Source organism: Oryzias latipes, chromosome 17 (assembly GCF_053564925.1).
Source record: "Oryzias latipes strain Hd-rR chromosome 17, Olatipes_Hd-rR_3.1".
NCBI classification, from domain to species: Eukaryota; Metazoa; Chordata; class Actinopteri; order Beloniformes; family Adrianichthyidae; genus Oryzias; species Oryzias latipes.
The window spans coordinates 21,916,040-22,055,234 of record NC_136253.1 but is presented as its reverse complement, the minus strand read 5'-3'; the positions used below and the strand labels follow the sequence as shown (position 1 = coordinate 22,055,234).

Sequence of the window (139,195 nt, the reverse complement as noted above, 5' to 3'; positions counted from 1 at the left end):
CAAACATTTGTAAAGTTATCAATAAACATTAAGCTCACCTGTTCAATTGAATTTAGTAGGTCTGATCTGCTGCTGCGCGGTGTTCACTTGCTCACTTCCACTTTAATCTCGTAAATTTGCGAGTTATTTTCTCATAAATTTACAAGATTTTTCTCAAGACTAAAAATCTCGTAATTTTACTTTTTATTTTTTTTAGTGGCCCTAGAACTCAGTCATACTCTCGCTAGCTTTCAGCCCCTCACAATCCCAACCAAAAAAATGGCAAGCAACATCAACGCTATCCAGCTGTTTTGAGGCAGATGGCAGCTCATGAGAGGAAAACCGGGACATACATGTACCTATTTTTCCGCCGGTGCATGCATTCGAATGGAGTAGAGTATGAAGCTTGTGGCCTGCTGGTTGTAATATAACAACTACAAGCTTTTTGAAACAAAAAAATTTTTTATGAAGCATTTTTTTTATCTGCTCGATGATTTCAATTCAGAAATACTCAGAAACACAATATAAATTCTAGTTTTCTTTGTATATGTCCTACATCCTGAAAAAATACTTCAAGAGCATGTTAAAACATTAAAAACATGGTTTTCATTGGAGCGAGTCTTTCATAAAATTCATCTGGAAAGATATGAGTTTTGATCCCAGAACCTGACTGACACAACAATGCATTCATGCATGTTGTTCTTTAAAAATCTGCTAAATTTTGGACATTGCTTTTTGGTTCCTGTAAAGGCTAATGGTTGCGCATCTTCTCGTAGTCCTAAGTCAGTGCCTGCCGGCCACTGCCGGTTTTATTTTCACGCCTCCAGCAAGCTTATACCCAGCATACACGGAGAGCAAAACCTTCACAGCAAGGCCTCCAGGACCACCGCTTCCCATAACAGCAGGAGAGCTTCCCTGCCAAATGAGCCTGAGCCTGCAGAGATGCAACTGCACACTTTGTGGCTTGATGAGGCGAAAAAATTGAGGATAGTGAACTTTCCCCTTTTTCCCTCTACTTACACTGTCAGAAAAAAGGGTACGGTTGGGGTACGTTTGTGAACACTTAGGGTACAAATGGTGAATTTGTACCCTAAGTGAGTCATAATTACACCTTAGGGTACTCATATGTACCATTTAAGGATAAAAAAGGTACAAATATGTTTCCAACCATCAGAGGGCCCATATTTGGACCCTTTATTCCACAAACAAAGGTACAATCACTTGTGTGACAAAAGTAATAATTCAAAGTGTATGAAACGTCACCCAAAATCATTTAATACGTTGTTGGTTATTTGGAAAAGATGCACAAAATAACCAAATATATTTAAGAGACCACACATCTTTTATGACTAGTTCTGAACAGTACACAAGCACATTAAATTTTATTGATTGTGCAGAGCATCAAGATAATAACTTTTAAACATGTATTAGTGTGAGCCTGGTTTGTTTTTACATATATAAGAGCTGTTTTAAGTTTTGCCTTTAATTTAGAGCAAAAGCACAATGTAGAAAAAATGATTTGATGTTTTTAACCTTATATGGTGTACTTTAACTTGGCCTAAGTTCAATTTAAATTTCTAGTATTTGAGCTGTTAATTTAAGTTATTTTTTTTCTAATCATACATTCTCATAAAAAAGTAAATTTCTCTGTTACTACGTTACATTATGTGTACATATTAGTACCTTTTAGTTTTTGTACCTACACAGGAAAAATGAGAGAGTACTTTTTTCGGAGTTACCATCAGTAATTATTATTTAAGTAGGTGTAAAAACGTAGAGGAAATATGTTGGAGTAATCCAGCGAGACCACGCCCACTCTACTTTCTTAAGTTTCGTTTCTTCCGCCATTTTGTTATCCCGCAGCGGCCGGAGGAAGATAGAGGCTGTGACTGAGGTAAGTCTGCTAATTGCTCAAAAATAAGTTAAAAACTTGTTTTAAGCGGGTTCGTTTATTTTATCTGTAAGGAATAACTTTTGTGTAGTGGAATGCTGCTATTCCACCGTGTGTGTGCCTGTGAGGAGATTGAAAACTACGAGCAGGAGTTTGCTAACGGTTAGCCTCAGCCGTTTGAAGTTCAGCTAAATGCAGCCATTAAATAAATTAAGCTGTTGTTTTGTATTGGTGTTGTACCGCGTTCCGTTAAATACATTGAAATATATACATTTTTTCACTAGATAATTCTGTCGCCGTTTTACCGATGTACGCTGGCGTTTATGCACCGGTTGTTGTTGCCCCCCCCCCCCCCCTTTTTTTTCTTTTTCTTTCCCTTTCTGTCTTTCTTAGTAAGGAAGCCAGCTTTTTTAACGACCAGCTCCATAATTCCTACTGATATTTATCAGTTCCGTCGAATTCAATGCGTTAATCATTTGAATCTGTAATGTGTAGGAGTCCAATAACGTTTTTTTTTTTACACCGCAGTATGGCGGTCCTTCCTATTTATATGTCAGCCTGCCTTAGCTGCTGTGCGCGGGCAGCCACCATTTCCCGAATGCAAGACAGTGACAGACTGTTTAGGTTGTCATGATCGCTCATTGTTGGTCAAGCGAAGTTTACACTGTGTATTGTTGATTTTGATCATTCTCCTGAAGAGATAATTTTTTTTAAATGGAGGTCCGTGATTCCAGATACTCGTCACGATTTCCCATACCAAAAATCTATAAACCAGGAAAAAATAATTTTTTTTAAATGAAATTCCAAGAAATTAATCTGTAGGCCCTTAGAAGCCATTGCATTGTCGTCAGTGTTTTTTTTTTTAGCAGTTCTGCAAATTCTGCAACATTGCTGTGGCAGCTAGTGTAAACTTTATATTTCCCATTACTATTTTAAAATGTATTAATTTATTTGGAACAGGGCTTAGATCTGAATAAATGCTGTGTTGGTACCTTTTGGTGTTGTAATGTTTTTTGTAATATATTTTTTTTTTCCCACCAGGAAAGATGCAAGCTGTGCGTGAACATGTCTAACGCCAAAAGAAAAATGTTTGGAAGTTCAGCTGACCTACAAATCCTTTTGGGAATGTGGTGAGTGGAAACATCACAATTTCCAGCATTTTTCTTTACAGGAATCAGTCAACTTTGTGGATAAACTGTCAGCTGTGATGCAAACAGATTTTTTTAATTGCTTTTTAATTTAAAGATAATTTCTGTGCTGTATTCTAAACATAATTTTGCTTTGTTCACAGCTGCCAAAAAGTTCAACATCCCAACCTTGGACTTGAAAGTGTTTGATGACTCAAAGACAGAAGTTGAGGAGGTTTTTGATCTCCTGTTGAAAAACCCAAACCTTGGTGTGTTGGAAATTTGTCTGGCCGAAGATACAAATCCAGAAGGTGAAGTTTTTCATTTAAATTGTAATTTATCTATTTTGTTTTGAATAGTTTTGGGTAAATTCCCCTTTGATGCCTGAATTTATTTCCAAGGGAAATAATCTGTGTTTTTGCTTTCAAGTACATGCTAAATTAAGAACATTTTTGAGCTGAAGAGTTTTGATTGTATATTTGCATCAATAGGAGTCTGAGGGTTAATGATTTATTTGACAGGATAGTGTGGGGAACAAAACACGGGCAAATAAGTATGAGTTTTATACCCTATTGCTGACTTAGACAAGATAATAAATCTGCTAAACTGTTAAGTCGGTCAGTATTTAAAAATCTTTGTTTTTACTTTTTTTGTTTTTGCTATCATACTAATTTAAATATTACATTAACTGAAAGTTTTAATACTTTGACAGATCAGCCGAGTTGTCTTGCAAAGAGCTGCAATACCAGTTCAAGTGGAGATACTAAAGTGGACTCAGATGACACAATAATATTACAACACAGTCCTACAACAAGACAAAGAGTTGAAGACACCTCTCTTGCCAAAGTAAGTAAATAATCTTTTCACAAAGTCATTTCAAGCATTCAAAGTCAGGCTGTCTTTCCAATTCAGTTTGGTTGTCAAATAGTGCAGTAAGGCAGATCATCCAAACTAGTTTAAAGTTTTCTAGGGAAACAGCAGATTGCACCGAGTAAGTCACAACACATTGAATACATTCTGGAATACTGTCCTCATCATACAAACATATAATTCTTCTGGATTCTTCCCCCATTTTTAACATGTCGCAGTATTTTTCTCATGATGGGCACGTTTAAAAGAACACGTTTAAAACTGCACATCTGAGTATTCACTCAAATTGGGATGAATCAGGAACAGACAAAATAAATGCAGTTTGAGGAAGGTCTCTATTGTGACGCACCACATGAAATGAAGTGGGTCCGAGTCCCTCTGCTCTGCTCTATTCTGATGCGTCCACTTGCAGACAAACAGATCCAGTAACATCTTCATCATACTTGTCTGAGCTTGATCTAAACTATGGCCGGAAAGCTTCAATATTGCTCACCATTTTGGTTTCACCACTAATGTTAGTTTTAGGTTGGAAGGACTGTACGCTAGAGGGAGAAGGCGTAAACAAAGGAATGATCGGACATCAGCGGAGGGTAACTACTGTGTCAATAGCCCCGCCTACAACTCAGAAGTTAATTTCTGATCAACTCCAAACCACTCTGCACAAACTGTCTTTAAACATCATCTCAAAGTGCTTTAACCCCAGTAATCAGTGCTTGCAGTTGAATTTTTTTTTAATATGGACTTTTAAATTTGGTCCAATAGGTGGTTGCTGTCATTGGTGAGGATGCATCATCCGTTGAAGGTCGTGTGAATGTCCTGCATATCCAGTACACCAAGGTGCGAGAGGATATACTAAAGAAGTACCCTTTCTTGAAGACAACCTCAGGGGTCAGTGACATTTTAAATCAGTTCTCAGTTTAAAATACATTTTGAATGTCAATATAAGCTGAGACATCTGCTAAAATGACCATTAACAGCTTTAACTCAATTGTAAAAACATTGTAATTTTCTAAACCCATATATAAATATATAGTCATTCAAGCCAAGTAATATTTATACAATGACATCACTAAAGGGAAATGGCAATGAAAGAGGCAACAAAGAATATTAGAATGTTTTATGTCTTTTGTTTGTTTTAAAGTGAATGATTAATTTTCTAATTTTTTTCAATTTTCAGTTGTTTGATGATGTTGACCGAATGCATCCATCACCTGTAAGTCTAAGCCAGCGCTTCAAGGACGGCGTTTACCAGTATTGTGCCAAAGATGCTTGAGCTTGTTCAAAGAAAAGCTCCATTAGCCAAAGTCTCCAAAGAAGGAAGAGAAGAGATGCTTGCAGAGGATCTACTAGGTATTGACATAAACGTAATCCTTGGTAATCTTTAGTGTGTTTTATAGTTCTCCTTTTTAGAATTCGTATCAATATTATCTTATCACATTTATGCATTTTATTATTTAAATTATGCATTTAAACTTGGTTCTAAGTTTACTTTTTTATTATCTATTTTTAGAAAATGTAGAATGCTGTAGAAAGATGTACTTAAAATGAGGTCTAGTGCTTCTTTTGTTATGTCACAAGTTTTATTTCATGGTTTAAAAATGGTAACTGAAGTGCTATGTTCTGTTTACAATTGATCAAATGTTAAGGTTATAGTTACAATGAATGCAATGTGAACTGAAGGAAAAATATAGATTTTTCATTATTGTAAAATTGCTAATAATTGTAAATGTATGCATCCTGTTGTGACACTGTGGATCTTAAAACATTCATACTGTGAAATGTCAGAATTGTAATTGTTTTGAATGTTTAATAAATGTGATAAACATTATACTGGTCTTTTAATGTGCTGTATCTGGTACAAATTTGCCATCAAAGGGTACAAACGGCTTGTCACTGGGGCAGTACCCTTAAAAGAACAAATTTGTACCTTTTTTAAAGGTACATTATGGTACCATAGCACTATAAGGTACAATTTTGTCCACAGAGGTACATATTTGCCTTTGAAAGGTACATACTGAAAGGGTACAGATACGCACCTATATGAAAGGGTACAACATTTGTACCCTTGAGGGTACTGCCCCAGTGACAAGCCATTGTACCTCTAAAGGTACAAATTTTGCACATTTTTTCTGACAGTGTACTGATGCACAGTGCAGCAATAAGTCTGACATAAACCTGAGATTTTAAGCAACAGTGTGCAGATATCATTGGAAGTGAAAATGATGTTGCATTCTAGGTATAATACAGTGGGCTTTGTGAATTGCAAAACAGACTAATGAAGGTCTACAATTCGCCACAGCTCTCGTTTTCGTCAATAACATTTTCCTATTAAACACTTATGATCACTTCAAGACCAAAAATCCCTTTTTTCCAGCTTTTCTGCTTCTCTGTATCTGTTTATGAGTCAAAGAAAACATCTAATCGCTCAAATTGTTTTGATTTGTAATCTTAAATATAAGGACTGAGCAGACGTGACAACCACGGCTTAATGACGACACTAAACTTGAAAAGCTGTTGCTTAAAAGATTACTGCATGAAGCAGTAAGCTTCTGACAAAGAGTTACATGCCTTTACATCCCACCTTAAAGCCATTCTTGCGAGACACTGAAGTGTTTAAAGTAAGAGTGACATAATTTACTACTAACATTACTACTGTTTACCGTACTAGTGCTTGTCCACCACCTGCAGTTAAGAGATGCTTGGTGCAAATTGTCAAAGCAGTGAAGATTTCGAGAATCTTGCTCCAGGCTTTTTCTTTCACCGCTCTATTCTGATGTATGAAAGATTTGGGCCAAATCTGAATTGCTTCCCTATCCCTACCATTTACTCCCTATTGCTCCAATTGTAGGGTTAGTTGAAGCTGTATTGGTGTCCAACAAAGTGTTTTTTAAGGAGGAGCTGTTGCGACTTAGGGATGGCAATATTTCCATAAGTAGCGTTGTGGCGTGGAGGAGAAACACATTTCTTCTAATGGGTGTGCTCTTAAATACATATGTTTACATTGCTATTATTGAATTTTTGTTTTTGCGTGACTTTTTAAAGATATAAAACCACTGTTGTTATGCGCTGGCAGCAAACGCAATGAGCGGTAGTGACGTCTGAATTGGAAGACACAACTTTTTCCATCTCTCTCCGCTGGGAGAGATAAATGTAGGGATAGGGAGAAGCTGTAGAGGTAGCGAAGCAATTCGGATTCAGACTTGGTGTCATAAAATTCCAGACCAGCACAGACCACAATAATTAATTTCGCCTCCGTGATCAATTTTTAAATGGCAGGCACCTCATGAATTACAAGGGACACCATCCATACGTCACTACCAAATCCGAGTCCCTGATGGGTCAGAGGTTGACCTTTAACCCTTGTGCTATCTTAGATGACCCCACCCTTATATTGACGTGTTCTCCCTACCATGACAAAGGTCGATAAAAGTGGAAAGATTTCATGTAATCCATGGACACCAGTGAAGATCACAAATCACTGAAGAAAAAATGTTCAGAGAACTGTCTAGTGGGTCTAGATGACCCAACTCCCAATGGTAAAGGGCCTAGGATAGCACAAGGGTTACATTTCAATGCGCGTTCAGTGTACGTGCGTTTTGAACGTAGAGCCAGAAAACAGTCTTGAAAAACGTGCATAGCGACACTTAAATGCGAGAGTTTTGAATATGGACCCCTTCAAAATGCACATTTACCCATTTACATAGACCTTACATTGAAAGTGGTCACTTGAATGCGAGTTGCCGAGGCTAGTGTGAACGTAGCTTTAGACGCTCTGTCACAAAAATTCTTCGATTTAGTTTCTCCACTGTAAATGCAAATGTTGAATCCCGTAATGGGTGTTCTTTCATTCAGCTCAAACTTTCTCCGCTGCACGTCGCTGAAGCCTTTTCATCTCTCCTTTAGCACCGCTCCGTCACTCTGCTAATCACACATACAGTTATGATGAAGCCATGTGTCCTCTAGGCCCCATACATTGGCAAACCCCAAAGCCATTAATGCTGATGAGCTTCTGAGGGAATTCTTAGTCCTGTTTTTCTTGGGCCTCGGCAGGGCTGGTCACAGTGTTTGATAGTTTTTGCAACAGCTCTTGAAAGGAACTTTCAAGTTTCTGCTTGAGCACTTTCAAAGACTGACCTTTTCATAGTTTAGTCATGATGGATGTTCAAATCCCATGACTTTATTTCCCTTCAGGGATTATTAATCTTTGAATTAGAAGTGAACTAAATCAGCGTGCCTTTAAAAGAGAATATTAAGTAGAACCTTATTTTAAAAAATGTCATCAAAACTTTAGCCATGTTTGATATCAAACAAGATATTTAATGTTTTGTTTTTCCAATTGAATATCTAAGTCCATTGGCAAAAAAATGGTGTAAAAAAACGTTAAGCATGTTCATTGATGACAGTCAAGTCTAAAGTTTGTGATTGTGTTTGTTACATTTAAACCAAGACAAAAGCCTGTAAAAGTGTTCTTTTGACAAAACTGTAAATCTCCTTTCTTTCTCTTTCGGCTTTTCCCATCAGGGGTCGCCACAGCGAATCATCCTTTTCCACCTCACTCTATCATGAACATCTTCTACCCTAACGTTAGCCAACTTCATGTCCTCTGTTAAGACATCCATGTATCTCCTCTTTGGCCGTCCTCTTGCCCTCCTGCCAGGCAGCTCCATCTCCAACATCTTTCTACCAATATATCCACTATCCCTCCTCTGAACATGTCCAAACCATCTCAGTCTGGCTTCTCTGACTTTGTCGCTAACACAGGCAACATGAGCCGTCCCTCTGATGTACTCGTTCCTTATCCTGTCTAACCTGGTCACTCCTAAGGAGAACCTCAACATCTTCATCTCCGCTACCTCCATCTCAGCCTCTTGTCTCTGTCTCACTGCTACCGTCTCTAACCCATAGAGCAGAGCTGGTCTCACCACTGTCTTGTACACCTTTCCTTTGAGTCTTGCTGACACTCTTCTGTCACACAACACTCCTGACACTTTTCTCCACCCGCTCCAACCTGCCTACACTCGCCTCTTCACCTCTTTTCCACACTCCCCATCACACTGAACTGTTGACCCCAAGTACTTAAACTCCTGCACCTTCTTCACCTCAGCCCCCTGTAACCTAACGCTTCTACCTTGATCCCTCTCGTTCAGACACATGTATTCTGTCTTACTACGACTGACCTTCATGCCTCTTCTTTCCAGAGCAAACCTCCACCTCTCTAGCTGTTCCTCCACCTGCTCTCTACTCTCACTGCAAATTACAATGTCATCAGCAAACATCATTGTCCAGGGAGATTCCTGTCTTATCTCGTCTGTCAGCCTGTCCATCAGCATAGCAAACAAAAAAGGACTCAAAGCTGATCCTTGGTGTAGTCCCACCTCCACCTTGAACTCCTCTGTCTGACCTACAGCACATCTCACCACCGTCATACTTCTACTACTACTACTACTACATGTCCTGAACTACTCTGACATACTTCTCTGCCACTCCAGACGACCTCATACAGTACCACAGCTCCTCCCTCGGCACCCTGTCATAAGCCTTCTCTAAATCTACGAACACACAATGCAGCTCCTTCTGACCTTCTCTGTACTTTTCTGTACTTTTTCTGTACTTTTCCATCAACAACAAAACTGTAAATCTGCTTCATATTATTCACATTAATAATGATTTTGATGCAGTTCAGGATTAGTGGGAAAAACAGGCAACAAATGAGCCAAACTGTTACCTTTTCTTGCTTTGTTGTCACAGGTTCTTTTTTTTTTTTGTATTTTATTGTTTAGTGTTTTTATCTTATTTTGTTATATCTTACTTACTTGTAAGGCACTTTGGTTCCTTTGGCTTTTATAAAAGCTTGATCGATCAATCACTGGCTGATTGATTAGACCAGCCAGTGGAAGTAAACCAGGGAGACCAAGGGGTGTACAGACCACGTCACACAACCGCTACAGAGTGGCAGAGCTATACAGTATTTTATACCTGGGGGTGGGAGGGGGGCGAAGTCTACGGAAGGGCAGCAAATGAGAACAGCAGAGCGGAAGGCCTTTACAAATAAAGCAAAAACACATATTTCAAACTCTTTTATTGTTGTTATCAATAAGAAAACAGCAGTTCTTTCAGCTGAGGTGCTATTTCTACTGCTTTAAGAAGCTTGTATTAATTATCGGCAAAAAGTATTTTCTACTGTATGAAAAAAAGAAAACACCTGTTTCCATCTCCAGCACAAAGAGATTTTTTATTCATGCAACACAGTTATTTCCAGTTTATTCGATCTATTGACTGATGGAACTAATAAACCACTACCATGAACTAAAAAAACGTGAACACAAAGTGTAATTTCACTGCAGAAAGTGTGCATTGCTTCAGTCTAATTGTGAAATTTTAATTGTAAATGAAAAGAAACCATAGTGCTTTTGAAAAAATTTAAAACAATTTCACTGAAATACGTCACTTTGAAAAGATAACTAATCAAAGTTGTCTACTAAATATTGTGTGACCTTTGAACCTGAGAATAATTTTTCAACTATATGTAACCCCAAAAATTAAACCTCTTTAAAGGAAGCATTTTGTTTTGTGAAGAGGATGTTTCACATTATTGAAATATCAATGCATAAAATCTCCACATAAAGAAACAGTAAACAAAAACCAACAACGCTGGTTAGACGTTTAAAACAACATTAAAACGGGAACACCTTTAAATAAATGAAGACTTCCTCAGAATTTCAAAGAGAATTTTGCAGCATTACCTCAAAATGCATTGTTAATGTGCAAAATGTCTGCCAGTAAACCAAGTGTTCTGAATACATGTGGGTGTAAAATCTTTCATTTCCAGCAGCGCAGGCTCAATGTCAAACAGCCAAGCAGAGAGACCGTGTCTTCGCTCCTGTCCTTGGAAAAACCCGGTGTAACTAAGCGAGAAGACGCACCTGCAGGAAAATCAGAAGGTTAATAAAATAAGCGGGAAAGGAGCTGTGGTACATCTGCACAATCACCTGGGACAAGCGTGCTCACGAACAACAAACAAAACGAGGGCCAAGTGAGTTATAATCACAATAACGATGATAGTCATCAGCCATCCGTGCAGAGAGAAAATAAAGTTCGAACAAATTATATGCTGCTTAATTTTTTCCCCTCACTCAGCACATGTTGGGAATTGAGTTGGCTGTAGCCGAGCAGCTAACAATGATGAATTGTCCATACCTGCAATCATATTAACAATAATTACAGCGTTATTGTATTTCATACAGCAATAGAAGTGGACTCCGTGAGTGGAATACAAAGCTGAGCGAGGACTCTCTGTCTTGTCTGCATGTTAAGTCATTTCCCATCATGTTCAGCTTCTCTTTCATCAGGGTTGGGTTTTGTTTCCCCACAGCTCCGGCTGACAGACTGTCACTCTCACAGGTGGAGGGAAGCCTTTCTCCCATCCGCAGTGAATTGATCTCCGTTTCTTTGACATCCAGACTTTCGGAAGTCAATGAAGACTTTGATCTTTCTCGGAGCGACCAGAGATTTTTCTGGTTTTCCGTTTTGCACCTCAAATTTCTATCCCCTCAGTCTTGTGTTCTTTCTGTCCCCGTCTATCCTTCTTTCTGTCTCATCAAGCCATCTGCCTCCTGTTTTCTCAAAGTCTGTCACTTTATCTTTTCTTCATTGCTTGTCTCTCTTATCTCCTGATTTAATCTTCTTTCCGGCTCTCCATGCAGCTGTCGCTTACTGTAACATATCCCATTGTGCGTTCAGATTAACCCACAGCAACCACCCAAATCTGTATTTACATATATGTGTATATGGAAATGATATACAAGAGGCCTAATAGATTTTGCTTGATCATAAATTAACATAAAGCGTCAACATATATTTGTTTAGACCCAAGCTTGGGCATTAAAAATTATGACCCAAGTCAAACAGTGAACATGTTTGTTTGAATGTCAAACAAAGGAATTATGGGTGCTAATCTGGACTCTTTGTCTTCTAGGTCATGATAATCCAGAGATCTTAAATCGAAGACAACTGGAGTTATCTGATGGATTTTTGAAGGCGTTTCTTTGTCTTAAGCAAAGGGATTTGTCTCTTTTAACCCATTGGAATTTCGGGCTTATTACAACCTATTTACACTTACAAGCTGATAAAGGTCACATGTTGTTGGTCGACATGTGGGTGGTTTATGGGTTGTGTATACAACTGTTTCGAGAATCTCTGATGTCATCCATGGGATTCTAAAGGACAAAAGTGATGCTGAAACGGTAAGGGGCCCCTTGACAGGAGTTTGCTCAGTGTAAAGACCCACACCCATGAAAATCCTGTGTTTTTAACATGTGCTTGTGGCCTTTTTCTCCGGATGGAGGAAATATATAAAAAAAAATTAAACTTGAGAATTTCTTTATTCAAATCGTTGTGAATCTGAAGCAGATGAAAAAATATTGTTTGAAAAAGTCTGTAGCAGAGCTGTAGTTAACACAGTTGCAGACAAATAGATCCATTTACATGTTTGTTTTCCTCGTCTGAGACGAGGACGAAAAGACCTGGACGTCCACGGAAGACAACAGTGGTGGACGATTGCAGAATCATTTCCATGGTGAAGAGGAACCAGTTCACAACACCCAATCAAGTGAACAACACTCTCCAAGAGGTACAGTGGCGTACAAAATTGTTGGTACCCCTCAGTTAAAGAAAGAAAGTCCACAATGCTCACTGAAATGACTTGAAACGTTCAAAAGTAACAATGAATTAAAATGTATTGAAAATTAAATAATCAAAATCAGCCATTACTTTCGAGTTGTTGATTAACAGAATTATTTAAAAAAACAAACTAATGAAATAGGGCTGGACAGAAATGATGGTACCTCCATAAAATACTGAGAACTAATTGCCCAGGCGGTCATTATGAACTCAGGTATGTCCTTTAATTGACATCACAGCTGTTTTCAAACCCATAATCTGTCAGTCAGCCTATGTAACCCTTGTGTTATCTTAGATGACCCCACCCTTACATTGACGCGTTCTCCCTACCATAACAAAGGTGGATAAAGGTGGAAAGATTTCATGTAATCCATGGACACCAGTGAAGATCACAAATCATTAAAGAAAAAAGGTTCAAGGTACTGTCTAGTGGGTCTAGATGACCCAACTCCCAATGGTAAAGTGCCTAAGATAGCATAAGGGTTAAAGGGAGACAAATAGTCACGTTGCTGTTTGGTGAAAAGTTGTGTACCACACTGAACATGGACAACAGAAAGCGAAAGAGAAAATTGTCCCAGGACATTAGAAACAAAATTATAGACAAACACCGTAAAGGTAAAGGCTATAAAAGCAAAGAAGTGGAATATTCTTGAATGGCCAAGTCAGTCACCTGATCTTAACCCAATTGAGCAGCATTTCACTTGTTGAAGACACACAAACAAACAGCAACTGAAAGCCGCTGCAGTAAAGGCCTGGCAGAGCATTCAGAAGGAGAAAACCCAGCATCTGGTGATGTCCATGAGTTCAAGACTTCAGGCTGTCATTGCCAACAAAGGGTTTTCAACCAAATATTAGTAACGACCATTTTGTTTTCAGTTATTTCATTTGTCCAATTACTTACGAGCCCATGAAATGAAGATATTGTGTTTAAAAAATGCTTTAGTTTTTCACATTTTTATGCAATCTTTTTGTTCAACCCATGGAATAAAAGCTGAAAGTCTGCACTTCAATGGCATCTGAGTTGTTTCTTTTAAAAGTCACTGTGGTAGTGTACAGAAACTAAATTAGAAAGAATGTGTCTCTGTCCAAATATTTATGGTCCTGAGTGTAGCTCTCATAGCACGATTTGTGTTGCACTGATAAGGTTAGCGTGGGTGCGTGATGGGCTGTAAGTTAGCGGTAGAGTGTGTAAACAAAGGGATGATGGGTAGTCACGGTAGTCTTACACCAAGCCAACATTCAAATTTTCAACTTTGAGAGTTTAAACAAGAAAGAATGTGTGTCTGTCAGAGTGAGGTGTATAAAGTGTGTAATGAGTGGTTTGACCGCCTCAAAACATCTGTAATCCTTTTTTGCAGATTTCCCTTGTCGCAGGTTATTTTAGAATGTTACCTCTGCAATATAGAGGGAACCACTGTACTTTGTTTCTCAAACAGCAATACAGTAGACCACAACTGTTCAGTTCTCCCCTTGTCTGAACACGGATGCCACTACTTTAAACACTCCAGTAACATTGGTAATATCCAGTTTTTTGTTGGCACTCTATCTCCCAAAAAAAAAGAAGAAAAAAGACAATTGGTATGTGTTTATGTTACTAAGATGGAAAATTAAAATAGAAAACAATCACTTTTTTTTACGCAGGGATAATACAAACGTTATAGTAAGATTTATGGTAAAATTCCTAGAACAAAATGTGGGTTATAGTAATTTTTACACTGCAGATAACGAACAGTCATTTTGTGAAGGAAAAAAAAGATGTGGCACTTTTTATGTCATATTTTAGAGCCCTGGTACATTCCCAAATGAACTTTAATGCTCCAGAGTTCAATCCAACCCACCTACGCTTATCAATATCAGATCTAGGATCCAAGCAATCGTAGACTTTGTCAAACATGCTTAACACTGGAGCACCATCACCGGCTGATTTTCACCCGAGCATAACTATTTACATTAATTTCAATACGTCGGGTGTCAAAGGGTCTGTGCCTTCACCAGGGAAGTCTCACCTGTCCCAGGAATGGGGGAACCAAAGACCATTACTAGTATCGTTTTCTTATTTTTTAGGAATTTTTTGTTCTCAAATTCCAAATTTTATACTAACTTATGAGCATGTTTTTTGTAACCTTCTATGTTTTTCTTTTTTATTTTGTCACACATACCAAAGTTAAATATAAAAGAAAACCACTCTAATTTTTTATGACAAGAACTTTTTTTTTGGGTTTGTTATATCGGGTATAAATTACCAGGCAAAAGTGATGGTTTAACTTTTTATAGTGAAAGTGTTCTAGTACCGTTTTCTTTGAGTAATTATGTCAAAAATTGGAATGCAGAAAATTTTAGGAAAAAGTCTCTGTTTATAAATGTACATGAATGAAAGTCAATGAATGCATTGGACACCCAACTGTGGGTGTGTGTTTGCTGCAGCGAGGGGGGTTAACATATGCGAGTTCAACAGCATGCTTGGACCGCCTGGACTCCTCTGGACTGTCTGCCGGCACCTGAGTCTCGACTGAGCAACTCTGATGTACCCTTTCAACACTCCCACGCAAACACACTGCGTCACGCACACACTCATATATTCATAAGTCCCTCCTCACACACAGACACACATACACATCCTCCCTCTTTCTTTTTATCTCCCTTGCTTTTGCTCCATCCACCAGATGGCTGACCCATCTGCTCTCCCTCTCTCATTCCCTCACTCTGCACCTCCACCACCCTCTCCTGCTCCCTCATAGCTCTGTTCTTCACGTGGTGAAGATCCAAGTTCTGTGCGCACGCGGGACCCTTGGTTCCCTCCGACTCACAGTGCTCACACGGATGACTTGTTCCTCTCCTGCAATGATTGCGTGCATTTGTGTGCATCTGTTTCGCGGCAGGCTTGCATATGTGTCCATGTGTGTGCTCACATTTCAAAGCTACATTTGCTAGTTCTTCTTGATAGTCATGTACTTGTGTATTTGCAGTTGTGTGTGCGTTTGCATATGCATCTGCCTAGGTAATCAAATTACATTTGTGTGTGAACGGAGCATATCTGCCATCTGTTACAGTATATCTGCAGGTATAGAAGGTGTTCGTCTGATTGTAGACTTAAATGTTGTTTGCTTCTGTTCATGCTGTGCAGGGAATAAAAGTTTCCCCATAGTCTTGTTTGCAAATGCAGCTAAGATACTAGTTAAGTTTGTATAAGAGAGATAATTACCTGGACAGTACTAAAAATGTCTTAATTGTTCTTAAATTTAGTTTATATCCATTTCTGAAAGCAACAATATTTATACATTTTTACATTAAAGTCAACATTGTAGCTTTAACATATTAACTGAAAAACATTTTAAGCCTTTTTTTTGGATAAGTTGATTTAATGAAAGTTGTGACTTTTTTTTCTTCGTGATTCTACAGACAGTTTGATGCCATACTTGGATATTAAACCTTGTATAGAAGTAAAATTACAGGTCAACATTTTTTCTGAGTCTGGCTTTGTAGCAGTTTTTTCTCGGATTTACTCAACTGAAAACATTTCAACTCATTTAAGCACATTTTTATGCAAGGAAGATAAAGAACATGTTAAATTGAAGTTTTCTTTGCTAAAAAGGTAAAATTCTTTAGAAAGTTTGATGGACTGTTTTCACCATGAATTCATATTAAAATGCTCAAAATTTTGGCTTTGAAGATCAGAAAAATGTTTATTTTTTGGTAATAAAAGATGTTTAAACCAGGCAGCAGTGGATGCCTAGTATACTTTACTGCAGCTGTGTGCAGGTTATCTGCTGTGATCTAGTGTTTTATGGTAACATAAGGAAAACAAGCATGTTGACCCTTTGTACAGGACAAGTCTGGTATCTTGAGTTGCTCTGAGTGGGAATTTCCTCCGCCATGCCTCACTTTGATGACAAAGAGGCTGTATAACTTGTGATACAACCCTGGGACAATGTTCTAGAACTTGCAAACAGGACCTGATCCTGATAGAACAGATAGAGGTCCAGACTAAGGAGCCAGATCTCGACCAAATGACCTACATAAAAAAAAAACACCTCTAAAAGCCTGCTGAAATAAAAAGGTCTTTAGGTGCGTTTTGAAAGCCTCCACTGAGTTAATGGAGTGAAAGGACAGAGGTAGAGTGTTTCCAAGGTCTATTCTGATCAAGAAAACCATGCCAAATGCATCATAGTTAGTTGTAACATGGCTGATGAACAAGTTAGCTAAAGTAATTCATGAGCAGCCTCGCTTAGCAAAAATTTGAAGGACCACAGGCTGGCAAGACCACATAACAAGGTCTTTAATTTACATCTGCCCATGTTGTGGACTACCATTCTCTCTACTTGGACATGGAGATCGACTACTTTTTTAATTCTTGGTAAGAAGAAGCAATGTTATCAAGCCAAAAAGGGAAAAATCAACCGAGAACTCATAATCTAGTGGGAGGTTTACCGCCTCTGCAAATACTGTACAACTGAAAAAATGAAAAGAAAGACATTCTATTGAAAACTAAACCTGCCTGTGGCTGAAAAATGGAAAAAAAAAGTGAAAACATTGTCAAGGAATAATCAGAAATGTTACCCAAAAAAAATCTTTTGGATATTTTTAAATATGAGTCATGCTTCACTGGTTGTGTTTGCCTGTAAACATTTGAAACATGGCGATGTGTTTGGCAAGCCCGTCTGTTGGTATGATGAGACGGAATTTGAGCCTTTTGATCACATAAACGCTGCTTTTGTTTAGCAAAGAAGGAGAAAACTCTTTATCGCTAAAAACACAATTACCAAAAGGAACAGAAACACCAGAGGCTACATCTTTGATTTCTGTAGAAGACTCTCAAACGTTGTGTCCTTGCTCAGAACCTCTGCAGGTTTTACAGGAATACTTTCTCATCAAAGGCTAAAGATCCCTTGAGAGATATGAAATAACTTGGAGGATAACACAGCAGGTTGTTGTCAATTGACAGTTAGAAAGGTGGAAATAATGACTGTGAAGTAAATTTTTGACCTTGGCTTGTTCGTATATTTCTAATATTTTAAGACCTTATTGTAGCTCTATTCTTGAAGAAAAAATGCATTTATAAGATGTTTTATATGGGGGAAAAAAGTATTGTTGCCGTGGAAGTTTCATGTTTTGACTTTCAAGAAGAGCTTTCATTTAGATTTTTTTTCAAAGACAAGAAAGGAGTTTGTCAATAAAAATGTTCTGCTGTGGTTCAAGTCTTAAGTTAGGTTCACACCGTGTTCGGCAACATAAATTCAATGAGCCACTTCGAATGTAGAAAAGTGTGTTTTGGGCTTCCACATTCAAAACTCTAACGTTCACATGTAGATACTCAAGTTTTTGCATCCGTTTCCAGGCTCTACATGCATTTACGGCATACATACATGACGTATGGATGCCGTCCCTTCTCATGTACAAAAGCACCAACCGTTTGAACATTGATCATAGAGGGGAAATGAATCATTGCAGACACCAAGTCTGGTGTCTGGACCACTTCAGCATTACGCACCAAGCCTCCTCCAACTGTAGGTAGTGAACGGTAGCAAAAGAAGAAACCCCTCCCTACTCATCTGGTGTGAACACCATTACACACGCAGCACATGCCCAGTGTGTCCGTAGCTTTAGAGCTAACTACAACATCTTCTTGCTCTATTGTAATAGAAAAAGCATAATTCAGGTCACAACCTCTATTTTTTTATTTTTGCAGCATTAGACCATCATGTCATTCCTCAAATTTTGCTCCCGGCTGAAGTCTGTTTCGCAGGTTGATATCAAGATGACAGCCCGGTCATGTGATTTGTTGGTGGTCTAATAAATAACCATGTCAAAACGTCTGCTTCAATCAGTCAGTATGCAGGTAAACTGAGTACAGAAGCAGATTTAATTCATCTCTTTCTAAGCCTGCTTTGGCTTAAAATTTATGTTTACAATATACAAATGTGGTTATTGTTTTTTTTAACGCATTTCCTAACAAGCTAAGCAATACTCAAAGTTCATTTAGAACCAGCCATCTTAATGCTTGTGGAGTGTTAACTCTTCAATATGGGAAAAGGGTACAAAGAGTATTGTACTGCAGCCTTGAGGGTATGGTGGTAGCTCTGCCTTCTTCAGTATGCCTGAGTCACTCTGACCTTGCCTTTACAGATAGCTAATACTCTGCTGACACACGCTTGACTGACAGGTGGCTACGTGGAAGCCTTACAAAAACACGGAGACCGACACATAAACATGCAGACTCCCAAAGGAGCGGGACCTGCAGAAAGAAGCGCACACACCCAGTAACCATAAATCTGACTCAAATGAGAAAAACAGCAAGAAGATAAGAGTCATTACTTCAAACTTGTGTGAAGGGAGTAAATTAGTAAAATAGTAGAGTAAAACTGATAACATAGGCAGACTTACTTACAGAGCGACGGCACAAATGCGGCTGTTTCCTATGCAAGCCGTCGCTGCTTTACTCAGATATGAATTTCTCAGCCCAAAAAAACAAACAAACACAATGTTGACATTTAAAAGAGAAGAGAAATCACATACACCCACATAACCTTCAACAACAAAAAGTCTAGGGTTTGTGAAGATGTGAAGACAGTGATATTTGGTTTGGCAGCGGAGGAGTTATGTCACAAATGTGATCACAGTGTTTTGACGGAGAGCAGAGGCAACAGAGAGATGGGACACCCTCAGATGTTCGCGTTGTTTAAATATTCAATATAAGAGGAGAAAACACTGTGAACCAGGAAGGCTGGATGACACTTGTTTAGGTGTCTGTTTGTGTGAAGGATGAACACTGTCGACAGGTGACTGAAGGTCAGGTTAGAGAAAAGCCTCCAGATCCTAAAATCTACCACCCTGCTAGTCTTTAGCCATCCCTCCTGGCCTTGCTGCTACTTACCTGGATCAGGTATGATCAGGCGACTGGAAGCTAGTATCACCAGAACAAGCTGAGCAGCAGAAGAATGGAAGGAAAAGGAGACGGGTGGGAGCTGTCGAAGAACAAAGATGTACGGGGCCCTGAAGTGAAAATCATACCAACTAATGACTCAATGCATAATAGAGATCTATTTAAAAAAGCAAAATACTAAATTAAAACAATAGTTTTACATTCTAGAAATGAAAAAGAGATTCTAAAAAAATGGAAATGAAATACAAATAAAGCGTGAAAAAAAACAATAATAAACCAGAAAAAGTAGGTTCTTTGAGACATCATTAATTGGATGACGACATTTGATTTTTGACGTTTGAGTTTTTTCAAATCCACTGTCAATGATCGCACACTTATAAAAGTTCTATGATTAGGACAGCGTATATCCAATATCACTTCATGGCAAATAACTTTGCGGTTGAAATGATGGACAAACCCCATCATATAATCAACTAATTTAACATTTCATTTTGATTTCTGGTATTTACTTCCATCCATCTTCTTCCGCTCACCCAGGATCGGGTCGCAGGGGCAGTAGTCTAGGCAAAGATGCCCAGACTTTCCTGTCCCCGCTCCTCTGGAGGGACCCCGAAACGTAGTCTCCTGGGTCTTCCCCGGGGCCGCCACCCAGCAGGAAATGCCCAAAACAACTCTATAGGGAGGCGTCCAGGAAGCATCCGGACTAGATGCTGGAGCCACCTCAACTGGCTCCCTACGATGTGGAGGAGCAGCAGTTCTACTCCGAGCTCTCTGCGGGTGACCGAGCTTCTCAGCCCATCTCTAAGGGATCGCTCAGCCGCCCTAAGGAGGAAACTCATTTCTTGGATTCGGGACCTGGTTCTTTCGATCGGTATCCAGAGCTCGTGAGTATAGGTGAGTATTGGAACGAAGATTGACCTGGAAATTAACACCTTTGCTTCCTGACTCAGCTCTCTCTTCACAACCGCATTACAGCGTACGCCGCACCAATCCACCTGTCAATCTCATGCTCCAACCTTCCCTCACTTGTGAACAAGACCCCAAGATACTTAAAATCCCCCGCCTGGGGCAGGAGCACTCCACCCATTCGGAAAGGACAAACTACCTTTTAAATTATTTTTGCTTTCAGATATATTCTTTTTCCCGCTAACAGGAAAAGGTAGGTACTAACACTTGGATGTTTGTTCATCATTTAAACAGAAAGCTACAGTATTTAGCATGAAGTGATACTGGATATGCTCCATATTAATCAAAACTTTACATGAGTATGCGAACATCGAAGACCCATTTGAAAAAACCCAAACATCAAAAATCAAACATCATCCAATCAGAAATGTCCGAAAGTACCTACCTTTTCTGGTTTTTATTGTTTTGTTTTGATTTCCAAAGTTTTATTTGTTTTGCTCTTTTTATTTGCGATGTTTTTTTGCTTTTTTTGCGTTAAGTGATTTGTTTGGTGTGACTTGCACTTCAGGGCCACCATATAGATGGATTCCTTTGCGGCAAATGATAGAAAGGGAGAAAGAGCAACCATTTGTGGAAAAGTCAACAGTAACAAAAAGAAAGAAAACATCTTTTAATCTGGTACATAAAAACCACATGATATAAGAAAAAAAAACAATACCTTTGCTGCCCTGCAAATAATAGCATCATCCAACCAAAATAAATTAGGCTACAGTCAAAGGCAGAAAGGATCTGACATCCTAACAAGCCACAGTTGCCACAAACTCCTTTCTGGTTCTGCCCGCTCACTTAGAAGAAGAAGAAAAAGGGTGAAGACAGCTCCCTTAGTCTCACACACCAGCCAGACCTCCTGCCCTCGGGTGTCATCCGTTGCTTTAACCTATCATTATTCCCTCGCGGGTAGTTTTAACCCATCACCAACTGTAGCCACCAAGCGCTTCGGCGAGTCTCGCCTGAAATTCCCTGCAGAAGCCATCAGAACCAATTAGGTGGGATGAAAGCGTGATGTGGCAGGGCTGCCTGCTCACTGCAGAGAAGAGAGATGATTAAGACTCAGGTGAGAAGGCAAACAAGCAAGCAGACCAATTTAATTTAAGGCTGCAAGTCGCTGATATCACTTTCAGATAGAGAGGAGGACTGGGACTGACTATTAGAGTGAGCCTCCAACCTTTCTCTTTGCTCCTGTGAAAGCTCCCATATATTTCCATGAAAAAGACAAGGTGCAATAACCGGAAAAGGCCTTAGATCAATAGCAGGTTTCGTGAAAGGAAGTGGCAATGTATTATTAGTCAGTCCTGGAAAGCATTCATTTATGCAATAAAAATATACAGAAGAAGTGTTGCCGTGCTTTTAATGTTTCTGGGACGACATCTTGCAGTGCACAAAACCCTGCATGGATATACATCAACGCTTTTACAACTGTTGCAGCAGAGGAAAGATGCAGCAGTGAAAATCCACAAAACAGTGCAGGAACATCCTTGCAAAGCAATGCAAGGGGGAAAAAAAACAGTGTAGAAGGATACTGTAGTTACCTGCACCAGAGGGATTTCAGACCAAGACGAGGCTTGCTCTGATATGTGTTAACATGAGAAAAGTAGGAAGAAACCAGCGGGGCTTTCTTGGCAGATTTAACCTGGACAGGAAGGAAACAGAACACTGACAGCAGGAGTTTTCACATTTATAAAGACTGTGCTTTAAGGCACATTTTAATGATAATATCAAGGAGGCTGTTTTTAATGAAGTGATGCCAAGGTTTCATCTGATGCAGATCTTTTTCTTTCCTCATCCCAGATTCTCCTGCTGCAGAAACATGAAATGATATACACTTACAAGCAGGCCTTGTTTTCCATATATTTTCCAAAGCTAACGTTTTGACTTATACCAGGAGGATCACAGGTGAGATTTATCCCACTGATGATGGTTCTGTTTCAATGAGATCCCCAGCCACTGGCAGTGAGTCAAAGTAGTTATTAATGTTATTAGTTACACCTGTGCTTTCCCAGGTCTGACATGTGAGTACCAGTCCACAGAGTCCTTCCCAGCTTGTACTTTTACTCAGAGGCGTGCTGCTACTCCAGTTATTGAGCATGTTTCCTTTTTCAAGTGACACAAAGGCTGCGTGTCACAATGAATAGTCTGGAGCTATTATATAGTCATGCATGTTTTTTCTTGGAAATACTATTTTTTAAATTTGTTTATTGCTATAGTATTTTTTGGAGTGGGGGGGGGGACTAATAAGGACATTTAAAAAACTGCAATAAACTGATCTAACACGTGATGCACGTTCAAAAATCTGCTAAAAGCATATTCTTGAATGCCCTGTTAGCACATGGTGGCATGTCCGCCACCCACATTTGGAAGAGGCTTGGTGCGAAATGTTGAAGGGGTGCAAATCTTGCCAAAATTTCTGTGATCTTTTTTTGCCCACAGTTTTATTTCAATATTAGAAAAGATTTGGTGTCATCTAATTCCATCCGAAAGCAAACAAGAACTATTCATTTCTCCTCCATGATCAATTTTCAAATCGCCAACCGGCTTCCGTGCCATGGAAACCATCTATACGTCGCTACCAAATCTAGTCACTGATTGGTCAAATTTCAACTGGTTGAACTTTCAACACACGTCCATTAAACGTGTGTTGAAAGTTTTGCAAATTGAGTCTGAAAACGGTCCCAAAAATTTGCGTAGCTACGTTCTAAAGAGATATTTTTAACATGGAAGCCCAAAAATGATTGTAATGTAATGCAATACCAGTACAGATTGGTAGCAATAAAAATATACATATGCACCTGTGAGAAAATGTCAATTTTTTTTGCCAAGGAAGATTTCTACTAGGCAGCAGTGGATGCAGTTTGTTATTTTTTTATAGAAATGCAAATGGAAGTTTCGGTTGTCTGTGCTTCATTAACAACAGCTATGCCTACAGTACATTTGTATAACTGTGTAGAGATATGCTTAGTGTGAATTGAAAGTATGTAGTGGTCTTTGCTTTCAATTATTTGACTGTAAACCAGCGAGATAAACAGTAAATAAAATCAATAAACATCATGAAACAGCCCCATAGCAAACAACTGTTGTTATGATTTTTTTTTTAATATGATGCACAAGTTCTGCAGTGATCAGCTTTTTATTTGTAAAAATGTTATCAGAACCCCTGAAGTCTGTCTCATGTATTTAAAAAATCCCCTTTCAATCCTGCAGTGTACCGTAACACCAGGTCATGCTTTTAAAGAGGAAGCCAATTAGAGACGGTCCCCCACACGGTTCCCTGAGAAGTGAACTTATCAAAGGATACCCTGTGCTAATGAAAGCAGGGCATCACTTGAAACATGGGAGATGTGAGAAAATCTTAAAGGATGCACTATTAAACTCAAACTTCTGTTCTAACTGAGCCTGGGCTGCCACAGCTGTCTAGTTGAAAAACCAAACCATCCAGAAATTTTAGAGAGCTCAGAAGAAGAAAAATGTGACACTTTTAGAACCCCTGATTTAAATTAACCACAGCCCTCTCTGAGGATTTCTGAGACCAGTGCAGTGATCAACTCTGCATGCCTAAAATGAGTACACAGTCACTGGTTTGTTGAATAAACTGCACACTAAAAACTACATTTTTTTTAAATGTAAGAAAAAAATCAGAACAATTTTTTTGCAAAAGATTTGCTTTTTCAGAAATCAAGAGGCTTTATTTTAACACGTTTTCACCAGGTTTCCTGTTTTTTTTTACTTTTTATTCCAAACAGTTTTTTAGTTCTACAGCAAAAAACATCCTTTAGGTTTTTTAAGGATAATAAATTAGCAACAACTATAGTGGCTATAGACTTATTCATAATCTCATGTGATTCATTTTAAAAATCCGCCTTAGTCTGCACCGCACTGTGTTTGGCTTTGCACGTACATGAAGTTCAAGTAAATGCTCCATAGAATGAACTAAAAGTGATTGGATCCCTAAATTTTAAACTTACTGGGAAATGTTGCTCTTGGTATTTTTGACCAAAGCTAATTAGAGAACTACAGTAGATTTTGTCTTCTCTCTGCCTCACTGCAGGGATATTCTGAGACTATTTCATCTCACCAAAAGATCCACTGGAGATGTTGGACTATTTCTGATTAGGCAGATTCTCGCTCATCTTTTGTTCTTTTGTCTAACTTTGCAAAAGCAGAGGAGTTTCAGAGTCCTCCCTTCTCTTCATAACAACACTTTTAAAAAGTCCATTTTTTTTTTTTTACTTTTTCACATTATTTTAAAATGATCCAAGTGATGAAAACAATCATTTTGATAAAAGGAGAAAAAAAGGCTCAGCAAAACTGATTGAATTACCGGTAGTTTCACTGAACAAGACAGGTCCACATACAAACATCACTACAAATATTTATTTTACTTTTTTATTCAGGTAAACGACCAGTCAATCATTTTCCTAAAAGTTCAAGGAATTCCAACAGGGTCAGTTATGTTAGACCGGTGGTTTAAATCCAGGTGGGATTTCAGGAAAGAAGAAGAAATGAGGTTCTCCTGGTTTTTTAAAGCTATTTTTTTTAAGAAACTTCCATCTTTAGAAGCCCTTTCAGGGTCACAGGGTCAGTGGAGCTAACCCACCCAGGGTACACCTTCAACAGGTGGTGGTTTGTTGCACACAGTCACTAATTAACCAATGAAACATGTTTTTTTTTTGACAGTGAGAATACCAGGAGAAAACCCACATATGCAAAGGAGGAGGATGTGCAAACTCCACAAAGAAAGATCCTAGCTGGGATTTGAACCAGAGCCTTCTGACTGTGAGGGAATCAATAACAGACTGGGAGGAGACCATCAGAGGACTGAGACTGAAAGTAGGAAAGCATCTGGATGCAAATGCAGAACTGGCTTTGGAAAGCAATATGAAAAGACTGACAATAAATCATCTTACGGATTAGAAGGTATGGCGGTTTTAAAGCACATTTCATACAAAGAGGCGACTCAAAGTACTTCACAGAGATATGAAGACCAGGCCGTTCTATTTCTGTTTCACTTAGGTTCTTTGTATTATACACATGGTTTGAGGGAGAAGCATTATGAAACCATTTGTGTGCAGATTTAACTTTATTCCAAATGAATTGGTAGCAAAAAATGAAAACTGAAACTGACAGCACTGGACTCTGTAAAAAAAAAACACGACTTGACGAATTATTTCATGGACACCTGACCAGCGAAGAAAAGCTCGTGCAGAAACCTTCCAGCCAAGCCAGTAACGAGCCCCCCTGTGTGGTGGGTATGTCGAAACCTTGTTTGTCCACGCGGCGTTGCAGACCACCTGCTGAACCTTCAGATCTCAGGGACCCCTCATTAAAACGTGGGTGCATCAGCTCTGTTCTTTGAGCTTTTCACCTCTTATCCCACCACTGTGTTAACGCCAAACGCAAACTGAGCTCAGGCTTTTTTTCAAACGTACTCTTATTTGTTGCTACTTCATTTACTCTGAATCATTTACATCTACTATTAGGGAACAATGGCACATCCATATCATTTTTACAGGGGTGGCCAGATTAGTCCCAGGCCTACCAAACCCCGCTCCTTTCGGTAACTGAGTTGTTGGTCCTGGTTGATTTGACCTCAAGTTGGAATGATGTCCCATGATATAACACTCATGGATAATAAAAGTGTATTCTACAAAGTTTACAGGCCATAATAAACACTTTAATGTTACAATGCACGTGATATGATTTAACAAAAAATAAATCTATAAATAAACTATTTTTTATTTAATCAAGCCACTAACAAGCTGCACGTTTTTTAGCCTTTTACACCATAACTTCAGCTCCATTCTTGATATTTTTTCAATACCGCAACTCTTCAACTATTTACGCAGTTAACATATTTCCAGAGGATTCTGAAGCAGTAAAAAGCAGCCTTGCAATGAAAGGAAAGTGCTTAACCAATCCATGTAAATCAGCTGATTCTGTCATGGAAGAAAGCGCCTTTGCGCCATTAAATTGGTTTAACTACCTTTTCCTGATGTCAGAATCAGCTGATCGTGCAACCAGTCAGCATGTGTTATATGTGGAGTCACCAGGGGCATCTTAGGTCAGTGTTTTTCAACCTTTTCTGAGCCACGGCACACTTTAACCTTAAAAAAAGTCCCACGGCACACCAGCATCCAAAAAAAAAAAAAAAAGAGAAACTCATAGTCTGTATTGATCTACAGTCCCTCCACAATGTGTGCTCGGTGTTTCAAGACGTTTAACAACAGATCTCCTTGTGCGCTGTCAATCTCATGACCCAATGCATCATGGGAGATGTAGTGCATAAAACGGCTGGAGATCGGTTTTCGGAGCTTCATTGTTTTGTTCACTTGTTCCACGGTCTGATACTGGATTCTGTGCAAAGCTACACCGCTAAAGACGAGCTTTAGCTGGTATTTTTGTTAAAACTGAGCGACTTTACGAGCTAAATCGGGACAAGGAAGTGAAGACTTTAACCACTTCTGATTGGTCAGACTGATGACATGTGATTAAGCTCCCCAAGAATGATTGGTGGAGACAGTTAAAAGGGACGGGACTTTTCCAAAATACAGCCGAAGGTGCAGCTGAATCGCGGTACTGTACCGTCATTCTTATCAAAATGTCTTTAATAAAATAAAGTAAACGCAAAGAAAATGTATTTTACATCTTTTATATTCCTAACTACTCAGTGTTTTATCAGGGCCTGTTTGGATGAACACTGGATGACTGTTTGGATGAACACTCCTGGAGATGGGAAATGTTTTTAGATCAGTTAATGAGGACAATTTCCCACGGCACACTTGACCATCTCCCACGGCACACTAGTGTGCCGCGGCACACTGGTTGAAAAACACTGTCTTAGGTGGTAAAGGGTCATCCTTTTGGCCCTCTACTCCCCCTATGGGTGAGGTTTGGAACTGCTAGCGTATGTGTGATTTTCAGAAACGATTAACGATTAAAGGCCAACTCCAATGGAAATGGGGTTTTTAACTATTTTTTGTAGCATTTTTCTCAAATAAAAAGAAAATTGAGGTCAACATTGCATGTTTCGAGTATTTCTCTATTCAAATGGTGGTGGATCAGGAGCAGACAAATAAATGCGGATTGGAAAAGCTTGTAGTTGCTAAGTACAAACTACAATCGACAGTCCACAAGCCTCCTGCTCCGCTCCATTCCGAAACACAAGTAGACAAAAGACAAAAAACTGTGCAGGCTTACTCTGCGCCAACAGTCCTGCCTGCAACGTAATTAAAGGCAAATTTCTGATGAACTACTGTAGAAACTATTCCCTAGTAAACAACACGGGTATTTCTTATTATATTTTGGCCAAAAATGGCAAAATCACAATTAAAAGACCATTGTGAATACTTTTACAACAGATCAAAAGATGTGGGATTTTAAATATGATTGAGCTCTTCAAAATAATGAAAAAATGAGTGGAGGGGGGGCCAACAGGGTTGACATGACTCCCACATTGGGGTCTATTGTCTAATACACTGTATTGTGGGTCTTACAAGACAACCAGACAAAAAGCGGGGTGGAAATGAATGCCAACAAATGTTTCTGCATGCAGTTTTTAGCTGATATGTAGAACGTCAAAACTTTACCATGAGACAGATTCACATAGATATACAGCCAGGTGTGTATATATTCAGAGTGAAAGCAGTGGGAAGTAAATGGGATACAGCCTTAGTTCGAGCTTGCGCCCATTTGCATTTTAGAAAAATGAAGTGGAATAGTGAGTAGGAGTAGAGGCAGAGCAGTCAGGCGCTCTGCAGGTAATTCTCAAAGTGTGAAATATGCACCACCAGCGATGAAGAACAGAGGATCTTGAGGTAGCAGCCGAACTTCCACTCACTGGCTGGTGCAGAGATCAAAGGGAAGTCTAATGCCTGACCGGGCTAAACAAAAATGAAATCCACTTTGAGCTCCGCCACACAGTCCCTTTACAAATTTACTTAGCATGACTCTCCCCTTTGACTTGCTCAGTTGTGCCACTCCAGCAACCTTTATGCACGGAGACCTGCAGCCAAATAAACATGTCAGTGTGCTCATCTCTCTTCTGGCTTATATTGCATGATGACATTGAGAGGTCAAGCCGCTGAGTAGCAGGTGCCCTGCCGTCGTGCCCGAAGAAAAAGCCCGTCTGTTTGCGAAAGAAAGGAAGGCCTTGGAGATTGTGCCATTCAAGTGAATCATTCGGGCCATCAGTGTAATGAGAGCAGATCAGTCGTGGGCAACAAAAAAAAAAAAAAGAGGGATGGCTGAGGAAGTAGAGAATCAGGAAGGGAGGAGTGCAGGGAGGCAGGGAAAAGTAGAGAAAATGAAAAAAGGCACTGGATGAAGGGGGATAAAGGGGAAAAAATGCTGATAGGAGCACAGTCTGTAAACGGACTTAAGGCTACGGGAAATTAAAGCGATGCAAGAAGAGAGATGTGGGCTAAGCAAATAAATATTTTTGAGGGTTTTTTTTCCCCTGATGCTTAGAAAAACATCAGTCTGAAAAACACACAAAAGAAGACAACTGTGAAGAACTACTACACAACAGGGAGAAGAAAGGAATACAAGATCATGGGGAATATTAAGTGACAGGCAGCTGGCAAAAGACAAAAAAAAAAGCATCTGTTTTCATCTTTATTTTACTAAGAGGGAACAATATTGATCAGCGAGGACGTCTCTAATCCTAAAATGTTGTTTATAGTGGCTTTCTGATTTTTAATTAAACTGCCATTTGTGCGTTTTACTCCATTAACCTCTTGTTACACTATCAATCCTGTCATATCCACAGCAATGACAACCTGGGCTATTGCTCGCAATCACAGAGGCTGAACTTCCAAGAGGTCATTACTCATTTCTGGCACTCGTCTCAGCTCCGGAAAAGAAAATCATAAATTATTTCTCTCACATAATTCCGCTGCCAAAGCGGTGTGCCAGTCACATGGAAACCACTCCGGGCCCCCTGCACGTCAGTTCCGCCACGTCCGGCCTGGTGAACATTTATCAGTGGGCACTTTTCCCTTTGGACGGCTACCCTCCGTCATTACCCTCACGTCTAGAGCTGAATTACAATTGCATTCAGTGGAGAGCCAGGAAGCTGAAAGAGCTGAGCCAGGGTAACGAGCTTTGGGGGTGGTAATTAATTCCTTCATTCCCCTCGTTGGTTTTTCCAGGAGGGAGGGATGTGGCAGTGATCAGGGCAAGATCAGGCCGGAGGGTTGCTCGGAAGAGGCTGAGGCCAAGTCAAAATATAGAGGCAGGTAAAGGAAGGAAGGTGGAAAGAGAAACAGGGGTACTTCCGACCTGCCAGAGTCGTGCCTCTCGAGAAGGGTCTTCTGACTGGCAATTCTGTCTGAAAGCCTGTACTTTTGAGTGACACTTCAAACCAGAAAAAGACACTGAAGTGTTGTTGTCTTCTGTAAGACTCTGGAAGCAGGGAACTCCACGGGGAGGCTGTATTGTCAACAATTTCTTGAAATAGGAGCCTCTTCAACAAGTAATGATCCTAAAAAAGCGAGGTATGCCCTAGGTGTTGGCGACTTTACAAGGTCGGCCAATTGAAAACCACAAGATCCCATAATGGCGTGTCACCTAAACAAATGTTAACTCCTTACATTGCTAGAACAGAACTGCCACAAAAATGGCAAGGCGCCAAGATATAAAACCATTTGATGGTGTGAAGTAACACAACTTGCATTACGCTTAGTGTTGCCTTGAGGGACTCAGCTACCATACTTGAAAGGATTCACTGCAATATGGTTAAAGAAAAAAAGAAAAAAAAACAGAAGCCGCATGGAGGGGAAGTAGAGTGACCGTGGCAGCCACCATCGCTCTTTCTGCCATGTCTTTCGCTGTAGTCTCCCTGACCCTGTCTCTGTTTGCCTTGGAGGCAAGGCCTGGGACTGTTGACGATAAAACAAACAGACAGGCTCCATTTATACAGTCAGGTGTCATGACAAGGGATAAACAGCAGACCGCTTCAGGCCTCTGGAGGCTCCACCAGCAGCACAGGGTCTAACCCTCTGCCTTCCCACCATCGGCCCCATGATCATCATCATTAAGAGCAACGATAGAGGTGCTGGCAGAGGCTCTTAAATGCCTGCTGGGAAACGGACAAGTGTCGTCTCAGATTGGACGAAACTCAAAGACTGCGCTGTTTACTTTGCCGGGCTCGCATTCAGTCATGTCACTGAATTAATCGAGTCAAAAAAAACAAAAAGCAATTGCCAAAAAACATCGCCGGAGAAGGAGGAGGCAGTGGGGAAGGGGTGGCAAAGGGACGGAGTCTAGAGTTGAGCGAGGCGGCCGTGGCAGGCACGAGGCAGGAATGACAAGAGAGCGGCTGTCATCACGAAGGATGAAAAACAGCACCTCTCAAACGAGGCGAGGCGGCGGCTGCCTCTTGCGCCAGCGAGGACGGGGGGATGAGTAGAGAGCACAAACACAATTATCTGCGGGCCAGCTTTGTTGTTTGTCAGAATTGGCACACATTTAAGGACTTTGGAGGATAAGGGGGGGCGCTGATTATATGACACGCGGAAAGCCTTTAGGGTGGGCAAGAGGCAGCCGGCCGGGAGTCATTATCCAAACCAAATAGACTTCTCATTTGTTTTTCGGTGGGGGTAGAGCATCAACGTGGATAAAAAGAAAAAAAAAAAGGGATGAGAGATACTCAATCACCACTCCTGAACTCCGGCATCGGCTGCTTTTCCCTCCTGAAGATCCAATTACCAAACCCTGGCATCAAATAACATCTTGTGTACAAGGGGTCTTTGAATCCATGAGAGGTTGTCACGGCTTCATTATGACCATGTTCAGATATGAGCTGGTGTCTGCAAAAAGCAAAACCACTATATGACCACCTGACAGATGGCATCATGTGGGCACAGAGGGGTTATTTTCTAACAGTGTGAAAACCATAGTCTTGGCAACTTTCAATATTTCGCCAGCTGGTCGTTTTCATGGCATTCAGTCAAATTTGGACTAAAAAAAGAAGAAGAGCGCTATTTTCTTGGTTTTTATCTCGCCTCAGCAGCATGTCCGCATTTTGCCCTGAGTGTAAAGCTCTGAGAGGTTGTTTTTTTTTTTGGTTTGTTTTTTTGCTGAAAGCTTCTACAGATAATAGCAGCCAATCTGAGACTACGTGTTGACAACTTGCGGCCTCTGTGGCAGCTACGACCCATCTGCTGGTTGAGGGCCAAGGTCTCACAAGCAGAGAGAGACTTAGGTGACTGTGAGGTGGGGGGAAAAAAAAGGATAAGGATGAACACATGACCCGACAAGCTGCGAGGGCAAACACACAGATGACAGGTTTACAAGCAACAAGCTGGGAAAGGATCGATCCCTCAAAAAATAAATAAATAAAGAGTTGCTCGGTTTGAGTAATGTAACCCTTGTGCCATCGTAGGCACTTTACCATTGGGAGTTGGGTCATCTAGACCCACTAGACAGTGCTCTGAACAATTTTTCTTCAATGATTTGTGATCTTCACTGGTGTCCATGCATTACATGAAATCTTTCCACCCTTTTTCCACCTTTGTCATGGTAGGGAGAACACGTCAATGTAAGGGTGGGGTCATAAGATAGCACAAGGGTTAATCAGTTTCACCAGTTGTTCTCAGTGGGACTAAAGAGCCTTAGCCCTAATGTCTGCATGAATTGTCATCCTTTAAACAAGTAGAATCACGCTGCAAAATGAATACGTCTGATGAAAAGCAAGAAAAAAGGGGGGTTAAAAACACAAATTTGCTCTGAGAATGCTTCCCCCGTGCCCCACGTGATGGATCTCAGTATTTTAGCTATTTTAGAAGAAATATGCTGCTTGCTTGTTTTTTATGCTGCAGAACTGGGGGAATTACTTTTCTGCGTTCAATCTCCTGCGCGCTTCTGTCTGAATGCTTTTTTAGGTAAGCAATCGAGGGGAAAAAAATAGATGCTTCTGGCTATTGTTTCTTTTTTAAATTGAGGAAAGCTTTTTCAGTGAGTTTTAAAAAAAAAATACCATACATTTGATATGTAATGAGGCTGCTGAATCTAGTTTGTGACCGCTCTGAGGAGAAAAAAAGAATTCTATTCAGTTTGAATTTTTTCAACTCCACAAGCCTGCAAAATAAAAATAAAAAACTCATTTTCTCCTCAGGAGCTTTAATGGTTTTATACACTTCTGCACCAGTTTAGCAAATCTCCATGGGCTAAGTCATTCCATCAGTATCTCCTTCTATTGATGTTGCAGTTCCCATCACTTCATTTACCAAGAGCAGCGTCCCAGACGAGCCCCGCTCATTTCCATTTATCGAAATCCCATTTCTATTCCATCTGCCAACTAGTCACCTGTGAAACTAGTTTTTAACCATGGTTTGAAAGCACACCCGCTTCAGTCATCTACTTCATTCCCTTTATTAGTGTTTATTCTAAACCATAAAACCACTGGAGGGACTCGCACACCCGGCGCAGGTCGTTACCTTGTAAAACACCATGGCAGGGTGGCACACCACGCTGCACTCGGGAGGAGCCGAGTGTGTCAGAGAGGAATTAAAGGAGGAATTTTCCTTTCCAATTAAAAGATGCATTTGTGCAACGTGAGCGGAGGGAAGAAGCGCTATCAATGAGGGGAAGAAAACACAACGTTACAACTCAGGAGGCACAATTACTGGGGCTGGTGGTATGCAATTAAGTAGTGCCATTTAGGCAGAGCTACTTCTTGCTAATGCATGTAGAACATATAGAAACGAAACACACTTTGGATGTGCCTCCAAAATCTAACAGCTGGGTGAACAGATGAGTGAAATGTAAACACAAACTGTGGGTGACAACTACTCCATTGAAGGGAAGGTGCTGATGCTGTGTGCTCAAGTTTAGGGATACAGTGGATGTCGTATGTGTTTTGCAGATTTTCTAGATTGGGAGGCAATTATTTTTGCGTGATAGACATGCCTCATGTTGTGTTTTTGACATAATTGTCTCAATGTACAGTGTACCTTAATGATTGGGGCAAAATCAAAAGATTTGTGGCAGTCAATGTGCCATAAATGTCAACATTGTCGGGCTATAAAAAGCTGATTTTGCCAGTAAGTCAGTCCAAGTTTATCATTCATGAACATCACTTAATTGACGAGCACCGCCACCTGCCCGTGAGTGTCCTGTAGGTTGGTGGGGGGTGGATTTCAGACTTTGTGTCTCAAAGTGTCATCAGCCGATTTGCATCAAGACAGACAGTTTTTGACAGACCGCAACCATGACCAGTACATAAGGACCTGTGCACTCAGAACTCCCTTTGCAGATGCCATTTACCAGAGATGAGGGGTGATAGGGTTTCCAACCGACTCTACCGCTTTGACTTGAATGCTAAGACGAACGTTGCAGGTGACTCTACTGCAGTGGGTGCAAGACCATGCAACCTGGACAGTGCAGCAATGGCCTATTATGTTTATTGATGAGTGTCAGGCTACCTTGCGCAGAATTGACGGTCATCAATTGATGGAGAAGGTCAATACAAGGTCAACAGGGTTTCAGGTGGAGGAGGTGCAACAGTCTGGACTGCCATCAGCAGTCAGCACAAAGCCTATTTTGTTATTGTAGATGACCTGATCACTGCACGGTCTTACCTCAGGGACGTCATATCACCCCTTATCATCCAAATTTCTGTTCGTAGTCGATGATTCTCCACCACATCGTGCCACAATTGTCTCAGCTGAAACTTAGGAAGTGGTTTGACCAGCAATGACCCCTGACCTGAACACCATGGAGCACATCTGGGACCAGCTGTAGCAAAGACTGGAGGATCAGACCCCACCCCTAAGTGACCTGGCAGAACTGAGGAAGAGTGGAACGCATTGCTTCAGAACATCATCATGAGGCTAATGGGGAGCAGGAGATGTCTGTCAAGTTGTCATTGCAGCAGATGGTGGAAACGCCTGCTATTAACATTTTATTTGGGACTATATTTATTAATGTATAATTTTGAGGTAATCAATATCTAATGAAAATGGTGTTTCCCCTCTTTTGTTTTTAGTATCATAAAGGGGAAAGCATTTCATTAAAATTAAGACAAAATAGGAAAAGCGCTCATGTCAATAACATCCCTAACTTATTGTGTGTAGTGTCATTTCAAATTGCATTTTAAAACTCAAACAATGAATAATTCCCATCTTTGAAGAAAAAAAAAAAAGACACCTTGGAAAAGAAGGTCACAGGCTTTATTGAGGAAAAGATTTAAATTTTCAAATACAGTCTCAATGAAATGTATGTAGGTCAAGCACTACTCCCACATTGTATTAGAGCATGTTTGACTCATCTGCCCCCTCCCATCCTGCAGAGCATGAAACCACACTTAGTAAAGTGGGTGGAGCTCAAATCTAAAACAGCTTATAGGAACAAGTAACCAAAGTGATGCAACTGGAAGTAGAGTCCTTTTTTATTCCGTCAACCTTCCTTACATGTTAAACATCGGCTATCAGACAACACCGCCCTCTGCTTCTTTATCCCTCCACCCCCATGTCAACTACGCCTGATCCTTGTACTTCTGGTGCAGCATGAGGACGTCTTCCTGGGAGATCCTGGTCCAACCGCCGCTGTGGACGTGGTACAGGTTGACCTGCCCTCCGCTGTAAGCGTCTCGGAACGTCGCCTGGTAGATTGCGCGGCGGCCCAGTTCGCAGGCTTCATCCACGGTCAGATCTTGCCGGAGGCCGCTGTCCATCACACCGTAGGCGTACATGGAGCCCGAGCCAACCGCAAAGAGGTCGCCACACACCCGGTTCCCCTCCGAGTCCACATAATACAGCCCTGAGGGGAGACGACAAACGGGGAGGTCAGAAAGGTGGGAAGGGAGGAGAGGAGGGTGCAAAAGAAAAGCTGCACTTTTTTTTTTCCTTTCTTAAACTTATTCAGGTATGAGGGGGTAAAAAAAGCCGAGACGGTGCGCTACTTTCCCACAAACAAAATCCACATAATCTTTCACACGAACAGCATCTCCTCCGGAGGAAAAACAAGAACAGCTGCAACCTCTCCAAATAAAGTAAGGCTGGCAGATATAAACAGCTGCATCCTCTTCAAGTAAAACCAAGCCAGCCGCGGAACCTGCTGACGATGCGCCGCCCACCACACTGTCCGCCCAGAGGCCCTTCTCTGGATCTTATTGATCCCTGTAAACAGGCCAAAAATTAACTATCGACCCACAACCTGAGCTGTCCAAATAACTGTGGCTCACACCTCACCAGGAAGGACAGAAAAAAACCCGCAAGAGTGTGCTCACATCCTGAAGAAATCGCAACAGTCTTCTACGTGCCGTCACCGCCTTTACGCTCTCGCACGCGTGAAGCCGTGAGCTCACCCCGTGTCAAGCACGTCATACAATGACCAACGCAGACCTACAAACCGCTCTGATGGTTACGTGAGGGACAGTTCGCTCCACGGCGCAACATTTCGTTCAGCGCCGTGACACACTCGCTGGGTCCGAGTCCAGAGTGACGGGGAGGCAGCAGCCGGCGAGCTCGCCCACCAGCAGCCTGCGGATGCTCAAACGACAGCCTGTGAAAAAGCATGTTTTTCTGAGAAGCTTTCACAAAGCAAAACCTGTGAAAATGATCCTCGCACAGGAATACAGGAGCCCCAGCATGCAGAACGGCCAAATATCCTAACGTTCACTCAATTTCCACACCAAAAATGTAATGCTTTCACATTCTCACTTTAACTAGTGACAATCTATTAAGGATAGAGAGACACTTTCTTTCCTAAAACAACAAAAAAAAGCATTTTCCGTTGGCATCAGCTGGCAAATTGCAGCCTCCCAAGCCTGTCGTTAGCATGCCACGATAATCATCCACTGCCTGCCAATGCAAGGGGGGGTAATTTGCCATTCCAAGACCTGCCTGTCCCTCTTCGAAACTAAGGGACTCGTTAAAAACACAACAGAGGGAGTTGTAAAGGCAGCCGCTCGTGTTGAACTGCACGGATGATGGAGGTGGTTGAGGACTATTTGAGAGGTCCAAGTATAGAAGCAGAGCAAAAAAACACACCCACTCTTTTCAGACACACCTGGGGCTTTTGTAGATCCTAATGCGTCATTTGACCCCCCCCGTCCATGGCATTCATGCGTTTTCAGCAAACAGGAAAAAATAAAAAGGAGGAAAATTTACAAGCGCTGTCCTGACGGCGGAGCGGCGTGTGGTGAAGGCCAACGGCGGCTCCTTCCACTTCATCAATCAGCTGACAGGTGCTTAAGGAGCCCATTTTTAAACAGCAGCCTGTGCAGCTGGCTGGAATAACAGCATTTAGACAAAAGGTGAGAGGCACGCTGCTATGCACGGCTGGCTGGCATCAAATGGGTCAGTGTCTGTCATCTGTCCTCCCCGCTAGAATTCACAACTGGCTCGAGAGGAGGTGGGGGACGGAGCGGCGGTTGGAGAAAACCGGGGTGAAAAAGTAATTACATCTACCTCTAGGGATTAGCTATAAAATCAGCTGCCACATGGGTCTGCGTCGTGTCATATGTTACTCTGCTTTTCTCCTAATGAGGGTGAGTTGTGTTTAATTACAGACGACCTCATTACAAACTCCTTTCGTCATTGCGGCACATTTGTCATTGCCTGTGTAACCACACATCTGAACCGGAAGCATCTCTCCTGCCATCAACCACTGAACATCAACAGTGTCATACCAGAACCTTATTAAATTACATTGGTTCCTTTTATCCAATGGATTCTGCGTGCAACTTAAGACACTTCATCCAGGGAATAAGTGCTCTTGATGTGATTGTAGCGAGCTAATGAGGTTCCGACTAATCGTGATTGAGTTTATTTACATGATATTTATCTCTCCGTTCAATCACTGGCATATTGAGAGCCATGGAAAAGCTTACACACCTATCGAACTCATGCAGAGATCGTTACTTCACCGATTGATTGCCTCGGATTCAACGCGTCTTGTGCGTTCGATGGCCCGGCAGCAAGCCGCCGCCGTTCTCGCGGACTTCGCTGCCTTTCCAGACAAAGCTGGCATCGATCTCAGAGGACAAACAGGAATTATGCATGTGACCCAATTGTCCTGGGCTGAGACCCAACGTCTATCATCCAGCCACACTTTGGCTGGCCCACAGTTCCAGCTGCATCGATTTCCCATTACGGTGTCATTGTGGCTTCCTTTTCAAGCACACCTCTCATGATGTATGGCCCAAACGCTGCTGCTGTGTGTAACGCAGGTTAAAGCCTCTGCAGAGCAAAAACGGAGCAGGGGTCCCATCTGGTGGTTACTTTGTAGAACTGCAGCTTTTTCTTCTTCTTCTCCATGCTTCAAAGAACATCTCATCTTATTGTGTTGCACAAAAAATACATAAACAGCACATGAATAATAATCCACAGTGCAGATTTTCTACCCATACCACAACATCTGAACCACACAATTTTACAAATTTGTCGTCAACACAAAGCTGCTGTGTAACAAGGGATTAACAGTCTAATATGACAGTCTACACATAATAGGGATTATATTTCATGGGGTGATTCCCGTCAGAATCACTTTGTGTTTGATTTAGTAAAGCACTAAATCTTAAACTAAAATGATAACTGACCTGTGCTTTTTTTTATATTTACTTTTTGAAAGCTAGAAACATCAACTTCTAAATAATTGTAATAATTCAAAAGAGATAAATTGGACTTTTCTAATAATAGCTTTAGAATGCTGCAAATGCATTTACCTGGGCCTCTTTTGTCCCAGCCGCACACCATGGTTCCCATGCTGAGCCCCATGCCCTTGTACTGGTACACCATGTTGGCAAGCAGCTTAGAGGCAGCCGCCACCGAGATGCGCTCCTTGTTGCGAAGCTCGTAGATGCGACACTGGCGGGCCAGCAGGCGCTCCCAGAAGCTGCAGTCAGCTGCTCCTCCGGCCATGGTGCCCAACAGGTACGGATTGATCTCGATCACCTTCTTCACTGTCTGCGAGGCGATGTAGGAGCCCGCCGTCGCCCGGGAGTCAACGGCAACAATGACTCCATGCTCGAACTAAGAGTGGGGAAGGACCACGTTAGAGAAACCGATTACGGAGAAGAGGAAAACAATTCAACAGAACTGATAAACAGATCAGGGGGAAAACAATTTGCACTGCAGCTCAAAGGAGCTTTTTTTCAACCTTAATCTCCACAGATTTCTGCACAAAAACAACAGGAAATGAAGGAAAGTAAATACAAATTCCAGTGTATTTACAAATGAAGTAAAAAAAAAATTAAACACATATAGAAAGCACATGAGCCTGAGAGCATCTGTGTTGACTGATACGACCAAGGCTCATGTCTGCAGCCTGTCTGAGGAGAACTTCTCTAACCCACACGTCTATGCCATTCATTACTGCTCCACTACACCAAAGGGAATACATTCTGACTTTTCTCCTGCTGCTCTTTATTGGTGTGCTGCTAACACCGGAGCCCCAGCTATGACTGTGGTGCTGTTGCCATTTTTCTTCATACTCCCCAGGTGTGAATTGCACCTACATTACAGATCAATCGATAACGAAATTACAGCAGAAATGGAACAGCATGCATGTCTGCAGACTCCCTGCAGCTTCTCTGCATGCACGGGTTCAGAGAGCAGGAACTCAGCTACGAAGCTCAGCTCCAACAGAGAAAAACTGCTGGATAAATGGAAGTATTTTTCCCTTTAGCACCAAAAAAATGACAATACTATTATTGTAATACAGAAAAAAAAGCTTAAACCAATGCAAAACATGTTTATCTTTGGAATTTCTTATCCACAATTTGCAGGAAAAAACAACAAAAAAAAACCCTCTGTGTCGACACAGTATTGTGGGAATAATATATAATTTTTTTCTTTTAAATGGGACCAGGTCCGTCTGGGAGGATGTGAATGAACCACACGTGTGCACATTTTCCATCCCTGAGCCTTAACAGTACCACAAAACACATCTTTAATGCTCTAAAAATACTTGTTCAGATGCTTTGTTGTGTTTTTGTGCACTTCTTCAGCTCAGTTTTTTTTTATTTTTTGGCTGAGCAAACATTTAGTTTGGCTGATGCAATAACTGACTGCAGCAGTGCATCACCCTCACTTTCAAACTGTTCCAACCTTGTGAAGTCACAGCTATTTTAGACCTGAAGAAAAAAGAACAATTAAATATGCCAATTTATGCTTTTGTTTTGCTGAAAGAAATGTCCTCTGAAGTGCTTTGTTTCCATGCAACCAAACTGATGGGCATTAAGTTATTGTCGAGAGTTATGGGTAACAATCACTGAAGGCAAGAGTCATGTCCTACGATGCTCACAGTTGCTACAGACATGAAGTTGAAGACATATAGTACTGATAGTACTGATCAATACTGAGATGACGATATCACTTGTGACATATGAACAAAGAGCAAAACAACCCAAAAAAAACATCAATTCCATTTCAATGCAACAGTTTGATTTAAATGAGAGTCAACGTAACTTAAACTACGCTCCAATTGATCCGTGTCCACATAGGAGGCAAACATTTAACATAAGGAATCAATCTGATTGGTCAAATGCATAAAGGGATTTATTTGATTCATCAAATACTTCAAGCTGCCATAAGATTGTTTTAACACATTTAAGGTAACCATTATCGCAATTTTTGCAGACTTTTTGGATATGCATATTGCACCGCTTCATATCGCCAAAAATAGCGTTTTATTGTACAGGCCTAAAGCAACGTATGCATTATGATGTGCAACATAGAAACGTAGCTTCAGTCAGCCATCACAGTGGACAGCACACATGACAGAAAAAGATCAAGCCAGTCCAGTGAGTGGAAACACTGCATTTTACAAAGACATTTGACCATACAGTAATGTTTCTAGCAACGTTCCCTTTGTACTTTTTTAATGTGGAAAAACAACAGTGGGCTGAACTTTATGAAACTAAAATGTGAATGAATTTATCATTAATTCTTGTTTACTTGTTTGTATGCATATTTAATAAACACTTTAGTAACAGTTTCAGGTCAGTGAATCCGATCGTTCGAAATGAATCAATACGACTATGAATCAGATTGGTGAACACAAATTATAATATGAATCAACATTAGTTGAGACAAATCGTTACAATCCTACCTGTTATGTTACCTGGAATCCAGACCATCATAGGGCAGAACATTTGAATAAAGTCGAGAAACTAAAGTCAAGACATGATTATTGAAATGGGCTACATAAGTGTAGATGCAAAAACTATATATATATATATATATATATATATATATATATATATATATATATAGTTTAATGCATGTTACAGAGCCAGTTTAGCTCGTGCTGGTTTGCGGCGCCTTCCGTCCGTGAAACCCGGGTTCGACTCCAGGCTGCTCCCTGTTCCCTTCTCTACCTCTGCCGGTTCCAAGCCCGGTTAGAGAGGGTTGCGTCAGGAAGGGCATCCGGCGTAAAACATTGCCAAATTTACCATGCGACTTGTTCGCTGTGGCGACCCCTGATGGGAGAAGCCGAAAGTGGAAGGAAAGTTTAATGCATGTTACAGATCCATACACCACTGATTCTGAATGTTAGCATCCATGACTAGCTTGAAATCAAGAAAGCTCTTGTGTTTCACACTTTGGATCTTTTACTGTGCAACTTTCATCTCAAATAGTAACACAATGTCAAATTAGCTTTACGTTCTTTCACAACGATACATTACTTAACATGCGTGATTTTAAAACCACACCAAACCACAAGGTAACCACTTTTTTAAAATCACTAATTTACAGACATATTTGTTGCTCCTGGCAGAATTGTTTTCTATTAAAAAAACAAGACAAATTGTACGTTTCTAAAATACCAAGAACGCTAATTTAATTCCTTATGTTTATGGGAAAAATTACGCGTTGACCCAAACAGATTTTCACAAAAAATTATGATATTTCTTAATTTTCTACATTTAATTTTTAGCCACTATATTTGTTTCAGCTCCTATATAATTTAGGACCAAAAAACGACTAAAAACATGGCATTTAAAAATAAAACACCATTTTGACCTACTCTTCCAAAAAAGGTGGGTAAACAAGTTTGAAAAACCCAATAATCCTTAAACTGTTAGTAAAGTTTTATAAGCAGAGACTGTTTTCGGAAAGGCATGACGACCAATTGAAATCACATAGTTGTTCTCCAAAATTTCAATTTGTATCCATTTATTGTGTATATATGAAAAATATACATATAAAAGCAACAACCACACAAAAACAACTTTTAATTCTGAAATAAATACTCATGTATCTGTAAAATAAGTCATGATAAAGCAGTTTGTAGCCGCACTAGCATGCTAACTTTCAAGCGCGGATTTGGAAAACGTTTTGAAATTATTTTAATTTAGGCTTAAGCGTTTTAAAAATGTTCAGTGTTGATAATAAATTTCCTCCTTTAGGGTCTACATCCAAAAATGCTCATGAAAATAGACCAGTTAACTTACTTTAAAAGCTAACGTGGTGGTTCCATGGAGAAACTCTATTTTCCTCTCAACGCCATCATCGTCTCCGGCCAGCATCGGATTTTTAACGGAAAAACTGACACTGTCCCCCGGTGCAGCATCGCAGTCCGCTCCGCTCTGTCCCGGTCCACAGTTAAAACCAAACGGCTGACGAAAATCCAATGAAAAATCCGCACATTCACTGCTCAATACACTAGCTAGAGCCATCTTGGAGACAATCAGATGAACAAGCAGCTTCCGCTGTGTGGAACATTTTAATAAACATGGGAGCTGTTCCTACACAGCGCCCCCTGTGGCCGTGGAGGATAACTTGCAGTTAAAACAAACGACTAAACAGCATCCCAATCAAACTTTATGATGTCAAAATTGACAAATTTATACAAAGAAAAAATGTGGTTTCATTGCATTATTTTGGCAGCTTTTTTAGTTTTTACATCCATTTTCTTGCCTCTCTTTTCCATGTCTCTGTAATATTCTTCCTTCAGGTCTTCCCTTTGTCTCTGTCTCCACCCCTCGGCTGTGACATGGAAAAGGTCCACATTGTTTCCCGAGTAAGCATCCCTGTGAGTGGCCCTGAATACCGCTTCTCTTGCCAACAAGATTGCTTCTTCTTTATTCAAACTCCAACTCAGACTCCTATCCAAGACTCCGTAGGCATAAGGTGAACCTGATCCCACAGAGAAGATGTCTCCCTGCAGTCTGGCTCCATCGCTGCACACGTAAATAAGCTTTGGGCCACTAAAGCACAGCAGATTTGTTTTTGAAGGAACGTCTTTACAAACAGATGGCGAGCAATCGTCAGTCACACCTAAGGTTTCTTCCAAGTTCTTGGTACTTTCCGCCTTATCCCAGCCACACAGGGTGAGAGCCACACATACATCAGTGCCTTTAAAAGGGTGCAGCATTAATGAAAGGAGTTTGGCAGTCCCACGTATTGAGAGGCGACGCTTGTGCCGCAGTTGATAGAGTCTGATTTCTCTAGTGAGGATGCGCTCCCACAGCATGCAGTCTGCACCGCTGCCCGAGGAGGTGACCACCAAATGGGAGTGAATAGGGGTTATCTTGTGAACAGCTGGACAAGCCACAAGTCCCCCAGCACTGGCACGTGTGTCTGCAGCTGCAATCACCCCACCTTGGAAGATAAAACCCAGAGTTGTCGTTCCATGCGAAAGAGGAAAAGGCCTGCGCACCGACACTGAATGGCTCGCTCGGCTGGAAGGCCTCTTGAACAAAGATGGTACATGAAACTCCAGTGGAACATCAGAGGCTTTTTTAGATGTCATCTCCCCTCTCCATTTAAAGTTTAAAGATTCAGTAAAAACAGAGACACTTGTATCTTCCGAAGCATAAAAAGGAAAAGTCTTATGCGTGGGCTTGTCTTTAAAATTGCAAATATCTTCCAAAGCCATAAATATTGAGTAAGATGCTCAATTCTGACCTTAAAATTATTAGTCTTCCTTTCAATTATAAAGTAAGATCGATTATTTCTCTACACAGATTGAAAAGCTTGCATGGAATTTAAAAAAATATGCTAAATCGACCTAAACACAGCCGGGGCAGGGCAGGGATCACAACCTTGTGCCTGTTGATCTTCTCAGCATTGGGTGCATTTACCCCTTTTATACCTCCTGCAGCTGTGACAGCTTGCATAAAGCTGCCACCTGCCCAGACAGAGTTGGAGTCACTGAAAGTGATCCTGTAACCTGTAGCTGTTAATTTGATCTGCTGCGAAGCCGTTTTCTGCTAATCATACATCTTTTAAATGTGCTCTGATGATGCTTGTAAATATTTCACCCCATTAGCTTTTAATCTTCTTTTATTTTTATTTTATTTTTTTAAATATCTACCATCAATTTATTACTGTTAACATGTTTTTTTCATTTAATTTCTTCCATAACGAGTCTCGCGATATTTTGTTTAATGCAACTAACGTCCTGGCGGCGCCATTTTGGTTCTTTCATGCGTAACTATGCATTCAGAACGATGATCTTCGTGGATCCAAGATGGCACCAGTTTCCTTAAGCCTCAGAAAGAAGAGTCTTCTCAATCAGTCGACAGAAGTCATGGCGTCCGCCAGTACAGGCAGCAGGGTGTCCTGCGGGAGAGATATGAACTGTGTTCCGGAGATAGCTGCCACGTTAGCCGCGGTCGCGAAACTTGGGTGAAGTTGGCATTTTTGTGTCTTATAAAAAAAGTGTTTGGATCAAATGAGGAAAACTAGCGTGCTTGCTTGTTAGCATGACTAAGGCTAAGCTAGCCGGCAAGGTATCAACACGTGCAGAATGAAAGGATGCTCTGCTTTTGGATTCAAGTGTTAAACTAAAGTGTTCCTTTGGTTTTGTTATTGGCATATCTCGTTTTTTTTAATTTAACACGTATATAAGACGCGTTTGTTTCTCCTTTGTATAGTATCGTAACCGCATTGTTCATACTAGTGTTTTCCCTTATGATCTGTGTGTGCAGGTTCGATTTCCTTTGCATGCCTTTATTCCATCCGAGATTCGCAAGGGAGTTTGAGTTGGAGCCAGCTAAATCTCGGCCCGGTGCACAGACCCGCTCCGATCTGCTGCTGTGTGGAAGAGGTAAGTGTTTTTAATAAGTCATCTACATCTCAGGGTGTTACTTATGAACAACGTGTGTTCAGAACAAGGCCCGTTTCCATTGTCACGTGTGTGGGCTGGGTGGGTATATGAACAATCTCTGAGATCATTTTAAATATTAAAGAGTTTAAAATAAAAACTAAAAAAAGTCAGGAATGTAGTTTTGTGGTTTGCAGCAGTTATGGTCTCCAACCCTGGTCCTAAAGACCTTCATGATCCCCACTTTGCAGCTGATTACCTGGACCAGGTGATGTTAGAATGTCCCCTCTCCAGCTAATCAGTAGCTAGGATATGTCTGGGAAAGCTAACAGGGTGGTCGTGGTAAACCTTAATGACCAGAGATCATGGAGACCTTTGTAATTCCAGGTTAACAGAAATGTTAGGTGTAAAAGCAAAGCTGCACATTAAATTATTAATGTGCAGCTTTGTAAATTTACAAGGAAAGATGGAGATAAAAAAACAAACAAGTCACTATACTCGCTTGTAATTAAGACAGGGTTAAAATATGTTAAGCAATGTGTAATTTGGCCATGTGTATTATGTGTGGCCAACATGAATTTCCATCAGTTTTTGTGCTCGATCACACCTAAATACGTGCGAATGACATCGGCCTATACAAAAAAAGTGTTGCAGTCTGTTTTGAAGCCACAAGTTAATTAAACGCAGGAGCCATTTGGCTTCAAGCTAGAGGTGAAACATGCCCAAAAGAGAGAAATAAAGATTGGGACAACTGTCACTCAAAGGTGGAGGAATCTTTTTCTTTAAAATAACAAGAATGTGTGTCACATCTATCATCTTAGAAATTGTAAAAGTTTAAAAACTTTAAAGTCCCACTCTGATCATCTTTTTTTAGCTATTGTAAAAGCGTTCCCAGTGGTCTTTTAATTATGACAATGCCGTTTTTAGCCAGAATAATTATCGCTTTCTAGGATGTAGTTTCTGCATTGCAGCAGTAGTTCATTAGAAATTTGTCTCTGAATTGCGGGTAGTACCGTTGGAGTGGAGTGAGGCCGCCCCCACTTCCCGTCACCCTTCTGTTAACACTCTCTCTTGCTAGCTTACATTAAAGCTGCAGTAAAAATGGCGAGCATTATTGGAGCTGTCCAGCCGTACAGTTTTGAACCAGACGCCAGGTCAGACAAGGGAAACAAAGACGTACGTGGATCTGTTTGTCTGCAAGTGGAATCATCAGAATGGAGCAGAGCAGGGAGCTTGTGGCACGCCCATTGTAGCTTCCATGTTACTGCTCCAAGCTTTTTCTAACTGCTTTTTTTGTGGGATCCTGATTCACAACAATTTGAATAAAGAAATACTCAAAAAAATGCAATTTTAAGTTTAATATTTAAAATATATGTCCTCCATCGTGAGAACATGCTACAAGAACAAGTTAAAAACACGATTTTCATCAGAGTTGTGTTTTAATGTAAGAGTTAAGTTTTCACCAAGAAAAGGATGCGGGCTGACATCACCTCAATTTTTGGGACAACACGTCAATGTAAAGGCCTGTTCACACCGGGACGAATTTCGCCCGCGATTTTCGCCGACGTTTAACGCCTCGTGACTAAACAAAGGGCACCAATGTGAGTGTGCACACCGACGCGAAAAACCGCCACACGTCAAAGCGTCACTTTTTAAAAAACGCCTCGGGTTCGTTTTTTTGGTTTGACGCGCCGCGTCGAAAACTACACGACCAATGAGAATGGCGCTTTTGCACACGTGTCTGGAGCTTCTGAAGTTACAGTAAAACACAACTTGGGGGCGCTCAAACATTAAACTGCCTTTCTGAGCACACATGCCAGCGAAGAAGATAGACGCCAAGTAGCGTCTACACTGCCACAACGAAATAATGACGGACATTTTAAAATATCCCCGAACCAAGCACCAGTTGGAGCAACTGGTGCTTGAAATATTCATGTTTTCTTTGTATTATTCTGACAAGTGCGTAAATACTTGCTCTCTTCTTCTGAGTGAAAAGCGACTTTAAGAAGCGTAAAGTTGCGCAGCGCCACCTTGTGTACAGGAGTATTTCTGTTTACATTAAGCGCCATCTAATGTCAGGGAATGAAATTGCAGGTTCACTCGGCTCATCGTCAGCGAAAATCGCCTGGGTGTGAACACAAAAAACGTGGCGAATAACGCTGGCGAATAACGCCTGGCGAATATTCGTCCCGGTGTGTACGGGCCTTAAGGTTGGGGTCATCTGGACGCCATAGGATATGTGGTGATGCTGGTCCCCGCCTGTGATGCTGCATTTGGCTGGTTATGCAGCTATTCACAGAAAAGGAACGTCCCAAATATTAGCCTCTCCTACTGCTGACATCGCCTATCCCCATCAGGAAGGTGTGAAAGGGGAGGGGGCTCTATTTTAATATTCATGCTTGTTTTTATGTTTTATTTTAATGTAAAGCACTTTGTGTTTTTGTTTTTATAGGAAAAGTGCCATTTAAAAATAAAGCTTGATCGCGATTTGCCTTTCAAAGCAAGGCGGCAACAGTCAAGCATTAAAAAAAAATAAAACACTCAAACGGAAGTGATCTATGTAAATTTTACTGTCTGTTCAACAGAAAATCTGAATACTGATTGATATTTCTTACAGATTGGGGTACTCTCATTGTTGGGAAGCTTTCTCCATGGATCTGTGCAGACTCAGAAATCGAGACCGAGCGCCGGAACTCAGAGGAGGCAAGTTCTTTTCAAGTTTGAACCATTTGAAACGGGTCTTTATTTCCATTCAGGCATCGGCGAACTCTTGTGAGGACTGCCAGCTCTTGTGGGGTTAGGAGGTTTATTTTGTTATAATTTTCCACAGGCTCTGACACAAGAGCTGAACTTCTCAGCATACCTGGGTCTCCCTGTCTTCATGATCCCTCTGACGGGCCCTCACAATGCCAATCTGGCCCGCCTGCTGCTGAGCCACATCCACACGGGACACCACACCTCAAATGTAAGACACGGGATGGCCTTTGCTCCGTAGGTTACCAAAGCGTCACTCAACCGCGTCTTTCTCCTTCAGTTCTGGATACGTGTTCCACTGATGGCGGCAGAAGACACGAGAGAAGACCTGATTGAGAACGAACCCTTTTCTTGTCCTGATGAGACGAGTGTTGATGAGAAGACGTGGAACTGGTGAGTTTCTGTGCATCTGCTTCCTCCACCTCTCTCAGGTCAAATTTCAAATCCTTTTTTCTTGTTTTGTTTCTGTTCAGGTGGAACACATTTCGAACTCTTTGTGACTACAATAAGAGGATCTGCCTCGGTGAGGGAGCAAACCATGTTGTGGTAGCTTTGGACCAGTCGGAATTCCGTTACTTCACGTTTGTTTGTTTTTTTTAGCTATTGATATCGGTGCAGACATGCCCTCAGACGCAGTGATCGATAAATGGATGGGGGAGCCAATCAAAGCTGCCATACTTCCTACAAGCCTCTTCCTGACCAACAAAAAGGGATTTCCCGTGTTGTCAAAAGCCCACCAAAGAGTAATCTTTCGCCTTTTCAAGGTACTTCTTCTTTACACCCATTTGTTTCAGACATTTATCGATGGTTTTAATCCATTCTGTTTAACCAAAAATACTTCCTTTCAGCTGGAGGCCCAGTTTATCTTCACAGGCACCAGTCGGCACACTGAGAAGGACTTTAGGTCCTACCTGCAATACCTTGAATACCTCAACCAGAACAGGCCAGCCCCCAACGCCTATGAGCTCTTCGCCAAAGGCTATGAAGACTACTTGCAGTCACCTCTACAGGTGAGGAAGCACTAGGATTAGGGTCGCATCTTTTTTTTTTTGTGTGTGTGGAAATTATGATTATTAATAAGTGAGATCTGTACTTCTGCTGTTTAGCCCCTCATGGACAATTTGGAATCTCAGACTTATGAAGTGTTTGAGAAGGATCCCATCAAATACTCTCAGTACCAACAGGTAAGGTCCTCAAAAGCAGCAATATTAGGACTTAAAAGTCCCACCCCGATCATCATTTGATGTCTTTTTTAAAGTGTTCCCAGTAGTGTTTTTAATTATTAGTGGCGGCCAGCAGCCATCGCTGAACTTTGGACCCATTTTGGTCATTTATCCCGCTGGACTCTGAATGTCTGAGAGTGGGTCGTCTCCGGGATGACCTGATAATGGATCTGATTCCAGTCTCAGGGCAGACACTCGTCCATTAGCCCTCCGAGATGGCCCTCATCACTGGAATAGCATCTTTAGCCATTAAGACGTCAGTTTAAACGTCATGTGTGACAAAAAGAACAAAAAAGCAAAACAAATTTGATGGATAAATTACAGGAAGACCGAAGTTTTTGCATTTCAAGATTCAAGTTTTATTGCCGTTTGCACATGCGGTACATCGGAATTTTTCTTTGGCATCTCTCATGTCAGGATAAGTTAAAAAAGGACAAAAGAAAAATTTGAAGAAGAAATAATAAAGAAAATAAAAATAAATAGAATAAAGTTAAAAGTCAAAATTAGACAACAAATTTACATGGTGTATAAAAATATAAATATCAGTAAAATATGATAATGGATATTGCAGAGACCCAATCTGTACAGAAGCATTATTGCACATAGAATTATTGCACATATTATTGTTTATTGCACTTAGTATTTTAGTCCAGTCTTCTCTCTCTGATGTCCTTAGCCAGCATTCTGATTGCAGCTGGGAAGAAGCTGTCGTGGAAGCGTGTGGTGTGTGCGTGGATGCTTTCAGGCCTGCGACGCCTGAGGTTGTGGCCTGAGTCCACGCATTGGATCAGTCCATGAGCAGGGTGGTGTCTGTCTCTGATGATCTTAGTCACTCTCCTCCTGCAGCGCTGTTTGTAGATGGTGTCCATGGATGGAAGGTTGCAACCTATGATTTTTCCAGCTGTATTAATGACCCTCTGCAGCATCTTCTTCTCTTTTAAGGTGGTGTTACCGAACCAGGCTGTTAGTCCGCTTGTGAGGATGCTTTCCACAAGCCCCCTGTAGGCTTGGGTGAGGGTCCGGCGCTTGAGACCGGCCTTCTTCAGCAGCCTGATGAAGTACAGCCTCTGCTGGGCTTTCTTCACTGTGGCAGCAGTGTTTCTTTCCCAGCTGAGGCTGTTTGTGATCTGCAGACCAAGGAACCGGTGGCAGTCGGTCCGCTCCACCACAGTCCCGTTGATGATGAGCGGTTGATGTGGCGGTGCTTTCCTTCTGTAGTCCACGATTATCTCTTTTGTTTTCTCTACGTTGAGAACAAGGTCGTTGTCCTCTCCGTAGATGGTGATCCTGTGCACAAGGTCTCTGTATGCAGACTCGTCCCCTCCTCTGATGAGGCCGAGGACGGTTGTGTCGTCTGCATACTTAATGATGATGTTGTTGGAGTCGGGGGAGGTGCAGTCGTGGGTGTAAAGTGAGAAGAGCTTTGGACTGAGGCAGCACCCCTGTGGTGTACCAGTGCTAACTGTCAGCTCAGCAGAGACCTGCTTTCCCATCCTCACCACCTGTGGTCGGTCAGTGAGAAAGTCAAGGATCCAGTTTCTGGTGGGTGTTGGTATTCCCAGATCTGCGAGTTTATCAGTCAGCTTCAGGGGCCTGATGGTGTTGAAGGCAGAGCTGTAGTCCAGGAACAGAATCCGGGCGTACGTGTTCTTGGTGTCCTGATGTTGCAGGGTGGAGTGAAGTGCCAGTGCCACCGCATCTTCTGCTGATCTGTTGGGGCGGTAGGCGAACTATTTAGTCAAAACAAACAAAGATGGAGGTTTAACATGTTCCCAACCCGTGTTTGATTGAGTTTGACTTTAAACGCTCTTTTTCTTATGCCAGTTTTTACATGAATATGTATATATTTTTACTTCTCTTGTCAAAAACGACATTTTGCTAATCCTGTGTCATATAAAAGCATCATTGTGAAAGTTATGATTTAGCATTCATTAGTGCAACATGTTGCCTCTGAAGCTAGCGGCAGTAGTTCATTAGACGTTTGCCTGAGTTGTGGGTAGGACCACTGGTGTGGAGCAACCCCACCCCCTTTCCCTTCCCCGTTGCTTGTGGCCCACCAAACGCCACAAACACGCTCTTTTTTTGGGGGGGATTCAACTGCATTTTTGTCGTCTTTTCCTTATTCTCCTCGATTTGAATAAAGAAAAATGCAGAAATTCAATTGTATGCTTAATTTTCTCAATACATATCCTCCATCAGACAAATGACACAATAACACCAAAGAACAACATTTTCATCAGATTGGGTCTTCAGAGTGTGGTTGTTGTAAATGGAAGGGTTTGTTTTTCTTAACTTTTGGTGAAATATTCTTGGAAGTATGAAGTATGAAGCCCATTGAGATGACTATTGTTTTAATATTGGGCTATATAAATAAAGTTGAACACTGCAGCATCAAACTTAAGCTAAGCCACAGTTGCTTCTTAAGTTTAGCACCACTGTTCACAGATTTCAGCGTCAAATTCTTAATCTTTCTGTAAAATCATCTCTTGCTGCATCCTTTCATCAGTTTTCAGTTATGTGAGGGCAGTTGGACAGATTTTTTATCCCTGCAAACCCATCAAATGTTATATTTGAATGAATATAGATAGATATGTGTTTTTGGAATGTTTTCTGACTGCGCTTTTTCTCTACAGGCGGTGTATAAATGTTTGTTGGACAGAGTACCAGAGGAGCAGAAAGACACTAATGTTCAGTGAGTATATGTGTGACGTTGATCTCCTGCTGAGGCTGGTTCACCTCTGAATGTCTCCAAGCAAACCATGAAGAAGCTCTTGTGGTGTGACAGTGTAACCATTGTGTTTTACGTGCAGAGTGCTGATGGTGTTGGGAGCAGGCAGGGGTCCTCTGGTCAACGCGTCCCTGCGTGCCGCCAGCCAGGCCGACAGGAAGTTGAAGGTGTATGCCGTGGAAAAAAACCCAAACGCCGTGATCACGTGGGTCTAAATCTGGACGATGTTTCCGAGCCGTGGAAGGGAAGCGAAGCCTTAAATGTGTTTTTGCTTTAACGCAGGTTAGAAAACTGGCGCTTTGAGGAGTGGGGCGACCGCGTGACCGTGGTGTCGTCTGACATGCGAGAGTGGGAAGCCCCAGAAAAAGCCGATATCATCGTCAGCGAGCTGCTGGGATCATTTGGAGACAATGAGCTGTCCCCAGAGTGTTTAGATGGAGCGCAGCACTTTCTCAAAGGTACCATTTTGCTCAAAATAGTGATACAGTGGAAACGTTTGATTTCGGTTGTTTGGCTACAGCAAGCTATAAAATGAGCATTTTTTTCTCTCCATTACCTTCCACGCTTCATTGAGTCTCGTATCATTTTCTTGTTCTTGTCGGTTTTAGACGATGGAGTCAGCATTCCCTGCTCCTACACGTCTTTTCTGGCTCCTCTGTCCTCCTCCAAGCTTTACAACGAAGTCCGAGGGTGCCGGGAACGGGACAAGAGCCCGGAGTGCCACTTTGAGACGCCGTACGTCGTCCGCCTTCATAACTTCCACGAGCTAGCTGACCCCAAACCGTGCTTCACCTTCACTCACCCCAAAAAAGGTGGAGACAAATCCTCAATCGTCTATCGGTGAAAGTGTTCCGGTGGTGCTGACCTGGCGTTGCTCTTTTTCAGACATGAACAATAATCGATATCAGTGCCTCAGGTTCTCAGTGGGATGTAACTCGGTGCTCCATGGCTTCGCCGGCTATTTTGAAACAACGCTCTACAAAGATGTCACACTTAGTAAGTTAACCAGGTGATGTGAAAATAAAAGACCCACTCTGGTGAAAAATGTGTTTTTTATGTTCTTGTGACATTTTTCTGATGATGGAGGACATGTATAAAGACAATTACGCTCAAAATTGTATTTTGGAGAATTTCTTTAGGCAAATCTTTTCCGTTAATAACTGTATATGTTTATTTTAGGCATAAAACCTGAGACACATTCCCCTGGAATGTTCTCCTGGTTCCCCATTCTGTTCCCTCTCAAGGTAAGTCGGCATTCCCAAGTGTCAACATTTGAGATGATTTATTTGCTTGTATTGGCTTTAATCGGCCTATTTTCCCTCCTTCAGCAACCGATCTCCATTGCACGGGATGACGAAATCGCAGTGCGGTTTTGGCGCTGTAACAACGGGAAGAAGGTTTGGTACGAGTGGGCCGTGACCGAGCCGACCTGCTCTGCCATCCATAACCCGGCAGGACGCTCCTACACCATCGGCCTGTGAAGACGATGAGCCTGTAAGGTGCTGGTTCAAATCTGGCCAGTCTGCACCCTCATATACGTAGAGGATGTTTGGACTTGGAGCCTTTTGAATATGCAAAGGAATCTGACTGGCTGAGTCGGCCATTCTTGTTTTTGTGTGTGTGTGTGGTCATCTGAACACACTCTTTGGTTGCTGTACGAGTGTCTTATTCAGAAAAGGCCCAACAACCCCCCCCCCCCCCCCCCCACACACACACACAGTGTAGAACCCCCATCACAAACACAAAAGTTAAACTCTAGCTGAACCTTTGCCTTATCCAACACACATTCCATGAAAGTACGCCCTTCTATCAACGAGTAGGTCAGATGAAGGTTGTCCTGAGTCACGGCTGTTCATATTTTGTTTACGTATGTTTGAACTGTTCCAATAAACTCCGTTTGTTAAGTGTGTATGTGATCCATGACCTGTACAGAAACACAAAGCGTGGAAAAAGAAAAAGATTCAGCTCCGGCTGTCACTATTTTGCCGTGTTGTGATTTTACCGACCCTTGACCTAGCTGAAGATGGTCAAATAGTTGGGACAAACCAGTCTCTGTGTTCATCAGAGTTTGCGTATGATTTCAATGCCAAATACCAGAAAAGTCAACGAGGTTCCTAAAAATGCACACCCAATGCAGCTAATGGAGCATAAGACAATCCTTTAACCCAGACAGAAACAATGTTTACTGACATCTGAGTGCACAAAGATTTCCTGCACAGAAAAAATAAAATTCTGTCAATCACAATCCTCTTGATTGTTCTCAAATGTAAAACCCAAACATTTTTTTAAAAAAAGTTAAGCAGGTGAGCCTGCTTCGTCATCTAATTGATTTCAAGCATTCAAAATAATTAATACAATAAAACAAAGTAATGCATTGATCAGAAAATGCCATCTTGACAGTTTAATTACTCAATAAATTATTTGTTGGTTTGAAGCTTATTGAAAGAAATGCAAAAGAAAAAAAATGCAGATTCCAAAGGGCTGCTGGGACAAAAAGAGGACCATAGAAAAATACTCTCTGTGGGAGAAAACACTATTTAGTAACTGCAGAAGAACAAGATGAACTGTAAATTTTAATTGCATAATCTACAGGAAAGAGGAGAAATTGCTTTGAAATAAAGTTGAAATTGGGGGTAAAAAAAAGTATTTTTCCATCAAGGACAGATTTGCTTTTATCCACCTATTTTCTGCACTAACATGTTATTCATCCACCCTTCCTTAGTACCCGCTCTGCTGTTTCTCCGCCCTCACTCGTCTTGCTCTCCTCCATCTTCACATTTCCAGTTTCCTCTTTCAGCCTCGGCTCCCCCGTGCATCGTATTTCATCAGGAGAGCTCCGGTTCTGTCGCGTGCTGCACGCCTCATTATCTACAGAGACGCACCCCTGCAGGGTTCATGCAACTGTGGATGCAGTGTGGTTTGTGTCCACTCACCAGCCTGTGTCTACTCCCACTTTTCCAGCAGTTCCTCCTCACCTCCTGCACACGTTGCTTTCTTCCTGCTGCATAAGCCACTGCATTCAATTGTGCAGGTTATAGGAAGATTTTAGCAACTTAGAGCTTTTTAATGTCTGAGAAACTGGTCAAAATGACTAGTTGGATCATTTGGATTTTTATGTTACACCAACCCCCCTTTTAGTGTATAACTGTGCGATTTCTGCCGTGTTTATTCCAGATGCTTTGTGTTGAACTTTGACAAACACAACAGAACAGTTTCCATGCTTTTTTTCTCCAAAGTTTCCAGCTTTAACCTGCTAATATTCCTGTCTTTTGACTTGAGAAAGGAACCTCCCATTGTTCAATTGTAATCTATGTTCTACACTCGTGTCTCTGTGAGTTTGTCTGCATCTGCGTTTGTAAAAATTCCTTTGATCGTCATCTCCTTCTCTGAGACTTTTAGGGGAAATACAGCTTGGTGTCGTGTCATGGAGCGTGATTTCATCGTTGTTCTTTCCATCTCCTGATAGGTCAGGAGCTCACTCTACCCATTTACATCCTGCTGCACTTTTTTGTCTCACTGCAGTTGTGGCTAAATCCACCCGATTTGTTTTAATGATGTATCTTGATAAGCTCATGCAATAAAAAAACAGATATTCAGGTTTACTTGAATTCTCATCTTACTTTTTGTTGGGTTTTGTATCATTGGGGGGCTTTCTAATCATCTCTGATGTTTTGTCAGCTGGCAGGTGCACACGATAAGCAAACAGTCTGGCTCTTCTCTCAGGGGTGAACAGTTTCCCGCCTCTCAGGCTGTTTTATTCTGCTGCAAAGCCACAAAAAAAACACCTTGTCTGTGCATTACCTTACAACTTCACGCTCCCTTATTGGCTGAAAGGTTTGCTACATCTACAACTATCTAATAAATGTATCTTTAATCCATGAATTTATCTAACTACACCTGTGGCATCACTGTTGCTAGGCAGACTATTCTGCAGATAAATGTAATGTCTCATTCAAAGAAATGAATCAACCTTTTTGACCATCACTCGTTTTTTTCCAAGTTCATTATTTAAAAAAAAGGTTCATGTATCATTTTATTATCTTACTATGATAAAGTTTTTGTTTAATTGTATTTTGTAAAATAATATTAAATGTTTTTTTTAAAGGATGCAAAGCTCCTTTCTGCAATCGGGGGTGTTGGAATAAAAAAACGGGAACTGTATTTCTGGCCTCGTTAATTTTTCATTTGCCGGTTGAAGCGTGTGACCTAAATACTCCGACGTTCTCCTGCTCTGAGTGATCAAATTGCAGAAGTAAATGCACAGGTATGAAAAGTCGGAGGTTCTCCATGAGAGTTAAGGCAGCACGTGCATCAGACAGGAAAAGCCGGAGGTTCTCCATGAGAGTTAAGGCAGCACGTGCATCAGACAGGAAGTTGTGAAGCTATATTTTCCAAGTAAAAGCCTGACAAACCTAAAAAGTTTTTTAGTGAGATTCAAATTTCAAGTTTTGTGCAAAAAGTGTCTGTGTAAAATTCTTATACTTTATTGAAACAGATTATCCTTACTGAATCTAGTTTTGATGGAATAATATGTTGTTGACTAAATCAAACTATTTAAAATAAAATAACGAGTTAAGATAGCAAGATCCACTTTGAGAACAATACTTATTTAACTGATGATAAAGCTTTTTTTAACATCTTTGCAAATGACGTAACCATAACAGACTCTAAAGATGTCACTTCAATTAACTGTATTAGCAAATGAAATTCATTACATTGTAAAATTCACCATAAAAAGAAAAAACACTTGAAAACAAAAACTGGGTTCTACCTTTATGACCTAAAATAAAAAATTTTGTTGTGTTTTCACTTTTATGAGTTACTATAATATTATTGTTTTAACAAGCTGAAAGGGTAAACAGCAACAAAGATCCACAAGGATTATACTTTTTGGAGCAAGCTGATAGATTGGTGTTATATTAAAAATACAACTTGTATTTCTTTATTTTCTTTTTTTATTATTTTATTTATTTATTTAGAAATACAACTTGTATTTCTAAGGGAAAAAAATCCGTAAGTGTTTGCTGGTTCGTTTAATAAAGTTCCAACAAAATGAGATCAAGTTGAAATGATTTATCTGTTTATTCACCTGGCTTTTATTCTGAAAATTCAAAGAGGAAGTGAAACGTTCCCCTTCTACAGTTTGACACAATCTTCATGGATTTATCTCGTTTGGATGTCCAGCCAAGTAACAGCGGCCGAGTGTGAACTGCACAGGGTTCCTTTGTACACACAGGCATCCGCATCACGGTAGGCTGTCATTTTGTAGCATAAAGAGGCCGCCTAGCAGACTTTCACACTAAGTGACTTCGCTTTTTTAGCTCATCCGCAGGGTTAGCTCGCTCGTGTCAGTAAGTTGGCTAGCCTCCGGATTTCTGCTCTGACCACAACACCCAGTGGAATGCTAACTTGTGTGTCAAAAATAATTCACGCCTGTTACACTTTGCATCGGGGAAAAATACAAACTAAATTACTTCACTTTTGTTTTTTGCCTCACAAGTTTTCCCATACAGTTATTAAGGGTGAGAAATGTCATCAACTGTAGCTAAGCGGGCAAAAAAAGAAAGAAAGCGTTACAGGAAGTATGATCAAGTTTGAACGTTAAGTAATTTCTTTTGAACACATTTCAACCCTCCCCTCCCCTCTTTGTTTGGCACACACAGCCATGTCCCCATCAGTTCCCCTACAGGAGATGATCCGGGCCATCCGGTCAGCCCGGACCCAGTGTGAGGAGCGCGGTGTCATCCAGAGGGAGTGTGCTGCCATCCGGGCTCAGTTCAGGCAAAGCGACAATGGGGGACGCTCACACAACCTGGCCAAGCTGCTCTACGTGCACATGCTGGGCTACCCTGCCCATTTTGGTCAGGTGTGGGGATTTTTGGCTAAGTCTAATCATGTGTTTGTTTGTGTGGGTTGGTATGAATGTGGAAGGAGTCATGGCTGAGTTCTGGATGCTTCTGCATTTAACTTCCTAAACACCAGCAATGCAAACTTGTAATCTATTAAGGACAAACCTGAATATCTCCCAACTGAATTAACTCCCTTTAGGATCTACAGAAAGCATTTGGGGCTTTCTTAATGGTATCAAATGTGAAGGAGTTGCACTCTGGGAAATGTAGTTTTGGCTAAATCATCTTTTGATCCATTTTAAAAGCATTCACAGTTGTCTGAAGTTTGTCGATAACAACAGCAATATTTTTCTCCTGATTTACAACAACTTGATCAAAGAAAAACTCAGAAATTCTATTTTAAGCTTCATTTTCTTTATATACGTCCTCCATCATGAGAAAAGGGCCACAAGAACATGTCAAAAGCACAATTTTCATTAGAGTGGGTCTTTAAAAATACATAAATCTGCACTTTTTTTTCTTCTGATAGTCAGGATGTTAAAGCAGTTGTAGCTACATGGAACATTTTACTTTTTTTTTTCTGTGGAGGAGTGTGATTCTGTTCTTTTATATTTTCCCTGGTATGAAAACACTTCTCCCTTGAGTAAGCCATGTCAAAATCTGTCTATTTATTCTAAGTAGGCCACTGAATCCTATCCAACTCAAAGGCTGCTGCTGACTCTGGTTGCCGGTTGTAGCGGTGAAGGAGCAGCTCTTCCCTTCAGGCCTTTTTGTGCTTCCAGCGGCTCTGCGTTTCACGGGCTTGTTCCTTTTATTAGATGGAGTGCGTTCGCATGATAGCCAGTCCTCGCTACAGTGAGAAACGAGTGGGATATCTGGGAGCCATGATGCTCCTGGATGAGAAGCAGGACGCCAGCCTACTCATCACTAACTCCATCAAGAAGTACGGACCATTGTGACACTTTGATACTGCGTTTTCCATGTTTATTAAAAGCGTCTCTGTGTTGTCCAGTGACCTTTCTCACAGTAACCAGTATGTGCAGTCTCTGGCTCTGTGCACGCTGGCCTGTATGGGCTCAGCTGAGATGTGCAGGGATCTGGCACCGGAGATCGACAGGTTGCTGCAATCGTCTAACTCCTACATTAAAAAAAAGGTGAGCGCTTCTGCACCCTAAAGCTGGGTGACACTGGGTGTCCCCCAGAAGATAGGTCATTTCAGGTGGTGGGAGGACAACTGTTGTTGCAAATGTATAAAAAAAGCAATGAATTCCAATCATATCAAGTTATCAAATTCTGAGAAATTGCTTTAAAACGCTTAAAGTCAATGAGATCTTGTAGTTCCTCACTCCCACAGGCCTTGTACTGATCTTGATGTGAATGTGCGCAATCAATCTTTTTGAGGGATGTAGCATTTGAGTGCATTTGTGCTCTGCCTCAGTGCAATAAAAAGAAGTAAAATGGAACATCACTCTGTTTATAACAACTATCGAGCTTTTGTGTATGAAAGCCATTACAATGCTGCTGTTTTCTGGCCTTCTAGGCTGCTTTATGTGCTGTACACATTGTAAGAAAAGTCCAGGATCTGGGAGAGCTCTTCGTTCCCGCTGCTCGTTCCCTCCTCAGCGAGAAGAACCACGGTTAGTAGGTATTGAATGTGTCATGAACTCAAATGTCCTGGTCCCTGATGTATCTGAATGTTTGGATGCCCGCTCCTCCGCAGGTGTGCTGCACGGCGCCGTGGTGCTCATCACCCAGCTGTGCGAGCGGAACCCGGAAACGCTGAAACGCTTCAGAAAGGTGTGGTTTGGACGTGTCGGGATGAGAAAGCGGTGCAGACATGATTGTGTTGTAACAGTTTGCTTTGGTTTTGGTTTTTCCTTCAGACAGTGCCAGATCTAGTTCAGATCATGAAAGGCCTGATCATTTCAGGGTATTCTCCAGAGCATGACGTGTCGGGAATTAGTGATCCTTTCCTGCAGGTGAGCTGCAGATAAATATTAGGATTTATTAATCCAACCACGTATACTTTTCACCTCAGAAGGTTTTTCTCCTGTAAATTGAACATGTTGGATACATACTTTGCACTTACGGTCCTCCAGCTCAATTGCAAAACAAATTAGCTTAACAAAGCAGTTATTTCTCCAGGATTCATTAAATATATACGGTGATGTTTTGATTGTTCATAAGAAATAAAGATCAAGTCAAACTTAGTCAGCATGGAGCAGAAGTTGATGTTCCTTTGAGTAAGTTACAGATCTTACCCCAGGGCTGAATTGGCATCTATTTGTGATCTATTTATTCATTCTATAAGTACATGCTTAGATATTTGTGATGTCTACTTAAGTCAACAGGACATCTGTAAATCTTGAAACACTTTGTGAAATAGTTTTAGTTTAAAACCCATTTCAATGAAAATGTTGTTTTTGGTGTTTTTAACCTCTTCTTGTGGCAAAATTTAATTTCTGAGTATTTGTTTATTCAAATCGTTGCAAATCAGAAGCAGATGTGCAAAAAGAGCATATTTGAGACTTCAAAAATACGGCGGGCAGGCCACAAGCTCCTTACTCTCCCAGTGGTCATTAAAAGACCGCTGGGAACGCTTTTAAAATATGATCAAACTGAATCTTCAAACACTAACTTTTGTTTTCTTTTTTGTCTTATAAAAAGCCTGTTTCTATGAGCTTTTACATTGAAATAACCGTCTTTAGTAATGACACCCATAATCCCTTAGCTTTGACTTTCAAAATAACCTGACCTCCCTCTTGCCTCCATCATTAGGTCCGCATCCTGAGGTTGCTGAGAATCCTCGGTCGCAACAGTGAATCTGCGAGTGACGCCATGAACGACCTCTTAGCTCAGGTTTGCTCTCCCAGATCAATAGCAGATGTCTGGTTGACGATTGGATAAATGGAAACAGTCAATCTTTCCGTGTGGAGTGTATGTTTCTTTTTCTTTTATTGCCTTTTTAACACACTGTTAAAACATACAAGAAAAAAGCAGAGCAACAGTAAAAATAACTCTACAAAGCAAAAAAAAAAAACGGAATTAACACCTTGGGTTGCCTTGTCTCTCCAGGTTTTTTAGATCACTTTCCATGTATAAGTCCATATAACGTTATGTAGTTTGTCCATTTCTCCCATCTGTTTTGACAAAGATCTTATCCTAAAGTTCAGCAATTCCATCACATGTATTTCCTTCCACAATATTTCCCCATTTCTGCTGTGATGGCGAATCTGTTCTCTCCCATTGTCTTGTGATTGTTTTCTTGCCTGCAGCCAGGAACATTTTGACTAAAAATCTGTCCTTTTTGAGTACATTTTCTGATTTATTGCCAGGAGTTTATGTTTCAACGTAGTGATGTCGGAAACAAAAATGAAGCAAAAATTCCCTGAAATTCTGCATTCATGTGTGATTTGCCTCAAAGGTGGCGACCAACACTGACAGCACCAAGACTGTGGGCAACGCTGTGCTTTACGAGACTGTTCTCACCGTCCTGGACATCAAGTCAGAGAGCGGCCTCAGAGTGAGAGACGGTGGCTCTTCCAGTCACACTTCTGCATGTGGTGGAATGCTCCATATCTAACGCCAGCATCCATGTTTGATCCATAGGTTCTGGCCGTTAACATTCTGGGCAGGTTTCTCTTGAACAGTGACCGAAACATTCGGTAAGTCCCTTTAACCCCCCCATCATCTTAAGTCATCTGAGCTGCCAAAGGGCCAAACTCTTTTCCAGCAGAGCTAATGGCTCTCCTTGAAGCGTGTCCTCTAAAGCCGCCGTCTGTCCTCAGTCTGATCTCTTCGGCTGCATTTACGATGCAGGTCTTGATGCCCAAATCCGATTTCCTGACTATGTCCGATGTTTTTGGCGACCCGCTTACATCATCTTGTAAAAGGGATCCGTATCCGATTTTTGCATTATTTCACACTATACAATGCTGAAACTATCAAACGTAGACGTTCTGAGGACTACGTAGCAGCTTTCCGCCGACCTCATTCGGACTTTTGTGTGACTGTGGTTGTCATGGAAGCAACGCAGCGACGGAAGGAGGCGTTGCCTTGGGCGCTCCTGGATGAGGCAGGCGCACGAGAGGGGATGCGCGGGACAGGAAAAAGGAGGGCTGCTCGGCCGGCTTATGTGCTCTCGCTGAGTTTTGAGCGAGGAAGTATTTGCAGACGTTGTGCTGTACTAACAGTTTGATCCAAGCACAGAAATAAACGGCTTCTAGCCTGTTCCAGAGTTACCGTTTGCGTCCCGACCTGGGCCGGACCGGAAATAACTAAGCCTGAGGCTGAAAGGTAACACGCTGATGGGGCTCCAGCTGTCCTCGAACAGCAACATCAGCGCACAAAAGCACCTTCATAAGTCATGTGATCTCAGTTGGTGGTGTCCTGAGTTGACATCACTGACGTACGACTCGCATTTACTGGGGAATATCCGATTTGTCTGCTTTCATGGCACACGCAAACGCACGTATCCGATTCGTATCCGAATTATTTCCACATATGAATGAGGCCTGATTCCGATCTGAGAAAATTGGAATCCATGCGCTTTTGTCCTGCTTACACGTTCACCGGTCATATCCGATCTGTGCCACATGAGAGGAAAAAATCGGAATTGGGTCACCTGAACCGTGCAGTGTAAATGCGTCCTTTGTTTCAGGTCACGTCTCATTGAATGGCGAGAGTGGAGGGCTGTTGCAGGTTCCTCGATTCTTTGTTGTTGCTTTTACACCGTACAGACTGACAGGTCTTACAGGTTTCCTCCAACAGGCCACTAACTGCTTTATTCCTGTCAGACCTGTCTGGCTGGATATCTGCCCCCACATTAAAGACCCACTCCAATAAAAAATTTTGTATTTAACGCTCTCTTCTCACATTTTTATTTATGTAAAAAACATTAAGATAAAAAATTGCATTTCCAAGTGTTTCTTTATTCAAATCAGTGTGTATCAGGAGCAGATGAAAAAATGCTGGCGACGAGCTCCCTGCTCCGCTCCATTCTGATGCATCCACTTGTAGGCAAATAGATCCATGTACGTCTCTGTTTTCCTCGTCTGAGTTGGCATCAAGCTCAAAACTGTACGGCTGGATAGCTCCAATATTGCTCGGCATTTTTGTTGCACAGCTAATGTTAGGTTGGAGGTGTGAGGGGCTGTAAGCTAGCAGGAAGTGTCTGTAAACACGGCGCCAACGGTCCTGCCCACAACTCAGAAGCGAATTCCTAATGAACTACTGCAGCTGCAGATGAACTCTTACTAGAGAAGAGGATAGAGTTTTGATCATTTACGTCTGTGTTTTTTATCTCCATAAAAATGAAAGTGTTCTGTTTTTGTCGCTTTTTTCTGCGTAACTTCAGGTACATTGCCATGACTTCCCTTCAGAAGATCGTTGGAACGGACCACAATGCAGTGCAGCGCCACCGGGGAACTATAGTAGACTGCCTGAAGGACCAGGATGCATCTGTCAAGCGGTAACTCTCCCCTCATGCAGTCTGTTTTGGCATAGATGATATCTTAAACTACAAAGGCCCCTTTTGTGTAACTAAAACATCTAAAAACTGAAGGGCCAAATTTAATTTTAACAATAAAAACCTTTTCATTCCTTTTTTTTTCTGGAGTGTTGCAGATTGAAACTTGCTTTGAAGAAAAAAGTTTCACAGAAATCATTCTGTGTCACTCAAGGTCACATTTGCACAGGGTGAACATCTGTTCATTAGGACTGTAGGTGGGATTGGTTCATTTAATTAGCACCTTGAATCTTTCGCTCCCATCCGTTTAGGCGGGCCTTGGAGCTCTCCTTGGCTCTGGTGTCAGCCTCCAACATCCGCTCCATGATAAAGGAACTCCTCCTCTTCCTTTCCTCCTGTCCTCCTGAGCTCAAGGCTCAAGCTACCAGCGGCATCTTTATTGCTGCTGAGAGGTAATATTCACCTATTAAATGTATTCTTTTTGTCACGTCGGGTGTAAATGGGACTCAGCTGTTGTATTGAGGCTGGAACAGTGGTGCACACTCACCTCACCGCACGCAGCCACATCCCTCACTGTGTCTCCGTGAATGGACGTTTGTGTTTGTGTGACACACTGCTTAATGGCTTCACACATCTGCCCGTGTGTGTGAGTGGGAAAGCAGTCACGGGGTGCAGTAACTTTTGCAGAATGCCACTTATGCACTGCTCAGCTGGCTGTGTGTGTCTCTGCCTCTGTCAGGTATGCACCCTCCAAGCGCTGGCACATAGACACCATCCTGCATGTCCTCACTACGGTAAATACAAACTGAGCCACTCACATCCTCTGGGTTCCTCACAGAGACTCACCAACTCCTCTGGTTCGAAAAAAGAAAACGCATGATTACTTTATGTATTATTTCTGGAGACAGTAACATGTTTTGCAACGTCAAAATGAAAAATCAAGATCTAACAATCGTCGTTGCTAACCAAAACGGCACAGCCGGAGTTTCAAACCAAAGGGGGTTCCTTCACCAATGCATGGGGTCACAAAGCTACGCCCTTTTGTTTTTCTTGTACTCTCTTCAATGTTTCCTCTCTGGTGTGAATCATGTGACATGTCGCAGTTTACGCAGATCCAATAATGTTATTTATGAACCCCAATCCGTTTCCTCAGACAATCCTCCCTCTTCAAACAAGAGCTAATCCAAGCTTTGGTTTGGATAAACTCCACCTATCAAAAAAGAAAATCCGGTGCAGTTCAAGGTGGTGTGAAATCAAAAACGGTGGTTCTTTTAGCTCTGTGGTCGTCACTGTTAGTGGGACGGGACGCCACACAACCCTGGCTTTTCTAGAACTAGCTAAAAAATGGAGAAAGCTGACATTTTTTAGAACATAACCAGTAATGAGACCTTTTTTCCAGCTTTATTCCATCAAAAATATTCTAGTAATTTGGTTATATTCTTAAAAGTGGGCAATCATTTCTGCCAAAGTGGCCTTAAAACTCTAATACTTTCAAAGAATTACCTATATTCAACTTTAAAGTAATATTACAGTATTTTCAGTGCATATAAACTTTTACATCTAATCTTATTTTGCCTTCAATATGTTGACTTGTTAACCAAATGTCACTTTTTAGCTTTAAAGGCCCACTCCGATCATGTTCATAGTGGGTTTTTAAAATTATGATTGTGCCGTTTTTAGCCCAAATCAAAATACCTGTGTCGGTCTCTGGGACATAGTTTCTGCAGAGCGGCAGTAGTTCATTAGAAGTTCGCCTCCAGGAGTCAGAATGGAGTGGGGAAGGGAGCTTGTAGCTTGCCGTAGTAACTAGTATGTCTTTTTTCAGCCCCCTTTTTTTTTTTTTTTGTCTGATCCTGATTCATAATGATCTGATTAAAGAAATACATAGATGATCTTCAGATGAATTTTTCTTCATCTATGTTCTTCAAAATCGGAAAAAGGCCACAAGAACAGGTTAAAAACACAGAAGTGGGTTTTTTAAGAAAGCTCGAGCTAACATGCTAATGCACTAAACCGTTTGAAAGACACCATTTTTGCTATCACCAACAGAGACTACTTTATTTATAAAGTTTATAACGAACCTTCTTTTTTTCTTCTAAAATAATCTGCATTATCATGAAGGAGAGCTATTATTAAACTCTGGATTATCTTTCAGACTGGAAAAAGTCTTGATCATCTGACTTTCTGGGGTTTTAAACCCTCTGTAAATATTTAACGCTCCTAACATTAGATTCCATTCAGGTAGACGTGCAGACACCGCTCAGCCCTTCATACGTCATCTCTCTCTCTCAGATCCTTTCAATTTACTTTTTTGTAAGATAAGTAGGAGCATGTGATGAGATGTAATACAAAGGTATTAAAAAAAAAGTTTTTAAAGTAGTTTTTTTATATAAGCTAAAACGTTTAGATCACTGATGCTGTTCAAAATAGAGCAATGAAAATACTAGAACCAGATTACATGTAAATATCTAGCTCTATAGATTAATGTCCTCAACTTTATACAAGTTTGTTGTCATTTAAGCTAAAATCTGTCTTCCTAGAAATGGATTCATTTAATTTCTTAAGGAAAATAACGTGTTGACCCACATATTCGGTCTTATCTAACGGCATTTGTGCTATTCCCGTTCCGCCAGGCAGGGGGCGACGTGAGAGATGAAACCGTACCCAACCTGATTCATCTCATTACCAATGCCTCAGAGCTGCACTGTTACACTGTCCACAAGCTGTACCGGGCTCTGCTGACTGACATCTCTCAGGTCTGTATGCAGGTCGCCTGCCCGTCCAGAGGGTCCAAACAACCGTTTAAATGACTCTGTGTTGGAAGCACAGAGCAGCAGGCTGTTGGTAGAAGGGGGATTTTGGGATATAAGAACTGTTTAGTTCTAAACACAACTTTTGTTCGCACAGCAATCCCTGGTGCAGGTGGCGTGCTGGTGTATCGGAGAGTACGGGGACCTGCTGCTGAAAGGAGAGTGCCAGGAAACCGAACCTGTGCAGGCAAGTGGGGCAAACCCGACTGTTTAGAATTTCTGCTTGTAAGTTAGTCAAATGCAAACAAAATAGCAGTGATGGTAAAAGTCAAAAGAAAAAAGGTTTTTACTAACCATTTGTTGATCAGGTGTCGGAGGACGATGTCCTGGACGCCTTGGAAACAGTTCTTCAGTCGCACATGTCGTCCTCAGCGACCAGAGGCTTTGCTCTCACCGCCACCATGAAACTGAGCACACGTATCACTGACAACGTGGAGTGAGAAAATCCTTTCATCGTTGCCAATTTCAATTTAGACTCAACTTGTGGCATCACGTGAATTTGGAGCTGATGAGTAAAGGGGTCTTTGTTCTCTATACGGCAGCCGGATCCGGAGCATCGTGAGCATCTACGGGAGCTGCATAGACGTGGAGCTCCAACAGAGAGCAGTTGAATACAATGCACTCTTCAAAAAATACGACCACATGAGGTAGACGGGTCTACCTTTGCTTTCTTGAAAAATTAAAGGGAGTTTTTGGCCTCAAAAAGGCCTTTTCCAGTTTGAAAACGTTTTTTTTAAAAGCTCTTTTATTTGTAGGGCAGCGGTGCTAGAGAGGATGCCTCTGATTGAGAAAAACAACTCAGGAAATACCAACGGGGAGGCCACCAGGGAGACCCTCACTGAGACAAACTCCTCCAAAGTTGCACAGGAAGAGCGAGTGCCGCCGCCGCCACAGCAGCCCGCCAAACAGGTGCAGCTATCGCACTCAAGGAGGCGATGCACACTCTGTCTATTCACATGTGTTTGTGAGCATCAAACCATGTTCCTACTTACTTGTTTTGTGCTTCTTCTCAGACGTATGATCTATTAGATTTACTTGGAGGCGCTTCGGAGCCGCTCCAGCAAAGCCCTGCAGCGCAGACCCTCCCCATCATCACATCCAGCTCTGCTGGAGGAGACCTGCTGGATCTGTTGGGCGGACTGGAGCCCACCCCAGCTCCCGTCACACCGGGTCTGTCCTACAGACACACACAGTACCTTAGAAAGAAGTCAAAAATTCAGACTTTGCTTAGATACGCTAAAAAAATCTCCCTGTGGCATAAAAAATGGTCTTTCCAAGAATTCTCGTATCAATAAAAAACATTTTGTGTTCTCAAAACCTAGATTATTTTGCAATTGAAAAACTTTCTTAATGAGAATTCTTTTCTTGTAAGACAATTGTTCTGGAAACGAGAGCCTTTTACTTTCTTAAGATTCAGTTTTTGCTGTCGAGCTGTTTTTGACTGCAGTAATAGTTGATTAAATTATAATTTGACATTAAATATTTTTTCCAATTTCTTTTCAAAACCTATTTTATTAGGTAATGATTAACAAATTTCACACAACCAGTGAAAAAAAAACTGATTATAAGTGGAAATGTTATTAATCAAATTGTAATTTGTCATAATAAAAATAACAGAAATCTATTTTTTGCTGTAATAATAAAAAGCATAACTTCAAAGGGAAAAATGGATATGATAAACTGATTTGAAAATTAATCACTAGATATTTTTACACCTATCCCTACAAACAAGAACAAAAGATAATGCTGGACCTAAAAAGGAATATTGTTTCTGTTTAGAGAGGGAAAAAAAGGTTTTGACGGTCAGTTCTTGAGATTTTTGAGTGGGTTTTGTTATCTAACTTTGTCTACACTTTTCCACAGCTCCCTCAGCGACTGTGTATGAGAAAGATGGCGTGACTTTGACACTAAGTTGTGAGCAGCAGTCAGACTCCTCCTTGGCTGTTACGCTCACAGCCACCAACGCCTCCCAGTCAGACATCAGCGGCTTCACCCTGCAGGCCGCAGTGCCCAAGGTCGGTTTCACCCTGAACTGGAACTTCCTCCCACTGGTTCTTAAATTCACTTTCTCAGAAAAATCCCCAAATCTGTTGTTTTTGCCAAAAACTGCCAGTACGAGAGCAAATGTTCTGATCAGACGAAAAACCAAATAACAGTCTGTGGTTTTATAAACACAAACCTGATTAAGAGGAAATTTACATTTTATTCTTCACGTCCACGTTTAAACAAAATGAATCTAAAAGTAAAGGATCTTGTTTTTTCCAGAAGCTTTAGCTCCAGTGTTGACATTCTTTCGACTACCATAACTCTTTAGTCGTTTTAATTCCAGCAAATTCTGAAGGGACTTTGTAAAGTAATGTGTTGCAAAGTCGGCACGAAAAGCTGCTTTTTGCCGCATCAGATTCACGTTGATTGTGTGAGCGGTCAAAGATTTACAGTAGATCAAAGAGCGTGTGTAATTTCCGTGTTGCTGGCGACAGAGCCGGTGCTAAAGGGTTAAAAAAGATGGATCATTTTTGGCTATTTGTGGACCCCAGCGGGCTATAATAGCAATGTTACATTGCAGAATTAAAACAAATGATAAATTTGCTTCAAGAAAAAAGAAAAAAGCTTTGATCCGATTTTGAAGAATGAGTGAACCCCTGAAGTACTAGAACTATCAAGTAAACAAATGTTTGTACTGTTAAGTTAGTTTTGGAGAGAACTTTTTAGGAAAAGTAGGCAAACAGACAGATTTTCTTTGACATGGGAAATCAGGGTTGGATTCCCAGGGGGCGTGATGAGCTTCGTCCAGCGTGTGTCTCCCTGTGCCGGTCCCCAGCCCGGATAAAATCCAGGGTTGTGTCAGGAAGGGCATTTGGGGTAAATCAGTGATTCGCTGTTGCAACCCCTGAAGGGATATTCCAAAAGGTGAACAACAATGTCGCGCTTAAAAAGATGAGCTTACTTTTTGTTTTTTTTAATGAATCAAATTAACCCTATTTTTTATTCGCCCTCCAGAGTGTGCAGTTAAACATGAATGCCCCCAGCAGGGACTCTCTGCCTGCACAAGGTGCAGCTCAACTGACCCAGTTGGTGATGCTTAACAACCCAAACAAGGTGGGTGTGACGCACGACAACACACAAAGCTGCCATTTAAAGATGATCGCTTACGGAAAAAATGTTGCAATTTTCTGTGAACTGTTATTTTTTTTTGGTCTAATACACTTGGTATAGTTCAATGATGCCAATCACAAATAAAGGATCCTGTATTCCCCTGCGTTTACATCCCATCATACCTTTCAGGTTAATCTGAAAATGAGGATCCGCATCTCGTACACCAGGCAAGGATCGGCCTTTCAGGATATGGTTCAGGTCGACTCCCTTCCCGGACTCGGCGCCGCCGGTCACACTTAGAAAGAAAGCGCACCCGGTTTGGGTTTTGAGATCCCTGCATCAAGACGTCATCTGGTCTTTAGCATGTCTCAAATTGGATAGGTGCAAACTCAGAGGAATAACAGCCTATGACTTGTCTTTTTGTTTTGTTTTTTAAAGCCAAAACTTAAAATCACTGTGTGACAAACCCAGATCACTCCATCGTGTGCGTGGAATGAATCCTTCTCTGCATGACTCTGTGTGTCTTTCATGTCATTTTAGCCTTTTCTCTTTTCAGCTGCATCAAATTAGCATTATTTCTAACGCTTGTGGTCATCTGTTTGACCCACTTTTAACTCCTGCACACGTTTGATTAACGCCCAAATGGTTCCAGGCTACAAAACGACTCCATACCAGCATACCTCCGCCATCTTGTTTTTCTGTTAACGTCCTACCTTTTTGTTTACCATTATAAACACTCCTATTTTGTCCTCACCCACTACATTTCTGTGGATTCTTTATATTGACAGTATGCACAAGAAATCTGAAGGCATCTCTGCCAAGTCTGAGAAATCGGGCTTTGTGAAGAATGTTTTTTTCTTTTCCACAGAAAACAGTATGGAGAACCGGATATTTTTCTACTCATCTACAGTAGAATCTCTGCATCTTGTTATAACAGGACACTCAGGAATTAAAGAGCCTAATATAATAGTAATACATTATTTTATTCGATATAAAAAGCCACTTTTCAAGATCTCTACTAAGAAAAAATTTCAAAACTAACCTCAATGTGTTCTTTTAAAGAAGGTTGTTTTTAAAAGTCTTTATTTGTTCTTTGATTTCTGCATAAATATGACTGGAAATAACTTATTTTATTTGGGAAGACAACATAAAAGGCCAAGATGCCACAAAAATATTGTTTTTTTGGGGGGCTTTATAAGCCATTTTGAAGTCAACTTTAGAAGCTTGCTAGAAAATTCCAGCTTCTTAAAACATTTTTTTTAAATGTTCTACTTCTATTTGACGATCTTTGAATTTGAATGAACTGTGTTGTAATTTGTCTAAATTTTGTATTTTTCATTTACTTTAAGCAATCTCCGATCCGCCGTGTTTTTCTGTTTAATCCAGACATCGATTTACCACAATCTACTTTTTTCCATTTGAACACAAAAAAGGTGAGTTTTAAAGTCATATTGATGCAGAAAGGGGACAAAATATCACTGATTTTGACTTTAAAGCACCATGCTTCTTGTCTAGCTTTAACATATTTTCAATGTAAGGAAAAACATTTTTTTTAGAGCCAATAACAAATGTTTGTGAAGCACTCCCTTTAAACTCCCTGAACTTCTTTGCCTATTTTTTTTAACTGTCTTTTCACTTCTAAGAGTAGAAAACACAAACAACCCAGCCTGCACTCGTGTATTTATCAGTGAATCCATTGCACTATAATTTATTTGGTGAAGGATTTGAATGGTGATTGTATATGAAGCTTTCATTTGGATCAAGCTGGTGTTTGACCTCATTAGTTTTTTCTTTCCTGTGCCTTTTCTTACTTTATGAAAAAGAAATATTGCCTCCCTGGCCAAATAAAAAGTCAGCTTGTTTTAACTCTTTGTGCCATCCTAGGTACTTTAACATTGGGAGTGGGGTCAACTGGACCCCACAAGAACCTTTTTTCTTCAATGATTTGTGATCTTCACTGGTGTCCATGGATTAAATGAAATCCTCTCCACCTTTATCCACGTGTGTCACGGTAGGGAGAACACGTCAATGTAAAGATGGGGTCAACTGGACCCCACAAGAACCTTTTTTCTTCAATGATTTGTGATCTTCACTGGTGTCCATGGATTAAATGAAATCCTCTCCACCTTTATCCACGTGTGTCACGGTAGGGAGAACACGTCAATGTAAAGATGGGGTCATCTGGACCCCACAAGACAGCACAAGGGTTAAAACTACAGCGTCATTATTTTTATAATTATCTTTTATCCAAACGGGACTCTTATCTGTGAAAAAGAGATGTCATGGTCCTCAAACCACTTTCACTTTTGAACCTGATCAAACCTGCAAATCATGTTTGGACCATTTGTTGACTAAGCTACACAAACCAGGTTATTGATTTTATTGTAAAATGTATGGAAGCACAAGTAGTTACAGATTTACTGAATAAAGATTTTATGCAAAGCAGTCTTAAGTTGAAGAAGTTTCACAAATATGTTCACAAAACCACTTTTACTTTTTTTTTTTTTAGAAACAGGATACATGTCAATCGACCTGACTTTTTTTTGCATTGACTTCACTACTTTAATGTAAAGAAAAGACCGGAGAGAATTTACTGTCAGCTGTTTGGCTTGTCTTTTGAAGATTCTCTTTTCTAATAAAGAAAATACATCTACAAACAACTGAGTGACTTTATTTACTAGAGAACAAAACTTAAGTGAGCTTTAGGATTTATTCACAAAAAGAAACTAACAAAGCAAAGCTTTCTGGGTGTTTTTTCCTCCTCTGGATACATTGGCACGAAGAAAGCAAATTCAAATATTTTCTTTTGAGTGCCAAAGCGGTGGCAATTGGCGGGTCTCATGACCACAAGAGGTGCGTGCTGCAGTAGTGGGTTGTTGATCCTCCCCTTAGTGCCAACACAAGATGGAGCACCGACCCCCCCTGGATCTTGTAGTCAGCGGCGGTCTTCTCGTCATTCCTGGGAAGACATTCAAGATGATTAATATGGTGGCAAGAGAAGGGCCAGGAAAGATTTTGGGAACAGCAGAGGAACGTACATCTGCTTCCCACTGTAGATGAGCCTTTGCTGCTGCGGAGGGATCCCTTCCTTCTCCTCCACCCTTTCTTTAATTCTCTCCACCTGATGCACAGTAAGAAACTTGAATGCACAAACCCCCCCACATCGCCATATTGCTGTCCCCTTAGAGGATGTCCTTCACGTTTGTATCATGTTTAAATATATGCGGCAGCAGTACTCAAAAGAATATTTATTCCAGTTATGATGGGATGTCAAGGTATTATAATTTCAAATTAAAGTGGCTAAAACATTAAATCAAAACAAGATGTGTGTAAAAAAAGAAAAGTGTGAACAAAATGTACATTTTTTGTTGTGTTAAGTGTTCTAATTCGCTGGCTGTCAACATGAAGACTAAACAGGACATTATCTTTTTTAATACCTTTACCTTGTCTGTAGGCTCAATGTCGATCTCAATTTCTTTTCCAGTAAGGGTCTAAAACAAAAAAATAAAAGCTTTCAAACCTTTTTTATTATTATTACAACAAACTCTACAACAAAAAAGTATTTGCATCAAATTATCAAGACGATTAAATTTTTTTTCTTCTAATTTCGGTAATATTTTTGCTAGATTGTGTCTTCTTAGTCATATTCTGAACTAAATTCAATTCAAGCAGCTGATATCTGAGACTTTTGCTATTATCTTTCCCCCTGTAGTCCTTTTAATTCCACGAGCTTCACTTCTGATGCGACTATTTTCCATTCATTTTTGAATATGAACATCTTTAACAGTAAAGTCTCTGTTTATCTTAATGGATTTCTGAATCACATATTTACCAAAATTTCAGTTTGGTTAATTGATCACAGAAATATATCAAAGCCAGGTATTTTTAGGTGCAGAAAGTGGAAAATATCTCACAGTGAATCATGCAAATGCATGGGTATGTATAGCACTTTCTTAATTACGTTTCTGCGTATGAACAGCTACAAAAATTGATTTATGAATTGACAAAATAAATTAAGAAGCATTATGTGACAGTAACTTAATGAAGACATGATAACGTTCATTTAAAGCTAACTAACTCGTTTGTTTTGAATAAGGTTGAATAATTGAATCAACCTATTTAGAGGACAATAAACGCCACAAACTCTTGAGATTGTACAAAAATACTCTCTGATCAGAACAAAAGTACGCAAATAGATACTAGTAAACCAATTACAGAATATACATTTACTAAATCGAAGTGTGATAGTAGAACCTGAGCGGCCCAGACTGAAAAAAAGGCGGACCAATACTTGTACAAACACCGCAGAAGATTTTGTTATGTTTTTATAAATTAAAGTTTTACCTTAACTTTGATCAACATGATGAAAACGAAATGTGCTACACTTCAAAAGGGTATATAATGTCTAGGAAATAAAACTATACGAAATTAGCACATCACACCGCAACTTCGGCTAACCGGACAAGACTTCCTGTGTAGCATGCCAAGACTCCGGGTACAACAATGTTGCAACAGAAAGGTTCCGGTTGAATCACAACAATTCCTCTCAAATCAGAACACAACATCTCACGGTGTACTAAAATAAACTCTAGGGGGCATAAATAAAACAAGTTAATAAAATAAAATAAAAAACTTCGTTATTAAATCAGGTATTAAAATAAATATGGAATTGGAATTGTGAATATTGCAAAGCTATTTGTTGCCACTAAATTTGAAATTAATTTTTTAGATAACGTTTTTTTTTTATCCTTGCTTATGTCTAGTTTAGTAGAAAAAAGCCCCATAGAAATGACTAATATAATATTATATAATATAATGATAAAGTGCAAGATATTATATGGCCACGGTATCTTGTTTGCAGCCAATTTTTGAACCATATTTCTTAAGCTCAGACGTGGATACTAAATTATATTAATAAAAATGTGTACAATTTAGTAGCTTACAATTAGCATCTAACACACTGATGGAAAAAAATGAATAAGAAAAGTAATATAAAACAAGTTATGATTGTGCATTTTAAAAAGTAAAGAAAACCCAGATGCAGGTATGTCAGATATCTTTTTTGGGGAAAACAACTGTGATGGATTGAAGACAAAATGTGTGATCATAGGATGTACCTTGATGGAAGTCTACAAAAGCAAAAGCACATGATTGCTGTAGATAGTTTTTAATCTTGCGGAATAACAAGAAAAATGCATCAAAAAATGTTTCTTTTTTTGCCCCCTCTTACATATGACTTAAAAATACATATTTATGTATTCTTTTTAGTGAGTGAAGGATTTTGTGAATGATTTTGTGTTGATTATTAAAATAAGGAAGAAATAAAAAGAGAGTGAAAATAATGTTTCCTCTTTTTTTTTTCTGAGACACTGAGCATGGGTCATTACATGCAGCATTTCCTTCCTGCCTTGACCTGCACAGGTGTTAATCATTTAGGTTTTAGGGAGTACTATAAGATTCATTCATTCCAGTCTGTTCTGAATCAGCTAGTCATGGGGACTTGCATTTACCTTGGAGCTGTGATCCTTGCTGTTTTTATTGCAGCTGGTGCTGAGCCAGGTATTCCCTTTTAGTTCAAGGATCTTCAAATTGTGTTTAACGGATTTTCTTTTAACTACCAATTTTCTCTTTGTATTCTAGATATTAAAGTTGTCTGTGCAAGAGACTCTGTGAAAGTTAAATGGAGGGTTTCTTCTCCCTTTGTGCCGTATGCTGCTCGTCTTTTCCTAGGAAGTTGCATGCCATCCAAGTGGCAACTTCTACCCTCTGGTGATGGGGAGGCATTTTTTGACTACAAGTTCTCTGAATGCAAATTTACTAAACAGGTAATGATTTGACAAAATTGCCTTGGCATGTGCCCCTCCCTCTTGTAACCACTTTTTCTTTTGCAGATAAAAGGAAAAAATGTAGTTTATAGGAATGAACTCAGCTTCAGGCCACAAGCAAAGGGAAGGCCCGTTGTTTTTAAGCAGCCAATTGAATGTGTCTATAAGAGGTATGGTTTCCAAGCTAATTGCAAATGCACTAATATCATTAATAAATGACTTCTTTATTTTTTCCCCTCCCAGGCCTGAGGGTTGGATTCCTCCATTCTTGAATCCTGGATCTGGTGTGTCTGAGGGTCACAGTAATCTGGTTTTTCACATGGCGCTGCTCAATGGTGGGGTTTTTTTTTTGTTTTAACTTTACCAAAAGTTTAACTACCGAAATTTGGTTCTAATTGTTGCTCACTTCTTCAAAGAACAACTAACCGGTGTGGCAAAGACAAATGTGATCCCCTTGGGTTCATTCATGCCTATATGGGCAGCAGTGGAGCAGAAGTCCCATCAGCCACTTCTGCTGCTCATGGATGAATGTGTTGCAGCCACCACACCAAAACTGGATCCTGGCAGCCAGGTTCACCAAATTGTTGGAAATCACGGGTGGGCCTTGAACTAATCATTTGAACAACAATGTTCAGACTGGGAATTAACAAAGTCGCATTGTCACCAGTTGTCTCCTTGAAAGCAAACGAGGGAGTGCAGTGTTCCTTCCACGGTACCATTCATCTGCCATTATCCTTTACATTCAGGCCTTCAACTTTGGACTTGGTGATGAGGCAAGTCTCTATTCTCTGACATTTGGACTCTTGACTTCATAGATTTTAATGGAAGCTTTTTGTTTAGGTCTACATCCACTGTAATCTGGTTGTATGGGATGAGGGTGCTCTTGGCCAGAGTAGAAAAGCTTGCCATGTAAAAGACCATGGAAGGTAACTTGAACTTGCAACATTACTAGAAGGCCATGAAACTAGTGACTCAATGTTTTTGGGACATTTTATATTTTAAAAAGCACTGTAAGTCATAACTCCCTCTGCCAACTTAATTACAGTTGGGAACTGCTTGATGATCCATCACGAAGCTCTGTCTGTAGCTGCTGTGACTCAGTCTGCAGTTCAAAGGCCAAAAGATCAGTCGGCGGTAAGGAATTTGGAACCTCTAAATTTAAAAGGTTCATGAATGAATTCACTGACTTAATTTCCAGAGTCTGGTACATCAGGCTACAACACAGTGTTGGGACCATTGGTGATAAAAGACCTGTCTGCTGCATCTAATGCTACACTAGTTGGATCTCTCCCTGGAAGTGAGTATCTAAATTGCCAGCAACTCAACCTGAAGTTTTCTAAGCATGTCTGTCTCAACAGGAAGTCTGTAGCGGCTGAACACGTGAAGGAAAAGTCTCTGTCGGAGTGAAATTTCAGCTGTAGTCTGTATGCTTTAATCCAAATAAAGTTTCTTTAAATCTTTATTGTGGTGGTTCAATCTCGTCACTCAAAAGGTCTAAAACGTGATGCAAGACTGACTCATTGAAACTGAAATGGGAATGGCGTGGCATAAAGGGAGCATTTGAAGTAAGATTAGGGGAAAACTCTGCATATCTGACATGCTAAACATGTATCGCTGCCACAAGGACTAGCAGTAAATTCCCCAGCTGACATAAATATGTACTTCTCTCATACATCTGAGTTTCATTTCGGGGCTGGGTAAAATGACCCAGCTGTGAGGTTAAAACTCAAATTAAAGATGGTTTGAAAGAATTCACTCCTTTTCTAAGGAAAGAATATGTAAACCTGTAACTAAAGGAAGCTTTACTGTACAGTTTTTTTTTTTTTGTTTTAAACATGACAAATCTTGTCAAAAGCATATTTGAAGGCTAAATGTACCCACTAATCTTTGACTTAAAATCTTAAGTAAATATTGCATATTAATGGCTTGGCTTTATCTATTCACTCATTCAAAATTGATAACAGCTGTCCTGGGGCAAACAGAGGCGTGGCTGCCAGTTTGCACCTACAATCACTGGGACATATGAATTCATACACTAAGAGCCACACTGGAGGCAAGGAGGGGGTGACGTGTCTTGCCCAAAGACTCAAAAGTTGAGGGATTGAGCCGACTGCCTGAGCCATTGCCTCCCACTTGGTTCATTGTGTGGTGTATTTAGCTAGAGACATTTTTAGCAGTTTCTGTTTCAAGCACACTGTGCTGTATATAAAGTACTACTACACAATGGACCAAAACATAAGCTGAAATAGGCTATCAGAATGTTAAATGGCATATAAGCCTACACTGTCACTGTCACTATAACCACCAGGAGCATCTTCCAATCAGAAGTTGACCGCTCAACCTCTGCACCACAGCTGCCCCAAGTTTTGCGATGTCCAATGATTTAATACACTTTGGATGTGTGGATCTGATCAACTGCAATTTTGGGTGTTTGGCACTTATTCCAAGTAGTAAAATACTGTTCATTTATAGCATCCTCAAAATCCATTTAAGCATTGAGGGAGCTTGATTGAAACATTGATTAAAGATTCTCTCATTAGTATGTCATGGTTATACAGGCTGAAACTGAAACTGGGGCGGCAGTGGCTCAGGTGGTAGAGCAGGCCGTCCAATGACCAAAGGGTCGGCGGCTAGATCCACGCTCCCCCCTGCCAACTGACGTGTCTTTGGGCAAGACACTTCACCCTCCTTGCCTCCAGTACGGCTCCACTGGTGTGTGAATGTGCATGAATGTCCCAGTGATGGTCAGAGGGGTCGTAGGCGCAAACTGGCAGCCACGCCTCTGTCAGTCTGCCCCAGGGCAGCTGAAGCTTCATCAGTAGCTACCATCACCAAGTATGAATGAGGAATGAATGAATAATGGACACATTGTAAGCGCTTTGAGCAACAAGAAAAAGCACAGATAAATCTAATCCATTATTATTATTATCCTCTGTCCTCTCATAAATGCGGTCAAAGCAAAACAATATGCTCCCATAACTGCTTGAAATTTCAGAGCATAAAACTTCACACTAAACTCCCAGTAGTTGTCACACACTTAGGTGAATGACATTTGTTTTCCACATTTGACCGATCCCCTGGGGAAGCAGTGAGCTGCTGAGACTCGGGAGCCATTTGGTGGTTTAACCCCCCAATCCAACCCCTTAATAATGCGTGTCAAGCAGGGAGTTATTGGGTCCCATATGACTCAGCCTGGATTTGAACTCAGGACACTCTAACACACACCACTGAGCTGATAAACTTCTTCCTTTTGTGGTTTAATGGCAGAAGGCACCAATGACAAGGTGCAATACTGCCACCTACTGTGTTAGAGTGTAAGTCGGAGTGGGAGACTACCTAACTCAGGGGACCCCAAATCCAGGCCTTGGGGGCCATTGTCCTACATGTGTTCCAACCAACCTGCTATTGAAGCTTCTTACTGGCTAAACACACCTGATCCAGGTAATCAACAGCAAATAAGGCAGGCTTTCTGGAAAACCAGCAGGACACCAGCCCTCGAGGCCTGGATTTGGGGGACCCCTGACCTAACTAGTATGTAAAAAAAATATATATATATTCTCCTCAACATTCCAGTTCTCCTCAAAAAACAGTAACGACTCAGTTGAAACTCTGCTCCCCTCCCAAAAGCCTCCTCAAACTCCTCTGGCAACCGTACTCTTTGCTCCAGCTGCCGCCTTTCTTCCCCCTACAATTCACAGTGACACAAAATGTGCTCCAGTGATTCTTCCCCTTTCCTGCAATCACACAGACCAGTCGGATGTTTCCCCAGTTACTGTATTATATCATTTAAACCCGTGTGTCCTATCCTCAATTGGGATATTATTATTTGATCTCTGGTGTTTGTCCTTAGATGCACACCCTTCCCTACTTTGTCTTGTATATTGAATAATGTCATCCTTTCCTCTCTCGTGCTCATTGCTTCTGCCAGTTTTCCATAATAGACCTAATCTTCTTTCTCTTTCGGCTTTTCCCATCAGGGGTCGCCACAGCGAATCATCCTTTTCCACCTCACTCTATCATGAACATCTTCTACCCTAACGTTAGCCAACTTCATGTCCTCTGTTAAGACATCCATATTTCTCCTCTTTGGCCGTCCTCTTGCCCTCCGGCCAGGCAGCTCCATCTCCAACATCCTTCTACCAATATATCCACTATCCCTCCTCTGAACATGTCCAAACCATCTCAGTCTGGCTTCTCTGACTTTGTCGCTAACACAGGCAACGTGAGCCGTCCCTCTGATGTACTCGTTCCTTATCCTGTCTAACCTGGTCACTCCTAAGGAGAACCTCAACATCTTCATCTCCGCTACCTCCATCTCAGCCTCTTGTCTCTGTCTCACTGCTACCGTCTCTAACCCATAGAGCAGAGCTGGTCTCACCACTGTCTTGTACACCTTTCCTTTGAGTCTTGCTGGCACTCTTCTGTCACACAACACTCCTGACACTTTCCTCCAACCGCTCCAACCTCATAATAGACCTAATAATTGTCCTAACTTCTTTTCTTTCTAATGGAATTTCTACCTCCACACCCGTTTCAGCGCTTTGTCAGAAAATCCGCCATTTTATTTCCCTCCACTCTCCTATGTGCTGGTACCCACATAGATCTGATACTGATCTTAACTTCAAGTTCTCAATTGGTTTTCCATTTAAGCACCTAATTTACCATGCTCACTCTAAAGCCCTGCATTTGATAACATCCTTCAGCAATGTTTGAAAAAAAATTCAGAAATTCTGCTGTACATTCTAAATGTTTAATTTTCAAAACACTTTTTTGTGTCATTTGATTCTTGCAGCATAAAATATTGGAAACCCAAACACCATAAGCATAATTTGTTTTTGAGTTGCCCTGACCAAAAAGATAGCTGAAGACCTTGATGCAGACCACCTGCGATTATTGAACACACACACCAGGTGGAGGTCATTCCTTTGATTGACTTGTGCCAGTCAGATGGAATAAAACTGCGTCCTGAGCTGCAATCCAGTATCAAGTCACAATGGCTTTCATCTGGGATTTGGCAATGTGGTTCTGTTTGGGGGCTGTTATGGCAGTGAATGCAGGTAAAGTATTTTTGTAATTTAGTTAGCAATTGTAGTTTAAGCTTTACTGAGGCATTGGCTAAACCTTTTTTTTTTTTTTTTTTTTTTCCATGTGTTTTTAGAGCTGAGGACGGACTGCAGGCCTGACTACATGTCACTAGTTTGGACTGACAGCCGGTTGCAGGCTGATCCTTCCCTGTTTCGTCTTGGTAGCTGCTTTCCTGCGACTATCAGCCCCCGGGAGGTGGCTTTTAGCGTGACATATGATGACTGTAACTTCAGGAGACTTGTAAGTACTTCAATCTTAAGCATATAAATTTGTTTCTTGCCTTATGACACTTGGGTTTTCTTAAAGGTAACTGGAAATGAGCTTAACTACACCAATGACCTCATCTACACATCTTCTCCTGACTCGTATGTCAACCCTTTTAGTCTCCCGGTTGTCTGCTCATTTGAGAGGTTGGTATTTAGTCTGTAGTATAATCTTTTTCTAGAGAATTGCCATAATCACTGAGATTACTGTTATCAGGCCCAAGGACTGGTATCCTATGACTTATGACCCAGAGTTTTCCACATATGGTGTAGAAGACTTGGTGTTTCAAGTTGGACTAATGAATGGTAAGTTTGGCTCATTTCATTAGTTCTGGGTGGTGATGGTCCCAACTTCTACTTCTGTGGTTCCAGCTGACTTCACAGGACCCTCTGAGTCAAATGTGTACCCCCTGGGCTCTATGATTTCTGTCATGGCTGCTGTGGACCAGCAAGACCATCAGCCTCTATTGCTGTTTCTTGAAGAGTGTATAGCCTCCACCACACCTGACCTTCACCCTGGAGCTGACTTGTATCCAATAATCACAAATAAAGGGTACTTCTCTTTTTCTTTTATCTATATAAATAACTTTTGTAAACGCTAAATTGCTATTTTTGACCCTAACAGATGCCTGGTGGATAGTAAAGTTTCGCGTTCAAAGTTTGAACCAAGGGAGAAACTGTCTGAGATTCACTTGTCTGTGCAAGCCTTTAAATTTGCTTTGGGACATGAGGTAAATTAATTTCTTGTGCTGTCTGAGTTGGCTTGTTAAGTGTACTGAAGTCTGTTTTTGATCAGGTGTTCATCCACTGCACCCTGGTTGCATGGGATCCAAATGGACTTGATGACACCAAGAAGGCCTGCCACTACAATAAAGATCATGGGTAAAATGATGCTTTATTGCATGCATCAAGACTTACTGAAGTTGACATTTCTATTTCTTAGCTGGGAGTTGCTGGACAACCCTGCATATAATGGCCTTTGTGACTGCTGTGAATCCACCTGCAAGTCAAGAAAAAGAAGGAATCTGTCTGGTAAGTCTCCTTGTTACCACTCAGAAAAAAGTCACTTTTTTTTTTTTACATGCTTTTCTTTTGCAGAAAAGCATGGCTTGGAGAAAAAGGCAGTTGTTGGACCACTCACAATAACGGCCTAAAGTCCTGAACCAGCTTGTGATTTATTTTAAGCTGTAAATCCTTGAAATGACATTAAATAAAATTTGAAAATGACTAGTTTGCCTCAAGACTTGTTTATATCAGCGGTCTGCAACCTGTGGCTCCAGAGCAATACTTTGTGGCTCTCTAACTTTCGAAGTAGCTTAAATTGCACTTTAACTGGACAGTCTTTATCAAAGTTATAGACTTCAGTGTTCAAAGGAAAAAACAGTTGAGTACCCCCACCCCCAAGGGAACTTCTCTGGCTAAATCAGTTTTGAGAAGTCATCTCATTTAAGAGATGGACTTGAGAGCCCCTTTAATCATCAATTGGTAAATTTATAACTTGTAATAAACTTATGCTGTACAGAATTTTGTACTTAACGGTCAAAAAGGTCTTCATCTCCAAAAACAATAACGGCAAACTCTAAAGGCTTTGGGCTGATCAACCCAAATGGCTGTTTAGCTGAAGGGTGCAGATCCATAGTTCTATACATGAAAATGCATAATTTGGCTAAGGAACTTTTTATTTAACTTGTCCTGTCCAACAGCTGGGCAGAAAAGAGCTGAAGGCCTCTTGTGTTGGACATTTTACTTTTACAACAGGGGTTATGAATCTTCTGACCAGAGGTATGTCTGAATAAACCCCTTTTGTAATCGAAGCCAGACTTTTCATTTTAATTTTTGAAATTATTTTGAGTTGGACTGGACAGAAGAGGGATGTTAGGAGGGGGGGAGGGGGATAAAACCGTGAAGCATCATAAAGCAACAAGCTACTGGATGTTTATCATTACAGTAAGGTACAGAGAATACAAATCTCAAAGGGGTGGGGCCTGTCCACACACGCACTCAAATGTCATACACACCGTTAGCTGCAAAAATGTCCCCATGTACACAATAGTGTTCACAAACGCACATTTATGCCTACAAGCCAACTAGTGTGAGATTTCATTCATTCACGCAATTTGTTAGTGCAAAGGTGAGCTAATACCTGTGCTCAGTTGAGTGTTTATGTTTTTCTAAAATGGATGGAATGTGGAAAGCAGGAGGGGGAGCAACCAGCCACACCCAGACCCCCGCCGCGGCAGCCAGAAGCCCCCAACGCCACACCGCAGCAAGCAGGCAGAGAACCGCCCCCGGACGCCCACGCCCACCACCCAGGCCAGGGCCAGCAGGACCGCCGTGAGGCCCCCAGAGCCAGAGAGCAGGGAGGCATGGGGGGAAAGAGAGCGCCGCCCCGGCCCAACCAGGAGAGCAGCCCCCCCCCCCCCCCCCCCCCGCCACGCCGGAAGAACCCAACGCAGGGCCCCACCCGAGAAGGGCACCCACAGCCCCAGACGAGCACCCCCTCACCACCCAGGAGTTCTGGGCATCCCCCCGCCCCAACCCCAGGTACGAGCCAGGACACCCCCCCCCCCCCCCCCCCCCCAAGGGAGACCTGCTCCACGCTCCAGGCAGCCACCCACCAGGGCCACAGATGGTCCAGAAAGGTGCAAGACAGGGGCCAGCCGCCCCCGCCCAGGAGAGGGGCACCCCAGAGAGAAGGGGGGGCCCACAAGGGCTGTTGTAGACATGGCCCGACCAGGCTCGGCCACAGATGGAAATTGGCGAGGCCCAGCACCCGGCGGCAAGGACCAGAACCCACCCCGCAGGGACACAGACACCCCCGGCTCAGGTGTAATATGATCCCCGGTTTCTGGGCTTGCCAGAAAGCTCAGGAAACCGGAACCCAGGGGACACGGCCGCCGCTGCCAAGGGCCCCGCATGCCCCACCAGGGATGGGGCAGGGGACAGATGGTCCAAGGTCCCGCCTTCCTTGCGACATGACTGTGTGCGTGTGTGTTAGTGAGGGTGTGTGTGTGCGTGTGTGTGTGTTTATGTTTGAATGTATATTTTGAGGAGTAAATAGTGTGCACTAAGGGGGTGCAGTTAAAATTGGCAGGTAGGGCACTGAGGAGACATCTCCTGATTACTCACAGCTATGTCCCCTCACCCTTCCCACCAAGGGGCCCTAAATATCTAAGGTGCGGTAAAAATTGGCGGGTAGGATGCTAGGAGGACATCTGCTGCTTGCTGGCAGTGATGTCCAAGCACCCCCCCCCCCCCCTACCAAGGGCCCTACATGTCTAAGGTGCAAATAAAACCGAGAGAGGGCCAAGTAGCCCCCCCCCCCCAAGGCTCAACGCAGGCTAAACCCCCCACCCCCTCACTCTAATATGAGATTATGTGAGGAAGGGGGTAAGTTGGGGACAGCTGGTAGACTGTCCCCTGGTGGTCAAACAGCCGTCCCCCAGCCCCCCCCAGCAACGCGCCCAGTTAAACCAGTTAAGACTGACATGTTGGGCGTGCTGGTTAATTTATTTCTGTCCCAGACTTTGACAGAATACAGTCTCGACTTGAAATGTGTACAAAGAAAACCAAACATTTATATACATATCCAATATGACGATACATCAATAACTTTTCGGGTTTAATTTGAACTTTTTGAAAGATCAGTTCGAATTGGCTTTAAAGTTACAGTACTGACTTTCTTTCAAAATATGTTGGAATTTCGGTTTGGAGTTGGACCATTTCTTGACTATGGGAATTTTGCTAATAAAAATACAATTTTTGTCTACTTTGTCATTAAGGTAACCCAGTATAATTTCTTTTTCCCAAATTTTTTTTCCAATATAATTCCCCTCTTCCATCCAAACCATATTATGTATGCAGTTCACAAGAAGGTGATAAATTATTTTCTCTTAAGACCCATAGGTCCATGTCAAAAGCAAATCTACTCAGTTTTTTGGTTGAATACATACAATGTAATTTAAGGGACACATTTTGTTTTATTTAAACAGTATTTATTACAAATAGTCCAAGCATAGGTACATAAGCATAAGTACAATTTATGTCCACAAGTTTTGAGTCCCAAGAAAATCTCCCAGCAAGATGGCGTTTTAATTTTTTTTCAGCTTTATTGAACATACCATTAAAGCCCAGCAAGTTGGCGTGCTGGTTTAAGTCAGTGGAGCAGCGTCACGTCGTACGTAATGACGTAAGTATCTACGGGGCGGAGGAAAGGGGGGCTGGTTAACCGTTAATTACCCGACACCACTTTGACTCCACCAGGTAAAAAAAAACCTTTCGACGTATTAAAGTTTGAATATCTTTTACGTCTAACGCGAATATTGTTCTAGCTAAACGAAGCTTAAAGCTGTTTTGTGCAGAGCGATAAACTTTTTATGATTAAGCTGCTTTTCTTTATTTTTTCTTTAAATTGTCATAATCCGGAAGCTAGTTTAATTGTTTACATTATTTTATTTATTTTCTTGTCTGATTCGCGAAGACAATGGCTCCTCATTTAAACTAATAAAACATTTACTGATTAATGTTGGAACACACTAACTACTGACCAATAGTGTAGCACATTCCTACCAATGTCAAAACTTAAACACAGAGATGAGAAAATCACTGTGGACTAAAAATTCTCTAGCCCCCCCCTAATTTAGGAGATGATGCATTGAGGGAATATATAGTCAAACTCCCTTAAAAAATAAATAAAAAATTAAAAACTGTTAGATGTGTCATTTGCATTGTCCAGAAGTTAAGTCACTAAGTTAAATTTAAAAACGTTTTTTTTAATTAACTTCCACAGTTGGCATCTTCAAATTAAAGATAACAGCATCTTTACTCAGTCAAAACATCAGATCCTTTTTTTCCCTAGAAAATTATGAAATCTTTGGTTTTTAACTTGTACCTAAATATGATACATTCATTTCGATCTTGTGATTATTTGCAGACATACGACTAAAAATGGACTGGTTCCACTGTAACCAGTGCTTCACAAGGACCGGGTCCAAATTTGCTGTTTCCAGTTGTGGACACATCTTGTGTCAAGCATGCATTAAACCCAGTAAGGATGTACATGTGTATGGATATATTTCTGATGAAAGCACATTTTATTTAAAAAAAAAAAAAAGAATTGTGTTTTTCATTCAAAAAATTTTTTTAGAACTACAAACATGCAGGGGACTAACTTCATCTGCTCATATAAGATGCAATTAACAGCAGAAAGGCCACAATGTGTCCATGTCATAGACATCATCCATGTCCATTTTGTTTTGGTGCATGATATCACCAGTCTGTTTGGTTCTTGCTACTTACTTTATCCGCAAACATTACAGAGCAAAACATTGGTTGTATTTATATAGACCAGTATGAACTGTTTGTAGGATCCACCTGTTCTGAGCTTGATGTTTGACGTACGTGAAGCTGCAGAGGGAGGCAGGGACCGTCAATAAAGTACATAAGAACATCCCAGAATATCAATTTCCCAGTAACTCAAGATAAATAATCCCCAAAACATCACAAGTATTAATTATTGTCAAAACAAACTCCAGAGAAATTCTAAATGTTGTTACTCTTTCTCTTAGAGTGAACCAGCATATTGGAGTATGCAAGTAGATGACGTGTCCTTATCTTCTTGTTTTAGGACTACTGTACATCTATTTGACTACAACAGTTGTAATTTTAGGACTACAACAGCTGTAATTTTAGGATTACAACTGTTGCAGTCCTAAAAAAATTAAAGCAAATTAAAATGTAATTATTTTGAAAATCAGAAAAAAAATATATAGAAAAGTGTGTGGGGGGATTCTTAGAAAAACAAAAAACAAAATTCTCAAAATATCTTGAAAGACAAAATAAAATATCTAGAAAATATTTTTTTTTAATTTCGAAAAAGACAAAACAGTATAACGAGAATCAAGACTAAAACATCTACACAACTAGAAAATATTATTTAAAATATGGTAACTACGGTAAATATGATGGTAACTATATCACTAAACAAAAAAAAAGAATTCTCGAAAATCATCCCCAAAAATATCTCCAAGACAGACCACGTGCCACAAAGTTGACACTTTATATGCGTTGAAATTAATGCAAACCTCAAAGCTCAGATCCTAGATCCAGATAATGGCTGTAACTCATTTTCTGTATCACCACAAACAGAAATAAACAGTTTATATCTAATACTTCCCCAACGTTTTGCTCTGTAATGTTTGTGGATAAAGTAAGTAGGAAACAGACAGGCGAAATCATGACGAGCACATCCAGTAAACAAAATGGACACAGATCGCGTCTATGACATAGAGACGTTGTTGCTTTTCAACTTTTAATTGCAGGTTATCTTTTAGTTTTGATAAGCAGATGAGATGAATACCCAGATAGTAAGTAGTTTTTCTGCATTTTTAGTTTTCTAAAGATTAACATGTGTATGTATCAGCACAAAAAAAAAACTACAACAAAAACCTTTTTTTTTTAAATACAATATGCTTTCATATTTTCCATCCCGAGGAATAAACTTTTTTTGAACAGTTTATAGTTTCTTGTTACTCCTATCCTGTTTTTCTCAGACCAGTGTCCTGTATGTGGAGCCAGCTGCAGTTACATGGCCATCTCTGATGACGTGGGTCAGCTCGTCATGTTGCAGTTGTTCCTATTCAGCACAGAGAACCTTTCATTTGTGGTATCTTTCTGTTTTAGATGCAACCGCAGGGAAAGGTGTTTTTTAAGGACCCGTTAAACCTCATTCAGTCAAAGCTAGCCAACATTACACAGGTCTGTTTCACCTTTGCTGCAGGCACGCCAAACTTATATCACATTTGAATGTGTAAAAGCAGGGTTTTAAATATTTAAAAAAAGTTAATGGACCAACAATTGCATTTCAATTATATTATTAATAGATTAAAAAGTCTGTTCATTACCTTAGTGGTGCGTTTTGAATCTAAAACAGTCAGTTGTACTCCCTGTAGTTCTGTTTTTCTGTGCACAGACATGTAATAGAAATTGTCACAGTGAATATTAGTTTGAGGAAACAAACATAGGAGAACAACATTTATTAGAATCATATTCGTTTTAAGTTAACTTGAAAATATGACTAATAATAATTGCCCCTTCAGTTCTTGTAAAGTGTTTGAAAGCTGCAACTGATTATGAGTTTTTGAAAAACTGATAATTATCGAACTTGTTTTCTGGTCCTAGACGTTAAGATAACCCACATCCTATCAGTATGATTAGAAAAAGACTGGACAAGCTGAGAGCTTTCAGTGAAAACATGATATACCCACTGTTGTACATGGTGGTGGAGGGGTGATCATTTGGGCAACTTGCCTGTTTTGAATCCTGAAATAAGACAACAATCCAAGCAAAGCTACAAATTTACTTGAGAACATATTTAAAGGAAAAATACAGCGATGTGTTTTTTTACTTTTCATAATTATTTTAGCAAAGAACACCTAAATTAGCCATTTTTAAAACCAAAATTTAAACAATTTAAAATGTAAATTGTTTACCTAATGCTATTTTTTCCTGAAATGTGATTTTTTTTCTTTCTTTTTACCATCTTAATCCAACCCATCCTTTTTTTAGTAATTAGAAAAATATTTACATGTGAACTAGTTCAATATTTTAAAGCTAAATTTCACTTAGCTAGCTTTTGAAGCATGGACTACTTGATTGAACGTTTTATTCATGACCCACTTCAGTCAGATCATTTTGTAGTGTCTATACACTCAACAGTGACATCTTCACACTTTCCAGATCGCAAGTTTCCAGAGAGCGCAGATGGAAAGAGTCACAGCTCATTTTAAGAAGAAGGCTTCCACAATGGAGAGGCATCTTAAGGAAGTCACAGAGCAGGCGTACAGGTGACCAACAGGAAATCATAACTTGGTTGTGACACAAAGTAAAACCTCTTTAATCAAATCCCCCTCCTCTGCTTGCATAAGGCATCTCTCAGAGCTGAAAAAGGAGAATGACAATTTTAAAAAGCAGCTTTCAGAACTTAGTGGTGAGAATTCCGAACTGAAGAAGCAGCTGTCGGAGCTGAGGAGAGAAACCGAGGAATTAAAAAAGCCACTTTCCCAGAGGAGAGTAAGGAAATAGCTGTTTATTCCATAAATATCCTCCTTTTGGTCATTGTTTTTTACTCACCAAGTCAGTTCTTTGTTTTTCACAGATTTCTCCAAGACCTTATCAAACAGATGGGTAAGGACTTTTTGTTGTTGTTGTTGTTGTATTTCTTCATACTTTCACAATCTAGTTATGATGCAATTGCCCATTTTTTTCTTCTGACATACAGGGCTCAGAGGGTGTCACTCCCAGTGGCTGTTACTTCCCCAGGTGACCTCATTGGACTTGCTACAAAAAACATGTTTTTGATTATTTATCAAACACATTTTGGATTCTTTTATGTTTTTTCTAGTTACACCTCGATCAAGAACTATGAGGTACATCTACATTTCAGTTACTTTTTTGTGTTTTTTTTAACTTAACATTTGATCATTTTGTTTGGCAATCAGTCGCGTCAGCTCTGCAGAGTCCATGCGTTGGGCCCGAGACAGGGGTCCTAGCCTCTCCCTCACTGTAAGTAAGTACATTTACAAATAATTATAGATTTAAGCGTAATACCGTCGTGTTTTTCTCATGCCAGACCCCTGGATCAATTGCCTCCATTTCTAGTCACAGCTCTCTTCTCGATCGGAGTAAGTGTGATTTCATAAAACACAATCTTTTTGGATCTAAAAACATTTTCACATTTAGATTCATTTGTGACGAAAAGTGGGCTCCAAATTGTCCTCCATATACACCTTTTTTGTTTCGTCTTGTAAAGGAACACCTCCTGTTTTCAGCACTCCAACAAGGTGAGTAATGCAGCCAAAGGAGCTTCTACCACTGACGCATCAAAGCAAAAGTTTCACTTTGAATGGTGGGTTTTCCCGGGTAATTGACTCAACACTTTACTGTCATTTTCAGGAATCAGGCTACTGTTTTCCAGTTCCCATTTATGAATGGATTGTCAATAGAGTCACCTCGACATTGATTTAATGTCCAGTGACACTAAGGACATTTGTTCAGTGCTTTTGTTGCAAAAAAAAAATAAACTTGCCTTCATGCAAATGTTCATCATTGTTCCATATTAAATGTTCATTGTTAGTTAGATTTGTGGAAATCTGGTTTTCTCAAAATACCTTTTTTTATTTTTCCTCTTAAAAGCTGCTTTACATAGTTTTACTTTTTTCCCCCTCTTAGTGTTCATTTGAAATAACAAATGTGTAACTACTTCTGAAAATCTAGCTTCTCTCTACTAAATCCAAAGAAATCTATTCACGCATTTATTTATCAAGACAAATCTTTTTACTGGTTTCCAGCGACAAAGTGTGCAAATGTCTCTTTGAATACAGGAAAAAAAAATCATCGGAAACATTGATAAAAGAAGAGGCTACTTGTAGGAACAGATCCCACTTCATGACACTTAAATTAAGCTTTTCAGACTTTGATGGCAGAACAGAAACAAAAAGGACCTGCTCTACTTTGGCAGGTTGCCAGTTATTTGAACATTGTGTGAACATTTTGAGGAAAAAATTTAAAGTAAGTCTTACTCCGTATAGAACAATTACAAATGCGTGACATGGTTAACTTAGGGAAAAAAATCATTAACCTGAAAGCATCTTTTAAAACATGATTTGACAAAATGTAATCATCTTTGGATTTGAATCATGTCTGCTTTTCACGTGTACACTTGTTTTGCCCCCCAAAAAAACTTCACTGAATGACTAAATTGGCTATTTAGACAGTTGTAAGATACGCTTCCTCAACCTAAATTTAACTATTACAAAGGTCTGTTTATATGCATATGACAAATTATTTTGATATGAAGAATTACAACAGAGTGACTCACACAAAATCAGGGAATGCGTTTCAGGAATACACTGATCAGAACGAAAAACATTTTCTTCATCATGCTTTGCATTCAAACATGATGGCTTTCAGAGCCATAAATTGGTGGAATTATGACAGCAAGCTCAAAAACCAAAGTGCAAGATGTCAGTAAAAAAAAAAAAAAAGTTCATGTCCAGTGTGCTTTAATGATAAGGAATTCTTGGCTGTAAAGGAATAACTGCACACATTATTCAATCAATGCAGACGTTTCCCTAAAGCAGTTAATCATCTGCTATATTCAGGTACCAAAATTACAAACAATTTAAATTACCATCCAACATGTAGAATACTAACAAATCTGTTTTAGTGATCTAGACAAAATAAGCTACAAAAATATATAGCAAACCAGTGTACTGGTCACTGTTTACAGTAACACAAAGAGGGCAAATATAATTCAAGTCTAAATATATTAAGGAGAAGTAGGAAATGCAGCATATATGAAAAATCACAAACCTCGCTCTAGGCTTGTTCTAGGAAGACTGGATTTTTACAAAACGTGCCTCATTAAAGCAGTGTGAACCCCGATGTTTTCAGCCTGTTGTGATGAAGTTGGGTGTAGTCCTCCACCAACTTCTAGAAATGTTCTCCAACATCAATGGGTTCTTGGTCAGTTTTCACAACTTCCTGAGCAGCAAACCAATCTCGCACCTGCTGGTAGCTCATTTTTGATTTCTTGCATAGCGTGTCAAGGTCTTTTTCATGGAGCGACCCTGTTGAAAGGTAGTATGCCAGCAGGGGCTGGATATCCGGGGAGTTTGCACCTGTTCCGTTTGCTCTGGATTTGCGCTTGCGCCCTCTAGCGGTCGTCCCACCTTTGTTTGTCAAACCGCTGCTGCTTTGTTGATTTGCAAGTTCTGCCAGGAACTGATCGCGGACGCCCTTGACCCAGCGCAGTTGGCCATTTTTGACAGCATACCGCGTGTCACCAAACCACTGAATAACATCTGCTCTGGGTAATCCGGTAAGTTTAACAAGTTCAGTGTAATCTGCACTTGTGGGCCACTGACACTGCAAGAAGTGCTGCTTCAACACATCCAGTTGCTCTTTGGTCTTCCTTGGCCGCCCTGCTGGAGTGAGAGTAGGAGATGTGGAGGTGGAGGCCCCCGAGGAACCCAGGGCTGTCTGTGGGGGACTGGTTCTGGCCGAGTGCAGTGACTTTTTCGATGTTCCGAATCTGTGTGAGAATGGTTTGTGTGGGGAGGCAACTGGTGGTGGACTGACAGAAGGGGAAGAATAAGGCGACGATTTTATTTCCAGGATGATGTCTGGTTCACTCCTAAAGTTCTTCGTTAACTCTAAAGGTTGTTCATCGTTTGGCTCTTCATCTCTAAAACTCTCCCCATCTCCAGAAAGCTCCTCAATCACTTCATGGCCCTGTGTCTCAAGGACTCTTTCCCCAAATGCTTCGAGGCTGTTAGACAAAAATGTCTGAAAGAAGTGTGAGTTTCTAATCCCATTGTTGCGTGTTCCCTCGGGGGGTTTCACCCCATTGGGCTGAAGTGACTTTTGACTAACAAGTGGAAGGGGTTGAGTCTCCGACTCATGTTTACCTCCAACAGCGGCGCTGTGAGAATAGCCTTGTGCCGCCGCCAGGCTCCCCCGGCCAACTCTTAGCTGGTAGCGACTGTCACTAAACCATTTGCGGATATCGTTGCGACTTAGCCCGGTTTCTTCCTGCAAACGTCTCAGCTCTGCCTCTGCCGGCCAGTTCTCTTTCAGGAAGCTCTTGCGCAGAGCGGCAAGCTGAGCTTTGGACTTTTTGTAGCGCCCGTGCCGTCTTGAAGTTGCCTCTGTAAGGTCAAGGGAGACATCAGCTGCTGCACTAGCTGGCATTTCTGCTGGTGGGTGGTAGAAATATGAATCCTTAGGGGGTGGGAGGGTGGAACTGAAACAAGGAGCTCTGGATTTGACTGCTTTGTAGCAATCTGGCGACTCGCACTTTGATTTCTTACTTTGAGGAGTAAAGCTAGGTAAACCACCCTCTTCTTCATCACTGTCATCTTCAATTACCAACTCCTCCAGACTTTTTGCTTTTTCTTTCAGTTTGGCTTCTTCATTTGATTCAGTGGAATTATCGTATAGCTCCGGCACAGCTAGTTTCCTCCGTGTTTCCTCGATTTCCTCGGAAGACCAGCTAATGCCATATTTGATTCTTTGCACCATAAACCACACTTTAACTTTGTCCAGTGGCAAGGCGCACGTCCGCGCCAGGGTGCCGACTTCTGAGGATGACGGGTACGGGAATAAGTTAAAGGCGTGAACAAGTTCTGGGATCTCGTCGAGTTCTCTGGTCTGATCAGACTGCGTCCACACCAGTTTCAGTCCTTCCGAGACCAGAGGCAAGCACACAACAGAGTTGTTGTTGGTGGTGAAACTAGCCACACCACCAACGTTGCTTTCAGCCGAGCTGGCTGAATGGCACAAATCCCTGGGAGGGCTCTTGGTTTCAACATCAATTTCATATCCCTTCTCCTTTTGGTTTCCATCAAAAGGTTGAATTATGATCCCCAGTCGTCCATTTTTTCCACTGTGTTCAGTATACGATGCCATGTTGGCAATCAAATAGTGCTCCGTCACCTAGAAAGGAAACAAAAGGGATAAAAAAGCGTTTAGTTGAAAATCATCATATCCTTATTACTCCAAAGATAAGATCACTATGTGGAAGTGGAACCCTTCAGAGATCAGAACAACGGTGTCGATACTTTTGGGGTTGTTCTCGTTCTCAAAGTCAATTTTCCAACAACTGTCACCCCTCCCCCCTATTTCTCTCGACTTCTTCTGAACTCTATAAAACCGGTCGTATACTCCGTCCAGACTGAGCCTCCCCTCCCCCAAAGTGTGGCGACTGACTTTTGTTTTGCATGTGTGGGGGGACTGGTCAGAGAGGGTGGAAGCACAGGGAAGGACCATCTACGAGGAATTCATCACCGTCCCCTCCCTTACCCTCACTCAGTCGAGCTTTGTTGTTTCACTTCCAAGTTTTCCGAATGCCATGTGTTCTAAAGAAGATCCCACAACAGAACCGATCCAGAGGAACGCCATCCTCCCACATTAACCATGAGGGGAAGCATCGGTTAATCCGTACATGTGGATGAGTGTGTAAATGCAGCAGGTGTTGTGCAAGTTCATGATATAAATAGTTCTTTTAAAGGAGCCTCATTCAAGGGATTATAATTCACCTTTGGACCAAAAATTTATTACAATATACCTAAAACATTGTGAAATTGTTTGTATAAAACCATATTTTTATTTTGAATGAACAAATATTTTATTTGTTAATTAATGTGATCACATAATCAAACATCCAATATTTTGAGTTGTTTTCTTATATAAAAAGTGAATTTAAGTGAAATACTTGTGAAAGGTTCCTCTTACTTTTCATTCATTAAACAGCTGAACCCCCTTAGAAGAGATAACTGGCCTTCCTCCGCGTTTAGCTCCATTTCTGTTCCTAGCTTTGACCGTTTTATTTTTAATTTGTTTTTGTGCCCATTTTTTGTTGGTAAAAAGTTTAAAAACAACAACAGTTAAATGTCTCACCCCTTTGTGGCGTACCATCTAAAACACTCGATTCTGCACAGGCGCACTTCGCCGTTAGACACGCTCCAGTGAAAACATAAAAATAAACTTACCTCAAATGCCAAAAATAACCCGGTATCCTCCGCGTTCCTTTAAGCGACGCCAACGGAAAACCGTTGAAAGTTCTGGATGAGCCCCTTCCACCCGGCTTTGTATCGCCGAAGTTTTTCGAGGCGGGTCGAAGAAACAATACCGTCCGTCTGTTGGTTTGACCCTTGTCTTGTTTATCGAGCACCGCGACGGATTACGGGCTGGATTCAAATGTGCGAGGCGACCAAGTTTGTTGCCCGTCGCTCGCTGGAGTTCAGTCGTCGGCTAATTCCTGCTGGCCTCACTAACGTCCAAGCCGAGAGATTAAGGGGGTGAGTTGAAATCACGTCTCTTCCTCCCCCCGTCCCCCCTCCCCGCCTCTCCTCTCCTCTCCTCCGGTCCGCTCGTTGTTGCTTTTGTTCTTTAACGGAGAAGTGCTCTCTCTGTCCGGCCAGATCGAGGCGAGGCGGAGCTGACGACCAGGAAGCCCACGAGGCCCACATGACTCTCCCACAATGACGGCGGGGTGGGTGTGCCAGTCTGGATGAACAGGCGGCGGGTTGGAGGGAGGGTGGAGGAAGGGCCTGCGCCACAAATCCGTTACACTGAACCAAACTCCAACCATTAGGCAGGTCCCGAAATCAGATTACTCAAACTTAAATCAGACTAATGAACATGTAGATTTTACCAAATTCCCATAAACCTTGTGCTATCCTAGGCTCTTTGACATTGGGAGTGAGGTCATCTAGACCCCACTAGACAGTGAGCTGAACTTTTTTCTTCAATGATTTGTGAACCTCACTGGTTTCTATGGATTACATGAAATCCTCTCCACCTTTCTCGTGGTAGGGAGAACATGTTAGTGGTCATCTTGACCCCATAGGATATCTGTTTCCATAGTTTTATAATTAAAGATCTTTGGAGACTTTTAAGTTTGGAAACTAAATTCAACTTTATTTCTGACAACAAAAAGCAGCGACACTTTCTTAAAGTACATGACCTGTATTTTAAAAGGGTGTACAGACATGAATCCAAATTAAAAATAAATCTGATGAGGTGTAAATGCTCAGTTACATTCAGCATGGTTACTCTGCTTTTCACTGAAAAAAGGAGGGTTTAAAGCAAGGGGTAAATATATATATGTATCTTTTCATCATTTGAAGTTGGAAGTTTGTTAGGATGGCGGTGTGGGAGTTTGTGGTATAAAGATCCACTCAAAGGAAAATTTGCATTTTAATCTGTTTTTGTGGCATTTTCCTAATAATGTAGGTCATATATACAGAAAATAAAGCTTAAAATTGCATTTCTGATCATTTCTTATTGAAATCATTGTGAATCAGGGGAGGAAAAAATGCCTTTTGAAAAAGCAGGCCACAAGCTCCCTGCTCCCTTCTGCTTGTACACGACTAAATCCATGTACGTCTTTGTTTTCCTTTTCCGAGCTGGCATCTGACTTCTATATTGCTTGCTGTTTTTGTTGCACCTGTAATGTTAGGTTGAGGGTGTGAGGGGCTGTAAGCTAGAGGGAGAAAGAGTAAACAGATGGATGATGGGAAGTAGGGTCGGACTTACTCCATACCAACAAATCAGAATTTCCAATGAACTATTGCCGTTCTGTAGAAGCAGTCCTAGAAAATGAAAGTTTTTTTTGATTGTGCCTAAAAATGGAATAATCATACTAGAAAACAAAAAGAAACACTGGGAACGTTTTAAAACTAGATCAAAAGATTATCGGAGTGGGACTTTAAGGCCTGTGAATATTCCAAAAGACAAATCTGGATTCAGTTCATGAAACTGAAGATGCAAAGGGGACTCATGTCTGAGGTCAGGCTTTAGACAGCGGGCAGTGAGCAGAGTTGATAGGAACTTTCCACTTCAGCTAAGCCTCTGATGTTATGACTAAATACGAGAATGACAAAATAATATTAATGGAATGTATTTTTAAAAAGACCGACTCATGTCCTTCTTACATTATTATAAAATACAAAATGGTGCAATCTTTACACTTCTTACAAAATCTCTGGGTTTATTTCAAAACGAAAAACAGGCTTATTTCTACCTTTAGCTTCAAACCATTGATCAAATAATAGGTTTGTTTGATCGATGACATGAACTAGTACAAAATATTTTTATTCTATTGGCTTGTACTGCTAGTGCTACAAAATACTTAACCAACAAAATTGTTGGTTTCATTGTTAAATTATATTTTCTGAAAAACTTTTATAGCTCTGTTGCACATCCATAGACATGAAAGGAACCCATTTTAAGATGTCCAAAAACATTGAACGATTTATAAAAGGGTTTTTTAGCTGTGTAAAACGTCACAAAATACATGAGGCTAATTCTGCTGGCTCAAACGTACTGTGAGAGTCTGTTGGGACCATCTTCATCTCCCACATCCTGGAGCGCTTTAACCACACCAAGACACTGAGCCTGAGCGGTCCAATGTCATCGCAGCTGTGTATAGGGGCAGCAATTCACAAACATGGTGGTAGTTTTTGAAAGTAAGGGATGACGCAAGCTAAAGAGGGAGTCCAATCAGGTCTGACTGGCTTGTAGGACTCCTGAAGCAGCTGATATGTATCAGGAGTGGAAGCAGCATGGAGTGCGGGCAGTGGCAGAGGTGGGAAATTGGAGCTGGGAGGAGTTTGGGAGAAATTCTGCAGTTCTCTGCTAACACCACCAAGAGTGCTGGTGCTGAGTTGTTGACCTTGACTGAGGAGATTGGGGAGAGGTAGAAGGCACACCCCTTAATCCTACCAACAGGCCTTCCACTGACGAAGCAGAAGTTGAGGACACAGAGGTGGGTAAGTCCATCATCCAAGCCAAAGTCACAAAGGTGGTCAAAACGCTCCTCGGTGGGAAGGCACCCAAGTTGGAAGAGGTCCGCCGTGACACGCCTTTACAACATTACATGGCGGTCAGGGACAGTGCCTCTGGGGTAGCGGTCCCTCACTGTCTGAGTTCTGGGGATCCCACAACTCAGCCGGAGAGGAAAATTTGGCCGAAAGTTGAATCTCTGACGTAGCTGGAACTGTCCATCTTTGGAGAGGAAGGTCTGGACATCTTTGCTTGGGCTGCTGTCCTCGCAACCATGCTTTTGGTAAGATGGATAGATGAATAGATAGTCACATTGTGAGGATTCTTAAGTGCTTAACTCATATTAAGAGCTAAACTTTTACCGATCAACATGGTTTCATTAATGTGCAAAAAAAAAAAAAAACGTAATCTCATTTAAAACACCATTCAAAGTACAATAAATGTGTATACTTACAATAATAATATTAATTTGGTGATGATAATAAATGGTTTAAACACCGTGGAGTTAATACATTTTTTTTCTAAATAAATTTAATTTGGCTGGGAAGATAAATTGTAGGAATTACAACTTTCATTTGCTATACTGGTGTATGTTTTGATGTGGAAAGTTGTTAGAAGTGGCTGCTAGCCAAAGTGAGGACGAAGCGCGGCAGGCGGATGAATGAAGGAACAATCGCCGACAACCAGGAGAGGTACGGAACCTGGGTCAGGAGGAATTTTAGGGACGTGAAATCCGTTACACTCCGCCCTAGAAACAACCAAATGTACAACGTGTCAAGATATCCCATTGAGCTCTCAATCCTTTAAAAAGAAACTGTCAGGAAGAAATTAAAATCAGGCTTACCGTCAATATCTTTTATCCCATAACGCCGGGCTAGGTCACATGTCATGAGCACCTTTCCAGTCAGCGACATTATATCTTTATCTTAGAAGGAAAAAATAGAAATAAAAAGCAATATATTTACAGTCTACGAAAAGGTCTTTCAAGTACTATACTTATTTTTAAAAATGTTAATGTATATTTCTAGAATACATTTGAAACAAACACCTGTGCACATGTCAATCATTTTTGTTTGAACTTTTAGACCACCCTAAATTTTTTTACATAGCTTGTGGCAAAGCAAGGCAATTTAAAGTGGTTTACATGAATCATTAAAGACCCACTTAGATGAAAATGTTGTTTTGTTGAAACATTTTTCTCAAGATAATGATATATATGAAGAAAGTGAAGCTTAAATTTCAATTTCTAAGTATTTTTTTACTCAAATCATTGTGAATCAGGAGCAGATGAAAAAATGCTGTTTGAAAAAGCTTGTAGTTGTGACGTAGAAATGAAAATTGGCTTTTTTTGCTCTGCACCAAAGGGTCCCGCCCACAACTTAACAGTCAATTTCTAATGAACTGGGGTCCTAAAAAGTGACAGCGGTTCTAATAGATCAAAAGATGACTGGAGTGGGTCTTTAAAAGCATTTCAGTGGTGTCCAAAGAAGAAAATAAACATTGGACAAAGAAGCGACCCTGAAACCCTTATGTTGTCTAAACGTGACCAAATGGAAAAAAAAAGACAAAAGCCAACAATGCTCCTAAAAACTTTAAATGCTTCATTCGCAGATCAAATATAAATATGTTCTTAGTAATCAGATTCTATGTAATCTGATTACCTGTTAGTGTCTTCCTGATTTTTATTACAGTTTTTCTTAGGCTGACGTTAGAATGTCTGGGTTTCCATTAGTTGTTGAATGCAGCATTGAAACTACAAGGGGAATGAAGGTACATATAAAACTACTTTTTTATTTTTTATTTGTTTGCCAAGTTTACCAACTAAACATCTAATTATCTAATCATCAAATTTAGGGAGAAAACAGACACATGCCCATTTGATACATTGAACCCAAATTCTCACCGTCTTGGATTCTTGCTGGCATAAATTCAAAGTAAGTTTGTCTTTTTTCTGGCAAAATCTACAAATATTTGAGATGCTTCATAATTGGTCAGATGCTCCCGAATGTTTGTGTTCTTTTCAACATTTTGAAGTATTCATACATGGCAACTGGTGCAGACCTGGACCTTTTGTCTGTGATTTGTGAACTGAAAGAGGACTTAAGAATCTGCTTGAATATTTAAAAAGTGAGTTAGCTTTGAATAGATTAAAAAAATGTAGTAAAAAGAAACTAAATATTTTGCGACAGCTCAAAGAATATCAGTTCAGCCCTGCATTTATTCATCTGCCTTTTAATTTTAGTTTGTGTGTGTTCTAGTTTTTATATCATCTTATGAGTTCACAGTGATCTAGCTAGGTTCATGACACAGACTCTGCTCTGCCTTTTTCAGTGTTTACAGTCCTTTTTTTCATATTTTACTTTTTAAGTGTATTAACCTTTTACTTGTTATTATTTATGTTTTGACTTTTTTAGTGTATGGCACCCAGTTTGACTGTGGTCTTGTTAAAGCGCCATTTAAATAAAGATGATTTGATTTTCACCATTAAATAACGAGCTTGCAGATATCTTTTTTTTGTCATGGAATAACAGTAACCAGTAAACATCTAAAACACCAGTAAATATGTTATAAAAGACCCACAAAAAAGAAAATAAAAAAAGAGGATATTGCTAATAATGTAAGAATTTTATTGCGTCCTTTAACCTTATTTTCAGTAGAATGTTTATGTTGGCAAAAATCAGCTAACTTAAGATTTAACCAACAGTTTAGCCTAATTTTTGAGTTTTTTGTGTGAAAATTTACAAATGTTTACAAAAGAAAGCATAAAATTACTTACAACCCCGATCATTCTTCTGCAAAATAAGTCAAATGGTCTTTAGGCAGTTTCCTTTAACTGATTGACAGACTATGTTGCAAGCCTGCTTCTTACCATTTGAAGTTCTCACATTGTCAATATGATAATTATTTATTTAGGAAAAGTATGGCAGTTCAGATCATTTTGATTGGTTGAGACAGTACCATTCTGTTTTTATTCCATTTCATTCCTTTTCAAAAGAAATAGTATATTTTTATAATTAAAAGAAAAAAAATTTTCTTTTTAAATCACTAATTTAGAACCAAGGCAAGCTTAAAAGAATAATAATTAAAAATACATCAAACAAATATATTTGTTTGCAGCTTTTTATCATAACTCTTTTCAAATGATTCAAGAATGTTTATTGGCTCTAAAGTGCAAATTACATCAACTCAATCCAAAAACCTATTTGAGATCACGACAAAAAGGAATCATTAAAAAACCTTAAATTTTAGAAATTGAAACAAAAAAACAGAAATCAAAATGAAAAACACAAAAATTTAACTAAATGAAAAAGATATTTCAGAAAACAAAAATAATTTCCAGAAATTAAAATGAAATGTTACAAAAAGGAAACAATAAAAAAAACAGAAAAGGTGGATATTCTAGAACATGACTGAATGGGTGATGACCTTTGTTCATCTTTTTAACAGGAAGTGATTTGGCATCAATATCTTCCAACACAAGATAAGTCTTTTATTATCTGACCACTGCAAAAGTTTGGTGATTGCTCAATAATATTTTACCACAGGTCAGTCAGAACATCCTTCTGCTTTTCCTCTTCTTTCTACTGTCATCCAATCGGTAATGTCCCATAGTACCTACCTTTTACCGTTTCTGATTTTGTTTCACTTCTTTTTACAATTTATTGTGATTTATGGAAATTACTTAGTTTTCTGAAATGTTTTTTTTTGTTGCTTTTTGTGATGATTTCTAAAATGTTATGTTGTGATCTTTAATATGTTTTTGCGTCGTTGTGATTTGCACTCCAGGGCCACCGTAGTTTTGGCTCATAGAAGAAGAAAGCCAACTTGTTTTTTACTATGTTACAGTTAAAGCATAAATAAATGCTCAACAGACAATTTTTTTTGCTGCAGTCCTGTTTACTGAGGATTCAGGAGAACAACCATCTGCTGCTGTCTGTTCTATTTATTTCTATTCTACATCCTAGTGGATTACACTATTATCGGACAACTGGAGTCTCTACATTTCCAGTTGTACTTCCTGGAGTCGTGCATTTCAGTTAGACCTGTAAGGCAACTCTGTAGACCGTAATTACAAACATTAAGACTTACCTTTTGCCAAATTGACAATACATTTGCCACTCATTTCTGTTGTTTCTCCATTGGCAAAAATGTTTGACATCTGTATTTGGTTAAAAAAACATTGTTTAATTTCACAAACTAACCACAAAGACAGACTTTCCCCAAAAGATCAGTAGTTTACCTGTCTACCCTGACCCACAGATGGATCACCCTCCTCCATAAATTGAGTGACCAGCTCTGTCTGCACTGGCCCCGGCCACAAGCTGACAGAAACCACTCCTCTGCTTTTTAGCTCAACTGCCATGTCGGCTGCCAACCTGTCACACTGGAAACACAAACAAACGAGTGACGAGATAAGAAGCAAACAAGGCAGGATTGCAGCCACTCTTCTATGGGGCAAAAGCGAAACAATGAGCCTTCTTTCTCCTACCGCTGCCTTTCCAACACCGTACGCTACATTGAAGAGGTACTTCAGCCCCCCCATGGATGAAACGGTCACTATCAGACCGCGGCCTTGAGCCACCATCAGCCGGGCGCCATAAACAGAGAATATATAGTGACCCCTGTCAGATGGAAAAAATTAAGTTAAAAATGTTATCTAACATTTAAAAGCAACTAAAATAGAAGGAAAAAGTCAACTTGAAAGTTCTAACTACCTGAGACCTGCATTGTTGATGGAGTCCCAAACACTAGGATCTGTTTCCCAAAACTTCTTCTCCATGTTGTCAAAAATATTCTGGAATGACACAAACTGAGGTCAGCAACGCAGGAGGTTTCACCCCAAAGGGATAAAGTGGGAAGTTTCATGATATGTTAAAAAGATTCCAACCTGAACTCCAGCATAGGCATTGTTAACCAGCAGGTCTAGTCTGCCGTCCTGATCCCGTTTAATCCGTTCAAAAAGCTCTTCGATGTCTTTATCTTTTGTAGAATCACAGATGACTGGCACGCACTTCCCACCTCTTTCACTCACCTGGAGGGAGTAAAAACACCTTAAACAATAAGAGCCAGACAGACGTCTCCCACACAATAGCTATTGTCAAAGACAAAAGTTTTCACTAAATGAAGCTGATCACGCCAAATTCTCTTTAAAGTTATTTAATGTCCCCTTTGTGTTTATAGATTTAATTACCAAAAGAAAAAACCTTTCAGCTTGTTGCAATGAAAATATATATATTTAAAAAAGTTAATCAGAATTAATAACAGGGCAAGATTTAAAAAAAAAAAAAGGAGGAACACTTGAAAATATGGCAGGAACTTTAATGGCTTATAACTTCTACAAACCTGCCCATCAGGATTACAATCGGAAAGGTTTTTCTTTCAACATCAACTTGAGATTCGGGCTGTCAAAATTAATTTTAAACATTAGAGGTTGATGCAAGTTTAATAAGAACGTTGGTAATCACTACTGCTTTTTCCAGATAACCTTCTATTCTTAATCTTTTGCTTCGTAATCTTAGGGTCTATGTTTGTATAACTCTTATTTTTTGCACAAATCTAGTACCTTCGATAAATCGCTGCTTCTTTTTTGTTTGTTTTTTAAATGGAAAATAAACCAAAAAAGAAAATAAAAAACAGTAATAAGTCTTTAAGTTTTTAAGCATAAAGCATTTAATGTGTTCCCTTTAGTTTATGTTTGTCCGCTTTTGTTTTTTAAGGCACCGAATCACTTAAAAAAAAAAAAAAACTCCCATAAAACAGATTTTATTCCTCTCTTTCTGTTGCAAACCACAAAGAAAATAGCAGATTATTTCTTTGCGCCTGTATGTTAGACTATCTGCCGAATTGCCCTTCTTCCAGGAAATGAGCATTTTATTGCAACACTGCAGTTTCACCTCAGCAGCAGTTTGCTTCAGGGTCTTCTCCTGCCGCCCTGTGATGTAGACAGTTGCTCCTGCCTCCGAAAGCTGGAGAGCTACGCCCCTGCCAATGCCTCTGGAGGCACCCGTCACAACGCACACCCATCCAGACAAGGCCATCTCTTCTGGGAAAAGAATTGAAATCATGTGCCGTGAAAAAAAAAAAAAAAAAAACCTCAAAGTTCTGTCAGGGCAAAAAAAAAACAAAAGCTCTTATCATAGTTGCATAACTTTATTGCAGCACTGACTAGAGTTCCCACTAATTTGTGGTATTCTTACACAACAGCTCTATTCACTGTTAGTCAACATGTTTCATAATTTTAATGAATAACTTGAAAACAGATCATGCAAACTTAATGCAAATTTAAAAAAATATCCAGTGCTGAGGAAATGTACATACAGTTACTACTGTGCCTTTTGATGCTGTTTCTGTTATTTTATGTTCTATTCTTAACATATAAATACATATATCTTTAATTACCTATAAATGTGCCCCTTTCCCCCATGATTGCCATGTTTTCAAAAGTCGCAACAAAGTCCTTAACAAAACTTCGCATGAACGTGTTCATCAGCAACAAAAACGTTAAGAACTGTTACATCTACGTTTATTAGGACAATGTATTGTCCTAATTGTTCTATATTTAGCGTCGATTTATTTAGGTGTTTAAGCGCAACATACCTCGTAATTCAGAGAGAGTTCCTCTTTATTCAGTACAACCCGCTGGAGCAGTCCTACAACGGCGGATCCTCGCTGGTTGCTTGATGTTATCTCGCAGAAATCCCGTTTGCACCAGCCGTGCTCTCTTACGCGTTCTTCACGAAACAACACGTGTAATCTCGCGAGATCATGTGGCAAATGAAGTTAGTGTGAGACTCCTGGCTAAAAATAAGAGTTTATTGTCCTTGTCGCTAGTTTTATGCTTTGTTTTAAACAGGATTGTTAAAATTAGGATAATAAATTATGTCAAACGCACCAGAATGCTTCTAAAAGCTGTTAAGCTACTTTTTATTGTATTATTTTCGACATACTTTAATATTTACAATTTAGTTCTGCCATTGTTAAAACGATTCTAAGTTGGTATAATAACTAAATGTAGTCAGAAACTGAGTAATACATAAGGAAATCATGACTAACCAGTCTCTGGCTTTAGATTACAAAAAAAGCCAGGACAAACATCTGTAAATGTTTAGAAGTAGCGCTATTTAAACATATATTTATTTTTATTTTTATGTAAGTTGGTCTTTAAATTCTCTTTTTTTCTTATTTTCCTGTTTCCATCTATTTGTAAAGAATAATCTTGTGTTAAGTGTATTATTGAGATGTGCTGAATTTTTGTACAATGCCAGCAGATGGCGCTGTTATGTATTTACAAACCAGCAATAAAAAGTTCACAATCAATTCTACTTTATGACACATGCCCTTTTTTTTCTTTCACCGTGGCCCTAATCCTCTTCCGTAGAAAGTAACGGTTTGTATAATATTAATAATTATAAATACATCAACTTGTCAGGTTCATACATAGCAATGTTTAACCTGTTCCCAAAAATATATCTTATTCTTTTCTGGTTTCTGGACTGTGGAGTTTAGTGCTTTCTTATCTTCACCGCAAATACAGCCGTTTATCTTAGTGTAGACACAGTTCTGGTACTATAAATCCATTAAAATTAACCCTGACATGTCTGATCAATTATTTACGAGCAACTTTGTTTATACTGGCAGAAGCTGTCGATGGGATCGTAAACCGAGCAGGAAAATGAAGAAACAGACTGAAAGAGTCTGTTGGTATGGTGAATTATGGGAAGTATGGGGGCTTGCTGACCTAATCTAGAACGTTATCTCCCAGATTGATCAAAACAAGTACATTAGGTTCACCATATATTCAAAAACTGACCAAAAGTGAACATGTGAGGTTAATGACATCAAAACATCACATTATTCTATTTGTAAAATCCTGAAAAAATTAGTCAATTTTCAGATTTTAATGTGAAAAAACAATTTTTTTATACATAAATTTCCTTTTTAGGATAATTCTTCCGTCTGCTTAAAGATTAAAGAGGGAGAAAAAGTTGATTTAAAAAAACAGTAATATTCAGGCAGTACTGAATATTATAGAATATCTGTTGCCCGTGGCCATTTCCAAATATGACATATAATTTCATTACTTGCCAGACTTCTATTTACATTCCCTCTAAACTTGTACTCAGTTAACCTTACTCTGTGGAGCAGAGGTAAGGTACACTTGCACTGTTCGGAAGTCAGCAGGTCTAAGGTCAAAGCATTTTTTTAATTTACTCTGTAAAATAGGTCTAAAGACAAAGCAGAATATAACAGCAACCCTTTAAAAATCCCACTCAAATATTAATCCTTTTTTTTATTTTTACTATTACTCTTTTTTTTACTATTACTCATTGCTGTGTGTAATACGAACATTACTTAAAAAATGTAGGCTATGTCAAATATAGTGTATTTAAAATGTGCTCAATGATTGGGAGTTTAAGGGGTTAAGAGCTTTATACTGATTGCATTTGATGTGTTATTTTAACTCAGCATTAAATAATTGTATAGCTTATCAATGTAATTAAATTGTTGTTAATTAATTAAAACATATTTTTGAAAGAAGTCCTGTCTATTCAGACGTTTGACATAGAGCTGTGTGTGTTTCTTTGGGTTCAGCTTAAATAGCATAATTTCATGTCTCAACTCTAGTTATTCTTATCTAAAATTAAAGCTTTCTGTTTACAAATTACTTTCTATTTAGAATAAGATTGTCTGTATGACTTGGTAGATTTAATATGTTGAAGTGAAAAATCTTTTTTTCTTTGGTGTTTTTCTATGATTTTATTTGCTTGCAGCATTTAATAGGTAATGATACCTATGTTTCTCTTTGTTGCTTTATTATTTTGGGCACAAACGTTTTTTTTAACACACCAAACTAAAAACAGTTGATAGCACAGTAATAAGTTTGTAAGTTGTTCTTTCTTTGGTCTCCTTTTTAATTTTTTTCCTAGTAGCACTTTGAACCGTGACAGAATCTGATGTTGCCTCAGTGTTTGCTCTGGATAAACTTGTTTTATTCACTAATACAGTAACACAAATGCTGAGTATACAGACTTGGTATTTCTTTTCCATTTGCTGTAAATTCAACTCCTCCGTTTACTGGTAAGGGGTGGGACTCTTAGCCATTGATCACTGAGTGACTTATAAAAAAAGAGAAGCTGAGTGACAAGTTCATGTTTAAGCAGAGCCATGGTTGGAACGTCTTCCTTCATTTGGGTTCTCCTCATTCTCACCGCCGTCTGTAAGACATCTGACCTCCGACATGGTAAGGAGCTTTTCTTTTGATCTACCTAAATTCAAATCTAAACAACAGTAACCCCATGTCTTTGTATTTATTTGCTATCATTAGTCTCAAATGTGCGAGATATATTTGAGAGTACGGGAAACCCTGAGGTGGATGAAGCCCTTTCAAAGATCCCAGTGAGTTCCCCAATAAACTTGACTTAAAAATGATTAGATGGCAGAGTAAAAACTGCCCCATGCATTTATTTTTTAAAATAAATTTGTCTCAGTTTGACTTAGGAGATATGACGGATCCGAGTCGCATCAACGTGACGGTATGTGAACTCCACCATTTTGCCAACAAGCTTTTAATTTGTAAAATCTTATAATATTTTGTCTTCATTTCTTGTTTATACTCATTTACAGAAAATAAAAATTCAGTTATGTACAGGTAAGTGTTTATTTAATTTCTTTATTTATACTGTTGCCCATTTAAGTACCAAAAATTCGTTTCCAAACAGCTGAAGCTGCAGACAGTAGCTTTTAGCACCTTTGCTTTTGGAAAAGTAAGCGCAGTACAAACGAAAACAGATGTTTAAACTGAAATAAGGTTAAAGAAAATACTAAAACGGCCCAAAAATGATTTTGTTTTTGTCCTTGTTCCATTCTTTCTTTGTCAGGTATGAAAGAAGCGCTGGCATCCATGAAGTTGGAGCTTGCGCAAACAACTCGCCGTTATAATGAGCTTGGTAAGCATGAACTCCTGGCGAGTTCAGTGTTTCGTTTATTTATCGATTTATTTTTTTGCTTTAACTGATATGATGCTTCTATCTCAGATGAAGAGACCTTGGGGCTGAGGAGAGAGGTCAGGAAGCTGCAAATGCGACTGTCCACATGCAGCTCGACGGCGTCGGCCATCGCTGGCTGTGAGATTGTGACCTCTTGCCGCACAAGTGGAACACATGGCACTTCAGAGCAGGAGCAAAACTGATTTCCCCATGTTTTTCACAGCCTACCAAGCCCAACTGCAGACTAAAATGAACCAGCTGTTGGATGTTATCGACAGTGAAACATTTCAAAGTGAGCAAAAGGGCTTAAAATCATTTGTTGTACTTTATTCGAGGTATTCTATCCTCCTAAACAACTTTATTGGTTTGTAAATGCCATTTCTAGTACTGAAGATCCTGGGTGTCACAAGGGAGGTACAAGTTTTGCAGAAGAAACTTCAACTTGCATCTAAAAATGCAACTGCTACCAGTGAGATAAAGGGTGAGTCTTTTCTTATGTATTTCTCTGAATGTCATGTTTAAGATTGACACACATTTAAACATATATGTTGTATAAATGAATAATTATTTTCTGATGGTGGTTTAAATTAAACCAAGTTGTGACTGATTAACAAAATGATCAACTTTTACATTTAAAACGAACGCAAAAAAAAATTCTGGTGGAAAAGTTGCTCTTAAGAAAAATTGCTTTGCAGATTTGATGTATACGTACTGCATCTTGTAAGCAAAGATCCTTTTAACTCTAACCAATTTTTTTTTAAATCTCTGCTTAGTCAGACTTATATATATATATATATATATATATATATATATATAATTAGAAAGGAAGCTTAAGCAGTTTGTCATTTGCAAACAGCCCTGCAGCGAGAGGTTCAAGAAAAGGCTACAGAGCTGAACTCAAAGAGAGAGCCATTTGAAAACAGCCACCCTAATGCTGCACTTAGTAAGTGATTTTCTCTTTTTTTTAATTTAGGAGGTTTAGGGGCAGCCAAACAACAATAGATGTTCATCCTTTTTCCGTCCAGTTCTACAGATAATCTCACTGCAAAGCCAGATCTGGGATTTACACCAGACTGAGTCAAAGGGGGAAGCTGTTGATCAGTCAGACTCGAGGATTCTGGGTAAATTTTGGTCACTTTGACAGATTAAACTAAACAAGATTTTTTTTTTTGTAAATGAACAGTTAAAAAGTAAAATATAAATAATAACGTTAAAATCTTTTGTCATTAGCGTGCCATGAGTAGAAATGTAACTGTCTGATGGATGACACAATACTTATTTGAACTCTTGTATAATTGATCAGTTCTACAAGAACAGCTCAACGGGAAGATCAGGGAGTTGCAAAGCAAAGAGGAGACCATCTCAGCTGGTCAGGGAAACAATTTCAAAGCCTCAAAACCTTTTTTTTTTAAGTCAGTTCAATGTGAGACCTTTCTTAAACTGTTTTCTTTGTTCATGCAGTGCTAGAAATGCTCTCAGTGCACAGTAAGATCACACAGATCCAGAAAACGATCCGGGTCCTTACAGAAGAATCCAAGAACAGGAATGCAGGTGAGTGCTGGAATGTCTGACCCATTTATGAGATGAAATTCAAGCCCTGAACTGTTGGTGCAATTCCTGCTTGTGCTATTAGCTTTTCTTTTGCAATGGAGACAAAAGGGTGAGTTGCTGACAAAGAAGATTTCCCAACTGGCTAATGATGTAGATAACCAAGAACTGAGTAAGTGTCAACACTTTATTTGTTGTTGTCGCTGTGCATTTACATCATCCTTAACCTGATACGCTCTTTTCTTCAGCCAAAGAAATTCTCCGGCTGCAGAATGAGTTGAGTCAACTGGCCAAGTTGCAAAAGGATAAAGAGAGCCTGGAAGCCCAACTCAAAGGTGGAAAAACACAACAAAACAGTTTGCTGCTGTTTGTCCTGCAAAGGTAAACAAGTGCTGATATTTTGGATTTATATTTTAGCTAAAATAGATGAGATGGAGGCAGAGAAGTCACGGGAGGAAGCGCTGCAGAAAAAGCTGGAGCAGACAGACTATGCTACATCCCAGCTGAGTGAGTACAGGAAGCCATTTTTGCCCTTACCTTCGACTTAGACAACATTTAACGTCCAAAAAAACTCAACAACAAATGTTTTTCCTCATGTTGGCCAGTCTTCAAGATCATTAGCGTCATGGAAGAGCTGAGACAACAGCGAATTGTGGCACCGACAGGTGAAACTCAGGGTGAGTTCACCTTTGTTTCCAACAGAATCAAAAATCAGTCTATTTTGGAATTTAGTGGTGATTCTGCATATTTTGTGTTTTAAATCAGATATTTTAACGTTGCTTCAAACCTATAAAAGAGACTATGCTGAAGCTAAGACTGAAATAAAGGGTGAGTCCTCACATGTTTTTGTTTTTCTTAGCACAATTTCTGCAAAAAAAGGTTTTTATAATCCGGTGTCCACTTTTTTATCACATAGATCTGAAGGAAAAACTAGAGAGAACGCAAGAGGAGTGTTCAGGACTTCAAGAAAAACATGATAGTGAGCCACACGAGTTTAACCCGAGTTTACTGATACCTTGTTTTTTTTTCTTATATGATTTCAAGATGATTCTGTTTTGCAACAGAGTTGAAGACAGAGCTTGCGCAGAAGATCATGAAACTCAACAGAACGGAGGATTCCAAAGCCGCTCTCAGTGAGTCCGGCTCGAGAGCTGTATTTTTTTACGAGACTACATTTATGTTTCTTCCAATATGAATTTTACAGTAACGTTTGTTTCTTCTGTTAGTTCTGAACGTGATCAACCTGCATGCAGAGATAAAGGCTTTGAGGGAGCAGATCTCAAAGTCAAAAAGTGGATCAGAAACCAGTCAACGTGAGTAACACTACTCATAACGGATGATAAACACTCCAATGAACACCACCAAAACCTTCTTTGATGACCAGTCCTTCCAGAAGCAACGAAGGTCAAGTGTATTTCTGAAAAGCATCACAGTGGTTCAGTGAGGGTGTGAGGAATATTTACCTTGATCATTTTTTTTATCTCTTTCATTTAACATTTACATAAATGTGTCCCTTTCTAATTAAAAAGGCCCAATATAGTATTTCTATATACAAATATATTTGATGAATGAAAAAACATATTGCAACAAAAGCATAGATTAAAGGTCCTCTTGGACTTCTGAGGTCTTTTGGGAGTTTTCTGTTTAAAACGTTCATTCAGCATTGACTTTTACTCTCATGACAGGCCAACTCCAACGTTTTTGGTGTTTTTAACATGATCTTGTAGCATTTTTTCACAATGGAAGACATATATAAAATGATTTAAGATTAGACCTGCATTTCTGAGTACTTTTTTTTTAATTAAAATCGTGATGGTTTAGGAGCCGTTTGAGAAAGCTCAGGTTTGTGACCCAGCAAATGCGATGGATGGGCCAAAGTCTTGCTGCTCCACCTCAATTCTAAAGCATCCACTTACAGACAAGTAGATCCTCTTCATTTTCCTCGTCTGAGCTGGCATCTGGCTCAAAACTGTGTAGCTGGATAGCTCCAATATTGCTTTTTGTTTGTTTCTTTTGCCACGCTAATGTTAGCTTGGGATGTTGAGGGGCTGTAATATAGCGGAAGAGATTGTAAACAAAGGAATGATAGGATATCATTGTAGGGTTACTTCAGTCCCAGCCTCAACTCAGAGGCAAATTTCTGATGAACTCTTGCTGCTCTGCAGAAAATATGTCTCAAAAAACGACACAGGTCTTTTGATTTTAATCTTAAAAGCTGCATAATCATAAGTAAAAGACCACTGGCAACGATTTTGATAGTGATAAAATGTAGTTAGAGTTGGGTTTTTGTAACTGTGTGACCTTTCTCAAAATTCTAATCGGAGTGATAGCCGGTTTCAAACTCCCCCACTGCTAGCATGAGATCCCAGAATGCCTTCTCAGGTCTTAGTACCCCCTTTCCCACTGGAGAGAGTGGCGCATGAGGCTGTAGCCTTCTTGTCGTCCTGCATCTGGAAATGTTTGCAAGCACTTTTCCAGATGTTCATTGACTCCGGCTCATTCTTGGCTTCTGTTCCGTTGGTCCAGACTCCCCCGTTCTTGTCCCTCGCAGGCAGATTTACTGGCTTCAGTCAAGAAGCGGCAAAAACATTTCCAGCCCGCTGTTAATGAGACGCAAACCCCAAGATCTTAACGACGAACCGCAACTGCATCCAATAAAGGCCCCATTATTTGAAAAGACGACTTTTGGGCTGAATGACCGCTTTCTTCCAGGGGAGCAGGATGGGATAATGATGAGAAAAGGTGAGCACAGAGGCAAAGCATTTTCCACTTGTTACCTCACCACACGTTTCTGGAACGGGAGAAAGCCCAACATCAATCTTCAAAAGATGTCTTTGAGCTTAAATTGCTTTCTCATTTGCCTTTGTAATCTAGTCACAACCTGCTTACAGGAGATTTGAGTTTTGATTTTATTTTCACCAGGTAACTAAACTGCACTGTGCAAGTGATGTTGTCCTGGTGATAAAGGGCCCCTATGAGCTTAGCATTGAACTTTCTGATAATTAGATCTCAGATCATTTTGTGGTACTGGTGAAATCTTCTCTGCAGCAGCTGTTGACTGCAGAAGAGGTCAGAAATTAGTACAGGCCTGGAAATTGTCTTTCTCATGTTCTACAAACTCTGATGCTTCTCCTGTTTCCATCCACCTACGGTTACTATTTTTTCTCACAGCATTGTGCGGAAATTGAATGCTGGGCTCAGATCATTTCAGTTATTTTTATTTTGCATGATCCTTGTAATTTGCTTTGATTGTCTTAGGTTTTGTGTAAAGTTTAGTTCTGTAACAATTTTGAATTGACAAGTTACACCTTTTTTTGTCCTAAACTATTAATCATGGGCAGTGATCTGCAAACTGAAGCTCAGGACCCACATGTGGCTCTTTTATCCTTTCATTGTGGCTTTGAAGGAAAACGCTACCAATTTGGATTAAATTGTGATTTTTTTAAATTTGTTTTATAAATGTGGTCACCCATGTTTAGATTTTCAATACGTGTCAAGTTGCTGTTCAGAGATAAAGTTCTTGAATTATATAAAAGTATAACATAATTTACATGCACAGACTTTTAAAAACAATTTTAATCTACGTCATTGTCATTTTTTTAATGAAGTAAAAGGATGAAGGTATAGCAAAATGATCACAATGAAAAAATGTGTTTGACTTTGCTATCTTGCCTTTTAATTATAATGAATCTGCTGCAACTAGGATGTTATTATATTTTGAAAGAACTTTTATACTAAAGTAGGTCTTTGTGGCTCTCTTTGGGTTTTAGTCAGTAAGAAATTGGACCAAATTATTTTCTTTAAGCATTGAAAATTGCAGAACTCGGATCTAAAATCACAAAAAAAGTTCTGTTAAAACTCTGTTAGTCTAATATGTCATGATCTGTCATAATCACCTGTCAGGGATTAGATAGATTTTTAGTCTTTTTTATTTTATGTTTTCTATTTTTCCTTGTTTTACTGTTAACTTTTACCATAAATGGATGTTTTTTATCTACTTATATAATCTTAATCAGTTCTCAATTTTATCAGTAAACACACTTTGGTCTGTGGTTGGCAAAGTGTTTAAATGAACTTTACTGTAATTGATTATGTCAACATAAACTTTATCAATTAAATCTTTCCAGTTCATATGCTTTTTTTTTGCAAAAGGAGACATTTGTAATATGTTCATTTTTTCATAAAGATCTCTTACTTTCAGAGGTTAAAGCTACATTTTCCATCTTCCTCCACAGAGCTGATGAGACAGTTGGAGCAGAAACAAGAAGAGCTGAACCTCAAGACTGCAGAGATCCAGAGACTGATTTCTAATCCACAAACGAGTATGTGAAAAGCTAAATTAGCCTTTTTAACATAACGACATGGATTTTTTTCATCAAAGATCAAATATAATCATTCTGTATAATGAGTTATTCACTTTGCAGCCTTTGAAAAGCATGGAATTTATCATGCTTTAACTGCATGAGGTGTTTACGTTCTTTCTGTGCACGTCAGGGTTTTTTTCAGAAGCTGAAATGAGCTTTAGCATACAGGTTTTTACATAGATTTATTTGTCCAATCCTCCTTTTCATAATTAGTCTGCTTATTCCATAGTAAGTTTTACTCAGCATGGCCTGTTAACAAAACCTTTCAGATCAAAAGGGAAAAGTAAGACTAGTTGATTATTTGCACTGTTGTAATGTATGTTCTTCTGCTTAGAATAATATATTTTCTTATTTTTGTTTAATCAAAAATATTTTCGACACATTTTTGTCATGGTGTTTGCCTCTGCTTTGTGTCCAGTCCTCTTAGTCTTTTAATCAAGAATCAATTTGACCCACTATTGTATTAAAAAATAGAAAAATGTTTTTGTTATTTTTTTAGAACTTTGGGGAGTTCTTTGTTTAGACTAATTTGGAGTCTCAGGTGTGCTATAAATCAAAGTAGGGCTGGATCTTAGTGAACGAGTGTTTAACTTCAGTTGGTTGCAGTACCTATCATCAACAATAGGTTTCAGTGTTGCATTTTTTTTTCTCAATATAAAATCTCTCACAAAATCATGGTGGTAGGTTTAAAGGCTGTCATCTTTACTTGGTTTATAAAGACATAGACATATTAGACATACTTAGACATACTTTCACAAAATGTTAAATGTTTAACAAGTTGGTGGGTGGGTATTACGTTGAGTAACCCTTAACCTGATTGAAAAATCCTTTTTCTTTTCAGTTTTAGAAATTATTGATCTGCAGAATAAAATCTGGGATCTTGAGAAAAAGAACACCAATTGGACAAATAAGGAGCTACAAGGTATTCATTGCTAGATGCTGTTTCTTTTTTTAACAGCAGGTAAACAGAATTATTTAAACCCAATTATCAATTATTGTAATTAACCAAGTGTGATTTTTATCTACAGCTTTGAAAAAAAGGCTGGATTCTTTAGTGAATGAAATAGACAGTAATGGTGAAGATAACACATTACAGGGTGAGTACAAACAGCTGTGAGCATGAAGATCACCAGACAGACCTTTGGGGAATCAAATTCATCTTGCAGGTAGAATCCATTATTCCATTAAGCTTGTTCTTTTCTGTTTTTTTAGTACTAAAAATTCTGACACTGCAGAGTCAGGTGGAGTATCTACAGAACCAACTGTCCAATCTCGAGATAACACACGATTCCACACAAACTCGTAAGCCATTCAAACTAACTTTTAGTGCCATAACACGAAAGAAAAGCCACCCAAGTTGAAAATATCAAATCATAAAGAGTTTCAGTTGCTTCTAGCTTGAAACTGAATTTGAAAAAAAAAAAAAGGTTGACAGGTGTGTTAACACACAGATAATAACAAACTGTTGTTATTACTGTTGATGGTTCATTTTGGGATCTCTAAACGTCTTTTGTGACAGAACTTCAAAATGAGTTAGCAGCCAAGGAGAACGAGCTGAAGCGTTACATCCATGAAGTGATGGAGAAAAACCAGACAAATGGAAAACTTAGTAAGTAAAAAACTGCATCTAAAACTTTCTTGGAAAAATATTTAAACCATAAAAAAATTGTAAAACAAGTTTCATTTAAAACAAATTTAAAAAAAAAATCCATTTAATTTGTGTTTAATGCTGTTGCAAACACTTTAATAGTTATTTAGTTAATCTTTTGTCTGTATCTTCCTAATTTCAAGCCAAGTATAAACATTTCAGCTGTTTTTAAGTCATTTGTCTTTAATGAATAAAAAAAAGTGTGCTTTAAAATATGATATGACAACATATTTGACGTAAAATTAAAGGTAAAGATTATATCTGCAGTACTTTTTCCACCCTGGTTGAATATTTTTCTTTTTTCAGTTTTGAGCATCACTGAACTCCAAATTAAACTCAAAGACATTGAAAAACAAAAGGAAAAAGAGGATAATACAAGTGCTGCAACAATATCCAGTGAGTTTCACTCATCCTCTTTTCCTCTATCCAAACCCACCAAGCAACTGCTGCCCCACACAAAAACTCCCACATTTCCTATTTCAAACAAATAAAAGATATTGTTTCTTAAAGTATTTGTGTGTCTGCTTGTGCACTAGATGTCCTGGAAAGAATCCTAAAGCAACTTTACTTTTATTTACAGAGCTGACGAACCAGCTGAAGCTCCAAGAAGAGGAAAACAATCGTAATAAAGCTTTCATTATGAGTAGGTTTTGTCATTATACTTTCAAGTTTTTGGGATGAGTCATTTCAAATCTGATGATCAACAAGATATTTCTTTTTAGCTCTGCAGAACAAGATAACCCAGACAGAAACCCAATGTTCTGAATATGAACAGAAAATTAAAGGTAAAAGTTGACCCGGTTAGTACGCACAATTCTTTCTAGACACAGGAAGTATTCTTTAACAAACATTTGAATCATGCGTTACTGCAGATCTGCAGAGTGACATAAATACCAAACTTAAGGAACTTAAAAGCAAATCGGACACCGTTAGTTCACTTGGTGAGTGCTGAAAATGGAGGAGTGGAGGTGGATGAATGGGCTACACCCCAGGAGAGACCTCTGAACATTCAATTCCATTCTTTTCATTCTTGCAGTTCTTCAAATTTCTACATTAAGTGTGGAAGTGGAACAGCTGGGAAAGCAACTTCAGAACTCTGTGTCCAAATCTAAAGTGGAAGGTGAGAAGATTTAAGAGCTAGATGCAGAGCAAAAGATGTTTGTTTGTTTTTTTCTTTCAACCCCTTTCCTTCAGCGGATTTTTACACTAGACTTGGACAAAAAATGTCCAGCGATGACTCCATTTTTTAAAAACTGCACAAAAAATACAGTTTGATGCTGATTGTCTTTGTTTCGAAGGCAGAAAAACTGAGGAAACCTGTGTTTTTTCCAGAGCTAACGGCTATAATAGAGGAAAAGAACAAAGAACTGGAGCAAAAAGCTGGAGAACTTAAAGAAAGGAGTCCTGAAGCACAAAAACGTGAGGCCAACCAAAACAAAATGTCTCAACGAATTCAGAATCCATGAAGTTTATGTTCTTTAGTGATGGAACGGAAATTCAAAGTGTTTATCTTTCAGTCCTCAGGATCATTGCTGTGCAAGTGGAGATAGAACGATTGGTGAACGTAGGAGCAAATAACACCAATGCTAATCAGATAAAAGGTAAAAAAACAAAAAAAACAACATTAATTTAAAACATTTATTTAAAAAAAAGGTAAATATTTTATTTTTGTCTATAGTTCTCAAAAAAGAACTCTCTACTTTGATTAACGGAATTGAAGATAAAACCAGTGAAAACACAAAACTGGGTTAGTATGATGGAAAATAATTTGGACTCTTCATTTTTGAATTCCTGATACAAACATTCCTTTTGTTCCCTGAAGTGTTTCAGATCTTGTCTCAACAAGATGAAATATCATTGCTGAAGAAAGAGAAAGTGCAGCAGCTGGAGGAAAAAGCCAAGCTAATTAAAGGTGGGATGCAGTAGGAAATCAACAGTTCCACCCTCACACAGACACAACCACACACATCTTATGTTCATCTCTTTTAAGATCTGGAAGATGAACGGGACAACATCAAGAAGCAAATCGAGGAAAAAACCCAGCTGCTAAACTCCAATGATATGAGGATTGCCAATTTTTGTAAGAGTCTGTCTACGTTGTTTAAAACAACAAAATAAGTTACTAAAAATCATTCAAAACTTTTGTTTTAACTGATCTGTTCTGTTGTTTTTACAGCTCATCAGATTATGGAACTGTATAAGAAAATCCAGCCACTGGAGGATGAGATATCAGACCTGAAAGAAACTTACACTGAAAAACTTGCAGGTAAAAAAACAACACACGTTATACATGTCAATATGCGCCTGCCTAAATATTGTTTTTATTGATTCATTTCTCGGGTTTCCAAATCCTTTTCAGAGCTTACAAACAGGCTCAATGTTACACAGAAGGAGCTCCAACAAAGTGAACAACTTCTGAAACAATCAGACTCCAAGAACTATGAACTAAGTATGAACACTTATCATTGAGGAATCCCAGCTTCTGTCTTCTATGACACAATGACACCCTGAATGTTTGTGTACCCGCTAGTAATGAAAATTACTGAACTGAGGAGCCAACTAAAAGAAGCTAAAGAAAAAGGATCCAAAGACGCTGAGAAAGATATTGCAGGTTTGATTCTCTTTAATACTTACATTAAAACCTTAAAGATGTTTTAAAAACGGTGCCGTCTACAGGATGAATAAACAAAAGCCATGATGGTTTTAATCCAGTCACTGACATGTTTTTCCTTTATTTCTCAGAGCTGGAGGAAAAAGTCCAATTTCACCAAAAAGAAAATGCAAAACTTGAAAATGCTAACAAAAGTATGTTTCATTCATGCACATACTCTTGCACTCAACTAATCTCATTTTAGAAAAGTTTGGAGAATTGTTTAGTAATTTATCCGCTCAACTATAATTCTACTTTTTTTTAACAATCAGTATTTACGTTTAAGTACATGTATCCGCTATTTAAATTTAAATCCAGGTTGGGTTTATATGTTTTTTTTTAAGTTCATCTCGTATTTTAAAAAGCTCCCTTGCTGTTTTTAATTAAATATTTTTTATTTCACCAATGCAAGTTTTACTTTTGTTAAATTGAACTCTTTTTTGATAATCAAGCTTAGTTGATTTAGGTATAGAATTTTTAAAAAATCAATATTACATTAATATACAATCATTAATTAGGTTAATAATAATTAACCCAGATACACTAAGTTAGTTTAAATCTTCTTTCAGACTTAAAGCAGCAAATGGAAGAACTGAAGGAGTGCTGTACTGTCAACACCAAATGCGAAGGTGACACCCTTGTTTTCTCTGCACATACATACGAAGACCTCACGCAAATTCAGCCATTCGGCATTAAAATCAAACATTTGATCAAACAGATCTCCAGAAAAAACTGCAGCAGAGCCAAGAAGATGCCGATCGCCTCCTGCAGCAGCTGGAAGAGAAAGATGGCGCCCTCAAACGCCTCCAGCAGAACTTTGAAGAACAGAACGAACAGAAAGTCAAACTCCAGGAAGACCACGACAGTATGTGGAAAATGGATAAATACCCACAAACACACAGCAGCTGAGTTTTCTGTAGAACTGGAAAGAGACTTTTGTGCTCTTTGAATCGTTGTGCTGCTTTTTTTGTCGCAAATGGGCAAAAGCAAAACCAAATTGGGGATATGTTTAGTGTTACGATCAGCATTACTCAGGATGTAGTCCGATATAAATAAAATCTTCTTCCTCTTTCTCAGATCTTCTGAAGAGACTTGTAGATTTGGATGAAAAGACCATCTATGCCAGTGAGTCACAAAATACATTTTTAATGATGTCTTTCAATCTGAAGAATCTTTGATACCTGATTTTAGTAATAGCTACTCAAACCTTTACGAATTCAAACTGTAAATTATTATTACAAAGCCATAGAAAAAATGCTTAGTTATACTTGAACATTTTGATTCATTAGAAGAAATGAAAACCTTTGGAAAATTGTAATTTTGCTAATGTTTGAACAAATGTGCATCTTTTGTTGACAGCTAAATTGACCTTGGATCCAAACACTGCACACCCAAGAGTGGATCTGTCTGCAGATAGAACAGAGATGTTCACCCTTCCAGAAATAGCTCCAGTTCAAGACAACCCCGGCAGATATGACACGGCTCTTGCTGTCCTGGGAAGCACCGGCTTCAACAAAGGCAAAAATTATTGGGAGGTGTCTGTGGCCGGGAAGTCGTGCTACCACCTTGGGATGGCCAGTGAATCTGCTCCAAGAAAGGGATCGCTATCGTTCAGGCCAAGGAATGGCTTTTGGACAATAGTCCTGAACAAACAGGGTCAGCTCAAATCTATCGATCAAAGAATCACCACAATTCCGATTGAGGTTCACCCCCTCAGAATTGGTGTCTTATTGGATTACGAAAAGGGGGTCATTTCTTTTTTTGACGCTGGTTCCAGATCTCATTTGTACTCTTTTACGGGTCAGGCGTTTACAGACAAAATCTACCCGTTTCTCAATTACTGTGTTGAGGATTCTACAAATCCAATAGTTATGCTTTCCCCTGGCTCCACTGACTGGATCAAGTCATAAGCACATATATCAATAAAAAAAATTCAAATAAGAATCAATTGACTAGAGGAATTTAACCATTAATCTGTAATAGCTGCTGTTCTTTTTAAAACATGAAATCAAATGTACAATCCCATTTCTCTGTCATTGTGTTACATGCAAACTTGACATTCTGTGATGTTTTCTCTGCAATAAAACATGTTTATTTCACACCAGAGGCATTATTAGGTCTTTATTTATTTATTTTATTCATCAAAAAAGTACACTTTAGAATGAAGGTTTTCTGAAAGTGTAGAGATCTCAGTAAAAAATTGTTTTAGCTGAACAAACTGTAGTAAGTTAACAGGGGGGAAATTAATATGAAAAAGTTTTTTTTTTTAAACACAGCTCAGTCTCTTCCTGCTGTGCCAGCAACACTTTTGTAAAAGAGGGCGACAAAAGTTGGGTCGTGCTCCTCCAGCATGTGCAGAAAGTGATTCCTCTCCTCCTCTCTCCATGACTCAAACCACTGGGTCCAGAGGCGCAGCTGGCATTCAAAGATGTTTGGCAGCTTATCCTGAACCTGTTGGAGAATCATAAGAAAGGGTTTAATGCAGCAAAGATCACACACACACACACCCAAAAAAAATTGCATCTATTTTTAAGTGGTGCAAGTACCTGAAGAGTACTGAGGGAATCTAGCAAGGTGCACACTTTTCCCGGCACAGCTTTGCCAAGAAGATCCTGCAGGAACCTTTCTCTCTGGGAGGAGCTCCAGCCCTGGAACCAGCTCAGGACGCAGCGCTGCTCCTGTAGGGTCACATAGGAGATGGGCTCTGGGGGATCTTGGACATGATCTGAGCTCTGAGCGGCACAGGACAGGTTCTCCAAGCGGAGAGGGCTGGCTCCAGCACGTGGAGCTGATGGAAAGTCGTATGAAGGGCTAGGACTCGGAGTGGAGAGACCAGCTCCACTTGTTAGGGTATAGAAGACACCTGGTCCGTTTGGGGGATTACAGGTGCTGTTGGAAGGAACAAAACTCTGGATCTCAGCGGGCTGCTGTGGATGTGACCCTTGGTTGACTTGATTAAACCACGACATCTCTGAATAGAAGTTGGTGGTCCCCGCACTCTGTTGCCCCTCTGCAAAATTGCAGCAGCAAAAAATCCTCGAACCTCTAACATTTACACATAACTTAATTCAGACACGCGCTACTTTAAAAACGGCAGGATTTGATGAAATATCTGAGCATGTGACGTGATACGTCTTCACTTTCATAAACTGTAACGACGTAATTCAGCAAATAAAACGCCAAAAAAGACCGGACTCTGCAGAAATCATAGATGCTAGCTAGGAGCTAACAAAATATTGACAGGAAGTGACGTAGTTTTCCGGTGTGGAAAGTATTAATTAAACGCTATTAAAAAATATTTAGAATATGCGTAGGTGGAACTAATGAGTACGACCATCATTCTTGTATATTTGGATCTTTGGTATTTTCATTTCACATTTTCTAGTTTGAATGTTTGGTTTGGGGGAAGTCGACAGCGATGACGCTCGTGCAGGAAGGCGTTGCTCTGGCTGGAAACCCGACTAGAGGATCGGAAAATGGCGGACCTTGAAGACGTTACGCTGGACGGGAGACCGCTTCAGTCCCTCCGAGTTGCGGATTTAAAAGCAGCTCTCGAGGAAAGAGGGCTGTCGAAAAGCGGGCAAAAGAATGCTCTCATTAAAAGACTCAAAGGGGTAAGCTGTACTGCAGCACACGACTCCAGCTAACGTTGACCAGAAGACGGGCTGATGCTCCCTCTCGAGAGGGCCATAACCGAGTATCGTTACTGCATAGCGTTAGCAGACTTCTTCTTGGGGATGGCGTCCAGCTGGAAATGTGCTGTGTTTTGCGTCGTGTTTGTTCACAGATTTTTGTGTAAAGAGATTAAATCTGTCCAGCACCGGTGATAGTTTAATTAACTTAGTGGCTAATCTTGAGCAGTGTGTTGGTTTGATGTTTGCTAGCTAGCCAGTTAGCTTACAGGCTAACGCAGTGAGTAGTGTCGGCCTTAGTAAGTCAGTGACAAGTCCCGTCTCTGTATACATTATGCAGCCGTCATGGCGCGTTTTTAGCGCGTGAGTAATAAAAAAAACACCATTAGAACTGTTGGGTGTTTAAAAACTTTTTGCAGCTGTGATTCAATCATCTTATTTAATGAGAAACATTTTCTAGACGTTGCTATGGCTGCCTTAAGATAGTGGCCGAGATGCTCGAACTGCTATGGGTCAAGTTTGAGAAACTTTGTTTACATTCCTACAAGTCTTTGGTTTACACTGAAATTTAATTAGCTAATTATTTTTTAACTTGTGTTGAACTATCTATTAAATTGGTTGATATTTAGTAAAATATTAAAAAAAAAAGTTTAAATTTTTTTCTTTTTTAGGAAAACCGCAAATTGATGCTACAAAATTGGTCTGCCAAAGTAGTTATTTTTAAGTCACAGCTGCAAAGAATTTAACCTAATGAATTGAAATAAATAAAAATCTATGCATTACTGTTAGTGCTAGAATAGACATGATAATGTTTAAAGACCCACTCCGATATAATGCTGTTTTTTTTGTTTGTTTTTTTACATGTTCTTGTACCAATTTCTGATAGAGGACCTTTGTTAAAATGATAAAGATTAAAATAGCTTTTTTGAGTAATTCTTTATTCCAATCGTTTTGAATAAGGAGCAGACAAAAAAAGTGTTTGAAAAAACCTGTGGGTGTGACATTTACAAACGAAAAGCCGCAAGCTTTTTGCTCTACCCCATTCTGATGCACCCACCTGCAGGCAAATAGGTCCATGTACCTCTTCATTGTCCTAGTCTGAGCTGGCTCAAAACTGGATAGCTCCAACATTGCTTGCCTTTTTAAAAAAAAAAAAAAAGTTTTTTTGCACTGGTAATCTTGTTGTGGGGTTGTGAGCGGCTGTAAGCTAGCGGAAGGGAGTGTAAGTGTGGGCAGGTTTACACATCTCTGAGGCAAATTTCTAATGAACTACTGCCGCTCTGTAAAAAACGATGTCTTAGGAAATGACCCAGGTTTTTTTTTTTTATATTGGCCAAGAACAGCACAATCATAGTCAAAAGGACCACTGGGAACACTTTTATAATAGTTAAAAAGATGATTGTAGTAAGACTTTAAAGTGGTTTCCTTTCAGCACAAACAACGTTTAATGTTTGCTTCCCCTTTTAAAGATCAACACAACAGATTTTTGCTTGTTTAATCTCTGATCTGGTGGCTTTGTTGGACATTGTCCCCCTCTATCTATTCATCACTTTCACATTTGATTACAAACTAAAGTTTTATTGAAGATTAAAGTAAATTATTTTACATTGTTGGCATGCAAAGAAACAGATTTATTCATGGAAAAACAGTTTTTTGTTTTTTTTTACTTTACAAGAACATACATTAATATTTCCGGGTTGTATTTTGTAGAGTAACCACATATTATTAAAATAATAGTATAATCAAGTCTGTGCTTTTAATCACAGGCTCTCATGCTCGAGAATTTGCAGAGAACGTCTACACCTCACATTGGTCTCCAGCCAAACTCTCAGGTAAAAGTCTCAAAGATTACAAAAGTTGAAGCGCAGAAGCATTGCAGTAGGGCATGATTGCTCCTATGTACTGGAAACCCTTATTTTATGACTTGCGTGCCTTTTTTGATGTTTGCCCTGAACAGATTGGTGAAGAAATGAGCCAGAACAGTTTTATTAAACAGTATTTGGCTAAGCAGCAGGAGCTTCTGAGGCAGCGTCTGGAAAGAGAGGCTCGGGAAGCATATGAAACAAACGGTAAGCACTGCTTTCTGCTTTATGGCTTGTGCAAAGTCCGGTGAAATATCAATGTTCATGTTTATTTGTAAACAGAACAACAGGACCACGCAGACGTTAACAACAGTACACAATGCCCTCCCCCTGCCCAGGTTAGTCGGCTTATTTTTCACCTTGAGATTTATATTTCCCTTCAAAAAGCTTAATGAAATGGCTCATATTTGAAAATATATGTATTTTTTTCCTATCAGGATATCACACAGGGAATAGCAGGGCAACACATGCCACCTGACCCAGAGTTTGGGTCACTGAATGCAGGACAAGGAAACGCTAATCAGGAAGCTGACGTGTCCAGTCCACCTGCTTCTGGCTCTGTATCCATGCGGGTTCCTGCTGTTGAGCAAAGGCAAGATCGAGGCTTCGCGTCCGGTGAAGCTGCAGGCGACAGCGACGACGATGACAGCGAAGGTGGAGAAGAGGAACGCAACGACGATGACTGGGACAGTAACGCTCGAAGGAGAAATTTCCGAGAACAAGCCAGAGTCCCCGCAGCAAGGGAGAGGTCAGGGGTATCCCGGCAACCACAGCAGCAACACATCCCTCCCCTTTTGTCTCCTCAACTCCGCCAACCAACACCTCCTCCCTCCCCTCCTCCAGAGTTATCATTTCCTTTACCTGATACCCCAAAGCAGAGCCCACCCAGTCCCGATGTCGCCCCAGCCAGACACTCACCCAGTACCTCCAGCTCCGGTTCCTCCAGCAGCGACAGCCGCAGTAGCAGTCCAGAACCGCAGAGGGGTGCACACGCTGAGCGCAAGCCTGGCCCACTGACCCTGCTGGCACGCAAAATGGCATCAGAGGGGGCTTTCTCTGGACCAAGTTGGCATGGCACAGCGGGAGAAGGCGATATGCAAGACAACAGGTCTCTAGAGGGTCTGGTATCTGCCATCACTCACACAGCAAATACAGCAGGCCATATATCATTTCCCATGATTCCAGGAACCCACCAGAGTGTCTCTGGTGCGCATTCTGCTCACACCGAAGTGCCTGTGAGTGTCCTAAGAGCCACAGTGGTAGACGAGAAGGACAGACAGTTTCAGGAAAATGAAAAAGCACTTGAGTTGGAACGGCAGGAGAAGATGAAGAAGCTCGAGCAAGAAAGAGCACTTGCTCTCGAGAGGGAAAAAGCTCTGGAAAGAGAGAAATTGGAGCGACAGCAAGCCTTAGAAAGGGAAGAAAAAGAGAAGGCTTTACAGCGGGAAAGAGAACTTGCTCTGGAAAGAGAAAGGCAGGAGAGGGAGCAAGCGTTGGCTAGGGAAAGGGAGGAGCTAGAAAGGCAGAAGGAGCTTGAAAGACAACGAGCTCTGGAGCAAGAACGCCTGCAGAGAGAAAGAGAGGAGAAGGAAAAGCGGGAGCGGGAGGAAAGGGAGAGGCAGCTGGAGTTGGAGAAAGCCAGGGAGCGGGAGAGAAAACAGCAAGAGATTGAACAGGCTCTGGAACAAGCAAGATTGAAGAGAGAAAGAGAAGAGGCAGAGAAAAAGGAGAAGGAAAGAGTCGAGAGGGAAAGAGCTTTGGAGCTTGAACGGCTTGAAAAGGAAAAAATTGAGAGGGAGAAAGCTTTGGAGAAGGAGAGAATGGAGAAGGAGAGAATTGAGAGAGAAAAAGCTTTAGAGCTCCAGAGAATAGAAAGAGAAAAAGCTCTAGAGCAAGAAAGACTGGAGCAAGAGAGGAAGGAAAAAGAAAGAGTTGAAAGAGAGAAAGCACTTGAGCTTGAGAGAATAGAGAGGGAAAAACGAGAAAATGAAGAAAAAGAGAGGCTTGAAAGAGAGCGAGCTTTAGAGCAGGAAAGAATTGAGAGGGAAGAACGAGAGAAAAAGGAGAAGGAGGCAGCTCTAGAACAGGAGAGGTTGGAGAGGGAAAGGGCTGAAAAAGAAAGGCAAGAACAGTTGGAGAAGGAGAAGGCTCTAGAGCAGGAGAGACTTGAGAAGGAAAGAGCTTTGGAGCTGGAAAGACAGAAAAAGGAGAAAGCTTTGGAAGAAGAAAGAGAAAGGGCTCTGGAACGGGAAAGACTGGAGAATGAGGAGGCCATGAAGAAGGAAAAGGAGGAGAAAGCAAAGCTTATTAGCACAGAAAAGGAGAGTGAGACCTGCCTTTCTCCATCCAAACCCAAACCTGGTCCCGGGATTGGTCTGACTTCCCTGCCCGATCCTTCACTCCTGTCTACAGGAACAGCTAGAAACCTGCCGACAGAAGCAGGAGAGCGTGGAGATGTTGGTGCTCCGGTGACGACGAGTGAAGCTCAGGCAGCAAAGACTGAAGTAACCGTGTCCCCGCATAAGAGGTTTCACTTTGTACGGGTCTCCCCGAGTCAACCCCAGTCCTCATCCACTCCTATGGTTATCAAGCGGCCTCGCACGTTCTCAGACACCCCTCAGCCCAGAGGTCAACCCATCACCGCATCAAGCAGTGCCAAAGAGCAACAGCTTGAACGGCAAGTGTCCCCCCTTAAGCAGCAAGACCCACAGAATCTGACAAATCGAGAAGTTTCAACTGCAGCAGGTCAGTCTGAGCAGAAAGACGCAGCTAAACCTGCGGCGCACCAGAGTCAACAAGAGGAGACCAAAAGGCTTGTGTCTGAAGAAAAACGGGTTGATTCAGCAAAGGCTTCAAAACAAGACGAGGAAAGCAAGGGTTCTGTAAGCGCAGACACTCCAGAACAGAAGAGTACTGATGCAAAGAAGAAAAAAACAAGATCGTCATCATCTAATGACTCCTCCTCTTCAGAGTCAGACTCTGGATCTTCATCATCTCGCTCATCGAGCTCGTCCTCATCTTCTCAGGATAAAAGTTCTTCAAGGGGGAGAGAGGTGAGACGAGCACACTCTTCTGATAGTTCCTTTAAAGAACCCCGCTTGTAAAAAGTCCCTGTTTACTATTAATTTAGCAGTTAGTCATTATTGATTATTAAAAGCTGAATCGATTGAGAAACAAAAGACAGTTTATGGGGTGTACAGTTTCCCTCACCTAAAATTGTTTGCATTGCAAGGTTTTTGGTTTTTGTTTTTACAAAAAACAACAACGTTCAGGAGTAATTGGGACAGGAGCAGAACAGTCATCTTGCTGCATTACTGTTTTTGTTAAATTCATAGTTTACAAAGTTGCAAACTTGTGCAAAATCGGTTAATGAACTAAAGGTCCTCAGTTTGCAGCTTTTGCTGCCCTCGTCAGCTACTTTTATTATTCTCTCTCACAACTGTTTACTTAAGGTCACACATCATTACAGTATTAGTCAAATTTGGCACACACAGCTCACTTGAAATTTTTGTTCCTTCAGGTAATCCGTGATTATTGGTCTATTTAACCTGTTAAAATTTGTGGATTTTTTTTTTTTACGTGAAAAACTAACATGAGTGCTGTTATCTGCCAAAAAAAAGATGGAAGAAAATGCTTTTAAGGACAAGAGTGTGTAAATTTGTTAGATTGATGTACTTTTCTAAAAGAAGATGTTTTGTTTGAGTCACTCGAGTTTTAAGCCTCATCCTGTAACGTTTTCTACAATTGTTTATTGTGGACAAAGAGCTTTTGTGTAGAAATGCATTGATATTTTTTAAAAGCATTTTGTATCAAAGACATGCAACAAATGGCAGTCCACTCCTCTTAGAGGAATAAATCCTTTTTTTTTTTTGCCAGACATGCAATTAAACAAATAAATCTACATTCTATACATCTACAGGCTTTGGCCTTGTTGGAAACGTGTTTCTAGAAGCCTTCAGGACTAGGACTTCAATGTTTTTAAAATGCACATCAGCATGCTATGGCTTTCATGAAACACTGTTATGTTGTCATCAATATTGAGGCACGGGATGTCCTAAATGGAGAACTTAAGAAAGCAGCAGTTTTGAGTTTGGACAAATAGTTAAAGTTGTAAAAATAAGCTAAATTAAAGCTTTTTTTGTCATGTTTTCCATGCTCACAGTATTAAACTGCTCTCCGTTTTTGCCTTTAAGGAGGGGAAGCGTGAAAGGGCTTCCTCCCAGCACCACATGGACACAACAGAAGCCCAGGCAGAGGTCTTGAAAGAAACTAAAAACGTCTCTCTTTGTAGAAATGTCAATTCCATAGAGAACAACAACAATATTGATGGAGAAACTCCCAACAAGGTCAGTTGTTAAGTTTATTTTCCATATTTTTAAAGAAATATTGTTTTATTTTCTAAAATAAACAGCAGAGCTACAGTTGTTGAAAATTTGCTGATTACTTAATTATTTGTCTTTAAACTGCTGTTTGTAAACTTCCTGATGTGTTTTATGAATGAGTTTTACATTTCAATCCTCTTTAAATACAATAACCAATAATGTTTGGTCAGAGTTAAACTTGTTTTGTCTAAAAAGGTCCTCTGTTTAACGTTTAATGTTTAGCTTTTCATTTTGATGTGACCAGTAATTTGTCGAAAACAAGGTCTCTTTAGAAAAAAACTTAATTCTAAATTGATAAATCCGCCAGTAAATAGTTGTAACTCCTCCAACAGATTCCGTTATCTTTGGCTGCAAAAAAATATTTAATCTTAATTTGTATAGAAAACAAGATTTTTATTTATTTAGATTGATTTGTTTTCTTATCCTTTTGAAATAGTTTTTATCTAAGCTCTGACATAAAAGAACGACCTTTTCTCACCACAACCTATTTTTTCTTTCCTCTTGTACTTCCCTTCTGTACAACTCTTACTTTTGAACTCCTCTTACTTAAATAAACAGCACCTGTCTGAAGCAACAACCAGAGAATCCAGACAGACCACAGAAAATGAAGAAGAGGAGGAAAGGGGCAAGCAAAGGTCAGCCTTTTATAGTGCTTATTTTTCCTGACACACCCATGCAATAAACACATGCTTGTCCGATTAAAGAAAAACAACTGCACACATCTTCACAATGAGACACCAGAATTTCACCAATAGTTTCCCAGATAAGATTTTTATTTCTTCCACTGCATTTGTTTTTGTTTAGTTACTTGTAGAAACTTTGATCAAAACTTCCAACTGTACTTAGATTACTGACTTTTCTGATTAAAGGTTTTTAATTAAATTGAGACTGCGTAAATTAACACTTTGTAGATTTATTAATAAAATCGTATAAATGCTCATAAATGGGTATATACATTGGTATTTTTGTGTTCTCTTCCTTATTGCCGACTTAATGTAGTCGGCACACTTGCACCACAAATAAAAATACAGGAATAACCAGAACAGTGAAGCGTTGAACGTATTTTGTTAAAAAGAAGTTGTATCTTCATTCTACTTGATAATATCTGCCCTAAAGTAACTTGTTTTAAATTTTGCCCTGTCTATTTTCTCTTGGCAGAAAAACAGATTTCTCAAATACATTTTCATTCACTTGTCCCAATAGTCATAGTTAGGTTTTCCAATCACAGTCACAGATGTGTAAATCTTACACCTACAGCATCCAAATTTTTCCAAACCTGTGAAAAATAATGTACTGATGTCTGGAGATCAGTGAATTTCTGCATGGTTTATACCTTCTGCACAGCAGGTTTGCTTGATACTTCAGTATTGCTAAAGGTTCTACATTCAGCCGACAGTGGTTTAATGACTAAGTGAACCCAGCAGGACCGGGATAATGGATGTTGAGGTCTCCAAAATTCTGCAGTCAATCACTACAGACCTCCAAACTATGTAGCAATCGGTTACATCTGAGTTTAGTTGTTCACAAGAAGACAGGACTTGTTTGTCTGTATTGTGTGAAGTTTATGTGTCGGTGGATGTGTTAGGAGCAAGGCGTGGCTCCTTATTTAAGATAAAAGGAACTCTGAATCTTTCTGCATAATAAAAGCTTTTGGACAATTCCATACTCCCAACTTTCTGGAAAAAGTTTGGTCTTTTTCTGTTCCAACATGACTGTGCATCAGCGTCGAAAGCGGGGCCCATAGAGATAAACCTGGCTGTTTTGCACACAGTACTGACATCAATCTGAAAGACCTTTTTAGGAAATTGAGGAAAATCTGGGACCCAGTCAGTGTTTGGCTTCACAAATTGGCATCCTATTTATTATGAATGGAATTTTAAATAAGTTCATGTAAGTGTAAAGGTTGGTGAAATGATAATAAAGGTGAAATACCTCTAGGGTTTCATTTGAAAGACCTGAAAGTTTTTAAAGACCCACTGCGATCATCTTTTTAATCCATTGTAAAGGTTTTCCCTGTGGTCTTTTAATTATGATTATGCAGTTTTTCACCCCCCAAAAAACATGACTTTTTCTGTGGAGCAGCTGTAATTCATTTGAAATTTGTCGGAGTTGTGGGCAGGACTGTTGGTGTGGAGCAACCCCGCCCCCCCTTTCCCTTTCTGTTACTTAGAACTCTGTTTAAGCGCTCTCCCGCTACTTTATGCCCCTTCACATCCCCAACCTAACATTACCGGTGACAACAGAAATTAAGAGGATTATCAGTCCTCCAGCCATACAGTTTTGAGGCAAATACCAGCTCAGGCGAGGACAGCGGTGACGTGCACAGATCTAGCCGTCTACAGAATAAGATCTTTTTCAAACCGCATTTTTTTCTTTTTTCCAGTCTTCTCTTAAATCCCAATGATTTTTTTTAGGCTTTATTTTCTTTATAAATGTTAATAAATGTTGTCCATCATGAGAAAAATGTCAAGGACATTCTGCTTTTTTTTTTTTTTTGCTGTGAATTATTTTAAAATAAATTTTTGAGGGCAGGTCATAAACGTGAACATTAAATGAAACAGGATATTGCTGCAATGGCTTCATTGGAAACCAATATGAACTAATTAAGACGTTCACGGAGGATTGTTTTTATTATTAATTTTTTACGACAAACAGGCGATTTTATTTTTAATTTTTAAAGCATGATAATGTTCGATGCCATTAGATTAAAGCATTTCTAACATTTAAAATCTCTTTGGCTTGGATTAGCGTTCAGGCGTTATACGAGGCCACCTTAAATTTGGAGTGGAGGTGGAAACGCGGGTCCGTTTTCTCATTTCTGCCTTCGTTCGTTGCATCATGTCTGCCCTGTTGCCGGATTTAGCCTCCGCTGCCGGCCCGTAGGTGTCTTCGCCGCGGCTTGGCGGAGGGAGAAGCGATGCTTGATGAGTCGCAGGTTGTTCGTGAAAAAGCCGCCGCCGCTGCTGCTGCGGAGGTTTTCATAGCAGACGAGCTTTCGTTGAAGGGAACGGAAGAGAAGAAAAGCCAGGCGACGCAGCCTCTTCATTTGCAGGCGCGACTGCTCTCTGCGTTAAAGCTAATGCACCCGACGGGATTTTAGTTCGCCTCCTGAATGGTACCGAAATGGGTGCGCGTGCATCTAGAAGATTGTACACTCCACGCGCTCATGTCGGGGTTTTTTTCCAGCAGAAACTCTGAGGTTTGGATCAGCTCTGATTCGGAAGGACTAACTAAGCAGGCTGAGAGATGAGTGACTTAATGTGAGCTGCTTAACACACCCGTTGCTTAAGCATCAAAAATCCATCTCAATTTAACATGATTCATTTGTTACAAATGAATCATGTTAAATATTATTTGTTACCCTGCTTTTAGATTTTGCTTCTCTAGATCTATTCTCAAAGTGTTCCCAATAGTCTTTTAATTTTGATCATGCCGTCTTTAGCCGAATTCTAAAAACCTGTTTTCTAGAACATAGTTCTGCTGCGGTAGGAGTTTCCTCTGAGTTGTTGGTAGGACTGTTGGTGCAACGTGAACATGCTTTCATAATCAATTGTCCCTTTGTTGACACACTCTCACCGGTATCTTACAGCCCTCCACACCCCAAACCTAATAGTAGCAGTGCAATAGAAATGGCTTGGAACTATACAGCCATACAGTTTTGGGCCAGATACCTGCTCAGATGAGAACAAAGACGTACGTGGATCTAGTCGTCTACAAGTGGATGCATCGGAATGGAGCTGGAAGCTTGTTAACCTGCTGATTGTAGTTTCTACATAACTACAAGCTTTTTCAAACTGAAGTTTCTTGTCTGCTCCCGATTCACCTCGATTTGAATAAAGAAATACTCAGAAACACAGTTTTTACTCTTCATGTTCTTTATGCATGCCGTCCATCAAGAGAAAAATGCTGCAAGACCATGTTAGAATAGAAACAGGTTTTTAAAATGATTTATTGTGTGTACTTACTGTCCTGTACCTGCTGTTATATGGTTCCCCAGCTGACGATCTGTTCATCTATTCTCTTTTCTGGTCTTGTGTACTTTCAATGCACAACAGGCAGGGAAAGGAGACAGCCATGGTAGATTCACAGAAGCTCTCAGAGACTGGAGAGGAGGTAAGGCCCCCGAGGAATCGATAACCAATAAGTTTAAGCGTTCACTAATGATTAGTATGACCCTGTTATACTCTCTGAAAATATGCTGATAGATATAGTATCAAAAGAAACGTATTCTAAATGTATCTTGTCTCGAAAAAAATGTATCTTTTTACTGTGATGTTGATCTAGAAAATGTGTTGCTATAAAATTGCCATAAAAATAAATATTTTTAAAAGGCATTGAGAAAACCGGAGCAAAAGGAGGAGGTGGTCCATAGCCACCCGTCTGCCTGTGCTTTATCCCAGCTTTGACTGTTGACTCATTTATCGTTTTACTGTAATTACAAGACGTCTTCATATTTATTTAGTGTTGGCCGGTTTAAAGGATTAGCTATGGTTTCTCACTTTCTCTCCTTGTGTGGGTCTGTTTTCATCTTGTTTTCAGACGCCAAAAACCTTCTCAGCGCGTAAGATCTCTCTTGGCAGTGAGTACATCCTTCCCCACTTTAACCTCTTTTCTCCACCCTGTGATAATAAAGTGTGATTTGTTATCTAATGTCTAGTATAAGACAGAAACATGCATGTTCTCCCCATGCATGTGTGGGTTCACTTTGGGGACTCCGGCTTCCTCCTACAGCCCAAAAACATGCTTCATAGGTTCACTGGCTACTCTAAATTGTCCCTAGGTGTGAGTGTGAGTGTGCATGGGTGTGTGATCGTGGCCCTGCGACAGACTGTCCAGGATGTATTCTGCCTTTGGCCACGACTGGCTGGGATAGGCGCCACCGGCATCCCTGTGACCCAGACAGGGACAAAAATGGGTTTTACGTTTTTATGCTGCTTTTATGTTATTCATAATGTCTATTTTTATGTTCTGGAATGTAAATAAATGATGGGATCTCTATTTTGTCATAGCCTTTTTTAAATGTTCTGTTTTTGTTTCACCACCTTACTTTAGTTTTTACAATGTCTTACCAGACAACAAATCATCCCCAGGCACAAGCAGCGCAGAGGCGGAGCAGGAGGCTGGGGGAGTGGCTGGTCGCAAAAGGAGATGGGGCTCCAGCACGGTTGTCACTGCCAAGAAGCCTTCCATCAGCATCACCACAGATTCACTGAAGGTACTGGCAGCAGGTTATGGGAAGGGGCTCACATTTGAGAGCTTAGTCTGCACCACAGTTCATTTTGTTTCAATTTTTCTTACATTTGTTGTTCTTCCTTAGTGGTTCACACATGCAAACTTTAATCTGCACAAAAATGAGCGTCTTTGATTGCAAGGGGATCCTTGGTGCGTCAACATATAATGTAAATGAACTGATCCATGTTGCACAGAGCAGAAATGAACTGTAGGTTCTTCCCACTCCTTTTCAAGCAATAAATCAAGCTGACTTAATCTTAGTTAATTATCTCTATATTTAATTTAAGTGACTTTTTTGTTTTGTTTTATTTTTTGTCTTTTTAAACTATGCATTTCAATATTTCTGGAACGAGTTAGATAAATATTTATTTCTTTATTGCTTTGACTACAATGCTTGAAATAAATCAATAAATCAAATCAAAACCCTGTAGCCCTACAACTCCCTCCTTCCTTTAAGGTACACAGTATATGAAGGCGTTAATTAAGTTTTGGGCTGAAGATGGGCAAAACTGAGTAATTCTTTTTTCCCTCCAACTAAATTCTTTGTTTCATAGCAGTAAAAGTGCTGATCCGCTGATCCTGATATCTCAATCTGATCCTGTATCAACTGGTCAGGAAAGTTAGAAACTAAGTCATTTTCCTAATCATTTGGGTCATGCTGTACACAGGGCAGGTCCATATCACCACTGCTGTCATTTTCAACCCCCCGTTGTTTCACAACCACACTATCAGAAGCTCCCCACTTGTACCACAGCTTTGTCTTCAGAGCTGAGACCTACCATGGGGTGTTTTAAAAAAAATCTGTTTTTGCCTTCAGTCTCTGATTCCCGACATCAAACCCAGTTTGGGTCAGGAGGCAGTAGTGGATCTACATCCCGAGGAAGCTGCCCTCTCCGGGGCAGAGGAGGAAGACAGGGAGCGCTCGGAGCAGGACCTCCAAATCCGCCGCACTGTCACACAAGTTAGTATTCGCTGCTCAAACATAAGCTGGATTCATGATGATGTCTTTCATTCTGAAATCTTAGGTTCTTCTTTTAAAATTAGCATTAATTTAACCAACAAATCTCAAAGAGACCACAGGAAAGACCCGTCCAAGACTGGCAGCCGAAGAAAGCTGCAGATCACAGTTGACAGGCAACCCAGACCCAACGGGATCTTACCAAAACTTTAAGCCTGTTCAGAAAAACAACAGTTGTCATCTTTTTTTCTTTTCCAAGTTACTGGACTGACTAGATTTAGACTTCTATTCCCAGTTCTGCCCATGTTGAAGAAAAAACATTTCCAGACCATCATTTGAAAAAAGGTCCTAACTGCTCCTTTTTTTTTCTTCGGAAAAAGGAGAAACAAAGAAGATAATTTTTCTCCATTGATGTGGGCATGTCTTGCTATTCTTCTAACTAAGGTGGTGCACGCAGAAAGCCCGGAGAATGGGGAGAACGAGGCAAAGAGGAGCAGGCGACAGGAGGTAGAGGAGGAGGACTGTCGGGCTGAGCAAGACAGAATAAAGACCCAGGAGGAGCAGGTGGAGGTCTCCCTCCCTGGAACTGTGGAAGCCCAGATTCCAGCACACACCAGCCCTGATGTAGAAATGAACACTGGTAATATTCCACCTAGCAATGGATCTTTAACTATGCGTGACCCTCAAACATGCAAAAAAAAAGCCCTAAAAACAAGTAAAAGAAGTTGTTGACCCCCCCTTTTTTTTACCTAGTGACTCCCAGCGACACCCTCATTCGTCGCTCAATCAGCCAGCAGAAAACGGGCGTTTCCATCACCATCGATGATCCTGTCCGCACAGCCCAGCAGCCCTCCCCACCCCGAGGAAAAGTCTCCAATATTGTCCACATATGCAACCTGGTGAGGCCACTGCTTTTCTCTTTTTGCTCTGGTCCACCGATGGCGCCCCAACACGCCATGCTGATATTAATAAGTGTAGAGAATGTTGCATTGTGTGATGCCAAAATCTTGTTCAGGTGAGGCCGTTCACACTGGGACAGCTGAAGGAGCTGCTCAGCAGAACTGGAACGCTGGTGGAGGACGGGTTCTGGATTGATAAAATCAAGTCCCACTGCTACGTCACTGTAAGTCATGACAAAGGCTTGCATTGGGGCCTGTAGGGGTTCATCACCTGACTGTAAACTGGGTTTGTGTGGCTCCTGAGACCTTGTGTTTGTGTAGTATTCCAGTGTAGAGGAGGCAGTTGCTACACGGACAGCTCTGCATGGAGTGAAGTGGCCTCAGAGCAACCCAAAAGTCCTCAGTGTGGACTTCTGCCAGCAGGATGAGGTGAGACCTTTAAGGTCTTCATTGATACTCCAAATGTCTTGTTGTGTTCAGCAGTAAAACCTCATCTGTGTTGTGTAGTTGGACTTCCACAAAAGTTTGGGAACAGCAGAACGGCCGGGTGATGATCAGGGGCCCGGCCCCGGCCGTGGGCGAGCGCTGGGCCTCCCCCCGCTGCTTCCAGAGCGAGACCAATGGGCTGAACGGGAGCGGGAGATGGAGCGCCGAGAGCGGGCTCGGGCAGAGCGCGAGTGGGATCGGGACAAGATCAAGGAGTTCGGGAAGCATGGAGAGGACAAGGAGGGGGGTTCTCGGAGATCACGTTCCAGGGAGAGGCGACGTAAGGAAAGGGGAAAGAGCAAGGAGAAGAAGGCGGATAAGAAGGGTAAGGATCGGTGATTCAAAATTCATGTCGTGTCAAATTAGAAAGCATGTCAAATTGATTTTGTTTGTCTTTTGGGGGGCGTAACAGCTGATGAACCTCCTGCAAAGTTGCTAGATGATTTGTTCTGCAAAACTAAAGCAACTCCCTGCATTTATTGGCTTCCACTGACTGATGAACAGGTGAGGCTTAAATCCCTTTGTCTCTGTCTTGATTGTATTAGTGGTGTAGCGTTTAATTTAAAGATTTGATTCATATATTAGGTTAATGATACGATTCCTATTGAAAATGAACGATTCACTGACCTAAAATCAATCTTTAGTCAGAAGTGACTCAGATAAATACCTGGGTACTGAACAGTGCAGTTGAAGTTTTCCACATTCCTTGGATTTCTTTCCAGATAATAAAATGTAAATTACATATGTGAACAAACAAGAATGAATGGAAAATCCATGCACATTTTTAGTTTCCTATAGTTCCTCCTGCTATTGTTTTTTTACACGTCAAACAAAACATTACTAGAACATTCTACCACACTGGATGGTCACATGACTTTGTGCTAAATTCCAACTCTTTTACCAACTTGTTTTGGTAAACAAGCCTACTATGCCTCAATCCAAAGGTATTTTCTAATATCAATATTATTGATTGGTTTATTTTTGAAATGATTTTGTAAAGGTATTGGGCAATTTGATTACCAACTTGCCTCAGAGAGATGGATCCAGTTGGATTGTAGGAATTTACATTGATTCATGGATTATGTTGATTGATGCACCCCTACACTGCACAGATAGTCACCCCCCCTCCCCCCTCCCCTCTGCTTGTTATAGTATGTTCAGCGGCAAGCTGCCCGAGCAGAGCGGATGAAGGAGCGGGAGAAACTAAGGAAAGAGCTCGAAGAGGAGGAGGAGAAGAAAAGGGAAGAGGAACGCAAGGAACGAATGAAAGCCACAGGGGCCACAACCGGAGACCAGGGCGAGGGGGAGAAGGACAAGGACCGAGACAGGGAGAGGGACAGAAACAGAGACCGGGGCAGGGACCGGGACCGGGAGAGGGAGAATGACAAGCGCAGGGATAGCCATCGTAGACCAGGGGCCAGCGGGGCAAGCTCCAGCCGGCGTTCACGCAGCCGCAGCGACCCCAGAGACCGGAGGCGCTGATGGACTCCACCCTCTTTCTTTTGCCTTTCACTACATGTACTTTGTTACAATTTAAGACCCAAAAAAAACAACAAAAAAAAACTAATGAGGACCAACTGATGTCGATTCCATCTGTCACTTTCTTCAAAGCACATCAACACAGTGGCGCATAAGGGGACCATCCTGTTGTTGTTTTCAGAGTGCTGTACATCTCACTCCTGGCGAGGATTCAAATGGATTTCTTCACTCTCATCTCTTCAGCTCTCCGTTCTGGTTGTGTAGCGGTATGCCATCCCGGGTAGTTTGACTTCTGTACCCAAAGATTTCCCATTCGCTCCGACATTTAGGTGCCAACGAATGAATCCGAGTCGGCTGTTGCCCGAGTGGGAAACACTCGACGCATCAGTGAGAAGCCTTTTCTCCTCCTGCTGCATGCAGTGCAGGGCCGCTCCCAAGAGTCCTGCTGTTCCGCACAGACGGCGGCAGAAATCAGAAAATATTGGAATCGGCCTGTTTGGCATTTTGTACAGACGTATAAGATTATTCAAAGTTGAGTCTTTAAATAAGGCAGCTTTGGGGTATTTTTCACTAAGTGTGTAATAACTACTAAGGCGATGCAGTGTTCCTCTTTCTCTGTTGAAAAGAGACGAGATGATTCTCTGCAGGAGAAAATCTGTCACATCTACAATTTATGATTAAGTCCATGTTAAATCTATTTCCCTTCTTTGATTTCTCTCCTGTAGTGAGAGTACGGGCTGCAGAAGGGGGGGGGGGTCACGTTAAGACTTTCCTCACCAATGGTTTTAATATTGTTTTTAATTATTTTATCATTTTAGCATAAAGATTTGGATTTTTCTTTTTTTTATTTCTTTGAGTACACCCATCAGTGGTGAATGTACAAAAATAAAATTGAAATTTAAAATGACTCGTGTGATGTCTTTTTTTTTTTTTTTTAATTTCCCCTCTGTTCATCTTTTGATCTATCGTAAAAGCATTTCCTGTGGTCTTTTATGATTATGCCATTTTTACCTGAAAATTCATTAGAAATTCACCTCAGAGTCTAGGGCGACATTATGGATGTGGAGCAACTCCGCCCCCCCTTCCCCTCACGGTTGCAGAGTGGAGCAGGGAGCTCGTGGGCTGCAAAGCGTATTTTCTAAATCGCAAGATCCTGTTCTAGCATCATTTTTTTGTCTGCTCCTTATGATTTGAATAAAGGCGTAATTTTCTTTATAAATGCACTCCATAACAGAAATGCCACAAGAACGTGTTTAAAGAAAACATGCTCATTGGATCATTTCATTGGAGTGGGGCTTTAACCCTTGTGCTATCCTGTGACCCCACCCTTACATTGACGTGTTCTTCCTACCATGACAAAGGTGGAGCGGATTTCATGTAATCCATGGACACCAGTGAAGATCACAAATCATTGAAGAAAAAAAGGTTCAGCGTACTGTCTAGTGGGTCTAGATGACCCAACTCCCAATGATAAAGTGCCTAGGGTAGCACAAGGGTTAAACCAGTTTTCTAATTACTGCAAGAATGGATGTGCGTACCTAAAAAGGCCACAAGGGGGCAGTCATGTTACATCACCTTATAGAACAACTTTAAAAAATAAAAACTTGTCTTAAATTACTTTTTTCAGGAGAAATTATACTAAATATACTAAAGGTACTAAATATATAAATATAAAGGGTTCACTCAGAGAATTATTGTTTCATTCCCTTAATGAAGAAATGATCATGGACTTTACATTCATCTATGGTCCCAATTGTGCAATGTAGCTCATTTGTGTTACTTTTGTTTTCTCTGTTCCCTCATTTCTCCGTTTTCTTAGTCATATATACCATCTCTCCTCCACATCAGCCGCTGTCCTTCTTTCTGGTCTTAAAGTTCATCCTGCGAAGCTCAGCAGAAGCTTCCGGATAATTACAGCCTTTTGGTTGCTGAGCAAAACATTTTTTTGCCCTGATGAAACTCTTGTCTGAACCCTGCAAGGACCTTTCACACCACCATCTGCATTGATCAGCCAGGAATAAAGTTCAGTCCTGTTCCAAATCATAAACTGAAGCAAAGTTGCTCATGGATGACAAGTAAAAGCAAACATTTCCAAGGAAAAACTGATGACAATTGTTTTTTTTCCCTCAGAACTGTTATTGTGGGACTGACTTTTTTAAAATAATGTTTTTAACGTCTATTTCCCATTATTATTGTCCAGATGTTTTCAACCTGATGTAGAACATTTCTAGCTGTTTTTATATTAAAAAAATAGAAATGTAAAAAAAATAAAGTTGCTGCACCCTAACATTTAATCCCATGTAACATTGACGGTTGCAGCAGTTCCTTGGGTTGGTGGTTTGCTTCCCGACTTCAGCCCACACACCTTGAGACCTGCCTCAGCTTGCTGAACTTCACAGATATTCATCTGTACAGTGCAGTGAACTGGCTGATTGGACTGGCTCACAACCACATCTTAGTTCCTTTGGTTTCTGCCGGTCCTTCATGTGGAGTTGTTGCTGAATGTGGGTTAAATGGGGTTTCTCCCAGGCTTTTAGCTGATGTACGTCTCCCAAAAATCCACAAAGGACTTTGTATTTAACTTTATGAGGTTCATGTTCAGTGCATCAGAGCAATTCATCTTACCTGCTCCTCAAACCTCATGGTTGGTTTATTTCAGGGGTCTGCAGTCTTCCTCACTTAAAGAGCCATTCAGGTCGAATTCTTACTGACAACAACGCTCACTTCAAACAAACAAATGCTCACTTCACCCTATAGAAAAATAAGACATGTTGTTTTCATGATCAATGTAAATGAAGATTTTGGCATAAACAAAACAAGCATAACATATGAAATAATTTATGACTTTGGACAGAGGTTCACATGACTTCCCTTCAAAATAAAAGACCTGTGTCACAGGATCATCTCAATGCCGGAAACGTAGTATTAGGCAGTGTAATGTCAGCAAGGATTAAAAAAAAAAGTTTATTTTACTGTTTGTGGTGCATCTCAGCCAGACGTTTGTCAATCAGACTATCTAATTAACAAGAAATCAAATCAGAGCTAATTCGGTGACCCTTGCCATCATTTTTAAACCATATAATCTACAGTCAGTCAAAATGTTGTAGTTTGGCTTCTGATACTACTGTTCTTTAACTGTTTGTGAATGATTTGAATAAAGTTTGAGTTTGTTTACTTTTTCCTGGTCAGTGTGTCATCAATTTTGAGTTCATTTAGAGACAGTAGCATGCACAGTTGTGAAAAAACCTAAAATTTTGCATTTTCTTCTGGAGCCATCTTTGCAGTAGGATCAAAGCTGACCACTGTGTGGTGCAGGGTTCAGGTCAGAGGCAGTGGGATCATCACCAGCTCCTGTGCTGGTGAGTGGGCAGCGAGAACCACACAATTTCTGCTCTGCAAACAGTCACCTCCACTCTCAGTGGAAGCGGGCAGGAGCTCAAAAGCTACCGTGTGGCTTTTTTGAGTTCTGTATGCCTCCCTGACAGCTCTTTGTGTCTCATGTACCTACTAGTTTTAAATCAAGTTTAGGTTGGATTTGCTGTTACTTGTCTTCATGAACGATCATGGCCAAAAAAACACAACCTGTGAGGAAATACGGCGAGGCCCCAACAGATCATCTCGTACTTCTTGAAATTCAAAACTTGACTTCAATGTATACACCCTCCTCCTTCCTCTGTTCGCCCCCACCTCTTTTTTTTGTGTGATGACATGTAAATGCTTATGGAAACCAGATGTGTCCTGTTGCAACCGAAAAAGGCAGAGTGCAAGTAAAAGAAAAAAGCACATCCTGGTGCTGTACTTCATTAATAGCCTGCTGGAGATGTGAAGATGAAGAACAGGAAGTGTTTAACCTTATAAAAGAAGGATGTTTAAATGTCAGACCAAAGAGGGGGTCCTTGCGAATGTGGCCAGGTCATTATGAGGGTAGCCTCAGCTCAGGAAATCTGAATCAGCATCTCTTACTGTATGATCAAGGTGTTTTCCAACAGAGTTTAGGAAACCGCACCATATGAGACCCCAAAAAAAGGTCTAAAAGGATGTGAAAATATTGCTTTCTTGCCTGCTTTACACTTTTATCTTGTTTTTATTTTAATGTATGCTCTACCTTTCCCTGATATTAAAAAAAAACTGTTCTGAAGAGCACCCCATTCTAAGTGTAGGCATTGTGCAAGGACAAAAAGGCTAACTTTCAGCTGAGATTTTAAGAAGTAAACAAACATCCCAAAGTCTAGGAAAGAC

General features: G+C 40.3%; 12 protein-coding genes and 2 long non-coding RNA genes across 20 annotated transcripts; 7 read left to right on the top strand and 7 right to left on the bottom strand.

Annotated features, from left to right (window-relative positions):
* The first annotated feature begins 1,725 nt into the window (after positions 1–1,725).
* LOC110016978 (uncharacterized) lies at positions 1,726–5,695 on the top strand. Its single transcript, XR_002875104.2, has 6 exons — positions 1,726–1,873; positions 2,912–3,000; positions 3,162–3,308; positions 3,710–3,843; positions 4,630–4,755; positions 5,045–5,695. It is a non-coding gene; the product is annotated as an uncharacterized LOC110016978 (long non-coding RNA).
* Positions 5,696–20,987: 15,292 nt separating this feature from the next.
* Positions 20,988–22,325, bottom strand: LOC144986867 (uncharacterized). Its single transcript, XR_013650732.1, has 2 exons — positions 21,922–22,325; positions 20,988–21,416 (listed from the first exon to the last, which is right to left on the bottom strand). It is a non-coding gene; the product is annotated as an uncharacterized LOC144986867 (long non-coding RNA).
* A 12,210-nt stretch (positions 22,326–34,535) lies between these two features.
* Positions 34,536–42,099, bottom strand: psmb5 (proteasome 20S subunit beta 5). Its single transcript, XM_023965085.1, has 3 exons — positions 41,787–42,099; positions 38,055–38,361; positions 34,536–35,146 (listed from the first exon to the last, which is right to left on the bottom strand). Exons 1-3 carry the CDS (start codon positions 42,009–42,011, stop codon positions 34,863–34,865), a joined length of 816 nt encoding a protein of 271 aa, XP_023820853.1. The 5' UTR covers positions 42,012–42,099; the 3' UTR covers positions 34,536–34,862.
* Positions 42,076–43,345, bottom strand: psmb11a (proteasome 20S subunit beta 11a). The gene has a single exon (XM_004079114.5). It carries the CDS (start codon positions 43,211–43,213, stop codon positions 42,203–42,205), a length of 1,011 nt encoding a protein of 336 aa, XP_004079162.2. The 5' UTR covers positions 43,214–43,345; the 3' UTR covers positions 42,076–42,202.
* A 513-nt stretch (positions 43,346–43,858) lies between these two features.
* On the top strand, positions 43,859–52,569 carry prmt5 (protein arginine methyltransferase 5). Its single transcript, NM_001122927.1, is given in 16 exon segments — positions 43,859–43,965; positions 44,268–44,386; positions 47,001–47,086; positions 47,214–47,348; positions 47,418–47,530; positions 47,611–47,660; positions 47,738–47,901; positions 47,986–48,147; positions 48,244–48,321; positions 50,994–51,052; positions 51,171–51,293; positions 51,371–51,546; positions 51,697–51,900; positions 51,974–52,084; positions 52,268–52,332; positions 52,417–52,569. Coding segments are annotated over 16 exon segments (1,896 nt in total). The 5' UTR covers positions 43,859–43,867.
* A 3,574-nt stretch (positions 52,570–56,143) lies between these two features.
* ap1g2 (adaptor related protein complex 1 subunit gamma 2) lies at positions 56,144–70,970 on the top strand. The gene is made up of 22 exons (XM_023965108.2): positions 56,144–56,338; positions 56,752–56,954; positions 57,756–57,880; positions 57,950–58,091; positions 58,478–58,574; positions 58,658–58,734; positions 58,821–58,916; positions 59,716–59,796; positions 60,362–60,460; positions 60,547–60,602; positions 62,294–62,407; positions 62,716–62,856; positions 63,144–63,198; positions 65,038–65,160; positions 65,312–65,401; positions 65,523–65,650; positions 65,757–65,861; positions 65,970–66,123; positions 66,228–66,384; positions 67,078–67,229; positions 68,215–68,313; positions 68,500–70,970. Exons 2-22 carry the CDS (start codon positions 56,754–56,756, stop codon positions 68,608–68,610), a joined length of 2,403 nt encoding a protein of 800 aa, XP_023820876.1. The 5' UTR covers positions 56,144–56,338; positions 56,752–56,753; the 3' UTR covers positions 68,611–70,970.
* nedd8l (NEDD8 ubiquitin like modifier, like) lies at positions 70,782–72,834 on the bottom strand. The gene is made up of 4 exons (XM_004079044.5): positions 72,655–72,834; positions 71,754–71,801; positions 71,349–71,431; positions 70,782–71,269 (listed from the first exon to the last, which is right to left on the bottom strand). Exons 1-4 carry the CDS (start codon positions 72,670–72,672, stop codon positions 71,149–71,151), a joined length of 270 nt encoding a protein of 89 aa, XP_004079092.1. The 5' UTR covers positions 72,673–72,834; the 3' UTR covers positions 70,782–71,148.
* An 879-nt stretch (positions 72,835–73,713) lies between these two features.
* On the top strand, positions 73,714–75,595 carry LOC100049334 (zona pellucida sperm-binding protein 3). The gene is made up of 10 exons (XM_004079042.4): positions 73,714–73,869; positions 73,951–74,135; positions 74,202–74,305; positions 74,379–74,470; positions 74,552–74,732; positions 74,803–74,908; positions 74,976–75,061; positions 75,181–75,269; positions 75,334–75,432; positions 75,494–75,595. The coding sequence occupies exons 1-10, from the start codon at positions 73,803–73,805 to the stop codon at positions 75,502–75,504; spliced, it is 1,020 nt and encodes a 339-aa protein (XP_004079090.1). The 5' UTR covers positions 73,714–73,802; the 3' UTR covers positions 75,505–75,595.
* Positions 75,596–79,139: 3,544 nt separating this feature from the next.
* Positions 79,140–80,709, top strand: LOC100049333 (ZPC domain containing protein 1). Its single transcript, NM_001104748.1, is given in 9 exon segments — positions 79,140–79,192; positions 79,294–79,460; positions 79,527–79,630; positions 79,701–79,789; positions 79,856–80,036; positions 80,109–80,214; positions 80,280–80,365; positions 80,427–80,515; positions 80,582–80,709. Coding segments are annotated over 9 exon segments (918 nt in total). The 5' UTR covers positions 79,140–79,152; the 3' UTR covers positions 80,638–80,709.
* A 2,896-nt stretch (positions 80,710–83,605) lies between these two features.
* Positions 83,606–118,127, top strand: si:ch211-14a17.10 (uncharacterized). 5 transcript variants are annotated; one of them, XM_078935499.1, is made up of 56 exons: positions 83,606–83,746; positions 84,417–84,530; positions 86,035–86,087; positions 86,165–86,239; positions 87,221–87,327; positions 87,409–87,553; positions 87,639–87,667; positions 87,762–87,802; positions 87,885–87,909; positions 87,982–88,045; positions 88,113–88,164; positions 88,293–88,323; positions 104,992–105,071; positions 105,156–105,226; positions 105,319–105,363; positions 105,455–105,479; positions 105,709–105,777; positions 105,865–105,954; positions 106,040–106,108; positions 106,202–106,297; positions 106,673–106,759; positions 106,842–106,937; positions 107,120–107,185; positions 107,278–107,367; positions 107,450–107,536; positions 107,613–107,699; positions 107,782–107,871; positions 107,970–108,041; positions 108,130–108,192; positions 108,281–108,343; positions 108,429–108,497; positions 108,591–108,677; positions 109,891–110,106; positions 111,600–111,686; positions 112,570–112,650; positions 112,757–112,825; positions 112,941–113,030; positions 113,248–113,337; positions 113,683–113,772; positions 113,957–114,019; positions 114,099–114,161; positions 114,249–114,317; positions 114,413–114,496; positions 114,709–114,795; positions 114,894–114,977; positions 115,055–115,123; positions 115,199–115,288; positions 115,367–115,456; positions 115,553–115,642; positions 115,736–115,825; positions 115,907–115,987; positions 116,119–116,181; positions 116,596–116,655; positions 116,745–116,891; positions 117,104–117,151; positions 117,386–118,127. In XM_078935499.1, exons 2-56 carry the CDS (start codon positions 84,431–84,433, stop codon positions 117,934–117,936), a joined length of 4,776 nt encoding a protein of 1,591 aa, XP_078791625.1. In that variant the 5' UTR covers positions 83,606–83,746; positions 84,417–84,430; the 3' UTR covers positions 117,937–118,127. The 5 variants fall into 5 exon arrangements, with proteins under 5 accessions (XP_078791625.1, XP_078791626.1, XP_078791627.1 ...); XM_078935500.1 differs by lacking the exon at positions 109,891–110,106; XM_078935502.1 differs by lacking the exons at positions 83,606–83,746; positions 84,417–84,530; positions 86,035–86,087; ... (7 more) ...; positions 88,113–88,164; positions 88,293–88,323 and adding exons at positions 93,200–93,342; positions 93,466–93,536.
* Positions 88,794–93,175, bottom strand: homeza (homeobox and leucine zipper encoding a). Its single transcript, XM_011486560.4, has 2 exons — positions 93,034–93,175; positions 88,794–91,978 (listed from the first exon to the last, which is right to left on the bottom strand). The coding sequence occupies exon 2, from the start codon at positions 91,949–91,951 to the stop codon at positions 89,975–89,977; it is 1,977 nt and encodes a 658-aa protein (XP_011484862.1). The 5' UTR covers positions 91,952–91,978; positions 93,034–93,175; the 3' UTR covers positions 88,794–89,974.
* Positions 95,010–102,589, bottom strand: dhrs1 (dehydrogenase/reductase (SDR family) member 1). 2 transcript variants are annotated; one of them, XM_023964770.2, is made up of 9 exons: positions 102,428–102,589; positions 101,725–101,873; positions 100,719–100,862; positions 100,546–100,625; positions 100,320–100,452; positions 100,071–100,214; positions 99,920–99,989; positions 96,675–96,755; positions 95,010–96,578 (listed from the first exon to the last, which is right to left on the bottom strand). In XM_023964770.2, the coding sequence occupies exons 2-9, from the start codon at positions 101,866–101,868 to the stop codon at positions 96,442–96,444; spliced, it is 933 nt and encodes a 310-aa protein (XP_023820538.1). In that variant the 5' UTR covers positions 101,869–101,873; positions 102,428–102,589; the 3' UTR covers positions 95,010–96,441. The 2 variants fall into 2 exon arrangements, with proteins under 2 accessions (XP_023820538.1, XP_023820539.1); XM_023964771.2 differs by having other exon boundaries at positions 101,725–101,870; positions 102,428–102,569.
* Positions 118,128–118,132: 5 nt separating the features above from the next.
* Positions 118,133–119,277, bottom strand: c17h14orf119 (chromosome 17 C14orf119 homolog). The gene is made up of 2 exons (XM_004079040.5): positions 118,573–119,277; positions 118,133–118,477 (listed from the first exon to the last, which is right to left on the bottom strand). Exons 1-2 carry the CDS (start codon positions 118,993–118,995, stop codon positions 118,304–118,306), a joined length of 597 nt encoding a protein of 198 aa, XP_004079088.1. The 5' UTR covers positions 118,996–119,277; the 3' UTR covers positions 118,133–118,303.
* acin1a (apoptotic chromatin condensation inducer 1a) lies at positions 119,269–135,863 on the top strand. 2 transcript variants are annotated; one of them, XM_023965322.2, is made up of 18 exons: positions 119,269–119,640; positions 121,425–121,490; positions 121,616–121,727; positions 121,803–121,858; positions 121,958–124,573; positions 125,714–125,866; positions 126,461–126,537; positions 129,958–130,015; positions 130,442–130,481; positions 130,993–131,117; positions 131,952–132,095; positions 132,537–132,732; positions 132,846–132,991; positions 133,108–133,215; positions 133,313–133,420; positions 133,499–133,802; positions 133,890–133,981; positions 134,630–135,863. In XM_023965322.2, exons 1-18 carry the CDS (start codon positions 119,503–119,505, stop codon positions 134,957–134,959), a joined length of 4,869 nt encoding a protein of 1,622 aa, XP_023821090.1. In that variant the 5' UTR covers positions 119,269–119,502; the 3' UTR covers positions 134,960–135,863. The 2 variants fall into 2 exon arrangements, with proteins under 2 accessions (XP_023821090.1, XP_023821089.1); XM_023965321.2 differs by having other exon boundaries at positions 130,975–131,117.
* The last annotated feature ends 3,332 nt before the right edge of the window (positions 135,864–139,195 follow it).

Excerpts from the sequence above, each read along its gene's own strand:
- c17h14orf119 (XM_004079040.5), bottom strand. The coding sequence starts at position 118,995 with ATGTCGTGGTTTAATCAAGTCAACCAAGGGTCACATCCACAGCAGCCC. Across the intron at positions 118,478-118,572 it reads ATTCCCTCAGTACTCTTCAG|GTTCAGGATAAGCTGCCAAA; the intron begins GTACTTGCACCA and ends ATTCTCCAACAG.
- dhrs1 (XM_023964770.2), bottom strand. The coding sequence starts at position 101,868 with ATGGCCTTGTCTGGATGGGTGTGCGTTGTGACGGGTGCCTCCAGAGGC. Across the intron at positions 100,453-100,545 it reads ATCAACAATGCAGGTCTCAG|GGGTCACTATATATTCTCTG; the intron begins GTAGTTAGAACT and ends TCCATCTGACAG. Across the intron at positions 100,215-100,319 it reads ACGGTGTTGGAAAGGCAGCG|TGTGACAGGTTGGCAGCCGA; the intron begins GTAGGAGAAAGA and ends TTGTGTTTCCAG.
- homeza (XM_011486560.4), bottom strand. The coding sequence starts at position 91,951 with ATGGCATCGTATACTGAACACAGTGGAAAAAATGGACGACTGGGGATC.
- nedd8l (XM_004079044.5), bottom strand. Across the intron at positions 71,432-71,753 it reads ACATTGAGCCTACAGACAAG|GTGGAGAGAATTAAAGAAAG; the intron begins GTAAAGGTATTA and ends ACTGTGCATCAG. Across the intron at positions 71,270-71,348 it reads ATCTACAGTGGGAAGCAGAT|GAATGACGAGAAGACCGCCG; the intron begins GTACGTTCCTCT and ends ATGTCTTCCCAG.
- ap1g2 (XM_023965108.2), top strand. The coding sequence starts at position 56,754 with ATGTCCCCATCAGTTCCCCTACAGGAGATGATCCGGGCCATCCGGTCA. Across the intron at positions 58,092-58,477 it reads ACTCCTACATTAAAAAAAAG|GCTGCTTTATGTGCTGTACA; the intron begins GTGAGCGCTTCT and ends CTGGCCTTCTAG. Across the intron at positions 65,161-65,311 it reads TGCTGACTGACATCTCTCAG|CAATCCCTGGTGCAGGTGGC; the intron begins GTCTGTATGCAG and ends TTGTTCGCACAG.
- psmb5 (XM_023965085.1), bottom strand. The coding sequence starts at position 42,011 with ATGGCTCTAGCTAGTGTATTGAGCAGTGAATGTGCGGATTTTTCATTG. Across the intron at positions 38,362-41,786 it reads CCACCACGTTAGCTTTTAAA|TTCGAGCATGGAGTCATTGT; the intron begins GTAAGTTAACTG and ends CCCCACTCTTAG. Across the intron at positions 35,147-38,054 it reads CTGGGACAAAAGAGGCCCAG|GGCTGTATTATGTGGACTCG; the intron begins GTAAATGCATTT and ends GTCTCCCCTCAG.
- LOC100049334 (XM_004079042.4), top strand. The coding sequence starts at position 73,803 with ATGGGGACTTGCATTTACCTTGGAGCTGTGATCCTTGCTGTTTTTATT. Across the intron at positions 74,306-74,378 it reads ATTGAATGTGTCTATAAGAG|GCCTGAGGGTTGGATTCCTC; the intron begins GTATGGTTTCCA and ends TTCCCCTCCCAG. Across the intron at positions 75,062-75,180 it reads CATGTAAAAGACCATGGAAG|TTGGGAACTGCTTGATGATC; the intron begins GTAACTTGAACT and ends ACTTAATTACAG.
- acin1a (XM_023965321.2), top strand. The coding sequence starts at position 119,503 with ATGGCGGACCTTGAAGACGTTACGCTGGACGGGAGACCGCTTCAGTCC. Across the intron at positions 133,803-133,889 it reads GAAGAAGGCGGATAAGAAGG|CTGATGAACCTCCTGCAAAG; the intron begins GTAAGGATCGGT and ends GGGGCGTAACAG. Across the intron at positions 133,982-134,629 it reads TTCCACTGACTGATGAACAG|TATGTTCAGCGGCAAGCTGC; the intron begins GTGAGGCTTAAA and ends TGCTTGTTATAG.
- si:ch211-14a17.10 (XM_078935499.1), top strand. The coding sequence starts at position 84,431 with ATGGACTGGTTCCACTGTAACCAGTGCTTCACAAGGACCGGGTCCAAA. Across the intron at positions 107,872-107,969 it reads CTATGCTACATCCCAGCTGA|TCTTCAAGATCATTAGCGTC; the intron begins GTGAGTACAGGA and ends CATGTTGGCCAG. Across the intron at positions 113,031-113,247 it reads ACACGATTCCACACAAACTC|AACTTCAAAATGAGTTAGCA; the intron begins GTAAGCCATTCA and ends CTTTTGTGACAG.
- psmb11a (XM_004079114.5), bottom strand. The coding sequence starts at position 43,213 with ATGGCTTTGGAAGATATTTGCAATTTTAAAGACAAGCCCACGCATAAG.